The sequence below is a fragment of the Nesoenas mayeri genome (assembly GCF_963082525.1).
Source record: "Nesoenas mayeri genome assembly, chromosome: 16".
In the NCBI taxonomy this organism is placed as follows: Eukaryota; Metazoa; Chordata; class Aves; order Columbiformes; family Columbidae; genus Nesoenas; species Nesoenas mayeri.
The window spans coordinates 9,163,609-9,276,528 of record NC_137562.1 but is presented as its reverse complement, the minus strand read 5'-3'; the positions used below and the strand labels follow the sequence as shown (position 1 = coordinate 9,276,528).

Genomic DNA, 112,920 nt, shown 5'->3' with positions numbered 1-112,920 from the left:
ATGCAACACTGGCCAATTGTAGAATCACCGGACAGGCATAGATTCCAGAACAACTTCTGATTTAAACCATACAAAAGTAATTATTTCTGATTATCATGATCAAAATCAATATAGGTACACAAACACACAGTATCTTTCTCATGTCCATGCAATGCACACATTGATCATAATGTGAAAAGTGGTTTGAGAAGCATTCTTTGGCAGACAAGCTCCTCACACCACCAATTTAACGACCTCGTGGTTGCTGTGATAAAGCAATTATGCAGCAGGAGGGAAAACACAGGCCCAGATGAGTTTATATGTCACCAGTTCAGAAACAAGGGGTTTATTTCTTATTTCACAGTGGAGTTCCTGAGAAGTTACATTCAGGACCTGTTGGAACAGTCTTGTTTTTTTTAGGTCAGAAATGTTAGTTCAGCATAAAACTACTCTGATGGAAACAGCGTCCCCCACCCTGGTTTCAGTCTTAATATAACAGGTTTAAGACATGCACTGTTGGCTTTTCCAACACATCATTGGCATCTATCATTTTTGCGCTACACGTTTCAGCCTTATTGCTTTGGGCAGAACAAGACCACACGCAAGTTTCCTCCGTTGCCATCTGCAGTGACATTTCGCGTCTATTCATTCTGATGGACAGGTATTTAGAGGCTCCTGGCAAATGCCTATTTCCCTTCAAATACGTCAATGTTATAGTGATTAAAAGGAAAAATAAATATGTACTTGAGTCCCGCAGCCATGATCTCCCGAGGTTTAAATCAGTTCTAAATTGCTGAATAGAAAAATATGCAAGTTATAACAGCGACATGTTAAGAACCCTACTCAGTCTGTGATTAGGTTTTTTTCAATTGAAGATCAGGTTATAGGGAACAACTGCAGTGTAACTGGAGCCCTTAGCCATGGGAAACACTTGCTTTTTTTTTTTTCCCCCAGCTAATAAAATGAAGTAATTTCTTATAAAAAACATCAAATGGTTTACAGGTGCATTTCGGGAATCTGACTGTCACCTCAAGAAAAGCAAAGCCTGCCCTGGCTGCAGAGCTACAGGTGCCAAATACGAGCAAGAAACCTGCACTTTTTAAAAAATTCTTTGCATCAAAAAGTTCATTTGTGCCATTTTGCAGTGCCACCAAACTGCTCTTGATTTCCTTGCAGCTTCCTGTGGGATCGAGGGGACGACAGAGACACTGGGCTGCTCCTCAGCCTCCAGCACTCAGTGCCTTTCTGTGTCACTGACCCAGGGGAGGAATTTGGAAACGGCAACACATGGAGCATGTGGCATTTCCAGGGCCTGGCAAACTGCAGGGACACACACGCACCACTGCCCGCTTGCCCCAGCTGTGTGCTCAGAGGGGATTTGGAGGTTAAGGCTGTCAGAGATCCCCTTATTTGTACAACAAATTTTAAATGTAGTCTCTTTAATTAAAAAAAAAAATAAATTTTAAAAAAAAAAAAAATCTATGCAAAATTTCCCTGCTACATATTTAAACCAGCACAACAAAAACTGGGGATTTTGGGGGAATTGTGAATTATTTCCACCCTCCGCAAATGCAGTTTGGGGACATTTCCTAATTCCAGAGAGCATCACCACCTCTGCGCAGAAGCGCTGGCAGCAACAATGTCACCTCGTGGCCCACTCGCTGCCAGACACAGGAGCAGTGCCAGGGACAACCCTGCAGAAGAGACCAGTGACCTGCCAGGAGTGACAGCCTATGGGGTGTAAATCTGTCCTGAGGTCCCCGAGTTCTTTTCTACTTAAAAGAACCACCACATTTGTAAACCCCTTTCTGTTCTGTCATGGGAATGTCCTGTATTTCAGTTCCACTATTGAACAAAAGTTCTCAGTTATCCCAGCCCCACTCTCAAAACGTGAGGCACAAGTTTCACTTCCAGGCTGAGCCTTTGCAGCTCCACACAGTCCAGGAAAGCTCAGTAACATCTGCTGGATACAGACCCACACCACACCTCCAGATGGGAAAAACCCACCCAGAAAACTGCTGTTGATAACAAATATTTCTGAGTACTGTTCTCTCTGCCAGCAACTTCTTGCAGGTCTTATATGACTAACCACCAAAAAAAAAAGGGAAAAAAAGAACAAAGTCATCACTCCGAAAGAATTTCTAAAGCAGTCCTGGCAATATTTAGACCTGACCTGCAGCAAATAAGAATCTTGAAGCTGCTTCACCATGAGAGGCTGAGACCTATCGCCCTGTGCAGCATCGGCCGCGCTGCCCCAAGCTGAGCTGCACCAGCTCCAAGTCCCCAAAAGAGCAAAATCCTGCAGAAGTTCCCCACTCTGCTGATACCCCAAAACACCACAGCCCCTCCTCAGCATCCCCGTGAACCGAACCCCAAGGGGAATGAACCACAGACCTCTGGAGCGGCACAGCTTTCTCTGGAGTCGGCTGGGAGGTGCGAGGAATCCAACTACATTCTTCAATGGTGTGAGAAGAGCAGCCCCGGCGCCTCGTCTGCTCCTCGGCGTGATGAGAGATTTCAATCCCAAGACGTCAGGAGGGATGAGGAAGGGGAGGGAGAGCAGGGGGAGAGGGACAGCGATTCCCCCACCTCCCTCTCACCACACAGCGGAGAGCGGCATTTGACCCCTATGTGCAGCTAAATAAAGCATGCACAAAAAGCAAGACTCTGCTTCTATGAAAAATAGTGAATAATTTTGAGTGGCTTTTCAAACTAAATGCTCAAACTCTGCCTAGGAAGCTGCACAACAAGTTCCTAGAGCGCAGCAACAAGTCCTGGCTCCCGCCCACTGTCAGACTCCCAGGGACGAAGTCAGTCCGGCCCCATTCGCATCCCATTACATATTTTTGAGAGCCCGGCTTTTGCACTGAAGGCAAATTGCATTGCATTTGTTTAAGGAAATTAAGCACATCTGTAGTTTTTGCAAGGCCAGAGGCTGAATCATGAACTGGAGCTCGGCGGTGCTGCAGACTCCCCAGCTGTGGGATGCACTGGGAGTGACTGGGAGAGCCCCCAGCTCTGCGCCAAAACCTTTTCAGAAAGATTTTGTCCTCATTTCCAGGAATGGAACAACTGACAGTGGCATTTCTCATTAACATGGAGGCCAGATTTTCAGCTGCATCTCCAGGGACTGTCAGCATCACTCTCCCATTGAAGAGTGAGCTGCGAGAAACTCACATATTACCATTCTACAGGAAACACAGGCAACTTTGAAAGTCTCAAGTTAGACGAAAAAAACCAAACAAAAATAGTTTTCAAATACTTTGCACAATAACCAAACATTTGGTAGTTTATCGCCATTTTCCATTGTAATCTAATAAGTATTTAAAAGCATCACAATATACAAGCTGAAGGATAACACCAAAAAGCAGCACTTAAATCTTGCTAAAACAAAACAAGGAGCATTTGGTAGCCTGTGGAGAGAGGGTTGTCTCTGCCCTACACATAAAAACCCCAAATTACCTCTCCAGTAATTCTTGGTGGGTTTTAATAGTTGCTCGGCTTTGCTACAGTTTACTCTAAAACCAGGAGGTGAGAAAGGAAAGAAGACAGATCTCCTGCACTTCACTTTCACGTAAATTCAGACCCAGAGCTAAAATTGGGCTCTGTTTACGTCAGAAAAATCTGGAGCTGCTCCCAGTGCTTATGTTCAGGTTGTTGCTCACTGATCCACCTCTCCCAAGGTGCCCACGCAATGCTGGATCTCTGGGCTTTGTCTGACTTGAGCTCAAGCTCAACACTGCAGATTAAACCTTGGAGCCACCACAGACACACAAGCCCTACCTGAAAAGCAACACAAAACAGGATCTTAAAATAAAAAAGGCAGGTGGATGCTGCTTTGCTTGTGCACCAAATGGCTAGAAATAACAACTGTGAGCATATTGACAAACGGCTTTAGAGATTGTCTGGTGTTACTTAGGGGCTGGAAGGACCCCAGTGGATTATCAATGCAAACATCTTGCTTGGACCTAGTTCCAGGAATGCTATGCTCCAAGTCATCCTATCACCTCTGCACCAGCACTGGGGGAGCACATATCCCTTTATACAAAGGAAAAAAAGCAGCCAGCAATAACGCAATACATAATATGCAGCTGACGCCAGATTTTCCAAGAAAGTCAGCTCCCACTTTAACACATATCTAAATTAATGTCATATATCTATTTTTTGAGACTTAGCCAGTGGCCAAAAGAGCTGCGCTGAGGGCTCTGCCCCAAACAGGAGTGCTGGAAATCAGCCTGCTGTATATGCACAGCATCGCAGTCTGATCACAGGCAGAATGCTCTGTGAACTGGAAAGCAAGAAACCTCCCCAGTTTCTTGTTATTACCTGTTATTCTATGTTTAGCTCATTTTCAGGGTAGTCTGCATATGAGTATTCTGCATTGCCTGCAAATGAAGTCATCCTGGGAGCAGCAGGGCTCAGGGGGCCTGGCTTTTGGTGGTTTTCACTCATTTCTGTTCCTTCCCAGAGTCAAACTCAGATTAGGACGCTTCCCTTAGGGTAGACACTGTTTGGGGTCTCTCCTAAAGTCTGACCTTTCCAAGAAGCTCAGCTGGGAAGAGCAACTAGCCCTGCCTGAGAGCGTGGGTAAGCCAAGAGAGCAACAGGAGCCTTTGACGTTCTTTACAAGGAAGCACACATCACTGTATTCATTTCCTTATCTTCTTGACAGAGTCGGTGGCACGGCTTATCGGGCCATCTGGAAAGCACATTGTGTTCTCGGTAGACTGCACAGACAGCTCAGGGGAGCTCAGATAGATTCACTTGGTGTCAAACTTCTCGCTGCTCACCAGCCTGTACCACCTGCCTGGCAGCTTGACTGGGGGAACAGCTCGTTCTGAAGCTTGGGTTTATGATGTGCTGAACTCTCCCTTTGGCATTAAAAAGGAGCTGTGAGAGGTTAGACTTAGACCCTGTCAACATCAGGTATAGCCAAGTAGTTCAACACCATCAAAATGTGAGGCTTGTCCATTAGAATGCATTTATTTGAAAATATCTTAAAATGCCTCGCTAATAATTTCAGAGTGAATGGTCAAGCTTGGTCCCTCCTGAGAGTCCATCCTTGCTCAGTGGAGTGTCCTGCTGTCCCAAACAGTGGCAAAACAAGGCTCCTTTGCTCATTCAACAGCTTCCATGACTTCCATCACGAGAGTTCGAGGTCCTGTCATGATGAGGCTGCTGATGGTTTGATAGTCCAGATGCAAAACGTACATACCATTGACTGAGAAAACAAACTGGCACACCTGCAAGGAGAGGAAGGGCAGGTTACCTTCAGCTGGTGCTTCATGGAAACTTCTGCTCATGACTGAGTAGAGCCAGAGGCTGCAATACAAATCACTTGCTACAAAATCCTGCAAACCCTAAAGCATTACCACTCCATAAGCAACAGTAATAATCACTGTGCTACGATCATAAAAAGAGACCAAAGGGATTTAGACTGTGAGCTAACAGAGGGGAAAAAAAAAAAAAAAGAGACTCCTTTGTGAGCAGTGGTTCATTTCACAGATGGAAATGAGGCACAATATTAACATCTAGCAATTTGGTAGCAAATGAGATTAGGTAAGGAGAAATGAACTGAGCTCTTGAGTAAATGAAACAAATTCAGCCATCCCCTTCCAATCCTGCCTGGAGCAAACATGGACTCATGCTCTGCCTCTGAAGAATCCCATTATTTCAAATATCCATGGGACTTCAGGCTTATGTCAGCTGGTAGAAATTACTACCTTGCTGCTGGGGTTTTTATAGGGAACTGTGAAACTCTGCATTTCTCTCATTCACACCTGAAACTCTACACACAAAACCCATACCTGCTTGGGTATAAAATGCATTTCAAGACATCGGTTCATTTCTGGAAAAACTGGAAATTACTTGATGAAACAAAACAAGGCATCAGTCTAAGGTCATTTAGCTTTCAGGTACATGGTACATAATTCCATGCAGAACTACATCATTAGTAGCAGAGAAACACAAAATGCTTTACATCTCAGGAGCTGTAAGAGCAGGTGATTCAAGATAAAGCTCTGCTCCTTCCCTGCTTCTCTCGGGTTATGTACAGTTACTTGTTTTTAGTAGCTCAAGCAGAGTTTCAACATCTCCAAAGTTTATCACAAGGACAGCTTAGTTTTGTCAGAGGGTCTTTTTTTCTATTTTAGCTGCCTGCAGCCCCTGTTCTGCCCTGGCAAAAGGCAAATCTGCTGCCCTGCATGGTGCATGTTGCCTGCAGAGAGCATTCTTCATCACAGCACCATGGAGATCCATGCACCTACTCTATCAGACTGATCTCAAGTGCAGAAGGTGGGAATGTGAAGGATGTGTTCAGCCTGAAAACCACAAGCAGGACATGAGTCCTGCCTCCTGTTACGTCACCATGAGGTAGAAGTACCTTCATCCCTGCAGCAGCAGCGGGTCCTCCTGGGTCCACCGCCTGGATGTGGCAAGGTCTTCCTCCTCGAACCACAAAGCCCCAGCCCACTGCATCCCCCACAATCTACAAGTAGGACAAAAGGGGTTTAAAAAACAAGGAATGGGCTGGATAGAAGAGATGCAACAGTTCCTAGTGAGATAGGGAGCTCTGCTCATGATCCTGATCTGTCATGGGCGGGAGAGAAAGGGCTGCGCACCAAGTGAGATTCAGAACCAGAGATTAATTGCTCTCTGCAAAGCTGCTTTCCAGTTAATATTCTCTGCCAGCAAGTGCAGAAGAGCAACGCACAGGCATCATGAAATTGAAGTGCAAAGCATGCACTGAGAGCGTGTTGAGAACATTTCCAGAGCACGCACACGATGCCTTTTCCCTGGCACAGAGAGCACTTCCAGAGTGGAAGTAACCACTCTTTTAACTTTTCCCACTGATCTCAATCTGTCAGAACAGTTTGCTGTACTGCTGTGGCCATCTGACGCGACTAAAAGAGAAAAGGAATTCCCAAAGGACTTTGCACATTACCCATATAAATAAATAACAGCAACTGCACAGCTAAGCAGAAGGAAATGAGCCATGAAAGGCCTGGGCTGGCAGAGTTGAAGGGCAGGGCAAGAGCGTTCAGCAGGAGAATGAATGGCAAATCCTCATACATGCCACGTTAATCACCGGCTTTATTTTCATTGCTCCTTCTTGCCAATTTCTACAGCACAGTTAATTTGGGAAACCGATCCACAGCTCTCCTGTAAGCCCCCTTGTGTCAAAGCAGTGCAGCAAGACAGCCCTCATGCTTCCTAAACTGGCCACAGTGAGATTCCCCCTTTCAAAGACGGGCAGCAAAGGGCTGAGAAGTTTTACACAAAAATAAACAAGCACTACGGGTGCTGAGTGTGAATGTTGCAAGACAGTTCCTGCCAGAACCTACTGGTCCTGCCTTGACCAGTACTACAGCTTTAGAAATAATTTGAAAAGCAAAAGCCCAAAACTCAGGTTATCTGCAGCATTCTGGAGATTTTTGCAGTGTGTTTATTTTGTCCATGAAAATAGCCCATCCTAAGAAAGGCAAGAGAGGCCCTCAGATGCTCCCCACTCAGTGCTGCTCCATCAGATGCTGACGGATCATATTGATATCAACATATCTGATCTGCAGCAGGAACCTGAGAGATGCTTAAAACCATGCACAAAGGTGACATCTGTGTGACACAGGATGAGTGTCAAGGTCTCAACTGTCACAAGACTTGACTGATTCTATTTGTACGGAGCTGGATGAAACATAAATGGAAGTTTTTCTGTTCAGGAAATGTTCTCTTTCCCAATCTACCCCTTATATAGATATTAAACTAAAGCAGAGGCTGTGGACATTTTCACCCACAAGAATATTTGCAAACGTTGACCCATTGAGGCTCACCAAGGAAAAGCTGAGATGATGTGACATGCAATCAAAGTTCCTACACGCAGAGGTCAGAGCAGCAGATAGAGCTATCAAAGAGCAATCAGAGAGATCAGTACTGTTGGCTTAGCAACACCATTCACTGTGGTCACTTACGGTTAGTGTCTTCTTGATGTAGGGGGCCCCAGGGGACAGGAGCTCTTCATTGGTGATGGGTCTCTTTAACACTAGAGCAGAAGGTGACAGATGCTGTCAGAATCAAGGGTTTCATGCAGTAAAGTGCATAACGAGGCAGCCTGGGAGTTACCATGGGCTGGAGAACAGATGTTAGAACCAGCTGCAGTCACTGCACACTGAAGTCTTTGGAGTCACCTCAAAGTTCTTCAAAACACTCACACAACTTTTCAAATCGAGACTCAGAGGTGAGGCTGACCCTATCCTCTTGCAAGTCACCGAGCTGACACTGAATGAGTTGGGACCTGAGGCTTGAACTCACCCATGCCCTGAAAGAGCAGATGCATCCCATGCAATGCAGAAGCCCTAACCTGATTTGGGGTTGCACTCGGCCACAGGAGGGAACACCAACATAGGAGCAGCGCTGAAATAGGGGCTTGAGTTTCCAGCAAGGGAAGTGATGCTGCTCCTTCGAACCGCTGAGACAATTTTGATCTCCTTGTTGGTCTGGACTGAAAGATGCACAAATAACAGTTACCCAAGGACGGAACAGACCAGTTTAAAGCAACAAACTTCCCCACCAACCTGACCCACATGTGAAGAGTAAGCATGCATTGAAAATGCATTTGAGCTTAGAAAGAATAAAACTAGCTTCAAAGAAAGATCAAGAGCTGAGTTGATGGTAAATTGAGTTATTTTCTTGTGATTGAGACTGCAACCATGTCATGGCATCCACCACAAACAGAGGGGTGGTCACTTTGTGGGGTGCCTGGAGGAACAGCCTCAGCTCTGGGATGCTCTGGTAACGTCACCCTCGCTTTCACATCCTTTCCCAAATGCATCCACAATTACCAGAGAGAAAGCTGGTGTTGCCTGGGTCTGGGTTGAGCTTGCGAAGGCAGAAAGGGCTGTCGGGGCTCTCAGACAGGGCACGAGAAGAGTTCTCGTTGAGTAACTCTGTGAGACGCCGCCTCCGTCGGAAGTTGGTCCAGAATTGGTAGAGCAGGTCACTGTCAAAGAAGTGATGCCTGTTGGAGACTAGGAGATAACAGGGGAGGAGGGAGAGGCCAAAGCAATGTGAAAAGAATAGAGCAAATATACTCAGGGACCCAAATGAATTGCTTGTAATGCTTCTGTGTTCTTTTGAGGGTTTTCTGACTGTTTCAGAGTGCTATCTGCAGGGAAGAAGGAACAGCAGGGCCAACTCCCCAAGAGATGCCATTTCCCAGAGGTGCACTATTGAGTCACAGCCCTCTGTCACCTGCCCCAAGACACTCAGAGAACTCCCTGCCTTCTGAATGGGAAGTTTAATTCCTGCAGATAATTATGATCTCTAGCCAAGCGGAGCTGAACATCACATCCTCACAACCCAGCCCTCCAAACCCAGCGGCGGATCCCAGTCCTGCAGCCGGACGCTTTGAAGAGCCGAAGAGCAACAGCTCAGATTTCAGCTCAAAGCCTCTGTGGGTGGTGGAAGATGATTGCTCCAATTTCAAAGGTCACCAGCTCCAAACATAGAACTAAAAAGTCCCATTGCCATCTCCAAGTGGGCACTTGACCAGCACTTGTTACATGACATGAATGGGGGTTTGTTCTTAGCGCAGCCTTGATGACAGCACTCATCTCTCGCTTTCCATCCCAGTTCTACCCCGACCCTCACTCACCATGCTGAATGATCCCGTGTTCCAGTAGTGCCCGTCCCAGCTCCACCGCTTCCTTTCGGTTCTCCACTTCTCCTTCCTGAACCAGCCAGTCGATCATCTCGCAGCCCAGGAAAGTCCTCTGGTACTTCACCGAGTTCTCCTCCCTCACCTTCAGAATTGAGTCTTCCACGCTCACCAGCCTGGCACAGGGGTGGGACGAGGATCCTGTGATGCCATCAGCCCCGCCGTCCCTCGCGGGAGCTGCAGCCAGCCCAAGCAAGGCCAAGAGAAGTGGGCAAAGTGTTACAGCCAAGACATCACTGCCTGGGAGCAGTGGGAAGGGAGGGAGAAATGCGGAGCTGCAGTCAGGCATCTTTGGAAATCTTCATCACAGCGGAGGAAGCAGCTTCAGCCAAACCAGTTCAGCTGCAACCTCGGCTAAAGACCACGGCGGAAAGCCAAGCAAGCAACCGAAGGCACACAACAAAGAGCAGATAGTCCAAACTGATGGAGAAGGTGTGTTTCAATAAACACAAGTTCAGTTTGCAGCAGATGCAAGAGCTAAATCCTGTGTCTCCACGAGAGGGTGCAGTGGCCTCAGCCATGAGATGCTCTCCCTGGTTCCATGGCCAATACCGAGGAAAAGTGAAGTCCAAGGGGTGGACATCTGCCAGAGGCAGGGAGACAGAAAAATCATCAGCCACCCGGCTGAAGGACTTCTCCCTCGGTGCCAGTTTGTGAATCTGACTGCCAGGGTTTCAGGATGAGGAAAATGTGAAGAGGTTGTTAAAAGAAACGGGTCCAGAGGGGGCACATCTGTGGTCGAACCCAGTCTAACAAAAGAACTTGTGAGATATCTGGTAAAATGGCTTAGATTTAGAACCAGAAACGAGCAGCACAAGGAAAACTGAACACTTGGAGGCAAAAGGAATTGTTTTCTCTACTGTCTGAGAATTAGTTTTTCCATTACAAATTTTGCAAATAGGCTAAGTGAGGTGCAGGGATCCAGGCCCACAAGAGCCCCAAAATCCTGTACCCCTCTGATTTTGATAGAACATAAGTCCTACCAGTGCTAGTGAAAGCAGCCTGGCCAGGGATGCTGGGGAAAACAGCCGCTGGACCTGCCCGTCCCAGGAGCACCCAAACTGCAGACTGGACCTCAGCACTTCCCTGTGCTGGATCCCAGATCCTGTCCTGGAGCTGGAACCCCTGGAAGCATCATGACTTCAGAGTAAAGCTGCTGCCCCAGCCCCAAAGAGGCCATTTGTCCTGTGGCTGTCACGGGGCCCAGGAAACAACATTTCCCAATGCTCCAGCACTTGAGAAGGAGGAGAAAAACCAACCACAGAGCATCAAGCAGCAAGCACAGCCAGCAAACCGCATCCCAGCACCTCTTGCCGAGAGTGATTTTGCAGGGGAAGGACTCACGTACTTCTCATACAGACTCTGCCCTCTCATGAACACCTTCACGTCCTTGCTGAGCGGGAAGGTCCCGTCGTCCTTGCGGAAGCGGTACAGCAGCTTGGCGTCCTTGTAGTCCGAGTGCTCATCACAGACTGAAAGGAGGAGGTCAGGGCAGGGACATTAGCACTGCGGGTGTCCGCCAGTCCATGAGGGACAGACAGAGCTGTGCTGGCTCAGCAGGGTGTTATCTCAAAGTTAGAGCTATGGGGGATGCGTGTGATGTCCTTTTCTGTGTCCCTCATGGCACACAGCAACCAGCATCCCAGCCTTCCCTCCCCAGATTAGATGATTATGAATGCCTGTGCTGGAGGGAGAGCTCAGTCCCACTGACCAGACCTTGAGAAAACTCGAGTTTGATCTACATTTTGATACAGACACTAAAATGTTCATTAGAACTAACTGTGAAGCCACTATTTTTGGTTTTTTCCCTGTTTTGTTGTTTTTCAGGTTTTGTTTGGTTGGTTTCGCTTTTTCTTTTTAAACATCTTAATCTTGATGTTTTGGTTTAGACTAAAAGAAAACAAACAGAATTATCTCAATCGCCTATTTGTTTGGGGTTTTTTTTAGAAAACTACTGCCACATGTAAGCAGACTTGGAGGACAGGAAGAAAAAACCCCACACTGTATCCAAAACCTCATAAAAATCACCTCTGTCCCCATCAGAAATACTTGTAAGCTAAAATGTATAATGACACCAACTTTTCCACATGGTTTTGTGCCAGCTCTGCCCAATTCATTTGCACAGCAAACTGACCTCAAGAGAGAAATTTTTCTTCAAAGCTACATGCATGGAACTGGAATAATCGAATCTATACGAAATGCCTCCATTTCATCTTGGGGATGAGCACACAGTCTGTAAATGCAAGGCTGTTAAGTGCATGCAATATTTAGCAGATAAATATTTAGGATATGGCTTTGAGATAAAGTTGCCTGCAACAGGTTCCTAGACTACAAGTCAAAAAGAACAAATAAAAAAGAAAAAGAAAAACTAAACACCCAACCCAAAAATCACAGTTCAGCTCTTAAATCAGCCAACAGTAAAGAATATGCCCAGAAAGCAAACAAAACTAGTCAAAGGGGGAAAAGAAAGCTACAAAGATTTCCTCACTAAAGTAACGTAATCCACTCAAGTAAAATCCAAAAGATGCAAGATATTCCTTGCGAAAATTTTAGCACTTGTTCACTCTTCTGAGCAAACTTGCAAAACTTCATTCCCTGTTTGGTGAGCAGCTCAGTGCCAAAAACTGTTGGATTATCTGAAGTTCATTGTTCCTCCTGAGCACTTGTCCCAGTGTGAACTCAGGACACTAAAGCCTGCGACTCATGGAGCAAGAACGCAGGTCAGGAAGGTTGTTTTAAAAGGTGAAAGTTTTGCATCTTAACAACTCCAAGGAGAAATGATTCAGACGTCATTGCAATCTGGAATTGCATATAAAACCTTGCAGGACTGTGCCCATAGAAAATCAAAGCATTTTTGCTATTTGAAGACAGATTTCAACGTGTTTCCAGCATGTAACAGAGTAACAGCTCAAACCGCATCAGACCATTAAGAAGCAGCACAGACAATGATCTTCATGAGATAATTATTGTCTTCTGGATCCCAGCAGAGAAGAGGACAAACAGTTTAGACAGCTAATTGCAAAGCACTTAGCCCAGTGCTGCTGTTACCAGGCAGCCCTGTTTCCATAGGACTAACAAAAATTAATGGTCATAAAGCAAGTAGGAAAGTCAACTTGTGTGTCCTGCCAGAAGTTGTCACAGAAGCAGGAGGGACGCATTCACGATAAGCAATCAGAACAGCACTGGTACCTAGCACTGCACAGGTTTAATTAACTAATGGATTTGTTTGAAACTGTCGTCTGGAGAGATGGAAAAACAATCAGTTTTAAGTATTAATGGTTAACTGAGAACTCACTGCTTCAGCTTTAGGCCTTTGTGATAAAGCACAGCAGCAGTTTATTTTTATTCGAGGCAGCTTAATGTAAAGGGCATTAACCTCAGCAAGCAGCAGATGGTGACGGAGGGTTTGCATTGCAGGGGTGCGAATTCTGCAACCTAGAGAAGAGGGGGGAAGAGAGGGCTGAATTTGCTACGGTTCTCGTCTGCTTCCATCTCCTCAGCTTCATCCTGGTGTGACAAACCACCCTCTACTCCAGGCTACCACAGCTCATGTTCCAAAGACTTGGCTCAACCAAGAGCCAGCAGCTCAGCAACAACCGTCCTCCTAAGGGTCTCCCAGGATTGTTTGATAATCCAGGATTTTTGCTCCTGATTGGGCACAAAAGAAAAAAAGCCTCACAGGCAGAGAAGCAGCTCTTGGCCAGTTTGAAGCACTGTTTTCCCATCATTATGTTGGGACCAAGGGGTCTCTGGGGATTGCTCTGCAGTGCAGGGACAAGTGTGGACCACAGCACATGACCTGAGTTAGTCCAAAACTGCTGGAAGTTTCAAATAATTTTTAAAAAGAATAAAGCCTGAATACTAAGAGCTGGGCTTAGGCACCAAGGTTTTATTCCCCAGGAGGCATTCCCACAGGATTGCTTTGAGTGGCATGGACTCCACACCACTACTTGTCCCACCCCAGCATGAATGGTGAAACTGAGGAACACTGGGCCATTATGGTAAAAAAATGAATTTTCCTGTAGATGTGAAGCATTTGTCATGATTCAGTTCCCGCTCCTGCACAACACAAGGAGGAGCTAAAACAGTTCCTGTAAGAATATCCACCCCTGGCTGCTGGTACAATTGCTGCAGGACAATACAGGTCAGGCATTACTGAATTTGCTTTCAAACAAGAGGCGCTTCATATGCTGATTCCCCAGCTCACAGCCCAAGTGTTTTTTTATGGGGCAGGGAACTGGCACATCCCCCTGAGCAGCTCCACATCCCTGCACCGCCTCAGGCCTGCCCAGCATCTCCCAGCTTCTCACCCATAGAATCACAGCACAGTTTGGGTTGAAGGGACCTTCGCAGCTCATCCAGTGCCACCCCTGCCATGAGCAGGAACATCTTCACCAGCTCAGGTTGCTCAGAGCCCCGTTCAGCCTGGCCTGGGGTGTTTCCAGGGATGGGGCATCCACCACCTCTCTGGGCAACGTGGGCCAGTGTTTTACTATGAGGGTCATGAAAAGGGACCTGACTATGCTTCTATATTCTGGGCTCATGGACACACATGGTGACCAGATGCACAACCACCTCCCTGGGGAGAAGCACACGCACCATGGTGGATGATGTAGTGGTCCATCAGCTTCTGCATGAGGCGGATGCCCGTCTCTCGGTCTGGTGCTTCTTTGTGGTCAATCAGCCAGTCTGTGAGCTCCTTGGCCACGAAGCAGTTTGGGTACGTTCGGAGGTGATAACGTCTGTCTTTAATGAGCTTCCCATCATGGAGGCGAAGCCTAGAAAGAAAGACAGCTGTTGAGCACAGCTGCTGTTACAGGGGAATTTGGGTCTAATAACCCAGCATCTGCCCAGCCTGGAGAAAATGCTGATGATTTGGGAGTTCTGGCCAGCACTCAGTGACTTATAAATTCAACCAAACCTCTTGGCTTTGCAAGATTGCATCAGTCAGTCCTCAGGAGCCTCTCCATCATCCTCTTCTCTCCTCCTGTCACTGTGCAGGTTATACAACTGCTTGCGTGAGGTTTAGTCTGGAGCAATGTGTCTTGTTCTAAATAAGCCTCTAAAACATACATAGCAGCTAACAGGCTTGTGAAGCAGGACCAAAAGGCAGAGAAAATATAGTACATATATTTGTCATCTTGGCACTGTTCTGTGTCTAGCTCTCCTTCCCTATAACCATGAAAGCAGGAATGCAGCTGCTCCCAGGACACAGTCACAGCTCAGGGGGGGAGCAGTAACGGGGCCACTCGTTTCTTCTACATGTGTCTAAGAAACAAGTGCCAGGTGGATCCCATGTGCTACCCACTGATCCGCATACCATTTAACCCACAGCAACAGTGGAGAACAGTCCTGACGTTTTCTAGTTCAAACTGGGAAAGACTGGGACTGAGTTTACTAAAACAACCACCGTCCTATCCTGAAAACCCTGATATTATGGCTAGTCTGGGTCTCCAACGGAAAGGTATGTATGAGTGAATATATACTCAGGTGAGCATGGCTTTGACTTTTAAAAGGACCTTAACAACTGCACAAGCCACAGGGCACAGAGATCCTGTGTGTTCAAGCCAAAGCCAACCCAGTTTGGCAGCACATCTGTCCAGGAGCCAAACTACTGCCCTGCAGTCCCAGCTGTTCCCAAAATACCAGCACTGGAAAATGCCCAGTACATGCAGCAGACTAGGAGGGAGATATTAATTAAACATCTCCTCTGTAACTCCAGGTTGGAGTTTCAAATTATTCATTTCAATTCACAGTTTTGCTCCGGGCCAGTGTGTTTTACAAAGGCATTAATCACTGCAGACTATTTAATGCCTCGTGTTCTTTTGTTCTTTTTGAAGATATGTACAACACAGCATGTTGGACAACAGTTTCAGGCACCACACGAGAAGTTTTAAATATCCTAAAAATCTATCAGATAATAACGGATTATCCTCTATTGTAGGATTTAACAAATACTGGGGTCTCAAAAGTCTTAAGATGAAACCTTTAGTTGGATGAAAAAGCAGTAATTGGTTGTTGTAATTAATGCTGAGGCTACTACAAGCCAAGACAATTAACAGATATGTTCAGACCTTCCAGGTAACTAAAATACTAAACCAAAGATTAATACAGAACCAGCTCCCAGCTTTACTTCTGACAGGCCTCCCTCAAATGCTAAAGTCTATATTCAGTATTTTACTCTCTTTACATGGCAGGCTCATTCCCACAAGTGACCAGCAGCCATTCTCCATATGGGTTTTACCTGAAAAGGCTACAGACAACCGCTTGCTATTTTTAGAGTTTTTAGCTTTTTCCTGTTTGTGGGGGTTTTTTTGTTTGTTTATTTTGTTTGTTTTGGTTTTGTTTCCCATGGTCCACTGTCAAAACCCAACCAGCCACAGCAGCAGCTGCGAATGGCGCAGCTCCCACCCCGACGTCCCTCTGCTCCGGCAGACAACAAGCCATCATTTTTTATTTGCTTTCTTTCCTTGGTAAGCAGCACGTGGGCTGTCGCTTCAGAGGCATGTTTAGTGGAGATAAGAAATGTACTATGAGTATTCTATTGCTATCAAGAGTCTGCAGGACTCTATGAAGACTATATATATACATACATACACACGTGTCTTTACCCACAATAACACATAGACCATAATCACACAAGGCCTGAATAGAAATTGGTTGGGAGAATATTATTTCATCTATAGGTCTTTTTTAATCCCATTCCAGAATACTGCAGAAAATGCACAGATCTTGTCAGGTAGAAAATTTAAAAGGAAAAAAAGAAAAAAAAGGAAAGAAAAAAGATTTTCACCAAACAATACTACTTAAACCTAGGATTAAAAAAAAAAAAAAACAACGCTAATTCTGAAACTATTCTATTGGGAACAATTGCCAGGACAGGAATTGAGTGGTATTCAAGCACTGCTGGATTGGCAGCATCTTGAACATTCTTGGTCTGTTTTAAGTTCACAAGTTTGTTCTGTTGCGGCAGACCCAGCAGAAGATGCGCAGCTTGAGCAGCCTTGTGCTCTTTCCACTTTCACCTTGTTTACTGTTTCCCATCAGCTACAAGGAGACAAATTTTGTCCTTCAGACACAGAAGGACGTAACACCGACTGCTCAGCTGACACCCTTGATAAACCCGTCCATGGACCATGTTGCAAAAACAAAGGCAGTGAAACTATGAGTAGTTTATAATAGAACTTCCAGATTAAAAAAAAAAATAAATAATTAAGGAAGCATGTGTAATGCAATATTATGAGCTTTCTTGATGCCAAAACCTACACCATGTACACATTACTTCTTCAAAAGGAAAACAAAAAAGGCAGAATAAGGCAAGGATGAGGTGCCTGCTGGAACACGAGAATCGACTCCTAGGAAACACTCTGAGCTTGGCAAACACTGCACTGCTTTCCCATGCGTTTGCTTTGGGTAACCAAGTTGTTTCCTTGTCAAGGTCACTACAAAGACATCATTATTCACCCTGTGTAACCTTGTTGAAAGGCAGATCTGCAGTACTGTAAACAGAAGAAAAAAAAATAATCCCCAATAAAACCAAAACACAAACCTCTAGGACATCAAGAGTTTAGGTCACTTCAGCTGTCAGAAACACAACTTCCATCCTCCTCCTCCACCAGCACTTTCCCAGCAGCATTACACATGTCTACTGCTGGAGACCAACCCAAGCAGCTCCTCGCTTTATTATTTCTGTGCGTTCACATTTCACACAATTTCAGAACCAAGAATCTAAATCTTGCGGAAGCAAAGGACTTTCTTGCACTGGAAAAGGTGCTGCTTTTGCTGTCTCGCACTTGCACAACCAGATCAATCTCCCTGGGATGCTCCCGATCACCTCCTGCCCATAAGAACAAACCCTGAGCATCTCAAATGCCAAGGCGGATCTTTCAAGGATATTAACTCTGGTTCCCATTCACCCAGTGGTTAAGTACACATGAATGGCCCTGGAAAGATGCGTCACTCGAAGGATCTTTTCTGTTCCTATCTTTAAAGAAAAACAAAACAAAAAGCTCGAAGTGGCACCAGGATGTTTTATTTTCCTACTTGTGTTTAAATGTATTTATAGGAAAACTGGACTTAAATCTCAAAACGAAATCCCAGCAAGCACAAGTCTGCTTCCCAGTCCTCACTTTCACCAGTGCTGAAAATTTAATAATATGCTTTTTAAGGTCATTCCGATCATGTAGTCTCATCTTCTAAATAACATTAACCTGGTGACTGCCCTATCAAGCAGTGTCCCATGAGTCCTGCAGGGTGATATCCCCACTTTAAGATCCATCCAGTTTCAACAGAGAAGCATCAAACTTCCTGTGGACCCAACATTGTCAGCCAGGAATACAAATTTTGACATGTTCAACTACACACCTTTAAGTGAACCCAATTTCCAGGGCATCAAAGCACGAACCCTTTATTTAACAGTGTCTCAATATAAGTAGCTGAATGAAACACTCAGCACCTTTGAACATTTTGGACAGTAGCTGAAATCACAAATTTGTTCTACATAGGAGAAAACCTTCCTTCTCTCACTTTGTCTGCCCAATGCATACATTTACCAAACACATTTTACATTTAGGAGTGATTAATGCAGCTTAACAGAGTTATTAGAGAACAGCTGATTCACTTGACCATGAGGAATACCGAGAAGAGAGAACACAAGGACTTGCCTGTACTTGAGAAATTCAGATTACAGCAGGGTGTGAATTCAAAGCACAGTAGCTGTTCCAGAATACCTCTGTGCAGATAAGCCATTTGTTGCAATTAGAAATGACTAATTGGGCCTCTTTTACAGAATGCCACCCAGCAACACATAGCACCCACTAAAGCCAGTGTGATTTTCACACAAGTTTGTTTGTCCAAAACAAAAAGACAGATGGCAGATGTGAGGAATGGATCTGAGACAGCATCCCTCCCAAACACAAGAGCAAAATATCAGTGCAAATTAGTACCTTTGCCTTTTTGATGGGGAGAGACTCAAGATCCAAAACTTCTCTTCCCCTTCCATGGATTAGAAAGCAGCATCCCATGGAAGCAAAGGGACCCTGACAGAGGGACAGCCTGAGGCATCCCTTCATCCCTCAGTTCCTTTAGGGTCTGTTCTGTTCCCAGCCATCCCCACTAAGCCTTTTCGCTTCACCCCTTGCTTGTGCAGCTATTTCTGGCTGGGAAATGCATCCTGACACAGACCAGACTCATCTTTCCAGCCAAACCAAACTTGGAGGGATTTGCAAACTTGCTGGGAAGCCAAAGAACTGTAAAGACAGAGCAAAGGTTTGTTTGATTAAATACAATAGCAGAGAGGCAGGGCAGGAAGCGGAGGACAAGGAAAAACAAATGTTTGAAATTTTATGTAGATACAGCAGCATTATTTGTTGATTGAGGTTTATGGAGTCAGGGTAGATCGTGAGGTTCCTTTACACGCTTCTTTATTCCTTCCCTGGGGGAAAGCAGAGGAGCACAACACAGACACTGAGCTGTTACCTGAAGCATCATCCAGCTCCTTTGCCTCAGTTTCCTCATTGCTACCTATTGGTCACCCAGGCCCTGAGAAGATTCATATCACCCACCTCTCCATCACTGAGAGCACTGGGGTCCTTCCTCAGCATTTAGACCCGTTATTCACAAACAAAGAACAGAGCAGTCATTCTGGATGAAATCCACCCTCTTTTCTCCATGCAACACAGAGCTGGAGCATTTCAAGAGCAGGTGAGGGGCATGAGGCAGCCAAGGCTGCCCAAAGGCAGATGGGATTTGCTCCATGTGCTGTTTGCAAAACAGCCCATGTGTCTCAGCACCATGCATTTCGTGCATGCCAGACTCTGAGCTGAGAGCCCTCTCCTCTTCTCTCCTACCCCTCCTGTCAACCCTTCCAGCACAGATAACCCGTGTCAGGTTCACCTGGGGTACCAAACTGAACAGGAGCAAGCAGCTCAAGATTGCAACCTGCTGCCAAGGGCTTGGTCTGAAAACTCTCAGATTTTGAGACTTACCTTACCAGTTTCCCCAAGAGGTAGATATATTTTGGGGGTTCTATTCAACTTTGTCCCAGTCAAACTAATGGAAAGATATTCCCTCCCTGCACAAACTTGGCCTCCTCCTTTCAGGCTTTTAGCATCCTTTTTAAAGACTCACAGTACATTCACACTGATAATGAGTGAGGTTTCCAGACAAATGTTGGGAGGAAAACCAAAACAGAACGGCTCCAGATACAAACACGGAAATTCTGCTCAAGAGCTAGAAAAGCCTCCAGTCCCATGCTAAGAGGAAAGGGGGGAGAAGGGGGCTTCTGAGCCCAAATATGCAAGGAAAACTTTTTCTCAGCCACACAGGTTTCCTCACATAGGAGAAAGTGTTTCTGCCTTCATAAGAAAAAAACCTCAGAAGCTGCTCAACAACTGGGACTGTCAACCAGCAGAAGTTCCCAACAGTGAGTTTCAAGAGAGGGAAGGACCTTACATGTTGCTGTGCAAAACAAATTAGGTGTATGACACCCAGGGGACAACCTCCCAAATCACGCCCGAAAGTCCAAACACCCCCAGAGGTGATGTTGCCCCAGCCAGGGACCAGGGACCTTGGGGGGCTGCTCAGTGCCACCACATCAGTCTCTGAGTTTAGGGGAGGGTGTAAAGAGATTAAAAAAAAACCAAAAAACAACCTGTTGCCATCTAAAACCATTTGCCTGGCACCTGGAGAGCAGGAGATGCCCAAGGAGGAGCAGCAGGAGAAGGTTCCATGGGAAAGGATCCATTTCACCACTGGTTTAGTGGGTGAAGGATCAGCAGATACTGGGACTGAAGAGGCAGCAGCACATGGGGGAAAGCACTTGCTCTAGGTTAAAGCTTTGAGCCTCTTACTAGCAAAGCCCAGAGCCCCAGGGGCTAAAAGCAACCTGGAGAAGGGCCCCATCACCTCCTACCTCAGTTGCTCTCCAGCAATCATCACCTCTGCCCTGTAGTGCTGCTCCGTGGCTTTCTTCTTCAGGCTGTTGCTCAGGTTCTCCATGCCGGGCTGGGGATGGCGGGGGATGCGCCCGGGGGCCCCGCACGTCCCCTGGGATGCAGGTCCCGGAGATGCCCGGCCCCAGTGCGGTCCCCAGCCCGGCGGGGACGGTGCAGGTGGGCAGCCTGGAGTTGCTGGTTCCAGCTCCCCGCCTCTCCTTCCCTCTCCGTAGGCTCTGGAGGAGGAGCCTGCTGCAATCTGAGCCTGATTTGCTGCCTTCTCACCGCTCGGCTCCGGCCAGGCTTCAGCTAAAAGCCAGGAAGGTGGCAGGTCCATCTGCTGGGGACAGCGTTTGCTCTGTGTAGGTGACTCCAGCAGGTTCTGGGAATACGCAGGCGGTATGGTTTGATTAGCAAGAAAATGGGCAAAATGCTTCCTTCCTTGTCCCCAAACATTCCTGTGAAGGGTTCAGGATGTGCCATCCTCTGATGCAAATCATGGGGTTTGCTCCCCACTCCCTCCCCGCTTTTCACCTCCCCCTAGTGTGAGTTGCATCCAACACTTGCTAAAAAGTGGGCTCAGAGCATGTTCATAGAATCACAGAATAGTTTGGGTTGAAGGGACCTTCCCAGCTCATCCAGTGCCACCCCTGCCATGGGCAGGGACGTCTTCACCAGCTCAGGTTGCTCAGAGCCTCATCCAGCCTGGCCTGAAGTATATCCAGGGCCTGGAGCCCTTCCTCATTGTAGCAGCCATCACAGAGGCTGGATGCAGAAGAACAGGCTGTAATTAGCAAGAGCTGGCACTAATGAGCCTGGGACTTCACTAGTGCCAAGCTGTTTGCCTGTATGGTGCTACTAGCCACAGCCTTAAAAATCTACCTCCAGGCACTGATACCCACCTCAGCTATTACCAGCCATTTTTGATTATTTGAGATATTTTCTGCAGGCCAGAGCTGGCCTGAAAGCAATAGTGTTCTGAAGAGAAACAGGCAGAGGAACTGGGATGTGGAGATGGTTAATTACATCCATCATTACCATCAGATGCATGTGCAATTATATTTCCATTAGTTAAAGTAGGAGTGAAAAATACAGGCTGGCATAAAGGACCAAACCTCAGAAATACAAAATAGGGAGGAAACCTCCCAGAAGAGAACATGGGGGTGAGGGAAGAAAATTGTATCAGCTAAGGAGATTTTGCTTCAATCTGAAGCCTAATAAAGCAGCAGTAAACTAAATGCTGCCTTTAATTAGATAATCTTTAGCAGCAATTCATCAGCCAGCAGCTAGTTAGCCAATATCCCCATCAGCACAAGCAGACCCTTCCAGGCTTTCACTCTTTGCATACTATAACATCACTAAATCAAACAAGCTCAGCTCAGCGTTTCAAGGAGCGCAGCTCACAGCAGCCAGGGCTGAGCTCAAAGGCAGAGCTGTGTCTCTTCCACTCCAAGCTGGCAGCGGTGACCGCGGGTCTTGGCACCCCCGAACGAGTGCAGTGTCCTGAAACATCGCCTGTGGTTGTAGGACAGCAGGCAAACCGAGGAGAACCAGTTCGTACAGTTCGCTATCATGGCTAAGCTGGTCCTGGGCTGTCTGTGCTCCCAGTGTCTTCCTCACCTTTTCTGACCTCTCTCCCAAAAGTAAATCACTGAAACATGTTGGTCATCAAATCCTGAGAAGGGAGATTTTTAGATGGTGATAGCTCGGCTCCTGGATTCCCAAGAGGGGAATGCTGAAAGATTTCAGGGAGGAAAACAGATGCCTTGCAGGCTCTTCAGAGAGCAGAGCCCAGTAACACCCAGCTATTGATAGTCACTGATAAATACTGCGAATTATTGCCAGTTCAGGAGGGGATTTTCACACCATCTCAGGAAAGACCCAGCTCTTGTGTCTGCTGTTCCATAGGTGCCCAGACACATCCTTCCCAGGGCTGAGTACAAGCCATGCAGCTCATTTCTCACAGTGCAGCTTGCAGAATCACTTTGCTGAGAGCTGCAGGTGCTGTAGAGCTCCTTGCTTGGATGGCTGTGGACGTGGTTGACTTTCACCTGATACCCTATAGGTGTTCTGCCCCATAACAGAGCTCTACATCAGGCTTTCACCGATTTGTTGTTCCACCGTGTCTGTATCCTTTCCATTGACTAGGACACAGGCAGAGGGCACCATCACCCGGGTGGGACAGGCACCCGACACCACGAGATGTCAGCAGTCCTCTGCAAGCATTCGGGGTGTGCATTGGCCTTCTCCAGCCAGCCAAGTACAAAGCACAGACTGAGCAGAGGAAGAGAAGGTGAGAGAAGATATGTCTGTGCATGCAGGGATTGAAGCAGAGCGAGAAAGAACTGATAACACAGGGTAACAGCAGATATGCTGGAAATAATGCTGGTCTTCCTCCAGCCAGCATCACCGCTGGCTCTCTGGGGATGAGGAGCAGCAGAGGTGGAGCTGGTGGGGCTGAACAAATCTCAGTCTCGTGCTCCCGTCCAAGTCAAACAGGCGCTGCAGGCCGGCTGTGCAGAGAGCTGCAGCGATGGGCTGCACCAACAAGGCTCCTTCTATCCCAGCTCACACTCTCTCCTGTGTCTTTGCTGATCACACCACACTGTAAATGCAGGAAAACAGGCTCCCCTTGTGCACAGGCTCAGCTGGCGGCTCTTGGGCTGTCTCCTGAAGCCCATTCGAACAGTGCTGATGCTGGTGTGTCTGTTCTAGCCCCCGTTCATGCCCAGTGCTACAATATCCTTCACTTGTAACATGAATATGTGCTGTGGAGGGAGCTCCCCAAACCTGCCCATCACATCACACCAGAATAAGATGGATCCCACCTCCTGCCCACAGTCAGTGTTCATCCCCAAAGCTGAAGCCCGGCTCTCATCCATCACTCCTGGGCCATCCAGGCACCACACACCCTGTCCTTTCCCCGAGCCCAGGGCTACTGTGGAGTTTGCCAAACACCAGTCCCTGCAGGCAGCTGCTTTCCTGCACCTGCTGCCTATGCAGGGCTGCATTTTGTGGTAGAAGCAACAGTACAGAGCTAAAAGCAGAATGGTCTGAGGTTAATGTCTCCTTGTTACCAGCAGAAGGAGTTGAGATGGTTTGCCTGCTGCTCAGGCTGGTCCCACGACCGTGTCTTCTCAGTGGGGACATGCCCAGGAGACCAGGGGTTCCCCCTTTTCTTCCTTTCTGGGTCTGGTATTCTTCACTTCACCTAGGGAGAAACTGCTGCTGGTTTAATCATTGGATATTGAAAGTCTAGTGAGTCTTTTGCTGTTTTGTTATTATAGTAACAAGGTAAAGGATTTCAGCTCTTGCCAGCTTCTTTCATGAGAAGCACAGGAGGAAAAAAGCTCTGCCTTTCTCCCAGGGAAGCAGAGAGCTGCAGAAATCTCCCGTGCAGGGCAGCTGGCACATGCAATGCCAGCAGTCTGCAGCTGCGATCAGCCATCGCTGCTTCCTCCCCATCCTCCCCACACCGATTTTGACTCAGCTTAGCAAAACAGCCAACATCAACACACTCAAATCCCTGATTTTGCAGGGCCCATGTTTACTCTGCATGAGAAAGAGCATCCCACGCCACCTGGCAGCGAGATGTTTTTGCCAGAGACCATTTGTCCCCAGCCAGGTGTGCTCACCTGGGCTGGAGCCCGGCCAGCTGGGCTGGGCAGAGCTGGGCATTGTTTGGGAGCCAGGCTCTCCCTGCTGCTTGCAGAAAAATCAAGTTTATATTTGGCTGTAAATCTCACAGATCCACCCCTGGGGCTATTTGCTGCTTAACCCATTGTTGACAGCACCATAGCACAATGCTGGAGGCCACCTCACAGCCAACACCTCCATAGAAAACCAGTCTAAATAGCAGATAAGCAATACAGGGAGCGTTTTGCATGGAGATCTCTAACCCACCAGCACTCAGGGGAATGGTTTTGTAACCATTAAAACCAGCCTTGTGATCGCTGTGCATCAGGGAGGGGTGTTTGCACCACAGAGACTTCATTTCTGTGTTGGCAGCTGATAATGAGACTGGAGAGCAGCATCCTTAGATCCCAGCAAGTCTGGGAAGATTTATTACATTCTACTTGTAGAAAATGAGCATGTTATTCAGTAATTTCTCATTAGCCAGATATAAATCTCAGCTGTAGCCGCCATGTCATTCAGTGACCTTCATTTTGCTCCAGAAAATGAATTTGGATGTTAGAGAAATATGTATTGCTTGTTTCCACAGAAAAGAAGGACTGCTAGGCCCAAGTAATCAAGTGTAAATCCAAATAATCTGGCCGGCTTCAAAAGAGCAAATAGGGGGATCTTTGTTTCCCTTAAAGTTTTAAACAATTACAGCTCAGTCATGGTTCTCCAAAAGTACAAAGAATAGAAATTCAGCTTGGAAAACAAAACACAAAAAACCCCCAAACAAACCCACAAAAAACCCCCCACCACACACACAAAAAAGTCCCCCATAATAAAGCAAAACCCTGAAAAACGAAATTATCCCACAACTGCATTGCTTCAGGACCTGCAGCTTTAATGAAAGCATCACCAAATACTTACCTTCATAATGAACTAAGAAAAGTTTTCATTGGGAAAACAAACAAAGAACAACAACAAAAGAAACACTCCTGTGCAACAAGACAAGGAACCTGAACGTTCTTCACTTCCCCATTCCTCAACAGCTAAGAATAAATATGAAAAACCCCTGACCTGGGTCAGAGCCGTGTCTGATGCTGCACAGTGGCCAGTTCTAGACCCACACTTTTCCCAGAGGAGAAACCCTCAGGCTCCAGAGGTGGGCAAGTTTCCAGTGTTGCTGTGCCACACCTGTACCCGGAGGGACGGAGGTGACGACCCTGTCCCAGCTCTGTACCACGAGTCTGCGGCTTCCTCCTGGTAAAAAAAGGGCTGTTAGGCTGGTTTAACAGCAAAGGGCCAGGATAACAGGGGTTAATAACAGCCTAAACCTGTTACTTGTTAAAGCCTGAGCTCCAAACTGCCTCCATCCAGCCTGGAGCACTCAGACAGGGGGAAGAGAGAGTCAAAATCCTCAGAGAGCAAGTAAAATGAAAAGAGTACATGTGTGTGGTTGGGAGAGAGGAATTCACATCATGAAGGGTTAACGCAGCATGGAAGTCAAAGGCAGAGGATGGGATGGGGCTTTAGATAGCAGGTACCTCAGCAGGAACACATCCCTAACTCTGCATCCAGTTCTTCAGCCCTCCTTGGTGCCAGGTTCCATGTTCCATGCACAGTAGCACAATCCCCTCTAGAGGAAGGATGGAGAAGATGCTCCTCACCAGCAGCGTCCTCCGACCACAGGCTCCCAAAGCAGCATCCTCTGCGTGAGCTGGTACATTGCCCTGGTCCTTCAGCAACCAGTGTGAGAGAGGGGTTGCACTGCCACTGATCCAGAGGAGTTTTAGCCCAAGGAACATGCCCAGCAGTGCCTGGCTTATGTTCAACTGCTGAGGCAAATGGACAACAGCCTCAGGAAGACTTACGGGTCCTGAGCTGGTGCCACTCAGCAACTACTCACAGTACGAGTGTTTCCCACTGGCACCGATATTCAGACGCATTTCCTCTGAACACATTAGCTTCAGTTTTCTTGTCACACCTCCAGTTCCCCTGGCAGTGGCAACCAAGCATGACAGGGCCATTTCACCTCCAGTGCTTCCAGGGTTCTGGAAGGACTAGATCATGAACAGCAAAGGCAGGTGAGTCTTCAACTGCAGCACCAGCAGAGCCCAGGGTGTGCGTGGCCTTTTGCAGATGAAAAAATCCCTTGGTAAAGGCATTTCACAGGCATGAAGATGGGCAAGCCTGTTCTGCAGAGGTTTAATTTAACTAGCTGGGATAACACTAGCAGCCTATGTTACACAATAAGTATTTATTGCACTTCTGTGATATGCTTTGTGCTCTGTACAAAGTTCTAGGACCAGCTTAGAGACAGATGTTGGTGGGGGCAACAAGTTTAAGGGACTTGTGAGCAGCATTAGGTTCAGATCCTCTCTACTCTTGCCTGTACTGCCATAACACTGGAGTTGAATGATTAAGCCCCGTTTAAGTGGACTAAATCTGAAATTCAAGTCCAGCATATTGCATTGAGTTACACCCCAAAAGTGACCGCCCATGGCCGGAGTCAATAGGAAATTTGTGAATACGGAGTTAAAATAGCAATTCACTCTCGAACTGTAGCAAGCTTCTATGCAATAACAACACACAGAAAAGGTTTCTATAAAGAAGAAAGTTCCTAGTTTGACCTTGGTCACAACAGCCTTTACATAGTCTGGCACATCAATTTATGTATGTTAACCATCCATGTCTGCAGACTGGGGAAAAAAGTGGGTTTTGCCCTAGATAGTCAAACACTGTCATATTTAGGGCAACTCGAGCAATCCAGTGAAGAACTGCTGATATTAAGCACTAGCACTTCAATCTGAAGTGGTAATTTTTTTTTCATAAAGACACACTCCAGCCTTTCGGTGTTTCCTGGCAGAAGCTGATTTATCTCTTGCAAAATTCAACAGTCTCAGCAAAGCTGAACAGCCTCTCAGAGGGAGCACGTTTTGGCAGAGCTTAAAGGGAAAGACAAAACCCGGCTTACGAACTGTGGAGAGCTGATAGCACTGGATTTTCCTGCTTGAGCAGTGATTTGGTGAAATTCAGAGCATGGCAGAGCATCATTTGAGGGTAGAAAACCATGAAGTTTCATCTCACCTAAACCAAACAGTGACTCGCTCAGCAGAGGCAGCTAACCTTTGTTTTCCTGGGTTACTGGGGAGATGCAGCTTCTTGCTGACAGAGCACAAAGAGCTGGAGCCAAGACAGACGAGCGTGTTTTGGCCTCTTTGCAAATCAGTGACTTATAAGATGAAGGATTGCATGGCACGTACATCAGGGCTTTGGGTTTTACTGCTTCCCAACAGGACAACCCAGCTCCACTTGACTTTCCTTACACGACTTGAGCCTTGTCCCGATGCCGGGTTTGTACTGGGTACCTGTGTACTGGTCTGAGCTGGGGGAAGGTATTGTCCCACAGAGAGCCAAAAGTGCTGCAAAAGGCAGAGCAGAGCGTCTGCTGCTGAACCTACAGGAACAGACAGAGGTGAGGAGGGAAACCAGGACACATCCCCACATCCCTTCCTCTCAGACACCTCAGAAAGCAAAAATTCCTTAAAATCAGGGAGCTGCGAACCCCAGGAAACCCAGGTGATCATCTTCTGAGCCTGCAACTGGTAGGAAGACACATGTAACAGTTGTATAATAGTAAAACAGCTTCAGCTGAACTTGCTCATCACTGGAATCCGAGCACAAAGACAGCAGGGAGCTGGATGTCGTACCCATAGCAGTGATCTGTTCTCCCTCAAGTCAACCACTGTGACATTTTCTGATCTACAGATTCCACTTTTTCTATCTGCTTTTGCTGACTGGGCTCAGCCTGAGGTGGAGAACACCCATTATTGCGTTCCATGGTATCTTGTGCATTTCTAGGCCATCTGCTGACAGAACCGAGGGCCAAAACCCTCCAGAACCAGCAGATCCCATTTACTGGCAGTTATCTCTGCTGAAAACTTCACATCGAACACACAGAGCAGCCCTGAACACAGGACATTATGGCAAGAAGGGACACAGTGTCTCAGTGGAATAATAACAGTGCTGTTACCCAACCCAAATGTCCACCTTTTGTGTAAAAATAAATAAATAAATAAATAAATAATATATATATATACATACATGTATATATCAATACAATTACTTCTACAAGGCAAGTAGGATTCAGTCCTGCTGACCAAGAACATAATAAAAGGTATTTATAATTTATATAAAGCTCAGCACAGCCACGAATCACCTGGAGTACTCACGTGGCTGCCTGGCTAACCAAGGAAACTGGAATCTGAAGGTGAAGCATCACCAGCAGCTGAAGGATTCATCAGAATCTCACTTCGTGGAAAGGAAATCTGCTCTAAAAGTCACCTTTTCTCCTCTGGTAAGTGCCTTTGTAGACAAGCTAATAAAAAGCTGAGTACATAAATCTATTTGCAACCACTTGCATTTCTATTTTATAGCTCTCTTTAAAAAAAGGAGGCAACCAGTGTTGTCTTAAAACTGTTCCTGATTCAAATAGATCTGAAATTAGTATTTAGACTATAAAACTGCACTGAATTACAACGATGACACCCCTGGTTTTGGCTCAGTCATCCCTTCTCTCTCATTACTGGCAGTAAAGAACATCCACAACACCAGCACTTCAGGAGATATTCACGCTGTTAACAGCACTTACTCCCCTCCAACAACACAATTCCATACTCATCTTGTAACAATACTTTCCTACTGTCTTAATTACAAAGCGTCCCATTTTGAGTTTATTCCATGATGCTAACCGTAAGAACTAACCACATAAGTTCTATTAACACACAAGGGTTTAAAATTAACTGAAGTTTCCTGAAAAAGGGCTGAACACCATTCTGCTCCATACCTCTTTGCTTTATTATAATGCTCCTTAAAAGATGACACTGCAGTTCAAGTCCGGTACCACTCTACAGAACAATGAATAGTGTTCACCGAAATTGCTATTCCTGTGAACTTCACAAGAGACACATCAGGAAAATTAAAGATACAGCACTCCATACTGACCAAGGTTCTGCTGGCATGAAAAAGGGCTCTACAGCTAGAGGTCACTAAGCCATTACAATCAAACTCTAATAAGGGACATCAAAATGTTTTTTGATTTCTGTTTAAATGACTGATTGCTCAAGCCTTTCTCAACAGGGTTACTGAAATTTAATATGGCCAAAGTAAAGTGAGAACTGCAATACCTTGGTAGACTGCTGCTCTTCAAGAGGACCACTGTATCTTTAAATGTATCCTGGATTAAACAACAAAGGTTTTACCTACACTTGTTAAATTATTGCACAGATCATTACACTGATAAATACATTATGAACCCATGGAATGTTATACAGTCTGGCCTGGAAAATAAAAGCAGCGGCATTATCCTTGAGGTTTCAACCACGAGGGAGAGCTGGCCAAGCACTTCTTGAAATGGAATAATTATTAACAGGTTTCAAGCCACAAATGAGACATTTTAAAACAATCCCTAACTCCTAGGATTAGGTTCCTGGGAACATTCTCTTTCACTCTTTTGGAAATGGTACTTAGTTTGAATGTCTCGGAAGTTTTTCTTTTATCGGCCTACCTGGAGGAATCCAGCTGCTCTGTATTTTCCAAATTTGAAGCCATACAGAGAAATAAAACCGTTTGAAACACAAGGAAATTTAAACCAATATCCAACGGTTGCGGTAATCACTTCACCAACTGCGCTCTCTCCTGGCAACGGGCTTGTATGACTTAAAATTGTTAATTTGGGATAAAAAGAAGTTGAATTCATGAACACTTGCTCCACACGTGCAACCTGATTGTGTGCACCCTGCCAAACAGCGGAAACTTCCCAGCCATCTGCTCTCAAAAAAAGTAAATCTAACAAAACAGGTTTTGCAAAAGAAAATGTCCTCATTTCATCCTCTCCTCTGGAAGACACTGTAAAACATTCACATTCAGACAAGTCATTGAAAAAAAAAGACCAACAAAACTATTGGCCTATCAAACCGAGACCAGTTGGTATACTAGTTAGGTGGCTGCAGTTACCAAAAACCAATATAACGGCAGAAAGTGTATCTTCCATTAACACCTTTCTAGGAGTCGTAGCATTTCTTGCGTCTCTACAGCACCGCAAAAAGAGAGACAGCAACTGATTTGTCATTGTCTCCTCAACTGGAAGAAAAATCACTACCCAAGGCCTCTGCCTGAGTAGGGCCCTGGCTGTTTAATTTAAAACAAAGTCTCAAGAGATACAAAAATAAAACCAGAAGAATAAAAAAAAAGGCTCATGCCAACCGTGGCTGTAAGTGATGTAGAAATAAAAGTTTTCTCCTAGGCAAATCACACAGCTGAGCAGAACGTTCACATCAACATCACAATACTGCTGATTGAACGGATTGAAATCAAACTTATCCTGCTACGAGCTATTTCAGGAGGTCTATGAAAGAGAAACTGTAATAAACTTGTATGCAGGAAGCTAAATCAGCTTCAGATCACTCCAGACAGACACCAGCAGTCGGACAGCGCAGCCCATGGGCTGCGTTTTGCTGTCGCTGCTGCCGCAACACTTCCCAAAGCCGAACAGTGACAACAACGAGGCAACAGAGGCGTGTGCATCAAAACCCAGTTAGTCGGACATGCAGTTAAGCTATGTCGAAGGTCTAACTCGAGAAAAAGCAGAACAAAATACTTGTTTTACAGTCAGGCTGTAAACGTCTGCAAATGGTACCAGCAGCAGGACTGGAAACCGAGATCCCTCGAGCCTTCCGGTCAGCAAGAACGTCTCAGGCGCCTTGCAAGACTCAGCCTAGAGCAGGGCTTAGGCTGTGAGCAGCTCCAGGTCCTGCTGCACAAGCTTCAAATACCACGGGATGAAAAGAAATAACAACTCTTGCAGGACAGGGTTGGAGAAGACCAGAAAAATATTCTGTTCACCACCTGAAAGATCCTACTAATAGAAATACACAATCAGGCTATAAATACAGCTACTTAGGCTTAAGCCTTTAAAATCTGCTACTTTTGAGGTGATTCATAGGTTTTCCTTAACTTCTTGATATTACTTTCCTTCCTTAACCTCACGATATTACTACAAGCGCAAAAACCCCTGTGAAGAGATAAAGAAATAAAGCATTAATTGAGGTAACTTCGACAACTTAAGCTGGTTGTTTCCTTGAACAAATTAACTGATTTTCAAAATAAAAGGCTTTTTAGGTACATAGTAAGATCTACCGGGTCCACAGTAAAGAACACCATGCTGGTAGTAAAGCAGACTACGTAACAATATAATGATTTAAAGTTTTCAAGTGAGCTGATCGGTTTTGGGCTGAGTGTACATTTACACTCTACCCCCCAAAATCAAACGGGATACATAGGAGACCTTTGTTGTTAAAGTCACAGATCTTCTGTAGAAGTTATGGTTTGCGTCATGTAGAACAATTCGTTGCATCAAAACCGAGATAAAACTTCTATTCCATTCCTTAATGCTGACAAGGAGTTCCTAATGTTTCCAAAAGAGTGTTTCTCAAACAAGATCCTTGCAAAATATGCAGAGAAATACATGATAGAAACAGAGATACAGTTTGACATACTAAAGATTCATTTGGAAAACATCTGCTTAATTTAAATTTTACTATTAAATCCAGACATCTACTCATCTCGAAAGGGGCTCGCTGCCAGCCCCTCTCCTCAATTGTCTCATATTTTCCACCCATTTTTTTCCTTACTGGAATCTTTTTCAGAATTTGTTTCACTGCCAAGTTGCCAGACAGATGTCCAAAAGGCCATAAGCAGTAGAAAGATTTCATTTTTATCAGAGGAGATAAAATAAATGGGTAGAAGGAAGACAGAGAAAAAACAGACCCTATAAAATACTCAAAAGGGGGAAGGGGGTGGGTGAGGAAGGAGAAATCACAGCTTTGAATTTTGTCTGTGAGGAGAGCTGGACTGTGCAGAGACTGAACCCACCGAGCAAGAAGAGCCGTTGTGGATCTCCCTTGATAGCTCAGGTCAAAACTATGAGTTAATGCAAATAATTATTTAGCTCCAGGCTCCTTATTAGTTCTAAGGGGCGAAAATAAGTTTTTAAATGCTAAAAAACCTCATAAATTTTAAAAACAAAGCTCCAATAGAAAGTATCTTAAAGACTATGTTGAATTGCCAGATTTAATATGGTCAGAGCAATCCATAAGGCATTTGAACTAGACCTGTTCAACTGCAGTTTGCTTATTTAATGGCTCTTTTCAAGACACACCCTGTCCTTTGTTTGCATTAAACATCTCAAATTGTATGAGGGCTGGATGAACAGCTATGAACCTACACATGCAAGGCTGTGCCATGAAAGGGTGCTTGCACTGATTGGTTTTTTCCTTTGAACATTCATGTCAAGAAAGTCACTTCAATAGTGCAAGGAGAATATATTTATCACCATCTTTAAAAAAGGGAGAGCCACCTTTATGTAATAAAAGATTCAGATGCTACTTTTTTTTTTCCTAAACTGGGAAAGAAGAAAGGAGAATGAACAGGAAGCACAAAAGTAACAGATGAGTAAGGTCAACCGAGATATTCCAGCTGCATGTAAAACTTTCTCCCCTCGATCAGCCAGCACAGCCTCCCCTTCCCAGCTGTGCAAAACCGTGTTAACAAAGTTCTACCAGTTCTGGTTGTCCCACATATCATCAGATGAAGATGCTTTTTTTGTTGCCTTGGGAGGTTTTTTGGTCTTGCTCTCCCCTCCTGTGCTTTCCCAGTTGGTCTCCCAGTTTTCCCAGCTGTCGCTGTTACTGTTCTTGTTGTTGGAGACGGTTCCCGAGCCCCACACGTCCCAGCTGTCGGAGCTCTTCTTCTCGGTGGAATTGTCCACATAGGTCCAGCTCTCACTGCTTGGAGATTTATGGGCTTTTGGAGGATCCGAGTTGCCAAAGGTCTCCCAGAAGCTCTGGTCCACAGCATTGTTCTGGTAGCCCTCCCCTCCTCCACTGTTCTGGTAGCTGTCGGCCTCAGCAGGTCTTCTGTGAGGGGAGTGGGAAATACAAACCAAAGGTAGAAATAAAGTAGTTATGACAAATCTAACAAAAATAAATGACCACAAACAGAGAAAACAATAACACTACTGCCCTTTGCTTAACAAAAACACTGAGGATAAGGGAAAAAGAACTAAATACATTGCTCCAAGTTGTATAAGCTTATATTCTAATTCACAGATTTTTGTTAACAGCCTTTTAAATACTAATAGGTCCAGGGGAAGGGATATAACCTTGGAATAATTTAAAAATTAAGTTGTCATGCACTATTTTGCTCTCAGTTTAACAACTGTCGTAAACAAAGAGACGTAATTCCTCTGGTATTACATACAGGAGGACGACTAGCAAAGACAGAACAATTTCTTCATATTTAAAATTTGCCTGCTACTACTATACTGCAGAGAATGTACAGGAAATAAAATTACATGTTTAAAGAGACACAGAAAATAATAACGAAAAAAGTACCTTTGAGAATGATCATCTGGCTTGCCAGAAAAAAAAGTGGTGACGTCTCGCCATCCCTTACTGCCAGCTCCCTGAACCTGGGGCAAAAAAGGACACTTCACTACTTTGGACTGAATCAACACCCCTTCCAAATCCAACCACAAAAGCTGCAACACATTCCGCCCCTTGTTCAGATAAAGAGAACATATTTCATCCAAAAAATTCACTCACAACTTAATCATGTTGATGGGCAGGTACGTGGTTGATGTAAAGAACATACATTGACAGCATCGTGCTGCTGGGAGATGTGAAAAGTGGGTCAAGTTCAGCTTTTTCAGCCATTGCCAATAACAGATTTTGAATTCTCTCCTAGACTTCCTTGGCAAATAACACTGGAATTACTCCTTACATAAATTTAAACTTAACGGCAGCACTGATGTTTTGATGTTATGACTAATGTAACTAGTATTTATATTTCTACTGTTCTACAAAACTACCTCCACCCCATTTCAGTAGTACTATTTCACTGCCCATGTAAAACAGGACAAAAGTTGGGTTCCAGAATAAACGTGACTGCTCAGAGAATCCTTTGGGGGTTATTAAAACACAATGACGTCAGATTAGAAACACAAATTCTGAAGTCACACCCATGCAAGTAATTATTCTAGGTCACAGATACAGAGGATGAATCCCAGAAACCAGATGTCAAGTTACCAGGCTCTAAACAGAACAAGGAACATCACTTATTTTATTCAAATAGTCCCAACATTTAAGGCACTAGGGTGGTACATGATAGAGACTGCAGATACACAGTGCTAGAAAGACAGACTCTGCTTACAAGTTATTAAAACAGGTATTACATTGTGCTGGACTTTTGTACTCAGCAGCTGTAGAGAGCACTTACCACATTACCAAGCATCGACAGCAAAAGAAGACAAAGAAATAAGGTACAGAACATTAATAAGTTTAACCACACAAATGTACCATGAGCTGTCTCCATATTCTCTAGCAGATATTTTCCTTCTGTGTTTGGGACGCTGTCTGTCCCACAACTCTTCACTGTGACCCCAGTGAAACTCTTACAAGGACAACATCAGTCGTGCAGCTTTCTAACAACCCAAAACAAGTCCTCCATATCAAAAATTCCACTTCCAAAATTTCTGTATTCAACACAAGGAGACTAAAGCTGCATTGTGGTTTTGTTTCACTATGAACTTTGCATAAGAATGTGGAGACTGGCTCAGTGTTTGGCCTCCTCCAAGGCAGGGAGGCCACGTCATACCTTGCTGGCCAACTGCGATACCCCCACGGTCACCTCCTCCAATATTTTCCCCTCTTTCACCTACGTGAATCAAAGTATTGATAATTAGTCATAAAATAAAGTACTGTTGAAACCTTTGGACAAGCTTACTTGGGCTTAACAGCTAAAAAAACAGTGTAAAAAAGACCTCAAACTGAAAGTAAATCAAAATGTACTTAAGCCAAAGCTAACTAAGTTAAGAAAACTACATATAAAGTCCACTGATCTTTAACGGAGTGAACCTCAGTCATTTGAAGTTCATGGGAATTTTCTACTCATATACTACAGTCTGACAAAGGTATCATTACACTAATGCTGTGCATAAAAACACCAATACAACTTGAAAATGTGACATTTCACAAATATATTTTAATAGATTAAAAAAATGTGGTTTGGAGAGGTTAAAAACCTAGCAGATCCATTTTATTCCCTATCTTCTATACATTCTTATTTAAATACTAAAAGGGCTCTGAACTTTGAACAATTGGTGCCTTTCACCAGTTAATAAGTGGCAGCTGTAAGTGACTTTCCACGACCATCTATGTGCCAGGCAGTGATTAGTGAATAATTACTTCAGAGAGTGACACCTATTTAGAACTAACAGTACAACATCCTAAGGGAAATAGACCTTTTTTTAAAAAAAATTATAGAATGCAACATTCCTCATTAAATTGACCTACAAAATAAAAATCAGCTCAAGGAAATGCACCCTAAAAATAACCCTGAAAACCACTCCGCTGAATTGAGTTGGGGATAATTCTAGGAAATAGGAAAACAGTCGTCTCCTGTGATTTGCAATGCTATGTAAAGAATGTTGAATTAATAAAGGTATGGCAAGTGAAATTATTTTGTAATGTGATTAAACCATTCTTTTCAAATCGAAAATTAATCTGTATCCCAAAGTGGTGTCACTGCTTCTCCTACGAGAGCACCATTAGTCTGCTTTACCAAAACCAGTACAACTCAGGAAAAGATACATAGGTGAGCACAGCACCGCCTTCTCAGAAATATATCAACATTTTGGAGCTGAGCCAAAATTCTAGAAGGACAAAACAAACACATGCCAAATGGGAAAGCGTTTTTTTCAATGTATGAAACAGAAAGGCAACATTTGACATTAGGGAGAATCTTTGCCTAAAATCTGCAGTCTCAGTGATCTCTCCTCAGACTGCCTTGATTTTGTATATGCCCACTAGTGATTATCTATGTTTTCTCAGGTCAGCCTGTGTTCTTTTTTTCCAGCTGCTGTTGGAAATGCCATCAGCCACATGTTCTTCGTCACTAACAACTGTAAAGATGAAAATCTGCTTCAAACTAGTTTTCTAGAAACAACATCGCAACTAGAGCGGCTACACAAAACATCCCTTTAGAGCACACTTTGCACATTAATGCCTGCAAAACTTGGTACTAACTGACTGCCAGAATACTCTGAATGAATATAAAGGTTGCAAGAACATGCTAATTTAATGATAAATTGGCTCCATTCATCTTAAATTTATACTTTGCCCCAACTTCTGCTGTTCCCAAGGAGGCAGCAGCTGAACTACAGCAGCTCAAAGATGCTCCATTGAGTTTCAGTGGTGTTGGCAGGCTGGTGGGTAAGACACTGGGAACTTAACACTCCAATATAATACTAATCATTCTTTTTGTTAAATATCAATTTTCATATCCATTTAGGGTGCATTTTCATCTTGTCCACTCTTCCAAAGCATGAAATCTAGGAAACAGTATCTAACTGGGAAGAATGTAACAGACTCTTGAGGACATTGGAAAGACTGGGGGGGAGGGGGGAATCACCCTCATTATTTCTTTGCTAACATACCAACCTTTAATTATTTTATGTTTCCCCTTTGCTACTGTGCTTATATGAGAAGAGAGAAGGAGGCTGCAAACTGGGCACTTGTGGTAGAAGGAAACGATCATTCCCTAAGTCAGCACAACCAAATTCTGTAAGTCATATACTAGTTCCAAAGTTACCTTTTCCTGTGCAGGTTTGAGAACATTTTCATTTAATGTCTGACCTAACTCTGATGCCTATTTAAAAGCAAAACAAAAATAAAGTCAGTTATATTTTCCTTTAAGAAAAAAAAACAAAAACCACACACCAAAACCCACAGCCGATGTCTTTTCTGCAGACTAATTTCTTGGCATTATCTCCAAAAACACGTGAAGCCTTAAGCTTTGATTTGTACAAGCAGAACGAGCTGAAAAGCACACACAGTACAGTGCTGCAGGAGACATTAAAAGAAAAGAAATTAAACCAGCTGCACATGGCAATAGGTTGTTGGAGCTGCCCAGAGCCCAAGCCAAGGCTGAGCTTGCCCTGAAGCAGAAGCGATGGTTCACCCAGCATCAGCTGAGATGGGCCCTTGCTGAAAATTTGGAAGAATGGACCTCATCCACCCTTATTTTTCCTTACTAATGGAATTACTTGTGGAATTAGATCTTCTAAGCAAATTTTCCACTAATTCTTCTGTTTTGTAGCGCTGCTATTGTCATCTGTTAATGACAGCCCAGTTATTTCTAAGCTCTACACAAGAGGCAAAGCTCTGACAGAAAATTTTTGTAATCTTTTCTACAGCTCCAGGTTTGCAGGGAGATAAAACAATGAACTTCAGAAACCTATTTGAATCCAGAACAAGATGCATATGGATATTGTACTTTGAGGCACCTCACAAAAAAGTAAGCCCACAGTACAAGCCGCAAAACTACTTTCATAAGACAATGTTGACAAGGACGTGGGGTCTGCAAATGCTTCATTGGAAATCATTCCTTTCCCTACTAGAATAATAAGCCTTTGATTGATTTAAACTTTTTTTTCAGAATTGCCACATTACACCAATTACATTCTGATTTAGCCCAATTAATCTAAAAGGGTCAGTTTGGCTGCCAAACATTATTCCTAAACATTAGCAGAGCCTCATGAATTTCCACTTGCTAAGGGTTTTATCTTATCGATACTCCTGAATTTTCATTTCCCAAGGGTTTTATCTTCTCGCTCACACTGGCTGGGGTGTGAGCCGGTACTCCTGTTCTTCCTGGTAATTAAGCACCTTGAAAATCTTTCCTCTGCAGATTCCCAGGTGTTTAAAAAGCCTTTTTGCTGGGATCTCCCTCTCCCCAACCACCATCAACTCCTCGCCAGTTCAAAAGTTCTTTGAGAAGACAAAGGTAAAGGTGACCCTGTTTCCACCTAGTAAAAAAGGTGAATATGAATAACTTATGGCTTGTTTCCATTGGACATGAGGCTAGAAAATGTTTAAGAAAAAACAAGAAAGGGGATTTTTCATCTTTGAAAAAATCCCTCAGTCTATTAAACCTGGCAAATTGTTTATGCTGTATAATAAAGAGTATACTACACTAACAGTTCGGATGTGCTAAGTGAAGTCATCGCTAGAATTAGGAAGAATTCCTTTTTTATTCCATTTACTCAACCACAAAATTTTGTAAATACAGAAAGGGAAGATTTGGGTGCTTCTTTATCTTTACTATTGTTGAATTTAGGACAGTGTCCTAACCACCATTACAAACACTATATAATGGGGCATTTATTAAAGAATCTGCCTTCAAACAACACCCCGGGGCAGCTCTTGGTATCGTGCACTCCTGGCTCAGACGTACAGAGATCCTCAACTCATCTGTGTTTGTGAGGAGCATGGACAAAAGCACAGCACGTTTTCTGAGAGTGAGAGCTTGGCTATCTCTATCCAATTTAACCTATTTTAAATAGGTTTGAAGAAACATTACCATATGAAACACATAACATTATTGTAAACAGATTTGACTTAAGGCAAAAAAAAGAACGACAGCTCAAGAGCAAATGTACATATTCAGCACGAACAGTGACAAGGAGTCCATGCACAAGAATATACGTGAGGGTGTTACCGGCTCTGGCTGCTGCTTGTAGCCCCAAAACTTTACCCAGACAGCACAAGAGAAAGAGCAAGGAAGGTAGAAGCAGCTTTTAGCAAAAAATTGGCAGCATTTTTTCAGGCAAGTTAAGTAGCATGAACCTTTTCCAACTTTAACATCTACTGCCAAGACAAACAGTGAATATGTTTGGGCACTGGACACCAAAGGTACTTTTAAACAATACATTACATCAAAAAGATGTTCAAACTCTTCAACAAAGGAAAAGATCAGATGTCTGAGGAATAAAAGCTAAGCTTCAGTAGCAGCTTAGACTCTGGGCACCACGTTGCTGTGGTCCTTGTCAGTAGATGCAATGAGCTTTTCACACTCAATATCATATTTACACTTGCTAATAATACTAAAGAAAGAAACAGTTTTCTAAAAGGGACACTACCAGAAGGAGTAAAATAAGATGACTCGTAGAACACTTGTTTTTTCTTACATAAGCCAAGCAGCAAATACTTTAAAGCTTCCAAGTATCAAGTTTGGGTGCTCTAACAAGACATTTTGGTTGCAAAACACGCTCAAGTTTGGTTTGTGATTTGTAGTATTAACATCTTACTCATACCGCTGCTTGAACACCAACACCTGCAGCTTCGCTTTTGCTTGATATGCACATCAGAAAGCATCCAGGGTAACGCTCCACGTACAGGAAGAGTTACAGTTCAAAGTAAAATCATATCACATCTGAATACACGTAAGCCCTCTCTCACTCAGAACTCAGGCACATTAAGAATACTATTAATTTACACATTCTTACATTTGAATTTTAAACTTTTCCATGCAAACAGATCTTGCTTATGTCAGAGCTCTGTGTAATTCAGGTCCGACTGTCTGTGGTTTAGCCCTAATTTGAAAGAGGAAATGCTTTTGTATTTGCTACTTTTTAAATACACACAAGCAAGTTAATAACAATATTAAGCAGTTCAAATTTGTAATATTGTGTTAGGCTTTAGCAATTGAAAGATGGCTTGTATTACATTTTATCACAAAGAATACTACTTCCAGATAGACCACACGTAAGGTTCACAAAAATAAGGGTATTTTAAATCTGCAAGCACGAATTAAAGCATTCATACTCCTGCTTCTCCAATGTATCTGACAGCTGTACATAGCAGAGTAGCACTGTTCATTTCTCGCTTAATTTGATCACTGCAGTTGATTGCAATTCCCACAGAAACAAAAACTAGAACCTAAAAATTACTGTGTACTATGAAGGATAAACACACTGGTCTGTTGACAATCAAGTCTAAATGAATTGGTGCAGGCAAATACATAACATTTAAAGCCAATTACAGTCAATAAGATAAAGCTAAATCTATAATCACCTTTTGACTTGCTTGAGATCCAAATCTGGTAGCCTATGGAAAAAAAAAAAAGCGCAAATATATTCAAGTTTAAAAATCAAAGGTTTTATTCCCAGTAAACACACACATTTCCAAATGTTCTCTGAGATGAATGGACCTGTACCAGAATTCCACACTGAACAGAGAATATCCATCTCAGCACCTCTGGTACCCCCGATTGCTCCAGGAACGCACCAGCCTTTCCCAACTGACAACAGTGCAAGGAAGAGTCGTCAGCATGGACCAGACCTCGGTGGGGCACTGCAGGTGAGTATCAATATCTTTGTCTCTCAGAACGTCACCCAAATTATTTTGCTTAATTGGTGACTGTTACACTCATAAAAGTTTGGAAGAATTACTAAACAAAACTGAAAAAAAGTTGTAATGCACTATGTAACGCACTAAATCTCTTCCCACTACCATCTACTTAAAATTTAATAGATCTTTAATCCCTCTGGTTTTGGGCTACAGTTTGTTGAATGACTGTCACCTAAACGTGCAAACCTGCAGAACACGCAGAGCGTGAAGACCTTGCCTCAGTTTTTCCCAAACTGCCCCTCTGGGCACAAATTCTGCCAAATAAGTTTCCCATTTAAACTGACAAAAATGCTGTAATTAGAGAGCAAAGGGAGGGAAAAATATAAAACCATGAGCAATTTGTAACTTAGTCTTCAATTCCTGCTCAGGAATGCAATTTGGCCTTACTCGGCATAGAATGAAATTTCTGCTTTATAAACAAAACATTTTTGTTGAGTTCTTTCTTGATGCTTCCATCCAGTGGACATATTTACAAAAAGGTCCAGCCAGAAACATGAGGAACGGTTAAAGCAGAGATCTGCATTTAACGTGCGTCTATTTTATATGCCATATTTAAAAATACACAAAAAGTAGAGTTCAGTTTTTCTTGGTAATACTTTTAAAGATACATCCCTATTAGAATACTAACAGAGCATGAATTACATTGAAATATCTTCAGTTTACTTACACCCTCTTTAGCAGCTGAGGCAATCTTGCTTGCTCCAGTTGTAAAACTGCTCCATCCCTTTAAAGGAAGTGAGAATGTTGTAAGCTACATTAATAATAGTGAATAACCAAGTGTTCACTCTTACATGTTAAATTGAGTCAAAATCTTCTCTAGTACAGCTTGTCCTGGAGTCATAAAAACTAGGAGCAGCTAAAATGTATGCCTGAAAAAAGCTGAAATCTCCTTGTACATAATAATGAATGAAGAAGCAGATACAGGTTTTTCTCCTTGCAGATCATCACCAGTTAATTTTAAGCTGTGCTGCAGGATCTTTTAAATATGGCTTTACAAATGCAAGGTTATTATCTGTGTCTACCATTGCCTTTTATCAATTTCATTTCCACCAAGTGTGTACATTTTGTTTAAAGTGTGGATGTTTTGGTAACATATTACCTTTTGGGTAATTTCCATACAAAGACTGTAAAAAGGAGAATCTTTTTCTCATTACCCCTTCTATTTAATTGGACTATAACACATATTTAGGTTGAGGGAACATCTTTAAAACAAAAGCAGCAAAAATATTTTTTGCCTATCCTTTTGAAGTCTCTGCATTAGTTATTTTTCTTGTCCTGTGCTGACAGACTAAAAGATAATTGTCACTATGTGCAGAAGACAAAGTGATGAGGTGATGTATCTTGTAGTTTTTATGAGTCTCATAGGACTCAAGATGAACCTAAACTGCAATTCCACCTGTTGTTCTTTACGGGATGAGTTGGACAGTGTGGTCTGTGAATTCAACAGAATGTTCTCCTTCTGATAGGCAACAGCAGAAAATAACGTATATTTCACCCGAGGGGAAAAATGATCAAACACCGTGGAAGGAAAATTGGTTTCCTCTCTAGGATGAATACACATGCAAATATTCACTCTCACCATAATAAATGACGTAAAATTGCACTGCAGTGTGTGCCTGTGGTCACAAGATGGCATTTGAGTCACGTTCCATTCAAATGATGGTTAACAGTAACCTGGACAACAACGTGTCATCCCTCCCTTGCTGCCTTAGCACATCTGCAATCCATTATAGATGTGGGTTCCAATCTGAACTCTCTGGCCTACAATCTATGACATACCTAGAAAATACTCAGCAGAACTATATTAAGCAGCCTGTGGGTTCACCTGGATTACCACAGAAAGGCTTAGGCGCTACCTTTTTCTATTATGTTCTAGTGAAATTATTATATTTAAATCAAATGAGCAAACAACAGAAACTGGTGTGGATATTCAGACTTATTCACGTTCTACAGACTAATGGCCACTAACCCTGGTAGGAAACTTTATTTTATTTCAAAGTGACTCCAAATCCCAAATACTGCACTGTTACTCTGCAGCCAAAGCACCAATATGTCCCCCACTGCCTCCGACTTTATTCCCATTTTCCTTCAACAACGCATCCTTCATTATCTCTACTTTAATCACGGCAACTGTTCAACCATATGCTGTTATCTCTTCACACCCCGTCACAAGTATTTCAAATGTTTTCATCGCTGCTCAGGGCTTCTGGCACCCATGTACACACACATTTCACTTGTTTTGCATTGAACACACCTAATATGGTTAATCTGTTTCGAGCATTGCCAGCCTAACTACTATTCCCAACAGGTAATTACTTTTTTTCTCCAAGCCATGTTGAGTATTAGTTCTCAATCCAGTGCTAAATCCTCATTTCCTTATTTCTATGAACTGACACCAGCCATAATTCCTAAGTTTTGGTCAAGTTTTGCCTTTTAAAGTGTACCAGTATCATCTTCACTCTTTGAGAATACAACCAACACTCTACATCTCTCTGGATCTACTTGCAGTCTTTAGTTTCTCTGTTTATATCATCCCATAACATGATAAAACAGAACGAAATAATAACTGCGGTCACAGAAAGCTTCAAGCATTTCCTTACCGAGTACAATGAAGACATCGCATTGTTCAGGAAGTCATCCTCTTTTTTTGGAGGGTTTACTGTGTTTCCAAACCCCACATAGCGATTCTCTTGGCCACTACCATAAGAAAATGAATGAACAGTACCGTATTAGCATGAATTCATTAAAACAATTACACAAAACCTGAAATGCATGAAAGAATGATAATTGTTTAACAGACTTTAAAATACATCTGCGAAGAAGGCCTAACGCATCTGGCACCCAAAATACAAACCCACTCACTTCATAAAGAGATAAAATCAACAAGGATCCACCAGTGAATCCTTGCCAATCAAAGTGTCTGCTATGCAAGCTAATGTGGCCTTAATAACTCTCCAGGTTTAACAGATCATAATACCAGAAATCTGAGTAAATCCTCATAAAGAGATACATGAAAATGGGAAAAAGAAAGATAGAAGTAAACAGAGTCAGCTTTAGAAATACTTCTGTTTAACTCAAATCACTATAAGACACCATCTACACTAAAAATTCACTTGTTAGGAGCCCTGCACAGTACCATTTACAGTTACAAGATCTTTCTTCAACGTTATTAAAACATTTTTGTAATACAAATGCATTAAGAGTCCCTTTCCTTCCTCTTACCCTTTATCATATATTATTAACACATTTTTAACAGTAAACAAGATGTAACCGCTAACTAGTGATTCAGGATCACAGTTGTGTAGCTGTAGTATAACACCCGAGGACCAGGCACTCCAAAAGTTAATAAATATTGCATTACCCTTGGTAGGAGCCGACATCATCATTTAACCAGTCTTCAAAAGCCTTGTCAGAAGAGGCAGTCGCAGCCTGAGATTGTCCAGCAGAGCTACAGAAAGAAAATATTTCAGAATTTAACTGCATAAAGCAAAACGCAGTAGCTCAGTAGTGCAGTCGGACGTATATCCTCATAATACTGGTACAAAATTGATTATTTCTTTTGTCCACCAAGCGGGAAACTCTAATGCAACCACTAAAAGCCACTGGAGTACTGACTGAGTAACACAGGAGTAGACCCAGACCATGCTACTCAGACTAGGAGTAGAACTTGCTGGACAACAGCCAGGCTTGAAGCGCTTGTTCTCTTGATTTACAACTGATTTTTCAGTTAACATGATTCTTTAGTGTAAAGAATCACAAACATTACATGCAAATGCAGAAAAACAAAACTGCTGTGGTCCAGCTCTGATGCTTCCCATTAGTAATTAGCACCATAAGGAAGTCTGTTGCTCCCTCCCTGGCACTCAGTCACGCAGTGGAACCGCAGTGTGGTGACTGCACTTACGTGTGACTGACATGATGACGAGTCACAGGTGTATGACAAATTAAGATAAAACCAGCATGGCTCGTCCTCTGCTCTTGCTCACTTGTCTCTGCCACAGTTTAAGACTCAGATACAGGAGGTGGGAATGATTAGAGAAATTAAAACCCTGCTACACCTTGTATTCCTTAACTGCCACAAAACAAATGCTTGTTCAGGCAACATCATCAACAGAATAAAACCAGCAGACATTCAAACTTCAGGTTCGGATCCTGCTACTGCTATATCAACATTAGATAACAGAATACACACCGATGAGTGGAAGAGAGAGACATTTTAGGCTGAGGTGGGGTCCAGTTTCTGGCAGAAGATGTTTCAATGGACCACTCCTTGCCTTCAGCTACTGTAGCTACCTAGAAGAGGTAGGAAAACAATCACAACACTGGGTGAGAGTTTTCATACAAGATATACACTGGTCCTGTCGAAGTGAGGACAAGTCATTTTTCCAATCTTCTGCCAGCTACACAGATCAATTCATTTGTTTTCACAATAAACTGGTTTTTTTCTAAATCTCAGGCTAGTAATGTTGAACACTGCTTTTACTTCGGGCAGCTGATTTTAGGCAACTTCTTCAAGGAGGCAATTTTGGTTTGAAGAGGAAAGACTACATTAATAGAGGTGTAAGCACTAATCACAGAACAATAGAGGAACAGAAAGAGCTAGATTTATACACTAGCACAGAGTGGCTAAAACACCTACACAGAATTTAAATGTTCTCTCTGCTTCCTTCAAAGGACCTGAACTTCATCCCTTCATCCCATACCGCTCCTCCAATCCAAGTCTTAACATCAGCAAGTTAATATAAAATTTCCAAGAGCCTTGCCACAGGAACTCTGTAATTCCATTTCACATACTAAAGGGCCTACAGCACAGAATTTACTAATTCCTTCCTTCCATCAAAATATTCCACTTTAGCCAATCGTCTCCCATTCCCCTCTAAAGATGCAGAGACAACACACACACGACCAACTTGAAAGCTGCATAAATATCCCAGCGAGCACAGAATGTACCTTCTTACCACCTCCGTGACAAGGTCAGCATAAAAATACAGGATCCTTGTAAATATCTAAGCTCACAAGTTCAAGTTGTTTGTCATTTCATTTTTGAAGATTGCAAAGCTCCACAAAATGATAATGCCATTACAATCACTATTTTATTTGTTCATAGGTCTGCCAGCTTTTCAAGAACCATTGCAGACGTTCAAAAGGTTGCTGCTTTCCTCCACAACTTCAAAAACAGGTGCTCACAAACTATTTTGATATTTTCAGATAGAAGGAAGTGAGAACATGCACACAACTGAACTTACCTGATCCCTAAAAAGAGCAGCAGCTTTGCTGTTGTACTTCTCTTGCATTGACCAGCAGGGATCATAGTCATCTTGAGATTCCAAGAACTCTCGAAATTTCCTATTACCTCCAGCCTTCATTTTCTCCAGCTCAACATCCTTCCATTTGTCCATGGTTACAGAACGTACAAAACTGAAAAGCAGTTTGTTAAGACAAGCTTGTTATGATTTCCTGCTATATCAGCAAGACCACCGTACAACCTCCAGATATAGCTAGAGACGTTACTTTCTAGAACTGGGCACAACACAGCAGCTCTGGTGCAGCACACACCGCATCTAGTTACAGACAAGGTACAGGGAGTATCACTCACTCTGGAGAAGAACACGAAGCAAAACTGGCAGTGAAATATTGGAATTGACACATTTTATATCCTTCTGAGGCAAAACATTCTGTTTGCAACCATAATGAACCCTGAGGTACCCAACCCAACCCATCGCCTGCTTGAAAGGCTGACCTGAGGTGAACTCCCAAGCCTCGGTGTTTTCCTGAGCACTCAAGACATATCCAAATTCCGTAGGTCACACTCACCCACTGGGGGTTAAATGCACCACATTCAAAACAGACCTGCGAGAGAAAAATAATTATCTCTAACACCGATCTCTAATGACCGATCATTACTCGTCCATGGGAAGTTTTCACTGTACAGCTCAAAAAGTCAAATAATGAAAACGTTACACACAGAAAATAATTTTAGATGGGAGAGTTCTTAGTGTTTGGAAACACCTTCCCTGGCAGCATAAAATTCCTTCAAATATTTATTTATGTTGCATAAAAAGAAATGCTCAATAACTCGCCTGACTTGGAAAACAAAAATTACCATAGTGACTACCAAAAACCAGTGAGGTAATACAGTTGAGAGAGATAAAACTAATGGGCAGAGAGCTCAACTTGATTTCACTTTCATATTGTCTTGAAGGATAAGAAAGTAACAAAACTGAATTACTGAAGTTTCTTTCGCAAAATAAGATACAACATTGAAAGTCTGGATTCAGTCATACTACAGCCTGGCAGTAAATGCTAGCAGAACTAAACAGAGATGTTTCTTAAAATAGCGATACTCATACAGTGCAACAACTTAAGTTCTAATGATTGGAATCGCCATTCAAGGTTTAATACATTGATAAAAATAAAGCTGAGCCTGTCCATGGGCTGTCACATTCAAGGTAGCGTACAATCAACCTCCTTGAAATAGATCATTTTAATTAAGCTGTGCCCAAGACATCATGTGTTCAACAGACTCTGGGGGTTACAGCATTACTGGAACTTCTGAAAGACGTGCCAAATATGCAGCGATGTATCAGAATACATACAAAACCTACTGGAACTAAGACAAATATGAGATATTCAAATGTATATGTTACCATTGTAGCACTAGTATGGGTAGCTAAAGACAATAGCTGTAGTAAACCACAACATATATCAGGAGTAGGTAAAAAGAAAATGCAATTCTACAAAACTAATCTAAAGAAGATGAAAATTTTCTCACATTGTTCTCATCTTGTGCTCTGACTTCCTTGAGAACTTTCCTTGTTCTTGGACTTGCCATGATTCTACAAAGGGAGAAAAACAAAACAAACAGTCATATTCAAGAATTGGATATTGATAAGTTGGTCCGTACCTTACAAGCTCATCTTGATGGAAAAGACACTAGAAGATACCCCGCCCAAAAAAAAAGTAATAATGTTTTTTCAGAAGTATTGAGTTTGCTTAGCAAATGAATTCTAAGAAAATAAGGCAATTATTGGGACATTTACACAAAAGAGAATTCTAATTCCAACAGTTGTGTCTCAGTGGCAGACCACATCATCTTACTCTACTTTTTATGAGTCATGAAATACAGGAGCAGGGAGCAGTGTCAAGCTACAGATAAAATCCACAGTAAGAAAATTAAAAATGTGACTCACACATAGTACATCGCCTAAAAAAGCTGGAAGTATACAAAGCACTCATCATTAAAAGAAATACAGTGTCGGGTGCACCATCAGATTGCAGTTTAGATAGAAACTGAATTCACATTTCCAACCAATTTGCCAGCATGATATTTAAGTTAATTTTAAATAAATAACATCTCTTCTTCCTTTTTACTTCCAGTCCATCCTTTCATTTCTACCCCAGAAAACTGACTTCTGAGACATAATAAAAGACAGAGAAGTCATCAGGCTGACTAGAAAATGCACCAACTACTAAATGTCAAGCTTCTTGGTCAGTCAAAAATATCAGGTTGATGTTTTCATCAAATACTGGTCTGAGGGGCAGAAACGCCTTTATGCAACTATTTGACATTTGTTCACTGTGCTATTTGACTGAACAGTCATAAACCCTTCAATTATCCATAGGATTAACAACCTTGCAATAATTTTAGAGGGTAAACGATTAAGCCTTACATACAATTGCCACAACCCAGTAGGGGACGGATGGACTACACATCTTTAATTAGGAAAGCTATTTTAAAAAGAAAACTGCTACAGGTAAGAAAACGTTAAATTTGTATGACTTTAACAACATCAATTTTTTAGATATCATTAAAGCACAACAGCCTTCCTGTGAACTGCAACCACAGCGGTACAGTAAATACAATTATATGCACCACCAGCTAAGACAACATGATTCATAAAGGAATAAGCTCAACGTTGTACCTGCGTATTATCACCGTTAAACATAGAAGTTATTTGTGGCAGAACTCACTTCCTTTTATCTAAAGCGTTTATTCCTTCATAAACATCTTGTTGACAAGCACTTAATTCTGTGTAATTTACACGACAGTGTTTTCACTGGCATTTAAAATATGCTGCCTTTTGATATGAATTAATTTGTACTAGACAAAAACAGATAAACTGTGAAAAAAAAAGAAGTGGTTTAGACTGAAAAGGTTACTGCAATTATTGGTGAGTAAAACCTTCCAGTCATCCTGCATCCAGTTAAAACTGAATTATTTTTATCAATAATCAAACAGAAACTGTGTAACTTTCAGAAAACAGAAACAACAGCATTCCAATAACAACATTTAATTTCGTGTAACTTACTCATGCCCATGTGAAGAGGGAGATGGCACTACATATAAAATGTATTTGCTCAGATCCTAAACAGAGCCCATAAACACATTTACATGAATCAAAGTCCATGTCTTCAATTCTACTATTTGTCACTGGCAAGGTAAAGGAAAACTCTCCCTTTGCAGTACAGAAATTAAGTAAATAGCTTAGAAGTAACAGCCAGACAACAGTGCACACTTTGGGTCACTCTCTGCCATATTATTACATTCTCTTTGTACTCTATACTTCCCCAACGACAAGTTACACAGCCCCCTCTTTGGCTGGCCGCCTGTTGCCTTTACTGCTACCCTTCCTTTACCATTTTTTCCTCCTTTTTCCCAGGTTTTCATTCAGAATGACAGACACAGACTATAATATATCCAAAGGTATTCCAGCCTCAACAGCATGCGATCATTCCTGGAGCTGAAGAGGAAAGACTCTTCCCACTCCAGTTCCACGAGCTAGCAATTTTTTATGGAGCAGAAAGAGACATTAATCCTACAGCAGCCAATACCCACACCATTTCATACAGTACAAATTTCAGATCTCCAAGCTGACAAAGCAAGCAACTGCTTTTGGGTCCACCCTAACTTCTTTTTTTTTAAAAAAAAAACTTTCTAAAAGAAAGACTTTGGCCAATTGCAATCTGAACGCGTGCCCATTCCACAAGCTCCCTGACCAAACCACATCTGTCTGGTGGGAAGGCAGAGCTTCATCCACACCACGTCATCCAAGAGAAGGAGGAGACCATTAAGGCCACCAGCTTCTTAGTTCAAGTTTTCATTGGAGAATATAAATATTTTGGACTAAGCATTTCAAGGTGGAAACAGACCAACCTCACACTCTTATTTCCCAAACATTCTGTTTCTAAAACAAAAACTAGAGATGCACCGTATGAGTTTCCACGTTAGGAATCTTTAGCTTGTTTAAAGCAAGCAAAAAGGCAGTTGCAACACTCAATACTTTTAAGTGGAAGTGAGCTGTGATAGCACTTTGCTCCTCTGATGTAGCAGCAGATTCACACAGCCAACCTGTAGAGCATATGAAGATAAAGCAGGTGACGTGGTCTGCATGACTTCATGGTCCTGCAGGCTTCCTATGGGTCTCACCAGGGCAAAAAGGCCACAGAGGCCTCATTAGCCAAAGAAACGCTTTGAACCAAACGCTGCCACCCACCTCCATGGCTTCACTTTCAAATATATACTAGAAACTGTTGCATATTTTTAAAGCTGTGCAGGTTTGCTCACTCTGAAGCACCGCCACCTTACCAAGAGCTTCACGGGGGATGCGAAGAGGGCAATTTCTTCACGCACACCTGCGATATCCGGATCCAAGCTGAGTCCTAGGGGCCTCCCTCAGAACATGGCCCGACTCCCAGCGACCGCACCAGTGACTTCTTTCTAGGAAAAAAAAGTTACAGATATATATATAAAGAAATGGATAAAACGGGGGATGGAAATGCTGTCGTGAGGACGAGTTTAGGCCTCCTCCCTGCCACGCCAGCTGGGCGCCAGTACCTCCTGCTTTCCCTTAGGGGTGACAGCCCGGGGAAAGGTTCGGCGCTGATGCCGAGCAAGGGCTGATGGCGGCGGGGGGCGAGGGGGCACGAACCGGCCCGAACGAGTGGGCCGGGGCCCGGGGGAAAACTGCAGGGGCCGGGGGACGCACCGGCGGTCTTGACGCGGCACCGCCGGTCCCGCCCGGCGCCTCACGGCGCAGCCGCTGCCCCCGCCACGGCCGGCGACGTTGCAGGGCCGTGAAGGATTGTGGGTACGCGCCTTAACCCGCTGCTGCCCGGGGAGGGAACGTACTGTGGGACGGGGATTCGGCCGAGGCCCCGGGGCCGGGGGTGCGGCCCCAGCGCGCAGGAAAGAAACGCACAGAATATTGAATTATCAGACTTTAAGGGTTTATTTCAACCAAGGAGAAGCGGAATAAAGCTTTACAATGAATGTCAGTGTGCACTCCACTTGCTTTCATACTGAAAAAACAATCAGCCCACCCACTTTTGGGGGTTTAGAACACATGGGGAAACTGAGGAAAACTTAGCCATAAAGCTGAATTATATCGAATTGTAGGGTCTTTTTTTTTTTTAATGTTATTTCTATGAGGGGCGGAGGGGTTGCTGAGGCTGCATGTTTGTCCAAGGTGGGGAGAGGAGGTTGAGGGGCTGGTCTGAAACCATAAACCTCGTTTCACCTGGTCTCAAAGGACAATTTCCATCCATTGATCTCCAGAAATATTCCCCAAAGGTGTTGTAAGGTGTTGGGAGATGGAAAGAGCACCTGGAGATGCTCTGTGATGGTAGGAGGCATGTGCCAGGAGAGTACATTTGTGCTCTTCACTGATTTCTTTTTAATAATCAACTGTAGAGGCTCCAGAGCGATGCTTTAACATTTACATAGGAATCCCACCGAGACAATATGCTCCTCATTTTGAGTGCAACTCCTCGCCTGGCCTTTGCACTTAATAAGGAGGCTATTATCTTACTATCAGTGCATGGGAGATTAACAAGAGCCATTTTCATTACCATTAATGGGAGCTACATACATAACCCCCTTGCATCAATGAGAAGATAATGGGCCCTTAAATGTGCCTGTGTATGAAGGACAGAGGGGGTGTATGAAATACAAAGCAAACTCGGCTTAAATAATTCCCTCTTCCAGTTAAGTTTTCTGATAAGCACCATTATTTTCCAGGAAACATGAATTAATGGGCAATGAGGCTCCCATTATACAGACGCTGTATTATGGGGGCTAATGAGAATATTAATCTTAGTTTTTCCATATAACTGGTAGATAGTCGGGTGAATGGTGGTGGTTCTGCGGTGGGTCTGGAAGGGCACACATTGCATGTTCAATTCTTGTGCTGGCAGCCTCAGGGGAGCAGTGTTGGGCAACATTTTCCATCCATGTTGGTGCAGAAGTAGGAGACAGATTCCTCCCATGGCCTTAATTCACCAACCATGCATTTTCACGTGCTGGGCAGCAAACTCTTGCACTGGCAGCTCTGTCCCTCTGGGAGCAAAATCGCTATCACTGAAGAAGCACAAAACAGCACTTCACGGTAGTAATAATATTGCAATTTCTCCTGAACCAGGAGTCATCTTCACCCTGTTATGTACAATGAGAAGCAAAGAGTTACCTACACGAGTAAAGGCTGCAGGATGGGACTATCTGTATTTCCATAGGAATGAAGGGAAGCCACAAACATTTGCCTTTCTTAGCAAGCAAATATAATGCACGCCATTCTCTGGCATGTCCAGTTTGCTTCGTGCCCGGAATTTGGGATGGGTGCATAGCTCTCTTCCCATCTCTGCAATGTGTGATGAATATCTATTCTAAGATAATGCCAACAAGAAACATTTACAAAGGCATCCTGCATTGTATTCCCTACTTCTTCCTTTTCTCTAGTTGTGAATTGATTCTAGCTTGAAACTACATTACAAACATTTTTAGTACAGTTGCCATTGTTATGATTGTTATTCCCACTGTCAAGCACATATTAAATGTAACAATAAGGAAAAAAATACAGGATAAAATAATAAAATATAAGGTAGGCACAGTCTCTGAGCTGTTTTCTGTGCTGAGATTTTTCAGAGAGAAATAGTTTTACATGGCTGTGGAAGGATGATACTGAAACATGTGAAGGGTAGTCTGATTTGAGAGCACAGAAAACAACTAGAGCCCAATTCTGCAAAGATTTCATGAACATGTGCATCACAACTGCAGTGAGAAAGACTGATAGCAAGTGAAAGCTTATTAAGATAACCTACCTAGTATGCAATTTTGCTTTTAAGTGAATGATTTTGAATGATGGCTTTGAAACTTCTTAGGTTAAAAAAAAAAAAAAAAAAGTCCTTGGAAGAGGATTTAAAGCAAAGAGTATTCATTTTCACTTTTTCCTGTTTTACAGATTTCCTGGACCCTTTCTAATCTATTAATAAAACTTAATTTTAGCTCTTAAATATTGCAGTCCCTGACATAAATGAAGTGGCACTACCACTCAGTATAAATTACACATAAATAACTGAAAAAATATCTTCTAGAACATCTGACAACAGAAGCATGGGGTTGGGGGTGATTCCTCATAACTCTTCAAATATTAAAGGAAAAGGAGAAACAACAAAACTCTGTTTTGATTTGGTTTTTAACACCTGTGTGGGCTGAATACAATACTCAGTAGTAGCAGCACTTGTCGAGGACTGAGAAGCTGTGGATTTTTATTGCCTTTTTCTCTCCCAACACACCTGAGATTAGGCACTATATCAGAGTTATGTGCAGGGTGTCACAGCGCTTAAATTGAGGGGGAACAAAAGGAAACCTAGATACCCTTGTTAAATAAATCTATTTAATAAATCTGAAGAGGAAGGAGCAAGGAATAGACCTGTTTGCGTGATAAATGTCACCATTCAAGTTCTGTGTTGTCATTACACATGACTTATGTAACTATAACTATGTGAATAATAATAAAACCCCGAACTCAGACATTTTAGGCCCATGAGTAGCCTTATCAATTGATGGGAGTGTGATAGCCCCCTTTTCTTGGAGGGTTTTTTGATATTTCTGTGGGTTGCGTGGTCTGGTAGCACCCTGTGAATGGTAAAGAGCAGGTTGTCACCCAAGACACCAAAGAATCAATGTTGTTTTCAACTTAATGGGCTTGAGAAATCAGAGTGACTTTCGGGGGTGTCTTATTTTTATAGATCTTGACAGAGGCTGATTCCTACTAACATTATGTCACATTAAAAATATTAGAAGAGGAATATGTAAAATATTTTCTGCCATGGGATGAAACATCCGTTGTTATTAAATGTTTAATTTTTATTATTTATTATTATGCTGAATAAGATTTTTAAATTAATTATAGCATGCAGAACTATTGATATTCATTGCATTTGGCAGCCACAGCACAGCAGTCTTACCCAGCTACAACGAATATTGCCATTAGGTTATAGAAATGCCACATGCACTTAATAAAATAATCACTTTGCTCTCATTGTACAAGGGAACCTTACTTTGTCCTTCCTCTGCAGCTAGAAACCTGTGTATAAGGGCTTCTCTGATACATTTCTTCATTTAACTTGACACTGGCAAAATCTGTGATTAGCAGTACAGCCCTACTGGTGATGAGGCAAGAGAAGCTGGAGTTTAGGTAGGAGTTTAGTCCTGTGGCTAAAACAAAGAGTCCAGCCTACACTTTGGATCACACAGCGCAGCCGCCAGCGCTGAATTTCGTGTCCAGCTCTTCAAAGCACAGACAAGATCAGGACAGTAATCAAACCCCATCCTCCCACTGCATATTTATGGGAAATTCACTTCTGATTTGAGCTCACTGTGCCCACTCCTCCATGCATTTTAATGTCTGCATTTCTACCCTCAGTCAGGTTACTAAGACATCCTTTCATTATGTTTTTGCATAGCCAGAGCTGAAGAAAAGCTTAAGCAGCCACTTGGATTTAGGGACCCTCATCAGAACTTCTGCAGATGCACATTTTTTTCATTTCAGGAATGAGACAAAATTTGGAAAGTCTTCATATGAGGCAGCAGTGAGCCTTACCTCTGATATTAGAACAGCAAACAGAAAAGCAAAAGCTTTTCTTTAACAAGCAGCTATTACTACAGGCAAATTTTGCATTAGTGTCACATACATGTGTGTCACACCACAGTTTGTGTCATTGTCACTCAAAGCCACCAAAGTGGCCATCTAGGAAGAAAAGGCCCAGACGTGGTGCCGGCTGCCTGTATCTGCTCTGTGCATACACAGAGTGAACCTTGGGAGGCTGGTTCAAGTGGCTTATTTCCCAGACAATTAATTCTTTCTAAAGTAAATGTGTGTAAAAAATGTTCCTTCAACCAGGTGGCACCTGACACTGCTGACTTCTTGATACATAATAGTTCTCAGTGGCTGGGATTGGAAAGAATGTCATGGAAAACATGGCAGAAAAGTGGATTTCTTTTGTGTATGGATGTGTTTGAAGCTCTTCTGACTGCATGTTTCATACGTACCTTGGGTAGTACTTATATACGTCCGCTCCTGACACCGTACACTTGTGCACACACTGCTGTGGATGTCCTTCGAAAGACAGTCTAAAATAAACTTATTATTGATTTCTTCTCCATCCTATCATATGAGACTTGTTAAATGGGCTTGGGAAAGTTCATAAGCATTTGAGAGGAAAAAATGATTCCCAAGCAAACGGGGCAGCAGCTTGTCTAAAGGAAAGCGTCCAAAATTGGGGACTCCTCTCACCCTTCAGGCTCTTTTTTTGTCTCATCATCTGAGAAATGCAACTGTTGCATGGAAACCTTGAATAATCACTGAGTATCGATACCCATAGACCTTGGCAGCTGCGTTGAATTATTCCTTGGTCACACTGCCTAGTGAAATTGCAGCTGGAAATGTGGCTGCAGTCATGCCAGCTCCTCGGGTTGCAGGGGCTGTGCTGGGGTGTCAGCTGCCACCACTCACTTTTCGGGAGGGAATTAACCCTTCAGGCTCCCCGTCCTCTCCACCCAAGGCCCTGCTTGTGAAAGCACCTGCCTGTTTACCCAGGAACACTGACATGCAGTCCCTGCTACTATGACCCTAATTTTAGTGTCTCTTCCCAAAGTAGTTCGGTGGTTGTTTTGTGTTCTCAGCCTCCAGGTTGTAAATCTGACTGACAGGGAGGCTCCTCGGCGCTTCTCTGCCGAGGTGATGGTCCGTGGCACAGGACACCTCGTCAGATTGACAAAAATACCAGCATGTTCCAGGGTGTTTCTATCTCTATGTCTTTCCTTTATAGTCATGGAGAAGTAGAAGAATTATTTGAAAGGCTGCTTTGTGGGATGTTATGGCAGAATTGTCAAGGCATCTTATTAAAGCTGTAAAACTGTGAATTTGAACCTTGGCCCCCACTGTAGTGGTAAATGGATGCCTGTGTGTTTGATCCAGGAGAAGAATGATACCAGTCATGTTTCCTTCCTCCGAGCCCTTGATCACCCAAACAAGGCAGCTGTATCCACCAGACATGGGCAGATTGTTCACCTTGCTGTTATTCTGATGTATCAGAGAGCTCGGTGAATGTCCCCTCCACCTCTGCCATTCGCCAGCAGCTCAGCAAAGTGATGAGAATTTGTCGTACAGCTCAGCAAGTTAATATTAGGGAATTACAAATGTGTAATATAGATGATGGTGGTGTAGAAATGCCAAAAAGCCTGATTAGGAGCCGCCTCCCCTCCAACATCTAAGGCTTCCCAGGGATCAGAGAGAAAATGGCAGATTTCACACAGCAGCTCTGATAAATTTTACAGATTGCCCTGGGCTGGTGGGGAACCATTTCAAAGCATAAAAGTCATTGAGATTGTTTCCTTCTGTAGCGATGAGAACAATTTTTAAACCATTGTGCTTTGCTCTCACAGGGCTGTTTTTCTCTGCAATGTATTCACTGGGCTACAAAAGGAGGGGAAGAACAGAGTGTGTTTCCCTAGGACATCACCAGCTGAGGTTGAACCACCACAGTGCTGCTCAGTTTGTGCTTCTCTGCCTCTCCGGTCCCCCTGGAGAGGAGGAGGACATGTCTGTGCTATTGCCAGCTCTCTTAGGTCTTCTACTTTAATAGCCTTGGCTTCAGCTGGCTTCAGTCCCAGAGCAGCTGAGCTCTGTAACGACTCTCTAGCTATTACCCCAGGGTAATGGGAGCTTTAAGAAATTAGAAGTTTAAAATTAGAAGGTCAGAAGTCCTCGCCTTTCTTTTCACGATCTCCCTTTCTTTCTAGATGGTTCACCAGTCTTTTTCTATGTAAAAATTCCTCAGTAAGACACATGAGGATATCACAAAGTCCAGTGATTATAGCAAGGTGAGCAGTGGTAGCTTCTGGTCACCAACCTTTGGGTCCTGTCACTGCATCCAATTACTCCTCTGAGGAGATAGGACAGAGGTTAGTGCCCTTTCCTCCTCCTGGAAGATGATTTATCCTAATCCATTTGTATTCGTGTATGTTTTAAGCATCCACAGTGTCCTATGGCAGGGAGCTTCACAGCTCACCCAGCTCTTAAGTGAAGACTTTCCAGTTGCTCATTTTGATTGTGTCCCCTCTGAAATATTGCTGTGCGCAGTGGAAAGCTGCCATCAGTCAGATGATGGGCAGCAGGTTTTACTTCTCATTTGTGATAGAGAAATATGATGTGACAAGCCACCTTGGGAAAGCTGCTGCCTGTTCTGAAGGAGGGGAGTGAGCTGGCTGATGAGCTCATAAGGCCATAAAGCTCCAGGACAGGCAAGTTTTGCCTTTCAGATGTGGCATTGATAAGGCTGGAGTACTCTGACACCACCGCGTTTGATCAGACATCTGTAAAGGCGCTGAGACCCAGATGAGGTTATTAAAATGGAGAGAAGGCGAATATAAATGAGTAGAGTGGAATAATGCACCCCACATGTATCGTGGGATGTAAGACCATCTATAGCTTTCAGCAGCTGTGACAGTTACAGGGTTTTGGCTATGAAGAGACATGTCCCCAGCTAATACTATCAGCCTCTGTTGCTCATCTTGGTCTGTCAGAGCAAGGAGGTTGAGGGATAACAAGCTGTATTAAGATGCCACTGCTTTGTTTCAAGCATGCTAACTTTGTTTCTTGATTTCTTCCAAAGTAAACCTGTGACTTCTTGAACTAATTTGGATGTATCAGTCAGGAACAGGTAACAAGATCCCATTGTTACAGGTTAATCTCCCCTAGCAGAACAGCTGGATCCATGCAACTCCCTCTGCACATCAGTTTGGATGGGAAGAGGTTCCTCATCCAAGCACTGGCTAAGAACAGGGACATTTAGTCTCTGGAGCATCACTTGAACCTGAGGATGATTCCCAACTGGAAATAAAGGGTTTTCTGGAAGTCTGCAGGAGTCTTTTTAACTGGCCAGCAAAGAGTAACCAAAACCACAAACCTGTTGTCAGGAGACTCAGATTCAATGCACCTCCTCTGGTGTACACAATCAGAAAAGGTTGGAGACCACTGTATTGAAGCAAGTTTCCCAGTTCCAACATGTGAGTAGCTCCACTAAAACCAGTGAGACACTTGGATGCTTAAAGGCAGAACCCTTGTGTGTCCAGGCCTTCACCAACGCAGATAAGAGAACATACAAATGACGATTACAAGATCAGGCTCCGGGAGTTTCAAGTCTCTCTCTTTGAAATACAGATTACTTATCCCTGTGGTTTCACCCATCTTAATAAGCAAAGGAGAGTCGGTGTGTTTTCTTTCAGATGCATGTGGAGTCCCAGCCAACGCAGGGTTGCCTTTTACTTAGCTTATCAAGATAAAAGTGCAGGCAGAAAAAATTCTGTTTATGTCAAACCTGGTCTTTCAGCAGCAATACCTTTTGCTGTTTCACATGAAGTCTCCTTTGTAGTACAATTGAGTTGGAAAATAGCAATGCTTATGGGAGGCTTTTAGAAGCAGGAGGGAGTACAAGAGATGCAGAAAACCTAAAGAAAAAGCACAAAGGACAGGTACTAACCTGCAGGGCCACAACCCGGCCTTTCCTATGCTGTTCCCAGCAGTTTCCAGAGCATGTACCACAAACCTGCCTCAGCCCAGCTTGCTCTCAGCAGCCTTGAGCTCCTGGTTGAATTCTGAACTCAGGCTGCCTGACCCTACAGTGCAGAGTGAGACCTCCCTATGCAGTTTGTAAGGAATGTTTCATCTGCATTCATTAAAAAATAAGCTGGTCTTTGTTTCTATTGCCTCTGCCACCCAAAAGCCATCTTCCTGGGAATACAAATGCCACCAAAGTTTCTTCAGTCCACAGCTTTCTGGGTGAAGTAAATTGGTTTTTTCTCTAGGTGTATTCATTTCACCTACAATAAATGGTGTTTTATTGTATCTGACTGCATTAATTGGTGTCCTGGTTATGCACAGTGCACAGGTCAGATGATCAATATACTTTCCCATTTAAAACCAGTAGGATTTGTGATCAATTCAGAGTCTGTCTCCTAATGTCAGGTATTCAGAGTTTGCTTGTTTATTTGTTCTGTTTCTCCCTGAGGCTGATTTGAATAACAATGTTGTTGTTAATATAAGGTTTTTAACATTCATAGCACTTTAAGACTAATCCTGCTTCCTTGGGGTATAGTGAGGCAATGCTTTCCTCAAGTAAAATGACGGAGACTGTATAATTTCAGATACCATCTCCTCACACTGCCGTAATAAAAAGCATTGTTTATTTAAAAGGAAAGTGGAAATGGTCACTCAGGGTACAAAGTTTAACCCCGATTTGAAGGCAGAAGCGAAACCTTGACTTATTTCAGAGGAAGAAGCAACAGTCTGAGAAGAACAGAGCAAAATGTCATTGTGCAGCCGCTGGAGACTGCAAAGAGATGGCATTGTCATCAGATGAGTCTCTCCCAAAGCTTCTTATCCTGTTGTGTTGAGCTTAGCAACATGTCTGTCCCTGTCACAGCGTGTGCTGTGTGTCCTGCTCCTCAGGCAATCAGAAGCATGTAGGGCAGGGAGCAATGATGTGATCCTGTCTCGTCTGGACCCTACTTCTCCTTTTGGAGGGGAGGCAATGGGGAGGACTTGGATGTGTAAAGGGGGTGGTTGTGTGTTCATAGATTTCATGGAAATACAGAATAGTTTGGGTTGAAGGGACCTTCAAAACTCCCCCAGTGCCACCCCTGCCATGAGCAGGGACATCTTCACCAGCTCAGGTTGCTCAGAGCCCCGTCCAGCCTGGCCTGAGGTGTCTCCAGGGATGGTTCATCCACCACCTCTCTGGGCAACCTGGGCCAGGCTCTCACCACCCTCACTGTAAAAAAATTATTCCTCATGTCTGGACTGAATTTCCCCTTTTAGTCTACTATTTGCAGCTGAAGAAGATTGACTTGGTTTTCTACAGATTCAGGGTCTGGTGAGCAGTTCATAGATGGTGCTCAGGTAGAAGCTCTTGGAAGGAGAGATGCTCCCCTACATCCCTCTGCTACTAGTCAGCTGTGATTCATACACAAGCCTGGGTATATATGTTAAAATACCCACAAGCTTGCATTTTAAAGAATTCCCTGTCTTTCTGAGTTTGTCTTCCATGTGCACTTTCACTGACACATTTTATGGGAAGAACCTTTGTATTTTAGGTTAATTCTGGGCTTCGTGATTTGTAGGGTGAGCATGCCAGCACTTGCACGGAGGAGGGAGGTGGTGGGCATATGTGGAAGGGGGAGAGGGGCCCCTGATTCCCATTGCCTAGGATGCCCTATAGGCTCCATGTCCTATAGACACAGCTTGCTTATCCTGTGCACCCCCCTGCCCTGCCACACATCGGGCATCCCCGGCCAGCGCCCGAACCAGCAAAAAACGGGGGAAAACTGGGGAAAAAACGTCCCATCAAGGGAAAAAAAAGAAATCAGGGGCTGCCCTACGAACTCCTCGCTGGGGGAAAAGGAGCTGCCCCGGCTGCTCTGCCTGGTTCAGCCCCCGGGGGAGGGCTCTGCCCGGGAGCATCCAGCATCCCTGCGAGGGCTCCGGGGGGGCGAATCCCCCGCCCCGCCAGCCCCACCAGCAGTCGGACGGCAGCCGCCGGCGGGGCATTGCCCTTTTAAGCTGTGGCCCCACTTGCCTCCTCCCCGGCTCCCGGAGGGGCTCCGCCAGCAGCCGCCACCTCCCTCCCTCCCTCCCTCCGCCCGTCCGTTCGTCCGTCCGTCCCTCCTGCTCCCGGCGAACGGCAGCTGCGGGCCGGGCCGCGGAGCGCGGAGCCCCCGGGCTGCCCCTGCCCTCGGCTCGGGGACCATGGGATGCTGCACCGGGCGCTGCACCCTGATTTTCCTCTGCACTTTGCAGCTGGTAAGTGGAGGCGCTTCGGGAGGGGAGAGGGGGGAAACGGCGAAGAACGGGGTGTTCGGCTCCCCGGGATGGAGCCGGGAACAAAAGCCTCCCTCGAACGTCCGCTGCCCCGGGGCTGGTGAAGGCTCCGGTTCCGAGGATGGTGGAGGGATGTCAGGCTGCGCTCCGGGGACACTTTGCACAGCGGGGGAATTTAGTGATGTCTATAACTCGTAGAAACGTTTTTTAAAAAAAAAAAAAAAAAAAAAAAAAAAAAAGTTCTCAATTCATAAGTTTGTGCTTATAAAATACAACTAAAAAAAATCACCCCATCCAAGGAGTCCAGGCGGTTTGGTGGTGATGTTCCAAACCAAACCAAACTTCGTATCTGCCGAAACCCACCGGTACCTTCAGTTGTCATCTCCAGCTGCGAGAAAGGGCTCGGCTGTGTCCCTGTGTCCGTGTGTCCCTGTGTCCCCGTATCCCTCTGTTCCCCCCTGCTCGCCTGCACGGGAGGGGTTTATGTTGGCTTGGAAGACCAAGACCTCCTCGGGATGAAGTGCTTAGATATAATGTACTTATATATGTATTTTGTTAGGAATACATTTCTCGGTGTGCGGAAAGTGTGGTCCCTGCTGGGTCCCTTGTCCTCATGACATCTGCATACATGATAACATGATAAACAAAGGTCTGGTTGTTCCCTGAGTGTCTATGCATCCAGCCTGGATCTGGAGGGTCCCCTTCTTGTCAATAGCTAATGGGCTTCAGGGCTCCTCGAGCCTTAAAAAGGAAATGACAGCATCCATGTATTTAATTTCATTTACTTCTTCCAAATTTGCTTTATTCTGGGGCATTAGCAGCGTGCAGGAAAGGGCAGGCTTCCTGCTAAGTTCTGTTGAATAGTCAGCCAAGGGGTGAGTCTAGTTAAAACTCTTTGTTTTGGAGTTGCTGGCTGTGACAGCAGAGCACTTTCTGCAAAGGGAGGGAGAGCGGGCGATTTGCTGAAGGTGGGAGAGAAAAAATGGGCATCTGCTCGGTTTTCAATGTAAACTATCAGCCTAAAATTCAAGGGGATGAGGGTGGGAGTGTCATCCTGTGAACGCTGACTAGCACCATCGGAAGATGTGGATGGAAGATTTGACTCGTAGTTAAACAAATCCCAGAATAGAAGTGATGGGGTTTTCTTTCACAAAGCGTCTTGCTAGGCATATTTATGAGTGAGTTGAATGGCTGGGGAGTGTATTTAGTCTCCTGGATTATTTCTTTTGATTTTTCACCCATGATCACAGAAGAAAGGAGCTGTGCCCTGTAATACATCAGAAATTGGCATCTCAACACTCACTGTCTCTTAAACCCATCACTGTGTTGTTTGGCTTTAAAGCACACACTCACACACACTGGAGGGAAAAAAAATAAGAAAGAGAAAAAGCCATGAGCTGCTGGTGCTGTTCTTATTTCTGACAAGCGTGGGAGTTTTCTCGTATCCAAGATACAGGGACAAAGAACCCCCAGCATTTTATTTTCCTTAAGACCCTCCTCCTTGAAGAAAAGAATCAGTTTGGCTCATTCTTAAGCAAGTTTGGATGCCTTGGCCTTAGCAATTTCCCATGGCACTTGCTGGGTGAATTGGTAGAGCTGGAAAAATGTGAAGTGTGGGGAGGGAATTCCTGGAGCCGTGTTGCAATGGGGGAGAGGGCAGGACACCCCGGCCGGTTCCCAGCAAGTGAATGGGTGAGGGTGAGATCCACCCTGCTACTTTTGAACATTTTATTTGTTATATTTTTAAGCAAACTTTGTAAGTAAATTGTCACATCGCTTCCACATCAGTAGGGCCAAGTGACCTGCAGGACTCACTGCTGCTTGGGGGTGGAATCTGTTAAGACAAACACTGAAGTGATCAGGCCAAGATCATCAATAAATTATAATGACGTGAACTTCCTTTGTTCTTCTCCTGTCTCTGCTCTGCTTCATTTGATACTTTGAACCCTTCACAGTCTTCCCGATACGTTGCCAAGCTCCGTGTCTCCCACTGCCAAAGTCCCAGGGGTGAAATCCCAGCTCCTCTCTTCTCTCTGGAGGTTTTGCTTCTGACTTAGACAAGGAGAGGATTTCAGCACTGGGATTTCCCACTTGAGTTTTGCAGCATGCCCTTGTGTTTCTGTACATGTTCTCCTGTCTGTTCCTCAAGGCTTCCCTGGGGCTTTTTATAAACGATGCATGGAAACATGAAACAACTCCCTCCCAAAAGTCAAATTAGGAATTTGGGTTGCAATGCTTCGCAGGGATCGTTTTATTATTAGCTGCAAGTTGTTGTCTGTGTGGGGAAGTGTTTGCACGTGGCAGCCTAAATGTTTCCCTGGGAAAAGAAGGCAGAAAACAAACATATTCATCACTTCAGTGTGTGCTCCCAGTGAAAAAGTTTGTGATCCAGTGGGGGAGCAGAACAACGCGTGAATTCAAGGAGCCGCTACACAATGTGAATACCAACGAGATCCTCAGCCTCCCTCAGGCTGAGAGCTGCTGGGGAGAGAGGAGGAGGAGGAGGAGGAGGAGGAGGAGAGTCGTGTGCATCTGTCTGAAGAAAATCAGGGTTGGCTCCCCAGCGCTTTGCTAATCAAGGGGGGAGGGAGGGCTGTAGTTTGAATAAATAATTTGCCGTGTTCCAATTTTAGGTTATTGTTTCCTTGAAACGTCCACGTTAGGCAGTTGCTCTGCTGATCGGTGCTGCAGGGAAGCTGCCAGAAGTTTCTGGCTCTGTCTCCCCCTGATCCCCATGTGTGTCTATGTCCCCAGTCCTTCCTCTCTTCCTGATCCATCCCTGACTTCAGCAGAAGTTTGGGTGAACGCTGGGCCCAGGTCAAGGCCACCCTGCAGATGAGCTTATCCTCAGCCATGCCAGAGAGGAGACCGTCAGTGAGGTGATGGGTGTTTGTAGCCCAGAATTTGTGCATCCTGAGGCGTTGTGACTTCCTAATTCTCGCAGTTCACCAGCCCTTCCTCATCCCTCCCATCCCTCAAGCAGTTGTATATTAACATGAGTAAAACTTAAATGAAGCATAGGCTGCCCCAGGAAAAAAATCAGCACTCTGTAAGAGAGGCACTGCAGAGGGTTAAGAAATGTCCCTTATAGAAATTAGGGTTGAAAAAGATTTGTCAAGGGCAGGATTTCTGAACCCAAGGGATATGAGACTGTTGCACCCAGTGGGATTGTGGTCTGGGTGGGTCACGGTGAGAAACCACAAACGAGGGCTGGGTCTCAGGCAGAGAAATATTAAAAAATAATTGATTTGCTTCTTTCTTCTCTGCCAGCATGAGATTGCACCCAAACGGTGTATTTTCTGGAGAAGTGATCGTGTACTGAAGGCACTATGTGAATTTATTTCCACTGAGCATGGAAAAATTCCCTCCCTCCCCATGCCCTGTCCCAATAAATCAAACAACTGGAGTTTCTTTACATTCTGTCCGTGGATTGAGAGCTCAGATGCCAAGCAAAGCCTGGAGACAATTTTACAGATACATTATAAATCCCCCTAGAATAAGAGCTTCTAATGGAAAAAGTGACTAATACTTCATATGAGCACAGAACAAGGCGCCCTGGGACGGGACTAACCAAAAGTAACCATATACCTTTATTTATTTATTTTCTTGTGCTCTCTTTCTCCCTCACTCATTTCTTGGCGATGCTTTTGCTAATCTCTTACAGAAGGGGGTGACTGGTTTTTGAAACAATTTGAAAGCAGCACAGATCCTTCTCTAATTCTTGTCCTGTAGCTAAAGTGGTTGGGGCAGTTCGATGAAGGCACGAAGTGATGAGGAGCACGCAGGGGGTGGACCTGATGGGATTGGCAAATGTGAGCTGCAAGAGGAAGGGTGGTTGAACATCTTCCCATTCAAGGTGAGGAGCACAGAGGATTGTGGCATCTGGGGGCTGTAGACACGACTTGCTTGGCTTTGTCCTCTACATCCCAGGGACACTTGGAGCTGGTGGCAGGGTGGGCAGAGCAGGACCCATCTGTCCCCTCCCCTGCAGCTGCCCCTGGAGCTGGGGCGGTTGGATGAGTCTCTCTGAGCTCGCACAGCTGCGGGACGGCTGAGCATGAGGCACTGGAGGGTGCAAAGGCAGCACAGAGTCCCTTTGCTCATCACTCTGCTCAGGACCCTCCAAAATTCCCTTGTGCTCTCCCCAGCTGTTTATCTCCTCCATGGTTTGCACTTAAATGATAATCCCTCTAGGGAAGGGATTATCTTTTGCGTATATGCACGCACTGTGACGGCTTGAACCTTTCCTGAAGTCCTTGAACAATACTCCAGGCTAAATAATAACGTAAGTCTGAAGACGACGTTTGACAGATGCTGTCTTCTCCATGTCTGTTCCAGACAAAGGAAAATTAAAGCTGCACCAATAATAGAGCTGGTCAGCATTTTCCACTGAAGCTGACTTTCAGTAAAAACCTGGGGATTTGACTAAATGGATATTTTCGTGAGAAGTATCTGCTTTCCATAGACAATTCTGAGTTTTTCTCCCAATTTTTGGCCAGAATATTTTGGCGAAAAATCAAAAATGTGCTGGCAAATGTTTGCTGTGCTGGCGAACATTTGTGATTTTGGAGCTGTGGAGCTCCAAATGTTGAATTTTTGCATGAGGTTTTTTTCTCTTTCCTGAGCAGCTGGAGTCAGCACCGCTGCAGCACAGCGGACTGAGCCCCCTGGGAGCTGGGGGTCCGTGCTCCAGCCGTGCCCCATTGCAGATGGTGCTTTGCCCACATCCTCGTTTCCCATCGCAGCAAATGACTCACAGCAACCACGTTCCTTTGTGTCCTCTAACCAAACCCATTGAGCGCTTTCAGGATTTAAATTTGGTGAAGGCCAAGCCAAAAAGCAGCTGAGGACAAGGGTGGTATCGAAGTCAACTCTTCTCGGAGAACCGGGGCTTTATTTCAGCTGACACAGTGTATTTGCCTGACCGCTGTCTGATTTCTCCTGGCCACTTTCTGCTCCTTTGCCTTCTCCTTTTCCTCTCTCTGAGCACCAGGGTCATACAAGAAGAGAAGGAGATGTTTTCCCCTCCAATGGGGTTAAGGGAGCTCTGCACCCGCCAGCCCTGGCCTGACGTTGCTCCATTTTCTGCTAAGAATATACGGAAAGTCGGATCATTTTTGGCCGGGGTGTAAAATGGAGCCCTTCCAAGAATCTGCTCCGGGGGCCCTCAAGTATGAACTCTTGGAGAATAAGCTGGATAACAAAGGCCAGATTGTGATCGCTTTTCCTCCAGGAAAACCCTGGAATAGCCCATTGCGTTGCGAGCACTTAAGAAAATGCAGATGATCAGTGAGTAGTAAGTGGCCCATTGGGTTTGAGGTCAGTAGAAATGAACCTTTCTTTCTTATTAAAAAAAAAGTTTATTTATTATTAAAAACTCCTTTCTTATTAAAAACAAACAAAACAATAAACCCCCCAAAAAACCCAAAACAAACAAAAAACCATAGATGATTTGTGATTCAATGTCCTTATACTTGTGGCGTTCCCTTTGGCCCCTCTCCTCCTGGGCTGCAATAGATGTGAGGAGCACATCCGATTGCACAGATTGTGTGTCTGAGTTTAAGTTTGGTAGAAAAAAAAAGGTTTTCAATAAAGTGGAAACTTTTTCCTGGAAAGTAGCACATTCTTCTCCCATTCCCTGTCTCCAAAACATGAAGAGGGGGAAAAAAATGACTTTTCTGGGCAAAAAATTGAAAATATTTTGGCATTTAGCGAAGTTTGCTGAAAATGATGGGGGGGTTTGTTGTGCCAAACCCCAAATAATCTGAACTTTTCAGAAGCATTTTCAAGCTTCTTTAAAAAAAAAAATTGAAAAGTCTCATTAGAAAGAAGTTGGTTTGTTGTTTTATTTTTCTTTGGAGTTGTGCACTCTGGAAGTTCTTATCTCCCAACTATCTCTGATGTCATTGTATCTCCCCTAAACCCAGCTCATGTTGGGGTTCAAGGGGAGAAATCCTCCAAGAGGAAGCACAGGGTAGTGCCGTACTGAGTTGACTCATTATCTGCTCATAGGGTGGTGGTTTTGGGTGGCTTTGGTATTTGTGTTGTGGAAGGAAACCGAATGAACAAATGCTTGCAGAACTGCCAATCTGAGATATTTCATAATCATTCCAGAGTCATAATATTACCTTAATGTTCACGAGGTTTCAGAATAAGAATAAATTATTTCTGCTTCGCTCTGGTTTCTCCCTGGGTTAGCTGAGCCCCGGGCCCACATCTCCAAGTGCTTGTGAAGAACAGAAGTTTTATTTTGCTTTATGATCCAAGGTTTCACAGACTAGAGAGGAGGGAGCAGCAGTTCTCTGCTGGGGCAAGATCAGTAGATCCTCCCTTGACTTCGTGGTAGCTAATTAACATCAACTGCCTTTTCCAAGGGATGCTTTTGAGTCTCACATCCACACGGACTTAAATGCCATTTTCCTGGTGTCTGTGGCTTGTTCTCAGCACAGCTGCTCTGTGTCAGGACGTTAGACACAAATACGTTGTTTATCGGGGAAGTGCGGGCCCCAGATATTCTCTAAAGGTGAAAATCCATGGAGAATTAGGAGAGCAGCTTTTCTGATCCCCCTTCATCCTGGGTGTTGTTTGGGTGAATCTGGGTTTAGTAATTGAGGTGTCAGATTCTCCGACACCTTTCGGCTGCGAGGATGATGGTGTGGAAGCGGTGACCTCCGCTGCCGTCTGCCACGGCTTAATGAAAATATACTGTGGGAATCAGGGCAACAGCTTGTCCTTGTCACCTGCTTGGGGATGGCAGACGTTGGGAGTCCCTGTGCCAGCTTCCTTTGCCACCTTTCAGCCACTACCCAGCCCTGCAGGCAACTTCCCACCTGCTCTCCAGGCTCTCAGGCCAGTAAAATATCTCTTTTCTACCTTTCCTACCTATTTTTTTTTCACCATTTTTTCATCCGATGCTCAAAACTCCAGAGAACCAGGACCATCATCATATTTTTTCTGCATCGATGGAGCAAACACATGCATGTCGACCCAGGTCCTGGTTGCCACCTGGTTGCCACCCCATCAGGGCAGCCAGTGGTCCCACTGCACTGCGATGGGTTGGTCAGGATGATCCAGGACGGACTCTCTCCTTCACTATTGAGCACTTGGAAAACCAGTTACCTGGTCAGATATACAAAAGAAGAAGAATTTAATCATATTGAGGATAGTTGGGTTACACTTCTCCTCAAGAGCTAAATATACTTAATAAAAATGAATCCTGGTGCTCAGATGAATACATAGTTATGGTGATTATACAAAGCCTCTTGTGACCCCTCTCTGGGGAACCGGGACCTGTCCGATGGCTGTGGTGACCCTGACAACAGCCTTGTACCCATTAAAGCGTCTGATGCTATATTATGTTTTCCAAGTGCTATTCTCTGGAGATAGTTCATCTGTAAGCACCGTTTCATCTGAACAGGGAAGGTGAGATAGAGGACACTAAAGAAGGGGATGGAGCATTTTATTACCCACATGAAACTTATAAAATATTGAGTGTAACCTTGCATGGAGTGCTTTGAATGGTGTGTTCATCCATCACAGATAAACAGCTTCACCTCAATTAACAGTTTGTCACTGTCTATCTTCAGCTCCACCTGAAAATTACCTCTGTAGTATCCAGAGCTCAGCCTCAATACTAGGACGGTCAACCTACCTGGAGATCAGGAAGAATCTAAATCCTGGCCTTACTCAGCTTTCTTCATATTTAGGAGGTTTAGACATTACTACAGTACATAGACAGTACTACAATAAGAGCATTGCCCTGCACATTATAAGCAGCTTCTTTGTGCTGGAAGTATATTGGGTTGTACTTTAAGGTGTACACGCAAAGTTTTCCCCTACATAAAGCTCAGCAGATGGCCCTTTTGTGGAGGGTATGGGGCAAGGTCTTTCCTTAGTATTACTGCCATGGTCCAAATACTCAGGAGTGCCTAACTCCACGCTATGGGCCTTGGGAGCATCCTTTCCTCCTTTCAGAAATGCTGGACCCTTGATAGCCCATTAAGAGGGTAACTGTCCCACCTTTGAGGTTCTGGGCCAAACACCTCCTGTTCAACTGCACCTGCAGCTCTTCCCTTGAGAACAGTGCAGAGAACATCCAGATTTCTGGCCAGATTTGAAGACTGTGCATTTAGATAGCTTGCATGAATATCTGAGCTACTGGCTACTTAGCCAAATCAAACCCGGTTCCTAATTTCCCCTGGTACTGTCAATCCGTGAGCAGCAGATTTCCACGTGTGAGATGAGAACGGGCTCTGGCATCCCCAGCTCTGGCAGACAACGCGCTTTTTGTGATATCATTGTGGGAAAGGCAATACACCTGCTTGTATTGTATATGGAGGGAATTAGGAGAGTAATCTGATTATCGTAATTACTCAGAAATGCTAAATATGTGCAGAATACAGTTTGACTGATTAGCCTGGCAGGTTGCTGGGAAGAGAGCGGGTGTTGGGAGAAGTGTAACGGGAGTTCACAGTCTGTTATGTGGCCTTTGCTTTCTGGGGATGCGGAGAAAAGTGATTATGGGGGTTTGGAGATGTGATTACCAGCCTTAAAACATTGCTCCTTGTAGCCTTCCTTGTGTCTTTAAATAACCCTGCATGGTTTTGTTCCTGACCTCGCCAGAGGCTGACGCCTGCCACGAGCTCTTCTGAAGAGGTTGACTGTCCTGCTCTGGAGACACCGGCCACACTCAGTGTGCTCAGCATCAGTCCTGCTGTCGGTTTAAAACAACATTAGCTGGGAAGTTGGCTATGAGCAGCTACAGAAGCGTCCGGGCTTCCAGGGCTGCCACTGAAATGGCTTAAAACTGAGTTGTGTGACAGCCTGAAAGAATAGATAGGGTGATATAAAAACTCAGCCATGGCCTCAGACAATAAAGACTGTGTCTCTCTTCTGATGAATAATGGCTCTTTGTTTTATTCCTCAGATGACAGGGCTGTTACAACTGCTGAGAACTATTCCAGTGCTAAATATATGGCTGTGTAATAAAGGCTCTGCAATCTATGAACTGGGACTGAGTGGGTACTTGAGTGGATCATTTAAAGTGCGATGAATTTCTGAAGCAGCTCCCAGTGACGGGAGGTGAAGGGGCAGTAAACTCCATTGTAGATCACTTAGCCAAAGGATGCTTTCCTTGCGTGAGACGTAACCCAGGTTTCGCGGCTGCCAAGTTTTTCCCTCGTGGTGGCTCCCATGGCCGTGTAAAGCTCCTCGCTCCCAGTTTTGGACACTAACCTGCAAACAAAGGGCATTTCAGATGGAGCCGCAGTGTTTGGCGGTAAGACACTGCACAGATTTTCTAGCAGAAATCCTGGAGACCCAGTCCTGGCAGAGTCAGCGGGAATGCAGCAGGGAAGCCCTTGTTCAGCTGTAACCCGGGGCTCAGAGCTCGATGGGATTTTGCAGGATCCCATCAGAAATAGCGATAGCCTGGAGCCTGCTGTGATAAGGAAGAAAATACGTTTCTTACCGCTGCAGTGTTGCCGCGCTCGTGGAAAAGGCGATGCACAGATACTGTTATCACTGCTCTAGAGTTCAACTCAGAGTCCTGCTAGATTAAACTTCCTTGAAGTTACTTCATGTAGCGGCAAGGATTTCAATTTCCATGACGTGAATTAGCACTTTTCTATTTTAGCTAACCCTTGCAGACAGACCCATAAGCAAGAAGATCAAAAGAATTGTAAGAAAGTGGTTGGAAAGTTTGGAGTAGGGACAAGGCAAAGATGCCGTCATTTCAGGGATGAGGAGTTGTCTGGCACCTCCACGGGGTGCAGCAGGGAGGCAGGACCATGTGCAGATGGAGCTTTGGTGACAAATGCTAATAGAGGGCAAGGCTTTGTCCCCTTTCGTGGCCAGAGGAGACACAAGAGTTCACGAGTGTCCCACATCTGAGCTGCTGCCCCACGGTTCAGAGTTCATCCCTCCAAGGTCACCAAATTGCAGAGACGTGACCGCTAAAGATTTGCTGCAAATGAACTTTGTTCTCCAGAGCTGCCAAAGCAGCATCTATTGACCAGTCTCTATTTTAAAAGAGAGGAGGAAGGGGGAAAAAAGGGAGAAATTCAGCTTTGCTGTTGAATAAACCATGAGCCATTGAGGAGTCAGCAGGGGAGGGGCAGCGGCAGTGTGAAACGAAGGGGATGCAAACGTCATGCGAAAAATGAAGCGCAGGAGGAGCTGGGCCATTGTGCAACACTCTTGGAAACTTAATTGGAGACTCAGTTGGTGGGAGGCCAAAAAATGTATACAATAAAATCGAGACACTCAACTGGACTGAAAATGCAAACAAATTGGGTAGCACAACAGAAGAGATAAATGATGCTCATAAAAAAAAACAATGGCTGAGTGACACTGGATAAACAGTTCCATATAATAATGCCACTGTTTGTCTCAGCCATCCTAATTGGGAGGCTGGGCGGCATCCGATGAAAACTCTGCGTTGCACATTTTCCCTTTCTAATGAGGAAGGTTTTTCCCTCCCCCCTGAGAGCTTCCCCCTGGTCCCATTTAGCAGCAAAGTGAAAGGCCTGGTTTCATTCCACTTTCCCACAGCAAACTCATCCTGGCAGGAACTGCATTAAGGAGGACAAGTAGAAAATGATAATAAATTGAGGACTTGCTCTTATTTCACCTTGTGACAAATCAATCCAGTGGGTGACTTGAAGAGGGTGATAAGAGCATGGACTGGGCCGTGCTTTCTTTTTGACGCTTGGTCATGTGGAAAATAACCCCATTCTAGCCCTCACTCAAAAGGGCTTTCCTTTAAAAATAATGCTTTTTAAAAGGCACTGAATCCTTATTTACACTGTTGGAAAGCCAGCAGCTCATCTCCATCAAATTGAACGTCATGGGTCTCATTTCATCATCTACTTGGACTGAAGAGCAAAAACAAAGGGGATGCTGCACAAAAACTGATATGGTCAATGCCATTAGTACAAGTGGGAGATATTGTTAAAGCATAGCTTTTTTTTTTTAAAGCATGATACTGTATTGCTAAGAAATCCCTGATAAGGACCTTTTGTTTCATGGAGCTCCTCTCAAGAGCAGCAGGAAAACACAGCAATGCCGGGGATGGGGAGCATGAGAAAAACATGGGTTTAGTGACTTCCATCACCAGACACTCCTGAGTGACAGCTCAGATGTCCTCTTGGGTCACACAAAATTGGCTTTGCCTTCTGAAGTGGCTGGAAAATTTACATGTCTGGAGGGAGGCAAGGGAAGCTAGATTTGTTACCTGTAATTACTAAGGTAATTAATCGATTATTTAAGTATAGCTGATCGGATTCCTTTCATTGAAGCAATCAGAAGATGGAAGTAAACAGTGATTGATTGATTTTCTAGCAGCTTTCTGGAAGTTCTTTATGGGGACTGTGGTTATTGTAGAATTCCTGCCATACCCCAAAAGCCTCTGACAGTCCCTATTTGTAACAAAATAGTCGTTTTCCTGTTTGTTCCAATTTAAAACCCTTCCTGTCAAAAGCATTTTACTGGAACTAGAACCTGGACCGCTAAATGTTTTTCATGTCCAAAATACTCTTTTCTTCCCAGTGCTTTTTCATTTCATGCTTTGAGGACAGGCCTGGAAGTTTGCTGGTACATTCATTAGGGGAGAGCTGGGCAGTATTTCTCCACTGATATTTATTTTTCAGCTGAAAAATGGCTGCATGTTTTTTTCAACTATAGTTTTGCGAGATGAATTTTCTTTTGTCCTTTTTTTGTAACTGAAATCAGCACATTTTTATGTTAGGTTGTGGGGTTTTTTTGCAAAGCATAAACAACAGAGTGTTCCTAGTGATGATTAAAGCTCAGCTATCACAGTATGGGTCATTTTATACTGAAGACAACATGCGTGAAATCCAAGCACATCACTTGACCCGCTTGCAGCCCAACTCCTAAAATACCTCCAGCTTCTGGTTTGCCTGGAAATTCTGTATGTTACCATGATGTGCAGAGTGGAAAGTCTCCCGGGTCTGTTTTGATATATAAACCAAATCACTTCTGCAGTATTAGCTCATCTGCTCTGCCCTGACTTCCCAGCTGTTTATTGGACTGAAGTTACGTCCTCTGAGCAAGGAGTGTGAGGGAAGATGAACAGCTGAGGGGAGCATTGGCATCGCTTGCTGGGCACTGTGGGATTTGGCTGAAGCATCAGTCAGGCTGAATTTGGGGGGATGCAGGCATGGCAGTGGGGTGAGTTTATCTCTCTGTTTCTAGAAATAATGGGAAAGTGAGGGGGCTGGTGCTGCCACCGGCACAGGGAGGTCCCCAACCTAAAACACCTCATCTTTTATGGGCAGATGGGCATCCAATAAAAGCAGCGTTGCAATGACGATGCGGTTTCTGCTGATGAGGGATGATTAGTGTGAAATGTTAAAGAAGCTTTTCACAAATACAACCCAAGTGTCCGGCTATCTATCCACTGTGTAAAATGAGGGTGTTACTTCTAATTCCACTATATAGATGGGAACAACCGTGCTGGAGGGCTTTGGTAGAAGGAGCAGGAGCAGAATCAAAGCCGGGAGACTGATTTGCTTTTGAGATGACACTGGTTTGTGCTGCTGGGTGTCTGTGCATCTATGCCCAGATGCCTCCATGTTGTTCCCACGGGATCTCCTCTCATCAGCCCCAGGCCGCAGCTGGACGGACGCTGCCTCACGGCAGCAGATGCTCTGGCTTCACGGAATGAGGGTTTCTGTCTTTCTCCAGGAGCTGCTGCTCATGGCATTACAGGGGGGAGCAAAAAGCATCATGTGTAGCTGCTGGCAGGTGCCAAGGGAAAGCTGTAAAATGGTGGGAAACACATCCCTTTGGTTCACATGTTGTCTCTTCTTACCCACCCCCCTCACTTCACAGTGAGGTATGAGGAGGCAGAAGTGCTAAGAGCACTTCTCTGTGTCCTGGTGAGGGGGATAAAGTCTCCATTGCCACCTTGCTTTCCATGAGAAACAGTTGCTTTGTGAAAAAGGGTCTGTTTGTGCAGTAATTTCCAGTGGAAGTTTCGGGGTGGCTGTGCTTTCCTCCTGCCACAGGATGATTACAAATGGGCTTTTCTTCTAGGAGCAAAGTTGCAGCAAGACCATGGCAGATGCCAGTTTCCTAGATTATTAATAATAACAATATCATTTTCTTTCTTCCCTACTTCTCACCCACCCTGCACTTCCCTTTTAATGAATTCCCTTCTATCGCCGTAGACTCCGCAGTGACACCAGCCTGATTTGTAATGTAAATAGGCAGCCCAGTGTAAAGGCGAACCTGCAAGAGCACCGCAGGGCTCTAATTATAATTTTCATTAAACTCCTTCTGTTTATGAATATCCAAGCAATCTGGCATTGCAGCAGGAGCAAGAGGAAATTAAAGCAACACTACCACTCAGCTACAGTGTCAGGGAGCAGGGACCCAGCTGCTGAGCAGAAACTGAAACAGGGCTCCTACAGACAAAGTTTTAAAGGAGATATTTCAGCCCTGGCATCCTTCCTCTCTCGAGCTGTTTGCAGAGCTTGCATGTTTTTCCCCCAGAGGATCTGGCTGGTGCAAATGTTTTACACGTGATCTATTTGTGACCTAATTAAGAGGATCAGCTGCTGGAGCTCCCAGTGCAACGTGTGGGAAGGAGCTGGGGGAGAGCGGGATGGGATGGGTGGAAGTTGCGGAGCAGGGGGACAGGGACCGTCAAGCAAAGGGGAAAGCAGGGAGTTTTATCTAGCAAGGCTTGCTGGCGTTTTCAGAAAAGATCAGTGACCCAGGGACCATTTGTCTGCACATTCTGGGGAGCATCCTGCTGAGTTCAGGACAAACAGAGCTCTGCAGAAAGCAGGGCTTTGGTGGCCATGCTACACGGACACCAATAAACCCTCATCCTCATATTCCCCTGGCTTCAGGTGCCTTTCTGCAGGAGTTTTGCCTTTAAAGAGGCATTTTTGTAACCTCAGGTGCCAGCCATGAATGAGACTTGCAGGGGACATTTTATTCATAAAGCTGAAGGCAGGGGATGTTCCCAATGTCCCTCTGACATAGCAAGTCTTTCTCAGGCTCTGTGTGGGCAGGACAGAAGGAAAACTGAGCTTGGCTTTTTTAGCCTGAAGCAAGAGTTTCTCCCTCCTTTGGGAAGCTCCCAGCAGTGTATTTAATGTCAGAATTCAACTTCAAGGTAACCACAGGCAAAATAAAATTGCAGTTTGTAGTAAATGCCTATAAAATAGTAAACATAACCATAATTTTGTCTAAACAGAGTGAGTCCAGCTAGTATCTCATGGCTTTATATGTCCTGTGAGTTTTGGTCCAACATCTGAATGATCTGAAGTCTTTCTAGTGCACTCGAGAGTACATGGGAATCTCTGAGCTGTTCCCAAACTGCTGCTTCCACATCTGGGAGACTCTGGATTGCCACATCATTAGAAGACAGCCTGGATAGTCCTGGCCCAAATAGTCCTTCAGTCCAGCCTTGTACAGTGCAAGCCCCGTGCGTGTGTTTGCTTTCTCCCTGCAGCAGCAAAACTGACTGCTTTGCTAATCAGACAATGCTTAAGATAGCAGGTCCAGAGGGTATAGGCTATATTCTCTATACAACACACCCCTTGGTTATTTTTTAAGTATTTTCATTTTTTTCCTGCATCCCTGTCATGCAAACCAGCCCAAACTTTGGACAGCCTTCCTGGCTGCGCAGAGGCAGGGATCACAGAATATAATGCCCTGTTGGTAGGAAGTAAATCTCTCTATTAGAAAATTAAATTCCTGCTGATCTCCCAACACTGCTCTGCTTCACGGCCTTTATAGTGTTTAGATGGCTTCATAAACGGTAGCAGATCTCCCAAGGGAAATGGCTGGTGAGTTAATGTCACATCTTTAATATACTTTACTCAACAGGGAAATTTGTGCTACTGGTGGGAGAAGGTCCCCCCGCAGTGCTAAAGCTGTTTGTGGGCACCAGCAGGGATGTCTGCCCATGGTCATTGGTACAAGGTGGGATCAGTCCTCCCTCCCAGAGGCAAGGGAAAGCTGGGACTGCCACAAGTGCTGAGCCTGAGCCTGGGTAAGGCTGAGCCTTACAGAGCATCTGGCTGGTAAGATGTCAGGCACTTGTTGCAGAAACTCATTTTTTTAATGTCTGTTGCAAATAGAATCACGTCCCCTCCGTTCCAGTGCCCCATCTCTCTGCTGCAAAGCTGGAGGGCCAAAGCCAAGCTAGGAAACTAGGGAGAAAAAATCGGGGGGGGGAGACAGGGGAGCAATGTGGGCACAACGGATTGATTTAATTATGTTTGGGAAACTTAGGTTTAAGTGTTGACATAGGTTAGAAATAAAACAAGTTTGTCATTCTTGTCAGAGTGCTTTTTTGCTTGGATCACAAAAGCACCTGCTTATTAATTTAGCCTGATTGCTAATCTTGGCAATCAGCAATCAGAGCAGCGTTGGGCACTTAGATGCTATCAGGAGATGAAGGAGTGAAGGGAACAGAGCAGCTTGGGTGTTTGATGCTGCTGCACAAACATCTCTTTACATCCCTGAGGTCTGAGCCCTGGGGCAAGATGTGGTGCAGACAAACCAAGCAGGACAGAGGCTGTGTGGGGTGTACAGAGCACAGGCTTCACCAGGCACTTAACTGACCCTGATATTAGAGAAATTTAGGCACTACATGGCAATAATTTTACTGAAATGTTTATCCTAGGAAGCAGCCTTTTTTTTTCCTGGGAGCTGTGCTCTGAGCACCATTCAGAAAGTCAGTGCTGGGCATATGTGCACGAGCTGGCTAATTAACTCTTCTGCTGCTCACCTCGTTGAGAAGGTTGTGGAGCAGAAGAGGGGTTGTCACACTTGTGCTGTACCTGGGGATGTGCCGTGGTGGGTACCACAGACTTTAGAGTCTCGCTAGAAGATACGCTACCAGCTACTGCCTCCCACCCCAGCCCCCCTTGCATATCCCGGCTGGTTTTCCCACTAAAGGTGAGAAAAAGGGTTTAAGAGGTTTGTGAATACTTGTGTGTAGCCCACATCTTCAGCTGAGCAAGGCTGGTGGCTGTATGGGATGTACTGGGAAAGCTCAGTCCTTTCTGAAGCCAGAGCCTCAACTCCAGACACAAACATCATCTGCATCACTTCAGTGCCAGCCTCATCCCTTGTGTTCGGCAAGGATTGTGCCTTTCCTGGAATGCTAAGCAGCATTCGGGCACATGGGACTGAATAACACTGTATCTTTGCAGTTAGGATGTTTGTGAAAGTCATTCAGCAGCAGAAAGCGTAGGGATCAAGGTCAAAGCAGCGGCACCCCTGAGAGCATCACTGCCAACCCGCAGGATGATACCAGCAGAGGAGAAACCAGAGCACAGAGGTGCCAGGCCAGTGAGGAGGAGGAGGTGGTGAGGACTCGACAGCATGGTGTTTAACAGCAGGATGCTCTAGGATTCACCACAGCAAGGGGTTACATTTGCCCAGGCTCTGCACAGGATGGCGCTGGGGTGGGAGAAGTCCTGATGCTCAGCTTGGTGCGGACTGAAAGTTGTGTTTGCTGGGAGGTAACACCCCAGGAGTGGCCAGACCCTGCTGCAGAGCACAGACCTGGCGTGGGGCTCAACACCAGCCATGAGGACTTCTCCAGCAGGGACCTTTGGCAGGCACTGGTCCTCCAGGCCGTCGTGCTGCCCACAGTTTGCTTCTGAAACAGAAACGATTTAAAGATCTAAGGTCTGCTGTTGGAGGCCTCTCTAATGTCTGTATGAATAAAGGGGGTTTCAGCAGCTTCTGCGGAGAAAACAGACCAAACAGAGCAGAGAATGGGGCTTATTGTATCCAGAGTGACCAAAGATGTCTGAGAGACAAAGTGACAAACAGAGACCTCCTGTGCAATTAGTCTCTTGACCTCTGTGGTTCGGCGAGGGATGCTGGGAACGGAGCAGTGGATCACAAGGCCCCGAGGAGGGTTTCCTTGACAACACTTATTGAAGAAAAATGAGATTTCATGTGAATGCACCGGGCATTAGCACGTGAGATGCTGACTTTAGAAGAGACAAGGACGCGGCACCCGGCAGAACGAGCCCCTCGGTGAGGGGGATGTGAAGCAGTGGCTCAGGGAACTGCTTTTTCAGATAAACTTAATTAAACAGCTATTACAACCATTAATATTTACTTAGAGATGCAGTCACTCTGCTAAAAGCAGACTTATTGTTTAATAATTTTTCTGCTCACAAAATCTCCTCCACCTTGAATCAGCCCTGGCACAGAGGGAATTTTCTGCTCGCTGCTGATAGTTTCACCCCACTGCAGCTTGGGTTTCGGATTCTTGAGATCTAGCACTGTTTCACCATTTACAAACACAAACCAGCTGTATAGAGAGATTATGTATAATAATATAAATATCATACTAATATCAATAATAATAATAAACAGAGCAGACAGGTGTTTAGTATTGTCTAACAAACTGTTTGAAAGAACAAAAAATAGAGATATTTGTGTTCAAAACCTAAATAGATATATTTTAAAATTATACATTTGAGACTTTTTAGTTTCCTCCTGCTGTTTCAGCTAGCTGCACTTCAGTTTCCATCCTTATATCATGTCTCACAGAGGCAGCAGTACTGTGACTTTGCCCTGAACTCCAGCCATCAACCATTGCCCAGCCAAAATACCTCAGGAAACCAATACAAGTTTTTCCCCAAGAAAAGACCCGTGACCTTTTTCAGTGAAAGTCTTGGCTGCTCCGATGGTGTTTACGCAGTGGACAAACAAAGAGCATCTTCTTAAAAAGCAAAGCGGTTGGCAGAAAACCAACCACTGCATCACAGCATTGGGCACTGGCCAGAAGCCCTGAACATCCCGGAGCGCAGTGGCTCCAATGGCTGCAGCTGAGGCTCCTTCTCACTTCAGGCTGGAGAGAAGGTCAATATAGGGGTTTAATTAGTGAATTTTGTCTGTATTGAAGCTGTAGATGGGCACATAGGGGTCCAAGGCAGCACTGAGCAGGGGTGCTGGAGCAGCCTGTGGTGTTCTGTGTCCTTATAGCAGTGAAAGACAAGGAAAAGCAGAATTTTCACTTTGCCTTTTTATAGGCCAGTGGGAAATTGTCTAGATTTCTGGATAAAACATTTATCCTTCTGTTTTGCAGGAGTATCTTCTTTAAGTCCTGGCTGGTCTATTGCAGTAGGATCAGAATTTCCCATTTATTGTGTGCTTCTAAATTTATTTCAAACACTTAACTTCAAAGAGAAATCTCTCATTAAAGCTGAACTTGGAAAATGTAAAAGCGAGGTTGCTTGCAGGAACAGATACATATGGACACGTGTGTGTGTGTAGGCAGGATGTGTTTATTGCATATCTGTACCTGTCATTGGGCTTTCTGAGCATCTTTCCTGCACCTGTACAAGTCGTGTCTGCATCTTGAAAGTGATATTTGTTGTTCTGTGTCCCAATTGATTTCAGAAATGTAGTGAAAGACACAGATCCAAACCAAATAAGATTAAAGGCTTTAAAAGCTTAATAAACTAAGAAGAGCAAATCTAGCTGATAACAGGGCCTTGATAGTAGGCTGTAAAGGATGGGGAGTTAAAGGATTACAGGTGACTCTGACTTGTTCATCAGCATCACTGGGTGATAGGACTCTGTAAACTGCAGAGCATCTTCTCTACCTTTCTTATCTTTCCTGGCTGTATAAATGAATGATAGCCCAAGAGAGGCCTTTGGCTTGTTTGGTTTGCCTGGCTGACAATTGCTATTCTGGTTTCACTCCAATCAGCAGAAATGTGCTTTATTTCAGGAGAGAAAAGTCTGCCATAACTCTTCTGATTTTAGCACCACAACAAATCATTTAATTTAAAGAATGAAAGGTAAAAATGTTCTGCAGGCTAGAGAAGCAAAAGAAGCAGAAGGAATCCTATTTTTAATAAGAATAGTCATAAAGAAGAGAAATTTGCCCTCCTGATGGAAAGGTCCTGTCAGCTTCGAATGGGTTGAAACCTGTGCCACAATCTGTGAAATTTCTCTTTACAACCAATACCTCTAGAATGTAATAGGCTTTGTGAATCATCGTAAAAAACGCTACAGCAAGGACTTTACCCTTCAAAAACCCTGCAGCACCAAAGACGGCATTTCCCCTGCTCAACCAGAGGGATCCAGGAGAGGTTTGGGACGAGGGTGCAGATATTTTGGTACCTGCAGGGAGGGGCAAACCCTGACCCTGCCATTTCTGAGCCTGAAGGAACCAGATCTGGAGGGCACCATGAGATTATTTACATCTCAGCCCCAAATCAAGACCAGCTTCTCACAAACACCAGTCCTGCTCACCTGCAAATCTCAGCAGAAATTAATGGATAAGCTCTGCACATAGACCTGGAGTGTAATGAGGGCAACGGTTGTTTATCTATTTGTTTTTAGCAAATATTTTCTTAATTATGTGAGGTTCCTGGGGGAAGAGGAACAAGCCCCAGGTAACTTCAGGCTGCATTTCTGATGGCTGGATTGCAGCACAGACTCACTACCTGCTTGTCAATAATACAATGTTAGTTTCATCAGCAAATACGCTTGTCATAACACACCTCTTGCAGAAAATTGCTTTTATTTTTATAAATGGGGAAACAGCTTGTGTCAACTTGCACATCACACAAAAGCAGAGTGGTCCAGCTCCTGCTCCCTCCGCCGAACCAGCCGATCTCTGCGCCAGTCACACCTGTAGCTCCCAGGGACACAAAACCATTAAAAAAACAAGCGGAGAAAGTGGCAAAGGAATGTAAATCAGAAGAGAAATAACCTGGAGACAAGGGTGACTGCAGTAAGGAAGAGGGAAGTATGACATGAAGGTAATTTCTGGGATCTTGGGGGGAAAATCCAGTGTGGCCAGAGACTGGAGACCTCTCCAGGAGCTCCCAATCTGAACCAGTGCAGATAGGCAGTTCCATCTCCAGGACAGCTGGGTACCTCTCACTTCACAAACCAATGTCTTCCCTGGTCCAAACAAGCCAGGAAGCATCATGAAGCTATGGAAGGACAAGCCGTTCCCTTTTTATCCAGCCCTAATGGCAAATGTTGGTTTGTGAGAAGAAAACACTTGTCCAAATGCGGATGCCTGAGTGGGAAAATTCCTGGCAGAAGGCACGGGAGGAAAGGATCTCTCTTTATCTCCCATTTCAGGGCCTGAAGGCAGGAGGTGAAGCTGAGCAGAGCGTTATCTCTGCAGAACACCCCCCAATTAAGTCCCCTCGCTAACTGATGCTCTCTGCGGCACGTACACCCGTGTTAATGTAACGCACAAAGCCAATTAAATGCCTGATTGGATGAAGCGGTCACAGTCAAGTGACCCACTGCCAGCCAGTCAGGAGTCCAAATTTCCAGATATCGTTAAGGTATGTGCGTTAATCTCCTCCTAAATGATTAAGCATTTAACCTATTGCTGCTGTTTCAGATGAGATATAGAAAACCTGCTGTGCTGGGGGGGAGCGGGCTGGATGCCAGAAGGAGCAGACTTGCCCTGTCCCAGCCCCACATGTGGCCACACAGCTCATCTCACAGCATCTTCCAGGTGATTCACGTGGATCAGAACCAGGCAGCGTGTGTTGCTTCAAAAAGAAGGCTCATTATTTCGCAGAAGAGAGAGATTTGTTGACAACCATTCCCTCCCCACTCCCTGCACCCCTTTGCCAGTGAAGAGATGTGTCAGAGAAGGAAAGCTGCTTATTGCCATGTGGACTGATATCCCTTAGCCAGGGCTGCTCTAGATTCCTTTGAAATACTGATTTTTGTTGAACTTCCAAGGTGGAGTTGAGAATTGCAGTGCCTTCCTAGCCCAAGAGAGGTGTGAAGGTGATTTCCCTGCTGACGCAGGAAGAAGAAGAAATAATGGTCATTTAGTAGATGTGGCTTCCCTCATCGTGGCTTGACTGGGACCTGCAACCACTCACATCCTTGAATGCTTCAAGTCATTACAGATGCTCCAGTGCTTGGTCCCCAGCTGCCATTCAAAAGCCAAGCCAGGAAAAGATGTCACATAGTTGATGGCACACAGTGGGCTGGGATGATCCATGGTTCATGTCTAATTACTAGTTAAATTAATGACTATTGATAGTAAATTGTAATGATTTATTTAGCTGTAAATACATATGAAATGCAATAATGCAACCCCAGTGTATTACTATGATACTTAAACATGCTTAAAAATCTTACTGAGACAGGGAAATCTCCTGCTGTGCCTTGGCACTAGCAAAGTCACTGGTCAATGGGGGGAGGTTGGATGCTTTGCTTTAGTGAAGATAAGCAAAGAGGTTTCTCTGTGTAAGGCTGAGCACTGGGAAAAAACCTGCAGGAACCATTCTGCCCCCTCCACTCACTATTTCACTTATAATGTTTAAAGGCAGGGAGGATGTAAAGGCTCCATGCAATTGCATGTTTCCTGTGCTCTTTCAGCTCTGTGCATAACACAGCCCTTCCAATCCGGGTGAGCTGCTGATACACAGATGATGGTTACAGATCAAAACCACATCTTTATGCAAATATGATTTAAAAATCAGGCCCAGCACTTCAGCAGTGATGGAGTTTTATTTCTAGAACGTAGTACTAGCCTTGAACCATGTTGTTAGTGTGGGAGAGGAACACAGCCTATCCTCTCAGAAATTGAATGTGTTTGCAGAATTTCTGTGCTGGGTGGCAGCATTTTCTGTGGGGTTAAGGTGAAGGAGAGAGTTTCCTCCTCTCTATCAATTTGATGGATGTGTGCTGGAGAGCAGAAACATGAGGGGTGTCAGGAGTGATGCTGAAGGCTCTGACAAATGAGCTCCTGAAAGTCCTGCTGCAGCCATTTGAGCTGTTCCCATCCTGCTGCTCAGCCCTGCCCACTGCCAGGGCCACCTCCCCATGGCAAAGTGCTCAGAACAGGGGACATGTCCCCACACGGGCACTGGAGCTCACTGGTCTGCATTCACTTAGCTGTCAGAAGAGGTGGGATGAGTACAAAGTGGAAGGGGGGCATTTAGACACACGTTCTGTCCTACTGACCTGGTTCACAGGCAATAAATTGCTTTGAGAAAGGAGCAATATGTTCAGCTGCTGCAGTGATTTGCTCAGGGATCACGTCAAAACCTTGAGAATGAACCCAGAAGCTATAACTCTTCTTTGCCTTCTCCCTTCCAGCTTGCTGCACTAGAGAGGCAAGTGTTTGATTTCCTGGGCTACCAGTGGGCCCCCATCCTGGCCAACTTCCTCCACATCATCATCGTTATCCTCGGCCTCTTTGGCACTATCCAGTATAGACCTCGCTACATAGTGGTGGTAAGTAACACCCATTTTGTTCAGAGCTATTCAAAGCCTTTCGCAGCCTTTGCTCTGGTGGGATATGGCAAATGATGAGGAACTGAGTAAAGTGCTTGGGAAATCAGGCATGAGCATTGGAAACAATTTAAGCAGGAGGTGCTGAGCTTGTTCAGAGGGCTGCACTTCTACTGTACTTCCAACTTGGAAGATTTCAGATAATTATTAGTAGTACAAAAGTAACCTTGAGATGGTGCATAACACAGAGCGGGAGAACTAGATGCTGGACAAAGGTACAGTGGAAGCTCATCTGTTCCCTCCAAACTCCTGCCCCTGTGTCTCTAATCAGCCAAAGAACCATCTGCATATGAGAAATAAGATAAAACAATTGCAGTGTTGACTCAGGGCATTTCACTGCCCCCAGCTGCATCGCATATATATATAAACTAATTCCAGTGACTTCCTAATATTTATTACTTCTCTCTACCCCCTCCATTCCCTTTTAGTACGCCATCTGGACTGCAATTTGGGTCACCTGGAACATCTTCATCATCTGCTTTTACTTAGAAGTGGGAGGGCTCTCAAAGGTGAGTAGAGGATTTATGGGTCAGGCCCAGGCTTTGTGTTTGAGGAGGTGGAGCTGAGCTGTGGGATGTGTAAGGTCTATGTAGTAGATTGAGTGTATGGGCTCACTTGGACCAAGGACTTTGCTGTAATTCCATACCTGACAAGCTCCTGATGTTTTTGGATGGTGTTGTTTGTTTTGGGTTGTTTTGTTTTTCCAATGCTGCTAAAGACCTAGTGGCCACACCAGATGAAATATTTCCCATTGCACCATTTGGGAGAGACTTCTCTCTCTGCTGGATGGAGAGCTAAGCAGAGGCATGTTGGGGAGGCTGCTGCATCTCCTCTGGATGTGGCCTCACAGGTGGTACAGCTTCCCTGTCTTAATTCTTCCTTCTTAAATACAGTAGTACTTATTTATGGCCCTTGGCCAGGGGTGTTGTGAGTTAATATGTGAAGCTCTTTGAAGACTAGATAACCTAGGTATTGCTGTCTGCTTAATGAGGGCTGAGTCAGAAATAACAAAAATGGGAGGTAGGTCCTGAATTAAGCCTGGGCTGTAAGTAATGAATTACAAAGTGTTGCTGTATCTTAGCAGACTCAGAGCAATTGTAGGATACAGGTTCATTTTGGAGCACTCTACATCTGGCCTAAATTCCCAGGTCATACATCTAAGTTGCAGTCATAATTGGAACTGCGCTGTGGTTTTCTTATCAGGCCTACAGCAAGTTGTGAGTGACAGCATAAATCCTTTGCAGATAAGAAAATGTAACTTCCTAATTCCTCAATTAATCTCCATTTCCTTTCTCAATTATCCATAGAAACTTTGAGAGAGTTCTGGGCCAAAACAGTGATTATTCATGGTCTGAAAGCTCAGCCTGAGATGATCTTTGTGTTGGCTGTGACCAAGTGAAAAAAGGAATTTTATGTAACTGTTTGAAAGCTTCCTTCTGTGGAGGAAATATTGGCTTGATAAACTGCCCTGGGAGCTTCTCTGACAGCCAATGTTTGCTTCCAGCCAGCTGATTACTTGTGTTTACTAATCCCAACCTGCTGTATAACACATTGGGTTGCTGTTCTGCAATTCAAGCAGAGCAGCAAACTCCTTTCTCCTCTACAGAGGAGCTTCAGCTCATAACCTTGCTCTGTGCTGTGGCTCATTTCAGCAAAGCCAACAGAGAACCTTTATTTAGCCTATGGGGTGATTCTTCTAACTGAGAACTTCTGTACTGCAGCCCAGTTCTATAAAAGTTGTCATCGACTCAGTGGATTTCCCTCTAGAGATGCAATGAGAGATTCCTGTTGTTAGTTTGGCGGCAACTGGCAAAAACGTGAGAGTATTTGTGCTCATTTGGTGATAAAATTCTTTACAGCCTTGCCTGTGTTCTTAATGAGTTAGTTGCATTTAAAACGGCTGTCTTGTAAGAAAAGCTCATGAGGCTGCTTTGTTTTCTCCTTCTCCTATTTAACTGAAGTTATTTGGGGCTATGTAATGGCAAAACAAAACTTCACATGGTAACAGAAGATAGACTTAAAACAGGAATGAAGGTTTCCATAGGAAAGCATGGAGATTTGCAGGATGGACTCGAGAGTGATGTTGCTCTCTTACTGGATCTCTAGAAACCTGATCCAAAGCTGCTGAGCTCTGTGGGGTCTTATTGACCTCTGTAGTCTTGAGATCAGACCCTGGAAGAACAAACCTGGGCTTGGATGAGCAAGTGTTGTTCAGGCTCTTGGAGGGGGCAAGGGCAGGGCAGCACCTATGGGGTTAATGGCAGAGGAGCATGTATCTCCGCAGGACCTTGGGAGAAGCTCTCCTTTAGTTCCTAATAAAAAATCAAAGTCAAAGCTTGTAATTAGCCTGGCAATAAGCAGGGAATTTGTAAGTATTAGAAGAGCAGCTTTGGTGGAGCGAGGCTGATGGAGCTGGTCAGGTAAGCACTAACTCATTGCCTACTAGACTAAGCATGAAGTTGCTGTGCTCCTGTGCATGTCCCTGAAGGGGCTGGTAGCTCTGAGGAAGGTCTTGGGTGCTGTTTTTTCCTTTGATTCCTGGCGAGCAGCATTCCTGCTCGCCCCTCTGTATTCCTGACAAGGGCAGCCTGCCAGGGAGATCTCTGTCAGCAGCCAGCTAATTCATCATGACAAAATGCAGAGAGGGCAGCGAGCTAGAAAGAATGGAGTTTGTTAACTTGATGACTGGTAATGACAGCCCAGTGCAACTGAAACAGGTGATAACTCAGGTCAGGTGAGAAAGAGGAGAAAGGATCCAAGTGTTTTTGCTATAACAAGTTTAGAAAAACCCTGGAGAAATGAAAAAAATGTGGAAGCAGTTGTGTGCACTTCTTGCAAATAATTCTTTGTGCTCTGGGGCCTGAGTCTGGATGTGCAGTGGTGGGGGGAATGGGATGCGTGCAGGGCTGTGAGGGGAGCTCAGATGCTTCTCCTCGTGCTTCTCCCGGGTGCCCGGCTGATCAAAAAAACAGAAAGCAGGGGCTGCATGGCTGTGGGGTCTGAGGCGAGGTCCCATGTCAACCCATGAGTAATCTGGCAAAGGGGTTAAGAGACCCCCCCAGTTATAAACTCTGTGTCATCAGTAGACTATGGACTGCTAGGTGCATCATTGTCGAATTGCTGAATCACTTCCCAACACTTCCCGACGTGCTTGTTTACCCTCCAGGTTCCTCCAGCAGCGTTTGCTCTCTCCTGGCTATGGAAACCCCAAGAATGGCTATTCTGGCCAGACCTGCTCAGGGTAGTTATAACTATTTGCTAACCATCTGCCTCCTAACCTCTAGTTATAACTATGATGAGTTCTTTTTATTGAAAAGGAAAACTATCTTTCCTGCATTGTGAATCTATTCTCTACTTCCTGGAAGGACTAAACTGGCCTGATTTTTCTATCCTGTCACTTTTTTATCTTGTAATTTCTTCTTAGTAGGAATAAGAGTGTGGAATATGGAACAAGCAGAACTTTGTTAGGTGGCCAGACACAAATGGATCAGCACAAGTGTCTAAGAAAACACATCCCTTTATGCTGCAAGGGCCTCCCTAAGCACATAGCCCATGCCAGCTTTCCTCTAAGTGCTTTGCCAACAAGCAGGCAAGAGATGGAGCAATCTGGGTTTGGAGGGTTGCTTCTCAGCACTGGCAGAGAGATGATGTGTCTCTGAGCGGCTTTTGGCAGCATCACGGTGCTGACTTGCTCTGCTCATCCTTCTGAGCACACTTGGGGGAAATGCAGCCTCTCCAAAAGTGCCTAACCGCTGCTCATGGGGAGTCACAGCTGAATTTCCAGATTGTTGTTCCTCCTCCTGGCCTGTGCCTGTTCCATCACCCTCTTTTCTCTTTGTCTGCCTGGCCATTTGGTTAGGTGAATTGTCGGGAGCTCTCTGAAGTTTCTAGGCTGTGCTTGAAATAACATGTTAAGCTTCTCCCTGTTTGCTTGAGTGTGAAGCACAGTCCCTCCTGCAGCCACCAGGTCTGAGTTAATTATTAAAATCCTTCTGTTAAGACATATGAGCATCTGTCTGTCCAGCTGCCACTCTGATTGACTCTTCGTCATGTACTTGAGAAACGTTCAGAGGGGGTTGAGGAATTGGTGGTGTGTATTTCAATGTATTCCTTTGTCTTTTCCCTCTGGAATTACTCATCTTGGAAGGATGTGTTTTGGTTTGGGTTGGGTTTTTTTACCCTTTCTTTATATTTTCTCTTGACTACCCAGTGCTTTGATCTGAATCCAGAGCCGTGGTGTGGTCTAAATCTCCTCTTGAAATGGAAGCAGCCCTTATTAGTCAGATGGGGAGGTTATTTGTATCCCAGAGAATCTGGATGGCATCTTGGGATGACTTTGTACCTGCAAAAATAATCTGAGGATGGATAAATGCATGTGTGATTACAACTGTCCCTCAACTCCATCTGAATTTTGAAACTGGAAGCCTGGGATTTGTCCTCTAAATGCTGTGGCATTGTCAACAAGCCTGCTGGGAAACAATGAAAGTGGTTCTCTGTTGGCTCAGGGTATCCAGCTATTCAGCACACATGACTAAAAGATAAACGTTATATTTCCTGTTTTGATAGGAAATATTTAGAACCAAAAAGACTTAAAATTATTCTGCTCTAGGGGCTCCCATACAGGGTTCAATTTGTTTCCAGAGCCATTAGCTTGCTGGCTTGCCTGATAATTAAGGAAATCTGGGGGGAGGTGGTTCAGAAAGCTGTTAACAACAAGAAATAAAATCATCTCTGATAGCGTCCCTTAGAAAGCCATTTCAGAACAGCTTTCAGAAAACTGTTTAAGAGGAGCACAGCTGGCTCGGTGGGTGTCAGGGGTAGGTGTGAGCTCCCCATGGGACACCGTGGGGTGAGGCTGGGAAGGGAAAATAGCCTATAAAATGCAGGTACTACAGTTTTAGTGCTGTTTTCTTCCTCTCACGCTGATAGCAAATGGATGGCAACCAGGTGCTGCAACAGTTTGGAGTGATATGTGATTTTCTGGCTGGCTTTCAACATGCTCCCGAGAAGGAGCTGGTGTCACTCTTTGCTCATATTTCTCTCCAGGCTGAAGGTTAAAGAGGAAGCGATAGCCCTTAAACAGCAGCCTGTCGAGAGCCGGGGGGAGCGCGGTTACACACAGATCTCCCCCTGCGGCAGGACTCGCTTCTGGGGATGATTAACAACCTGCATACCCCTTCTGGGAGCATTTCGGTGTGTTTAGACTTCAAATGTGCTCCAGAAAGGTTTTGGGAAACACCTGTTTCCTAAACTTTCTTGCAACTGTTTCTCTCCTGATTTTAGCACACTGCTTCTATTTTGTTGTTTCATTTATCTTCAACCACCTCCTTGCAAATGAAGCTGGCGAACCGCAGGAGACACCCTGTGAATATTTTTGCCAGTCTCCCAGCAAGCACTGAGCAACTGGAGCTCAATCAAGTGATTTTTTTCCTTGAACACTCTTTTATTGTTCCCCATCAGCCCAGATATCCTCCAAGGACACCCAACCAGGGACACAAGCAAAGGAATTACATCCCTTTGGATGTTGAGACCCTTTCATTCATGCTGCCCTCATGCCCTGCAGTGCTCAGACAGACGTTTGTTCAGAAAGGTGTCTCTGTGAACGTGAGGGCATCCACACTCCACATGTGCCATTGGGGTTCATTTTACATCTGTGAGATGGATGGCTTGTCTGTAAGTCGTTGTGGTGCCTTTAGAATCCAAATGTGCAAATGTGCTCAGTTTTTCCAATCTGTTCTTAACTGAAGTATATATATACACATATATATATATATATATTTTTTTTTTTTTTTTTTAATGAAGCTGAAGCATGATTGTAGGCAAAGAGCAGTTCATCCTGGTTTGGACCTACTGTTCCTCCACCTGCCTCCCTCCAGCCCAGCACCTGCTCTGCTTTTTCAGGCTTAATTCACAAGCAAGCTCGGCTTCTGAAGCAAATTTAAGCCAGAGCCAATTCTATAAGGACTGACAAAAGGGAGATTCGGGAAGGAAAGCAGCCAGTTTCTTACTTTGCCAAATCCACATCGATGCCTCTGGAAGGAGCAGAGAAGGTACCAAAGGGGCTTTTTGCATCAGTGAGGCAGAAGGTTTGGGAAGGCGCCATCTGTGAGCTGGGAGAGGGAAGCCCTGGGGACGGAGTTTAAGAGTAGATCCTGTGGAACCACTTTGTTTCTGTGCTGACTGAGGGAAGCCCCAGGCAAATAGGCAGGAACTGAGTCCTTTTTGTGAGAAAGATGATTCTTCCCTTCCCCGACCAGTGGTGTGTGGCTTGTGAGAAGGCAAGAGCACAGAGATCTCTTGCTGGGGAAGATCATGTGTCTCAGAGCATGCAAACTTGGGAGAGAAAGAACAAGTTTTGCAGAAAAGATGTGATGTAGTGGGTATGCAGGATGCCTGTGGGCCACTGAAGAGCAGTGCCCAGCAGAGGGAGCAACCCAGACTCTTCTGCCAAAATTGTGAGAAGCTGCAAAACTGTCTCTAGAAACGCAGATAGCACAGCACCTTGTACTGTCTGCACTATTGTGTACACGCCAATCTAATAATTATTCCCTATAGCCTTTAAAATGCAGATAGCTCCCTTTAAACTCCCAACTGTTAACAGAGTTGTTCCCTGTTGTCTTTGCTATTCAGGCAGCTTTTGCACCGGTGCCACACTTCATCTCTGTGCCCTTCTCCATCTACTGTAACACACATCCCATCTGTTGTGGTGATTGTGTCGGCAGTTTGGCAGCTGTCTTCTCATTTAATTGTCCACATTTCTTAACATGTGCTTCCTGCAGCATATTTTAATAACGGCTCTGCAAACTGTTTTTGAGTATCTGTGCTGGAGCGGAGGGAACCACACAATGTGCATAGAGGGGCAGTTGGTTTCTGGTCACAGGTTTTCTGGCTAGCGTTCAAATTTTCTGCTCTCGTAACTCAAGTTTGCTTCTGGAAACAAACATGAAGACACAAAATTGTATCTGCAGGGCTGCCTGGCCAAGATCCCTGTATTGGCTGTGGAGACAAGTCTTCTCTCCAGAGGATAATTCGGAGCAGGAGCCTGGATTAGCTGCTTTGAATCTGTTTTTCCCTCTTGACTCTATAGGGAGCTGAGGCAAAGGAGCTGCCATATGATGTTTCCCGCGTTGGGAAGCTTGAACATCCCAAGCTCTGCTGCTGTTCTGGGAGCCACTTCTTTCCTATAGGGACTGTGTAAGACCCTGGCATGAGCAGTGTGAAGTAATATATGGATTGGTGCTAAAAGTTTTAGTAATGGTTTACTGGGGTGTCTATATCCAGTACCTGTTTCTACCCTGTAGAGACACACAGATTCTCTGCCTGATCCATTTTATAATGTGTCCTTTAGAATAAAACTTCCAAGCCCTTGCCCATTTTGTGGTCGGAAGGGGGAGTTGATTCTGCATCAAAGTGACCGTGGGGCTGCTGGGGCACCTGGCACTTAACACCGTCTGTGAAGTGATGCGGCTGATCTGAGCTAGTTCTGAGCCACCTTTTACCATCTGCAGGGAGGGGTTTGACATGTCCTGTAAGCTCAAAATCCAGAAGCTCTCATGGGTGCTCCAGCGAGTACTACTCTTTTTCCCAAATGTGAGGAAAGTGTTGTCATTTTTATTATAAATGAGCTCCCAGTTGCATACCAAAGTCCTGCACTATGTGTGTAACCCCCACCATGGCATGTTTTAAATTATTGAATTAGCAAAGATGAAAAGAGCAAAACAAAAAGCCTCTCTTGGGGTAGAGATGATAAGGAGTTGCTGGGGAGGTGTTTAAAAGAAGCTGCAATAATCACCGAGAGGTCAGCTCAGCTCCGCTGGGTAACCTGATCTCAGGCTGACAGTCAGTAAGGTCAGCAGAAGATGTAGAAGCACCACATGTGAAGAGTGTGGAAGGAAATCAGACAGGAATGGTAAAAGAACTTGTTAGATGTGTTAAATGCTAGGAACAGAGGAAGATCTGTTGGGTTTTGAAACTCACCTTGGGGTTATGAAGTTCATATTTCTCAGTTCTGTCTGCTGGGGAGCACAGAGACCCATAACACATGATTCTGTGACAAGGTGCTTTGTGCTGCCTCATTTAGCCTTTTCTTCTAGATTTGCAAGGTTAATCTCCAAACCCCAAAACAGAGCACTTTTCTGGGCACAGGAACCACTAGCAAAGTGGTTCTTCCACCTGACAGCATATCCAGCACTCTTATGGAGATCTCTGAAACTTTTCTCTTTAGGACAGTGAACTCTTGACATTCAACATCTCCCGGCACCAGTCATGGTGGAGTGAAAATGGTCCTGGCTGCGTAAGGAAGGAGGCATCAATGTCTGGCATCAAAGGGCTAGACAGCCATTCCTACGTCTCTGTGATCGGCTGCGCCCTGGAGTACCGGTACATCGAGGTCATGCACAGCTCCTTCCAGATCCTGATCGCGGTGAGTACAAATCATTGAAGAGATGCTGTTGTTCTTTTTCCTGGCACAGAGGCTGGTCCATATTTTTCATGCCGTTTGGTATCATCTGTTTGCAAAAAGCCTCTGTAAATTTTATTTGGTTTTTCTCCTATTCTCTCTTATGAACAATATTGCTTGAAAGAATTGGAAATGGATCACAGCAACCTAACACCTGAAGTGATGCATCACATACAAGCATAGAATAACATATTGTTCTGTGTCCCTGGCAGGGTGTGGAAATTCATGTTTTGACAAGGACAGAGACCCTTCTGAGCAAGGATTTATCTTACTCCACATGCCTTAGAGATAGGGGGGGAGCACATATGTGCACATTTGTTGTGAAGAAATAAAAGTATCACAGTATCACAGTATGTTCTGGATTGGAAGGGACCTCAAAAGATCATCTAGTCCAATCCCCCTGCTGGAGCAGGAACGCCTAAGTGAGGTTGCACAGGAACATGTCCAGGTGGGTCTTGAATGTCTCCAGAGAAGGAGACTCCACAACCCCCCTGGGCAGCCTGTTCCAGTGCTCTGTCACCCTTACTGAGAAGAAGTTTCTTCTCAAATTTAAGTGGAACCTCTTGTGTTCCAGCTTGATCCCATTGCCCCTTGTCCTATCATTGTTTGCCAACGAGAAGAGCCTGGCTCCATCCTCATGGCACTCATCTTTTATATATTTATAAACATTAATAAGGTCACCCCTAAGTCTCCTCTTCTCCAAACTAAAGAGACCCAGCTCCCTCAGCCTTTCCTCATAAGGGAGGTGCTCCACTCCCTTAATCATCTTGGTTGCCCTACGCTGGACCCTCTCCAGCAGTTCCTTGTCCTTCTTGAACTGAGGGGCCCAGAACTGGACACAATATTCCAGATGGGGTCTCACCAGGGCAGAGTAGAGGGGAAGGAGGACCTCTCTTGATCTACTAACCACCCCCCTTCTAATACATCCCAGGATGCCATTGGCCTTCCTGGCCACAAGGGCACAGTGCTGGCTCATGGTCATCCTGTTGTCCACAAAGGGAGAAGATCATTATCTCCAGAAAATGAAAGAAACTTTAAGGAAGCAGAAAGCAGCATGTTTTCTTTCTGCTGACACCTAAGATACATGCACTAAATGTTTCCATCAGCTCTTTCCTCAACAGAGTCTTCCACAGGCTTTTTAAAGTACTCCACAGTAATTCAATGTCCTTCATGTTCGCTATGAATTGTTTCTCACTTGTTTGCAAAATTAACTGAAACAAAATGGCCATTGTACCCCTTGCTTCATGGGTACTCTTGAATTTTGTAGCAGCATTAGAGTTAGCAGCCTGCATCTTCCTAATCTGCTTTGCTTTGTTATTTGTGGTTAAAGGCTTTAAGTACAAACGGACGTGGGCTGGTGAAACGTTCACATTTGAGCTTTCAGTTTTGGCTTAAAAAAGGGTAACATGCCCTGATTAAATGTTGAGGGGTAATGAATAGAGAAATTCCAAGCTGCTGGAGTGCCAAGTACTTCTCTGCACACTTTTTGGTACAACTTTCTACTGCATTTCCTATTAGATGGGATGATCCGTGTGACCCAGTGAACCACAGGGAGGGACAGACCCTGGCTTCTTTCTTGCCATGTCACAAAAGAAGCAGCAGACAGAGAAGCTCCTGTTTCCTGAGCTGGATTGACTCCCTGGCATGTGTGCTGGCTGTTAATATTTGGTTAGTTCCCCTTCAGGGAAAATGATCTGCATTAAACTGTCCTGAGAGTCACTTTGATGTGCATGTATGAGAAAAGCAAACCCAAGCATGCAGAAGAATAAAACCTCTTGTCTTTTAGAAAGGGCTGTTGACTGGAACAGGATTGATGCTGCTGGTTCTTTCCTGAGTTTGACGACACAATTGACAGACTTTGAAGTCAGAACATCCCAAACTTTTAAAGTGCAGGAGTCTCTTACTGTTATTAGAGCATCCTCCCAAAATGCCTGGGCTGGCACCAGCCCCTGTGCCCCAGGTTAAAGTTTCAGCTAAAAAGTGGTCCTGACTTTGTTTTATAGCAACTCACTAATGTAGGCACATAGTCCTGAGCTAAGAAGTCATGCTGATATTTGGGGGTCTGTGTCTCCGGCAGTGTTTTCTCCTTTGCTTCTTCCCAAAGGCACGTGACAATATTCTCTGTGCATCTGCAAAATACCGCAAAGGGCCAGATGGGGAGACCGAGGAGGGAACTATAAGATAAAATAGGAATTAGGTAAACATTTTCTTTCTCCCTGAGATTTAAGTTGCAGTGGATTTTCAAATCCTAAACCCTGGAAATGAGGCTAAAATATGTGTATGCAAGAAAGCCATATGGGCTGAGCAGTGCAGGGTGAACTAGGTTTCTGCTTGTCCTGTAATAGAGTATTGAAGCCCCAGGCCTGTAACTGCTGCCATCTCTGAAATGCTCATGTAATTTTGTCATGTAGAGGGAGAAATAGAGCTCTTCCTCTCTGCATTGCTGAGTTAAGGCAGAAATTGAGCCTTTTCACATTCCCATTCAGGCCTTGCCTGCAAACAGTCAGCCCGTCCTCTCCCTTTTTAGTCTCTGAGGGTCAAACTCTTTGATCCCTGCCAGGATCTTTTTCTGTTCCCTTTATCTCATTTTAAGGCAGATTTTATTACAGGCTGCTGTCCTTCCCAGAGCGCCTGTACCGCAGACAGGCAGGGACACCAGATCAATAGGACAGAAAACATGACTGGGAACTTGAAGGCTCAGGGGATGCGGCGAGGGACGTGACCCAGTTCCCTCCTTGTCTGCCGCTCATTTGGAACCAGAACAGTCAGTTCTCTGTTAAGAAGGGCAAGGGACAGGCAAAACTCTGTTTTCTGTAGTTGGTTTTTTTCTTTAATTGTTTAATGGTTTCTGGAAGTTGTGGGTGGAGAGGTTTGTGGGGGTTTTTGTATGGTGGTTTTTGTTTTGGATTGGGTTTTTGGGGGGTTCGGTTGGTTGGTTTTGAGGCTTTTTTGTGTATGTTGTTTGTTTTCATTTTTGTGTGGGTGGTGGTGGTTTTGGTTTGGGGTTTTTTGTTTGTTTTGGGGTTGGTTGGTTTGTTTTAATTCCAGATACAGTAGTGTGAAATGCATGTTCTTTAAGCACTGCCCAGCTGTGGACATTTTTGCTTGTTTTCTGGAAATACCAATTCCTTGAGACTACTGAGGAGCTGTAGAGCACCATATTGCGTACCTGGGGTAAGGCTGAGTTCATCTCACCAAATTCCATCTCGCCTGCCAAAGGGGAGGGAAAACAAACCTGAACCCATATGGTGAGCACAGTGTCTGCTGTCAGGACTCCTGCTGACTATATTATCCTGCTCCTGGGCATACATTTGAAGATACATAAGGTCTCAGTCTGCTTTCGCTCTGAGCTTTTCTGTACTTCTTAAAGGCAAAAGCAACTCCTTTAAGCTGGAATGGGATCAGATTTGCTCACATCACTCACCATGCATGATACAGGTGGCTGTAGGTTTTCTCAGTGCTTTAGCACAGAAGATATTGGAGAGAAAAGCTTATTACAACAACATCTTAAAGTCTGTGCTGGTACAGAAATGCCACTATAAAACTAATCCTACCAACCCAATTAGGAAATGCAACAGCAACTAGTTTGTCAAAAAAAGAAAAAGCGGCTTTTTTTTTTTTAATTTTATTTTTAATCCTAGCAAGGATTCATCTTGCATCTCCCTAACTTGCAACCAGCAGGGAAAGAAGTGATTTCTGGTTTGGAAATACCTGGCATAGCTCTGGGCTGTCCATATGGCAGTTCTGGGAGAGGGGAGGGTTTGGCTTTTCCTGAGGCTCTGCCGAACGGGATGGAAATTGGAAATGTCTTCCCAACCGAGAGAGCTCGCTGCCTGCCTGTCTGCTGTTCACTCAGACTGACAGGTTGGAAGGTTCCCAGGAAGGCGGCGATACAAGCCCTGACAGCAGATGTTATGTGAGAAGCAATGCACGAGAGATACTTTGCTGTTGGCAGAAGCAAGATTTTCAGTGGCCGTAATTGCATCCAAAGAGTAAAGAAGGTCAAGGAATCAAAGGATTTTGGTTGCCTCTTTTTGGCCATCTGGCCACACTAGCTCTTTCACAAGCTGGATTTTTGCTTGCTCATAGCAGAAATCTCTTCATTTTCCCCCTCTAGCGTACACACTTCATTAGTTCTGATTAGAAGTGAGACCTGCAATCCATTTGTGCTGAAGATGGAGACTCTGCACATATTCTCTGTAGTGGAAAAACCAATGGCAAGTTTTTCTATTGAGAAGAGCTGAAGAGCCCAGAATCTTCACTAGGACAGATGTAGGCTGAAGCAAAGACTTTACATGATCAACACCTAAAATTTGCCCTCCCATCCTTCATGTGTTTTGCACACTCACAGCCAGCAGCTCCTTTTCTGTAGATCTTGCTGTAATTCAGCCCTCCTGGCTCCAGCACTTGAGTTCAATGCGGCTGTTTTGTGAACGCTTTTCAACTCACTATTAAAAAATTAACCTCAGATGACTGAAGGGAGAGGGATGTACAGACTTTTCCTTCTTCCCTTTGGGCACGTGTCTCTTCCCATGTCTCCTGCTCTGTTCATTTGTCTACAGAATGCTCAGGACACCCCAGCTCCATCCTCTTTTGTTGGGCAGCATGTGTGTTCCCAGGCTGTCTGACAGGCTGACTGAACACACCTGCCTACAACATGTGTTCCTAATAAAAACTTTAATCGGATACTTGTGCAGCCTGGAGGAAGCTGGTACTGAACATGTAGAACAAGTAAAGAAACAACAACGGAGGCTAAAGCCCAAGAACATTCTTTGGGGAATTAGTGCAATAGCTTAGTGTCGTTTTACATCACTGACGTTTCCCCTCCTCTTCCACCTCCCCTACATAGCTTGCAAAGGTCTAAGAATTATCATTATTTCTCTGGTATTGTAGAGCTTAAGCCCCTCTTTTGTATTGAAATCGGCAACCAAGATGGAACTTTGAACAAGAGTGAAATTACTGCCAAATTCTTGGTCTTTGTGAAGCTTTCTGCCACTTTGCATGGCTCTATTAACCCGAAGTCCCTGCTCTGAGGTGTGATGGAAAATCTGGGGAAAGAGAAAACCTTCCTGGAGTTCTCTTGGAATCAGGACACACGTTCAAGATGCATCTTTCCTACTTGGATGTTTGTGTGTATGTAAATTGCATGATTTGACCTTATGTCCTGTAAAATGGAAAAGTCTGGATCTCCAAACTCAAAGTGTGGCCGACTAGATGATGTTTTGAGGTCCCTTCCAATCCCAAACATACTGTGATACTCCTGATTTGATCCTAGGGTGAGCACAAACACACTTGTGTTGGAGACCAGCGTGTGCAGGGGGGTGGTTCGACATCCTGTTGGATGCTGGGACTGCTTTAATCTGAAGCATTTTGTTTTTCCAAGAGTACCTCTAAGTGATGACATCAGTAGCTACCCCAACTCAACTGATGAGCACTAATTGCTGATTACACAGCCAAGGCTACTTGTGATGTAAGGACACATCTGGGACCACCAAACCTGCCCCAAACTGCAGAAAGAAAAACAGCTCCCTGGCTTTTCTGTCAGAAGAAAAATCTCTGATTGTTCTGATTTTTTTTTAAACATATTTTGTTTGTTTGCCTTTAAAAAGCAATGTTTCTACTTGAAGGCAATTCTAAAAGTCATCAGGTAAAACTAGATTGGCCATTACATGTGGCTTTGTGGTTACTATCATGCCCAGAAGGAGATATAGATAGATATAGATATATATATATAGGTGTGTATATATATATTTTCTGCACAAAGTCCTCTGTAGCTCATAGAAACTTACTATGAAGCAGCCTTGGTTTCAAAAATGTGCAGTGGGAATGAGTGGGAGCGACTTCTTCTCCACTGAGGTACCAGGACAAGTTTCCATAAGGCTCACCCAAGACAGAGCTGGCTTGTCTTTCAGATGATTATAGAAAATTGTAAAAGAAATACAAGGTTTAGCTATGCTTTCCTCCCAACATGGTGTGTTTTGTCAGGAAGAGCAGGAGAAATCACAAATGCGTTATAACTCCCCAGTAGAAATCTCATTATCTTGCCTTTTGTTTTCTGGTGTGATGTATTTTTCTGTCAAATTAAAAATGAATGAACTCCACTTTTCAAGCCCTACTATGCATCATTCTGTCTTCCCTTGGAGTGAGTCACTGTATGTTACATTTTAACTCTTGTTCAAAAGAATTGAGTTCACAGTGGAAAACAATTACGTCTCACAATAACTTTACTAATACAGTTACTGTCAACCAAGATCTCGCTAAGTGGGGTGTTATGTAAAGATGTAAAATGAAGGATGGGGAGGATATTTGATTAACTTGAAGAAGGTAAAGCAAAATAAAGCCCTATTGGAGTGAGGATGCTTAACTCCCATAGTACCAGAAGTTTGTTTTTCTATTCGGGCTGAGTGACAACTCACCACGGAAACTGCATGAGGCTGTTCTGATGCTTTAGAGCTTCTGCAAACCACCAGCTAAGGACAGACCCACCAGACTACTTTAAATTGCGGTTTTAATGTTCACTGGTTTTCCGCTGCAGAGATTTCCCTGAGCAATGGGTTGACTTGCAGGCTGCACCATGCCAGGATGGCTGTTCTTTGAGAGGCACCCACTGGTTTATTGCTCCTTCCCTCCTTCTAACTAGTTCCCAGGAGCTGACAATTTACTGCTTATCTATGCAATTTGTGAATTAAGACCACTGCTATCATCTTCTGCCCATTGACTTTGCAAGCCCAATACTTGTCTAGTCCATGCAGAAGGGTTTATCCTCCAAAGACAGAAGTAACCACAGAAATTGTAGAGCTAGAGTAAGACTGGGATTTCTTTCCAATGCATTTTTGATCTCCAAGCCCAAGTTGCTAAAGATTTCAGTGTCTCTGAATGTTGCTGCCAGTACATCATCATTTTCATGGTTAACTAAGTTTTTGCTGTTCTGAAGGTGAGAATGGGTCTTGCAGGGTTTTAGTTTGGACTTTGCAGCAAATAGGACTCGGCTCCACCTGTACAGTAATGCTGTGAAGCTGACAGTAAATATTGGCTGTTGAAGTTGTGCCAAGTAGGTTTTGACCAGTGTTGCAAGACTGATGCTAAAATGATTTATTCTCTCTATTTTCCAGCTGGTGGGCTTTGTCTACGCCTGTTATGTTGTCAGTGTTTTTACAGAAGAAGAAGACAGCTGTAAGTATTTACCAACAGATAAGGAAAGCAAAGGCTTTATTACATTTTATTCCCCCCTCAGATGTTCATCTATCAGGAATGAGTTGCCACCAGACTTCTTTCTATCTCTCTATGTGATATGGCACTACCTACCTGTCAAGGATCAGCTATTTGTACTGTGAGATATTTTTTTCTCAGATCAGCATGTGTTAGATGCTGTAATTCTGTTACTCTAAGCCCAAAAAAGCTTGGTGTTGGCTGCTCACTCAGGCTTTAGAGAAACTGGGCAGCTGCTTCTGTCTTCAAGCTTTTATAGCTTAATGCCACTGAAATATTACCATTGTAATTAGGAGCACCTACAACAAGGAACACAGCCTGGTACTCAAGCAGGTCACCTGCTGAGCATCATATGCCACAAAGTAGAGCATGAGATTTCTTGCCAAGAACCAACCTGACCACTTAATTTAAAAGCAGAGGAAGCCCTGTATTGTAATCACAAGATGGAGCTAACTCTCTCACGTTTGGTATACAAAAAAGGATATATTTTAAGTGTTATGACATGTCAGTGAAGAGCAAAGGCTCAGAAGAATCATGTGGGTGGTTGGGTTTCTGGGATCCATCCAGATATCTATAACCTGGTTACTTTGCCCTTCTAAAACTCCCTTTGAGAGCAATAATTTGGCAAAATAAGAATGGACACGTAGGGTTCACATAAATGTGAAGGCTGATTTCTTTGGCAATGTGTTGCTTTTCTGTGAATTCTCAGCATGTTTGAAGAATGAGAAAATCAGTTTACTCCAGGTAAGGATCTGATCAAACAGCTTTGTATCCAAGTGGCACTTCTTCAATACATTTATTAGGTTTGTGTAAGTAGCTTTTTGTTTTAAAGAGCAGCTGGTGTGGATTTCAGCTGAAAAACAACAGCTTTGAACTGAACACTTGGAAGTATGTGACGAATGTTACACTCATGGGAGTGAGATGAGATAACGTTGCTTTTCTTTGTCCTCGTGTTCTTCTGTTGCTTCCCGTGTGGCTGAACTCACTCTGCTGACTTTATCGATCATTTGTTTGGAGCCTGGCAGTGCACTTAGCAAAGGTGTTACGTTATAAGCAATATTTTAAAATTACCCTCTAGCTCTTATATTAGCTAAATAGCTTGAGCTCTGAGCCCCTTTTGACTATTGTGAAGCAACAACTTGACAGAGCTCTTTTTTATAGTGGATTTGTTAGGACAGGCAACCGCATGGAAGGAAGCATTATCTAGAAACAGAGCTGTTAATTTCAGGATTTGTGTATTTTTTTCCCACTAACAAATTCCTTTTCCCTCCGTTTCCCAGCTTGGAGTTAAAATGCCAGCTTGAATAATTAACAATGACAAACCATCAATATTTCACACTCACAGTGGTAGATCCTTCCAGTGACCTGGACAAATCTGAGCTGCGTTTTAATTTTCTCTTCCATTTGTGGTTTCCTTTAAATGTTGCTTTGATATGCAGCATGAAGTAATTATAAGTGCTGAGGCACATTAATCAGGAAGCTCATGCTAACGTGATTGTCATGAGAAAACACAGCAGTAGGGATCTACTAATGCTGAATTGTGGGCAAGAATATTTTAGATGTGTTTAATGCACTGTAATATCTCGCAACAATGAACCACAGTTAAGATTTTTTTAAGTAACTTGGATTTTGAGTGTTTCCATGGTTGGGTGCTCAGAAGCCAGGACTTTTGTTTGTTCAACATACTAGATAGTTACTGAAAATTGCAGTTCTTTAAGGTTTCCTGATTCAGGCATTCCACAACTGAGCTAATATAGTTAGTATCTGCTTTTCAAAACTGCAGACTGTCTAGATTTTAAAATACTCAAACATATTCAAAAGTGGCTGAGGAAAGGTCAAGTCTCACTGGAACTCCTGGAAATTATCCCCCAAGTAACTAAGAACCTCTACAGGTTTTCTCATTAAGTGACAGTTGTTCCAAAATCACAGTATCAGCATGAAGCTATCCCTCAAGATGGAATTGGTTAGAATATGTTGTCCCTTGGTTTGTAAATATATTTTAAGAGGTTGTTTTGGGTTTTTTTTCCAGTTCCAATATCGTTAGTAAATATATTTTCGATTGTTTTTTCACCAAAAAAATACTAAAACTCTTTAGCTAAAATTTAAAAGAATAGTGCCACCTTCAGGAAAGAAAAACTAATCAGGCATTTATGTAGTTGCTAAGACTCCCCAGTTCTTTTTAAGTGGCTTTGAACTGGAGAGCTTTCACACTTCCAAACAAAATGCACTAACTTGGCACCAAAAAGTGATCTAAGCTGGATCTGTTTTAAAGGTTTTTGCAAGGCGTAGTAGGTCAGTCACAAATCACATCATATCGTACCCTGACTGACCTGACTGGGTTGGTGAGCTCAGTAATTTAGACCTGGCCTCTAATCTCAGGGGAACTAAGAGTGTCTTGGAAAATTCTTCTGTGGTTACTAGGGGAATTGACACTTGAAATTTTCCTTGTTTAGTTGCATTGCCCTTGTGTGAATGCTGGAGAAGGGAAGCATTGTTCCTACTTGTATACAATTAAAAGAAATGGAGTTGGCAGAGGGGACGTGAAAAATATCCGAGCTGAAGCTAATGAAGTATTTGCAGTTTTCCAAAGCTGCTGTTGTGTGTCTTGCAGGAAAGACAAGTGGGGCAAGAAAATTCCTATTTTACCGTTAATATATGGCCTTCCTGGGGATTGCTGTGCTGCCAACTTCTTCTGGTTTTGCCAGCTCCATTCTCTCGTGGTGGCAATATCCAAGGAGGCCGAGGACACACTGGTGTTTTTCCGTCTCTTGTGAGCTCTCTGCTTCAAGTCTTGCGCCAGCTGGATCTCCTTCTTGGCACAGGGGATCCTGGAAAAGAGGTCTGCACAGGCAGAGACTTCCAGCAGGCAATCCATACCTGAAACATCACTTTTCTGTTCTCTCACTTATTTTTGTGTTATGCCATTGACATACACCAACTTCTTCTTTTCATTTCCCTTCAACTTTCTGGCCATGTTTGTTTGTTTATTTGAGTTTTGATTTTTTTTTTTCAGTTGATTTCATTGGTGGATTTGATCCATTTCCTCTCTACCATGTCAATGAAAAACCCACCAACCTTTTGTTCAAGCAGACATACCTGTAAGTATCATCTCCTGTGCTAAGAGGCCATGCATGCCTCTTAGTCTGATGGCTCAACGGTGCCACAGGTTTGGGTTTGTTCCTCCGGGCAGGTTGATTTCTCCAGCAGGCTTTTAAGGAATGGAAAGAATGAACAAGTGGACACCAGAGGGGTGAAACTACTGTCTTTTAGATCTGTGGACAGACAGCCATTAACTGAGCTCTGACATATATATCCATGCAGTTTTGATCACTGACAACACCTTTGTCATCCTCTGATAATCTTCTCATGGTAGCACCACAAAATTTGACCCTGTCTTGGGTACAGGGTCTCCCTGTACCTGCTTGTAGGGAACTCATAGGGTACAAAGCTAATGCACTGGTGAATTAAATTAAACCAAGTACTAGATGGTTTGTGTGCCGGATGGCACAGGTTTGCTATTAAGGTGTGGGGGGGTTGTTTTTGTTGTTTGTGTGGTTTTGGGTTTTTTTTGTTGGTTTTTTTTTGGTTGTTTGGTTGTTTTTTTTAATAAATTCTGTTGACTACAAGAACAGCAGATATTATGTGTGGGGCATCCCAAGAGTTCAGCTGAGAGCAGCAAGCAGAAAGGGGACTCATCCACAGCAGCTCCTCTCATACCACCCATAGACCCATCGCTGAGTTCCAGCTGCCACCCTCTGATAATCCCTCCTCGCTGCTGAAGGCACAAGATCACACTTTCACACAGTCCACTTAAAAGCTGGTTCTTAATAAGATTCTCAAACATAAAGGCCAATGTCATCTGTTTAAAGCAGCCATAAGATATGCATTTTTCATGCTTTCTAAATCGAGCTCCAAGAAGGCAGTTCCACGTGCAGACATTTTTTAAAGCAGCTGCTAAAGGAAGTTGGTTTTTAGGAATAATGTTGCTGGAGAGTCCTGGCAACAAGAAGGATGTGAAGATGGGGGAGAAAAGTAGGGCTGAGGGACAAAAAACTGCCCCCAAATAGATTTGTAGATGTGTCTCTTTAACGTAGCACAGACTTACTACCCAGTTTGTCACTACAGCACAAGACCAGGAGAATGAGTAATTTTTGCAAAGCAGTTAAATTCCCTGTAACTTCGGGGCTTCTATGGCATTATTAGAAGGGATGCTACAGGAGATTAAATATTGATTTCCCTCTCATTTTGTCACAGTGGGATGGAATTTTCCATAGTCTGCAGACACTGCGGAGCTTTAAGCAGCTCCCTGATTTACTGGGTTGGTGCAGCAGCGTGCTGGAGAAACATCACACTTTTACAGGCTTGGGATTGGGCTGCATTTTTCTTAAAATGACAAATTCTGTTTGTGAAAGAAGCTAGTACTTATAAACAAAGTTTTCTATATGGGGAGATTGTAACATGAATAGAAGCTAGCAATGTAAAACTTCCTCACACAGGTCTTGGTAAGATGGTAAGCTACTAATGAAGTACACAGATAATTTTGTTTTTCAGTCCTGGTCTTCAGAGCATCACTTATCATTTGAGAGCTTCTGCCAGCACAATATAATATTTATTTCTGGCTAACAGGAGGTGAAAACAGCTGCTGAGCAGTAGATAAGGTGACCCACTATAAATTTCACAGCAGCCACCAAAGAGCGATTTTTGTTGATTTATTTCAGCCTAGCTCTTGCCTTTCTTCCAGATGTATGAATGGGAGGGAGAGGAGGAACAGATACTCGATTCTCAGCTAATGATGCCATGGAGTTTCATGGAGTTTTGCAGTCTGGGCACTGAGTACCAGATGCCCTTGACCTGCTGCAAAAATCAGTTCATGACAACCAAAGGTCTTTTTTATGTCCTGTTCAAGAAGATGCAAAACAACAAATATATCCAACTGCTCTTAAGTTTAAATTTATAAAACAGCTAGGAGTCAGGAACATGGGCTTTCTGGTTTTAACTCCTGTTTGTTGAAGGAAATGCTGGATAAAACCAAACCTATTCTACAACCACTGACTAGAAGCTAAATGCAACCATGAACTCCCATTTTCAGATGGCATCACCCTATTGTCAGCAGTCAGCTGCTCTCCTGATAATGCAATTCCCTGGTGCCACAACTCTAACAGAATCACTTTTCTTCATCCCCTAATGGCATTACCCTATTCACCCCAGTTTTATCTGTCCTTTCCTGATGAGATCACACTCTTTCCTTTCCTCCCACTGTGCTTTTTTTTCCTTGTCCTGGCTTGCATTTTTCCCTGGTCTCTCTTCTTCATTGCTCCAAATTTATGAATTTTCATAGACCACAAGGCCCCACAGAACAATGACATTGACCTAGACCGATGAGCAGAGCTTAAGCCCAAGACCAACCCCTGTCTGCTGGCCAGAGGCACGAAGCAGCTGGACCGTGCAGCATTAGACTAGACTCCATATAAGGGTCATCGACTTACAGATTGCAAGCAAGTTCTTCAGTAGATCAACTGACAGGGACAAGAACACAAATAACATTCTTAAATTCAAAAGAATTCAAAATCCAGACTGAAACTCTGGGGAAGAAACTAAACTCCTTGAGCAGTGTTTCCACCCCAACCCCTCCAAACTTTGATGCCCAGAATAGTTTACAAAGGAAATTAGAGCAGGAAAAAAAAAAATCCCACTTTGTTTTGAAGAGAGAACAAACACACAAAACAAAGTGCTTTTGCTTTTCTTTTCTAGGTAGACTTTTTCCCAAGCAAACACTTTGCTGAATAACAACAGGAATATGCAAACTGTTTTGATCAACCCGAAGCTGCATGTTTAAGGTGATGTTTCAGCCAAAAACATTCGCTCATCCTTACTGCTGCCTGCAAAAGCAGTTCTGCTACTACTGCTGCATCTACACCAAAAGCACATCACCGCAGTTTCAAGCAGCTACTTTATTCTAGAGACGACCCCTAGCTTTTAAAATTCCTAACCAAATTTTATGCAGCTCCAGATGGTGAGGGTACATAGATTTAACCCTTTGACTCATATCTGTTCCTTAGTCTAACTGCAGTGCATTTAGGTCTGGTACATACATAACATTCTTTCCAGGCTTGAGGACCACTTAACCACATTAGTGCTGAGCTCTCAATCCTGCTCCTCATCTGTAGTCAACTGTATTTAAAAACCCAGAGCAAGAAGAAAAAGAAAATCATTTTTGTCCTACTCATTTCCACATCATTTCTGTTCTTTTAAGTACGCGACTTAGTATGTGCTCCACACTGATGCTCTGTCTTCATTTTTTTCCCCCCTCCAGGCCTGCGTAAATGAGGAGGAGCCAGAGGATGGACCAGCCTTGCACGGCACCAAAGGTGCTGCAGGAAACAATCCCCTGGGGCCTGGATCTTTGGCAGAGGAAAAGCAGGATGGTGAACTCCATTCCATTTTTTGTTCCTTGTCTTCTTTTCAAACGCAATGAATGTACATTGAAGAATGGCCATGCGGTTGGTTTTTAATTCTCCAAGTGCCCTGATGAACCTTTTCTACCATCGCCTGGTGGTACAAGCCAAGAAATGGCCTGAAAAGCTTCAGGCAGAACAAGTTCACCAAGAGCATCTCTCCAGAGATACAGCTGAGGTCGGAGCTGCTTCCTTGTGCCAGGATCCATACAGAAGGAAGCACTGTGGAACACCCTGGGACATTTCTCATGTTTTGTAGTTAGCTTCTTCCCCTTCTTCTCTCCCTTGTTCTGAAAAGAGCCTAAATCCCCTAACACAACTTCATCTCCTCCTTGCCTGTATAGAACTAGGTGGGAGCTATTTACATTTGAGTTATTTAGGCTTTTTTTTTTTTTAAAGTTATAGATGAGAGCTCTTCCCTTCTTCCCCCATCCTGTCCTTTCAGGGCTCCCTTCTTCATTCTTTATACATAGTCAGCATCTAAGCAACAGGCACTTGTCCTGGATTTCAGTGGTTTGTGGCCCAACTCCTATAATACTAAACAGCTAAAAACAAGCACCAAGTCTTTAATCAGCATGGAGCTTAGCCCCATTTCAACATGCCAAGCCATTCACAGAGCAGCTGGAGCTTGCCCTGGGTTTGCCCATTTACATTAAATTAACACTGGTGTAGCCATACACACGGGACACTGGAAATGCCCCGTTCTTCATGGATCACAGATGCTTTGGTACCTGCCTTCTTCACCAGGCTTATTCCAGACACAAGTCTGGCAGCACCCCGATGGAAGGGATTTTTGGGACACAATTTTGAGGGGAGGGAATGGGCGGAAGAGGGAATATAAGTGTAATTAAAGTTGCATTAATGAGCTGCAGCAATTAATTAAAAAAAAAAATCCAAACACAATACACAAAAACCAGTTTTGTTAGTGATGTCTCCCAGCACATGAAGCATAAAACAGTTTTGTTAGTGATGTCTCCCAGCACGTGAAGCATCAAGCGGAAAAAGGGCACTTGTCAGCATTCCATGGCTGGTACCTTCTAAGTGCTGGTGTAATTCCTTATTATCTGTCATAATCTGGTTGAGATTACTTGGCATTTGTGAGGAATGCTTTTCAGAAGAGTCAAGCTAGAAGCCACCCAAGGGAGGGGAAGTGAGAGGGAAGAATTAAAAGAAATAAAAATATTAAGTGCTAAGTCAAAGACAGAATGATGCACTTTTATTTTTGTCCCATTCTAAAGGGCACAGAAAGCAAAATCCTCTTCTATAAATCCAAAAATATAAGTACTAAGGGAACATTTTTGTTTCTGTGCAAGTTCCATTCCAAATACCCACTGCAACCTAATGTCCTGAGTTCTGTTCAGGTGCAGCTGTGAGTCAATTCCACCTTCTAGAGGAATTTTTCCTTTTAGTCAGGATAAGCCACAGCTTCTGACTGCACAGGACAGACAGCTGAGAGCTGCTGGTTTGCTATTAGTTTCATCACTTGAGGAGGAAAGAGTTCAAACAGCTTTGAAACAGCTCTGCCTGGCAAAACACGCTCCCTCCTGTATCAGTCAGTGCTGTGGCACCACTGAGTTAAATTCTCAGTGGAACAGAAGCTACTGCACCATTTAGACAGCACCTTCTCCACCTCTGCTTTAATTCAGTTCATTTCTGTATTACATTCATTCCTACCTGCCCACCTGATGTTCCCTGGAGGGGCAGAAAAAGGAAGGGAAGAACACGCAACTCTAGTCAGTGAGACTATTCCATGGAAGACTCCATTTATTTGAGACTTTTGAAATTAATCTTCCCTTTCCTCATCAGAAAACACTGACTTTACACTTTTTGGTTTAATACAATTTCTTTTCCTCAGAAAGAAACGTTGTCCTTCAGATACCGGCATTATTTCTTGGCCTTGAGAGCAACCGAAAATTCAGCACAGATGGTGGAGAAAGCACAGATTCAGTTTGAAACATTTCCTTAGTAGTTTCAGGAAGGAATTCTAGAGAGCAGTATGAAATCAGAGTAACTCTGAGTTATTTTGAGGTCTGCATGTTTTAATCCTATACCTCTCAAACTGACCAAGCCTTGATGCAACATACACTAACAAAACTGAACAAAAACACTTGCCAAGAGTGTCTCTAAAGAGACTAAGCATCAAACTATGCACTTAACGGCATGCCTCTTGACTTTAATACACTCTGGTAAACATTAATTAAATTAATACAAGTCTAATGACTGAGCAGCCTCCTAACTACCACCTTATGTTATGATGAACACAGGTAATTAAGTATCTTTTAAGAGAAATAAAATAAAGGTTCAGGTAAGCTTATAATGTTTAGTATCAATGACTGACTTAAATCATTAAAAAATAAGTCTGAGAAGAAAGAAAAAGAAAAGAAGGGTAGGGACTCCCAGTTGTTTGCATCTCCACCATATTGGAAGAAGAAGGAGCAGCTGGAGGTTTTGCTCCAGTGTGTCCCTCAAGGCCAGGTCAGGAGTGCCCTCTATTGGGAACGGGCATCCCCCGAGATGCAGCTACTCAAAAAACAACGTGTACCTGGTTCTGAAGGGTCATCTTCCCACAGAAAATAAAATTAAACAAACAAACATACATCCTCACCTTTCCAGATATGGAAAAGCCACAATTTTCAAAGTGCTGAAGAAAAGAAGCCCCAGAAATAGGTCATATATTTACAGCCTTATAATCCTGTTGATGCTCAGGCTGGGTTCCAGGCACACTAAGCTACAATTTAGGATGAAACAACACCATTCCAACACACAGTTGCTTCTCTCACTCGTGCCCGGGTAGTACTGAAGGACAGAACTGATTACAACCTGATGCCACTCCAGCATCCTAAGACACCACCACACCCCCTCCCCAAAAAGGCATTATACTAGAATCAGGTACTCAGGCCTCTGTAAAATGAACAAAAGAAAGCTCTTTATTCCATGAAAAACAATAGTTAATTTTAAAAACACGCATATTCCCTTTCCCCTGCAGCTCAGAAGCTATAGAATTAACAAAATTTTCTCTTTTTGGCTACATGATAGGATGCTTCATTTAAAATAAGAACCATCAGTTTAGCCAGCACACTAAATTCCTAAAAGTTAAATTTCCTTAGTTATCTTCTTGTAGTACCCAACAGCCAGGGAAGAGGCTCTGTAAGAAGATTCCTTGAGATCATCGCCTGACCAAAGAGCCCTTCATGTTCCACCTCGGGCTGGCAGCTGAGAGTAAAGAGGTCGCAGTGTCTACAACAGGCAGACTTTTCACTTAGGTACATGGATTTGAGCATTACTGAAACATTCTGTCAATCGTTGACAATTCAAAAGGGGGTGGGGGAGACAGCAAAGAGCTCAGAAGAAACCAGATTTTCCCTCCTCCATGATACATTGCTGCTGAGTATTCTAGTCTGAACAGAATGCATTTTGTATAGAAGTGCTCCCATTTTGACTCAGACTTACTGAAGGGAGTCATCAACCCCAGCAGAATAATCTCTAAACAACTGCTAAATGAGAGAAAAAGAACCAGAGACAGCCTACTGAAAACAGCCCTTGATTTCAACACAGAGCAGGGATTCATCGTAGAATGCAAGAATTTGGAGGAGAATCTGTCAACAAAAGCTTCTTTTTGGAGGACAAAAGAAACTAGCAGAGGTTTTTCTGGAACGGTCCTAAGCAAGATCAGCAAGAGTACAGCAAACCAGCAGCTCTTACTAGAAACACCGTGCAAAGGAGGCACATTTAGTAAATTCTTACACTTATGCCAACCTACCCTGCAAATAAGATTGCTCCAGCATCAATTGAACTATTTACTTATTTTCTTTCTCTGCAGTGTTATGAATGAGTTGTATAGACTTATCTTTCCCTTTAGGCTCGTCACAGTTCAGGACATAAAAGTCCTCACGCTTTCCCGGATGACAGCTCTGCAGATGGGACACAGCCTCAAATTGGAGGCACATTCTCCACAAGTTACCAGGTGGCCGCAAGGGACAAACACAACAGACACGTCTCTGTCCATGCACACTTTGCACATCCTTTCCTCTTGCAGGCGGAGCTGTTCTTCTGTACTCATCCAAGACTCATCTTTAATAGAAGAAAAAAAAAAAGACGCTCACACTTAGTATTAGAACAGCTCCAGAGTGCCAGTCCTGTTATCTTAGGAAGTCAGACTGCAACTTGCTCCTAATTTTGTTCAGAGGCTGATTGAAGATGCCAAAGGCATGTCTCAGGCAAATTTCATTTAAGCTGAAAAGCTACAGCTATTATAGACTCTGCCTTATCTACAGCTGCTGGATTGAGCAGGGACAGAGATCAACATCATTTTACTGTAATATGTAAATTATCCCTGATGAACCGATTTTTTTTGCATAACAGTCTGTGTCACAGTGGAACTCTCGTTCCTGAATAAAGGTCTCTGTGCTCAGTTACCATACTAGCCAGCTCACATTCCATCAGGATTCAAAGTGAATGAATGAACACAATGGCCACTGATACCATTACTACAAAAACCATCCCAGTTATGCCCAGGCTCAATTTCACCACCGCTGTCCCCCAAGCGCACCCGATTCCTTTTGCTGCACAGATTGCGTTTCTTCTCTTGAACTTGATGTTTCAGTCTCTCTCTGAACAGCACCTGTATAATCAGGAAAGATGATATTAAATGCTATCCCTTTCCTCCCTCTTAAAAAGGTGAAATATCCCAGATTTTGGTAGCTTTAGGTCAAACACCTCTTTGCTCTGCTCTTAACTTCACCCACTCAGCCTGGCAAAGCTGATGTTCTCTGCAGTGCTTTGTGTATTTTAACCTCCCTACCAAGACATGTCCCATCACACTGTCTCCTCAAAGTTGGTTTATTTATCAGACAGAAGCCAGCAGCTGCTCATTCATCCTCCTGTACTACTAATTAATCACATTTTCAGTTTTGTGCGAATCTTTTTTTTTTCCCCTTAGCTGTAGAAGTGGCAGACCATGATATGGAGAAGGGAGCTTTGGAAAGCAGGCTTGCTACCAGAGAAAGCCCATGTGGAACCGCATCTTCAAATAAACCTCACTTGGCAAACAGACTCCACAAAACAGATAACACAAGACAGGCATTGATGAGTAGAATATATATTATCCAAACAAACAGGAAGTATGGCTATTTCTGATCAAGTCACTGATTCAATTTTAAATACTCATCCATCCTAGATGTCTTGCTTCCAACAACTGCCCATGTCTGTCCGCATCAGATGTGACTTTGTGCACCAGCCTCCGTATCGTGCAGCCATCTGCTACTGCAGGTCCAAGGGCAGCAAAAAATACTGAGGATATCTACACCACAGCCTACTGGAGGCAGATATAGTTACTGACACCCCAGCAGTCACAGCCCCTTCAGGTTTCTTTAAAGCAGAACCTCATCTTTCAGCTTCTCGAAGAAAGGCATGTTTGGGCACATTACTACTCTTAATCCCAGCCTAGGAAGAGAGAAGGCAGACCCTCAAGACACAGCAGTGCTCAAGATGAAGTGGATAAGAGGTTAAACCACCACCGAGCAGGCGGGTGTGCGAGTCGGGCGTACCTCCAGGTTCCTCAGCTCTGCTGCTCTCCTCCCGGTCTGACTGGAGCAGATCAGAGATCAGCTCAGGTGCAGACAGGTAGGCAGTCCCCGTCAGCACATACTTATTCTGCATCAGATTAGCCACCCACATGGGGTCAAAGCCCATCTGCAGGACATTCTGCATTATGAGATCGTGCAATACCCAGTCCCTCCAAGGATCTGTAAAGCAGTGAGCAGATACTTTACCAAAAAGGCAGAACTTTAGGCCCAAAGTATGCCACTCCCTGAAGCTGCTATTTATGAAAGAGCAATAATATATTCTAGAACATTCCTCGAGCTATCTATATATCTAGATCAATGTCCAGATTTACAGTTTCTACTTCCTACCATAATTCACAAGAAAGTAATCCAAAGTAATTTTATAAAAGCCAAGAGACTAATTTTGGATGGTTCATTCTACTGTATCACTGAACCAAGTCTTCCATGTTTGGCCCCAGTCCAGAATCCTTATCTTCATTTTCACATCCCAGAAAAGAAGTTTCAAAACTGCTTTGATGAAGATCAAGTGGAACATCCCAATTGAAGTGTCTCCTACCTCATAATCTAGCTCAACCATTCACCAGTGAAGACCTAAGTGGGAAATTCAGTTGGCAGTCCCTTCAAAGGCTGAAGTCTTTAAGCTCATCCTATTGGACAGGCTTTTCAAGAGACAGAAAAAAACAGTTTTCCACAGTTACAGGAGCCAAATTTCACCTACTTAAATTTCCAGGACCAAATGATGGGAACAGATCCCTGGGATCAACACTTTAATGAACAACTGGACTAAACGTTCACTGGTCTCCTACCAAGCAGGTTTGAAATGCTGTAGTCTGAAAGACTCTATGGATGGACAACAAGAGCATGGACAAGTCAAAGGACAGTTAGACAGGAACCCCAAAGTCACATGATTATCCAGACTAGCTAAATGTCTCTGGTCTTAGACCAAGAGGTCTCACAAGGGCAATTTTGCTTCTTGTGCTAGAGACAATTCATGAAAATAAAGTGAAACAGCTTCTAGGATATCAAAACACCTCCCAAACAGCATGTCTACAGAGTGCACAGTGACTAGGCAGGGGGCAGATGATGACCACACCACTTCCAACAGAAGACAAAACACCACATAATTGTAGCACTGACCTTGGAGAGCAGAAGAATCTTGTTCAGTCTGATCCCAGGAATCTCTCTGAAAATGTCACAAAATAGTCACAAAAGAGAAGCACGTGTTCAAAACTCCCCCTATCTACCAAACCCCCTTCCACTCTACAGAAAATATTCATGACTTACTGGAGATATCAGGGTGCTAGAAAAGGCCTCCTGAACACTGCTAACAAATTCTCTCCCCCTTGATCGCAATAAAAATTCACACCTATAAAGCAGAAAGATTTAAATACATTAGTACAGGATCCCTCAAGTGAAAGCAGCAGTAGTAGCTTGAATTTTAGAAGCAAAAGGTGCTATAAGGTTATGAGTAAACTACTATATTCATTAAAGAAGAGGGAGTATCATGGTCTTTTTTCCCACCCCTCCTTTCATGAAGGGCAACGATACAAGGCTCAGTTTGCTTCCTCCCTTAATCCAGTTGGCATGTTTGGCCCCAGATAAGCTCAGTTCCAATGTTCTGTAGAACAGATCACAGGAAACGTGGCAATAGACCAGTTCACAGAAAAACACATAAAACTGCTGAAGAAAAACAAGGTTTACAGTACCTTCCTTATTTTACCCCAGAGCAGTAGAAACCAAAGCTGTTCTTTGATGTCAAAGTGATTTTAATTGAACTTTTAGATGGTGAACTCTAGGTCAAATTAGAAAAATCTCAGGTCTGAACTATGCCATTCTACCTGAGCTTGAACACCTGGTTTTGCTTTTAAAAAGCGAGATGGCCTAAATATTTAGGTTTGTCACTTCTATTTGTACAGTTCTTTGTAAAAAAACTAGTTACAAGCTTAGACAATCATCATCCAGTAGGTTTTGTCATTAACGCGGAACACTGGAGTGATAAAACAGCCTTTGGAACAGAACATGTGGCAATGCCTGAGAAGAAGCCCAAAGGGACTGAAGCCAACTGTCCTATAGTAAGAGAACTATCGTACATATGCAGAGACACCAGACACACATCAGCTGCTTTTTGATGAGAGTGGAAAGGGAGAAACAGGAGAGGAGAGGCAGCTGAAGATATGATTAGGTCTTCAGGCCAATCTTCGTTTCTTCCACATGCGAGGGGAGAGTGAGAGGAAG

General features: G+C 44.1%; 4 protein-coding genes across 9 annotated transcripts in view; 1 reads left to right on the top strand and 3 right to left on the bottom strand.

Annotated features, from left to right (window-relative positions):
- Nucleotides 1–5,016: 5,016 nt before the first annotated feature.
- LOC308046680 (DEP domain-containing mTOR-interacting protein-like) lies at nucleotides 5,017–20,686 on the bottom strand (the record flags this gene model as incomplete). The annotated part of the gene is made up of 9 exons (XM_080354676.1): nucleotides 5,017–5,222; nucleotides 6,362–6,466; nucleotides 7,944–8,014; nucleotides 8,333–8,473; nucleotides 8,814–8,999; nucleotides 9,626–9,804; nucleotides 11,037–11,160; nucleotides 14,288–14,466; nucleotides 20,601–20,686. The coding sequence occupies 9 exons, from the start codon at nucleotides 20,684–20,686 to the stop codon at nucleotides 5,097–5,099; spliced, it is 1,197 nt and encodes a 398-aa protein (XP_080210802.1). The 3' UTR covers nucleotides 5,017–5,096.
- Nucleotides 20,687–29,091: 8,405 nt separating this feature from the next.
- Nucleotides 29,092–50,559, bottom strand: ARFGAP1 (ARF GTPase activating protein 1). 6 transcript variants are annotated; one of them, XM_080354522.1, is made up of 14 exons: nucleotides 50,534–50,559; nucleotides 50,134–50,261; nucleotides 47,320–47,383; nucleotides 46,288–46,397; nucleotides 45,794–45,965; nucleotides 44,740–44,840; nucleotides 43,909–43,995; nucleotides 43,148–43,244; nucleotides 41,215–41,271; nucleotides 40,212–40,244; nucleotides 36,949–37,005; nucleotides 34,954–35,013; nucleotides 33,693–33,769; nucleotides 29,092–33,215 (listed from the first exon to the last, which is right to left on the bottom strand). In XM_080354522.1, exons 3-14 carry the CDS (start codon nucleotides 47,377–47,379, stop codon nucleotides 32,855–32,857), a joined length of 1,272 nt encoding a protein of 423 aa, XP_080210648.1. In that variant the 5' UTR covers nucleotides 47,380–47,383; nucleotides 50,134–50,261; nucleotides 50,534–50,559; the 3' UTR covers nucleotides 29,092–32,854. The 6 variants fall into 6 exon arrangements, with proteins under 6 accessions (XP_080210648.1, XP_080210646.1, XP_080210647.1 ...); XM_080354520.1 differs by having other exon boundaries at nucleotides 50,134–50,265; nucleotides 50,383–50,535; XM_080354521.1 differs by having other exon boundaries at nucleotides 50,383–50,535.
- Nucleotides 50,560–60,628: 10,069 nt separating this feature from the next.
- Nucleotides 60,629–102,141, top strand: NKAIN4 (sodium/potassium transporting ATPase interacting 4; the record flags this gene model as incomplete). The annotated part of the gene is made up of 6 exons (XM_080354649.1): nucleotides 60,629–60,682; nucleotides 82,805–82,942; nucleotides 83,428–83,508; nucleotides 91,224–91,421; nucleotides 98,570–98,630; nucleotides 101,680–102,141. 6 exons carry the CDS (start codon nucleotides 60,629–60,631, stop codon nucleotides 101,766–101,768), a joined length of 621 nt encoding a protein of 206 aa, XP_080210775.1. The 3' UTR covers nucleotides 101,769–102,141.
- Nucleotides 102,142–108,703: 6,562 nt separating this feature from the next.
- The window catches only part of BIRC7 (baculoviral IAP repeat containing 7), a gene marked incomplete at its 5' end in the record, with an annotated part of 6,357 nt that continues 2,140 nt past the window's right edge, over nucleotides 108,704–112,920 (bottom strand). Inside the window, 4 exons of the mRNA XM_080354445.1 lie at nucleotides 108,704–109,192; nucleotides 109,671–109,742; nucleotides 111,823–111,868; nucleotides 111,970–112,051. Coding sequence (XP_080210571.1) covers nucleotides 108,993–109,192; nucleotides 109,671–109,742; nucleotides 111,823–111,868; nucleotides 111,970–112,051 — 400 coding nt within the window. The 3' untranslated portion in view covers nucleotides 108,704–108,992. The remainder of the gene's footprint in view (nucleotides 109,193–109,670; nucleotides 109,743–111,822; nucleotides 111,869–111,969; nucleotides 112,052–112,920) is intronic.

What these genes read in the sequence shown, in the direction of transcription:
- ARFGAP1 (XM_080354522.1), bottom strand. Translation starts at nt 47,379, where the DNA reads ATGGCAAGTCCAAGAACAAGGAAAGTTCTCAAGGAAGTCAGAGCACAA. An exon ending in CTGCTCTTTTTAGGGATCAG is followed by an intron (nt 44,841 to 45,793) that starts GTAAGTTCAGTT and finishes TACCTCTTCTAG; the next exon opens with GTAGCTACAGTAGCTGAAGG. An exon ending in GATCTCAAGCAAGTCAAAAG is followed by an intron (nt 37,006 to 40,211) that starts GTGATTATAGAT and finishes GCTTTTAAATAG; the next exon opens with GCATCAGAGTTAGGTCAGAC.